The 131291-nt window shown below is 48.5% G+C and overlaps 9 protein-coding genes across 26 annotated transcripts; 2 read left to right on the top strand and 7 right to left on the bottom strand.

The window, feature by feature from the left end:
- Nucleotides 1-5197: 5197 nt before the first annotated feature.
- Iglon5 (IgLON family member 5) lies at nucleotides 5198-20454 on the top strand. The gene is made up of 8 exons (XM_052179040.1): nucleotides 5198-5276; nucleotides 14452-14530; nucleotides 15727-15959; nucleotides 16713-16832; nucleotides 17961-18095; nucleotides 18264-18384; nucleotides 18862-19016; nucleotides 20363-20454. The coding sequence occupies exons 1-8, from the start codon at nucleotides 5198-5200 to the stop codon at nucleotides 20452-20454; spliced, it is 1014 nt and encodes a 337-aa protein (XP_052035000.1).
- Nucleotides 20455-22504: 2050 nt separating this feature from the next.
- Nucleotides 22505-31789, bottom strand: Vsig10l (V-set and immunoglobulin domain containing 10 like). Its single transcript, XM_052194564.1, has 10 exons — nucleotides 31750-31789; nucleotides 30834-31664; nucleotides 29986-30279; nucleotides 29579-29863; nucleotides 28473-28727; nucleotides 27309-27587; nucleotides 26787-27083; nucleotides 26267-26380; nucleotides 25916-26070; nucleotides 22505-24259 (listed from the first exon to the last, which is right to left on the bottom strand). The coding sequence occupies exons 1-10, from the start codon at nucleotides 31787-31789 to the stop codon at nucleotides 24188-24190; spliced, it is 2622 nt and encodes an 873-aa protein (XP_052050524.1). The 3' UTR covers nucleotides 22505-24187.
- A 5650-nt stretch (nucleotides 31790-37439) lies between these two features.
- Nucleotides 37440-51611, bottom strand: Etfb (electron transfer flavoprotein subunit beta). Its single transcript, XM_052164647.1, has 6 exons — nucleotides 51495-51611; nucleotides 43177-43335; nucleotides 42751-42909; nucleotides 41308-41370; nucleotides 38547-38705; nucleotides 37440-37651 (listed from the first exon to the last, which is right to left on the bottom strand). Exons 1-6 carry the CDS (start codon nucleotides 51549-51551, stop codon nucleotides 37481-37483), a joined length of 768 nt encoding a protein of 255 aa, XP_052020607.1. The 5' UTR covers nucleotides 51552-51611; the 3' UTR covers nucleotides 37440-37480.
- Nucleotides 51612-52418: 807 nt separating this feature from the next.
- On the bottom strand, nucleotides 52419-54073 carry Cldnd2 (claudin domain containing 2). Its single transcript, XM_052179053.1, has 4 exons — nucleotides 53798-54073; nucleotides 53345-53485; nucleotides 52740-52859; nucleotides 52419-52494 (listed from the first exon to the last, which is right to left on the bottom strand). The coding sequence occupies exons 1-4, from the start codon at nucleotides 53964-53966 to the stop codon at nucleotides 52421-52423; spliced, it is 504 nt and encodes a 167-aa protein (XP_052035013.1). The 5' UTR covers nucleotides 53967-54073; the 3' UTR covers nucleotides 52419-52420.
- A 4147-nt stretch (nucleotides 54074-58220) lies between these two features.
- Nucleotides 58221-59361, bottom strand: Nkg7 (natural killer cell granule protein 7). Its single transcript, XM_052164648.1, has 4 exons — nucleotides 58996-59361; nucleotides 58772-58918; nucleotides 58544-58678; nucleotides 58221-58430 (listed from the first exon to the last, which is right to left on the bottom strand). The coding sequence occupies exons 1-4, from the start codon at nucleotides 59150-59152 to the stop codon at nucleotides 58372-58374; spliced, it is 498 nt and encodes a 165-aa protein (XP_052020608.1). The 5' UTR covers nucleotides 59153-59361; the 3' UTR covers nucleotides 58221-58371.
- Nucleotides 59362-60431: 1070 nt separating this feature from the next.
- Nucleotides 60432-65957, bottom strand: Lim2 (lens intrinsic membrane protein 2). The gene is made up of 4 exons (XM_052179068.1): nucleotides 65783-65957; nucleotides 62816-62965; nucleotides 60963-61097; nucleotides 60432-60756 (listed from the first exon to the last, which is right to left on the bottom strand). The coding sequence occupies exons 1-4, from the start codon at nucleotides 65955-65957 to the stop codon at nucleotides 60695-60697; spliced, it is 522 nt and encodes a 173-aa protein (XP_052035028.1). The 3' UTR covers nucleotides 60432-60694.
- A 1785-nt stretch (nucleotides 65958-67742) lies between these two features.
- Nucleotides 67743-68707, bottom strand: C1H19orf84 (chromosome 1 C19orf84 homolog). Its single transcript, XM_052179083.1, has 2 exons — nucleotides 68673-68707; nucleotides 67743-68247 (listed from the first exon to the last, which is right to left on the bottom strand). Exons 1-2 carry the CDS (start codon nucleotides 68705-68707, stop codon nucleotides 67743-67745), a joined length of 540 nt encoding a protein of 179 aa, XP_052035043.1.
- Nucleotides 68708-78940: 10233 nt separating this feature from the next.
- Siglec10 (sialic acid binding Ig like lectin 10) lies at nucleotides 78941-88750 on the bottom strand. Its single transcript, XM_052164649.1, is given in 13 exon segments — nucleotides 78941-79473; nucleotides 83601-83712; nucleotides 83828-83915; nucleotides 84193-84477; nucleotides 84551-84808; nucleotides 84907-84954; nucleotides 85157-85420; nucleotides 86073-86120; nucleotides 86933-87211; nucleotides 87345-87438; nucleotides 87440-87726; nucleotides 88401-88495; nucleotides 88635-88750. Coding segments are annotated over 13 exon segments (2178 nt in total). The 5' UTR covers nucleotides 88691-88750; the 3' UTR covers nucleotides 78941-79209.
- A 6372-nt stretch (nucleotides 88751-95122) lies between these two features.
- LOC127670320 (uncharacterized) lies at nucleotides 95123-120304 on the top strand. Of its 18 annotated transcripts, XR_007974536.1 has the most exons (9): nucleotides 95130-95350; nucleotides 102029-102189; nucleotides 105710-105803; nucleotides 107010-107203; nucleotides 115477-115542; nucleotides 115817-116050; nucleotides 116638-116758; nucleotides 117169-118125; nucleotides 119288-120304. XR_007974536.1 is itself a non-coding variant. In XM_052164652.1 (8 exons), exons 3-8 carry the CDS (start codon nucleotides 105744-105746, stop codon nucleotides 119366-119368), a joined length of 756 nt encoding a protein of 251 aa, XP_052020612.1. In that variant the 5' UTR covers nucleotides 95128-95350; nucleotides 102029-104787; nucleotides 105710-105743; the 3' UTR covers nucleotides 119369-120304. The 18 variants fall into 18 exon arrangements, 2 of the variants coding, with proteins under 2 accessions (XP_052020612.1, XP_052020611.1); XR_007974562.1 differs by having other exon boundaries at nucleotides 95123-95350; nucleotides 102029-104787; nucleotides 114137-115542; nucleotides 115817-115846; nucleotides 116638-118125; XM_052164652.1 differs by lacking the exon at nucleotides 117169-118125 and having other exon boundaries at nucleotides 95128-95350; nucleotides 102029-104787.
- The last annotated feature ends 10987 nt before the right edge of the window (nucleotides 120305-131291 follow it).

Genomic DNA, 131291 nt, shown 5'->3' on the forward strand with positions numbered 1-131291 from the left:
TAGAGACCACCAGGGGTGTCCAGATGGCTGGCTTCTCCTGGGGACTCTCTCCTTTACCTGGAGATGTCGGTCTCCTTTCTGTGTCCTCACAGGGCACCTCTGGGTGCGTTTGTGTCATCTCAACCCCGCCCCCTTACATCTGATCTCTTTGTTTTCTGTAGCTCCAGGTTAGGGATGCAGGGCCTTGCTCATTCTGATAGTGGAAGTCCTCAAGAGCTCTACTGCCCCCCGACCCCCGACCCCCGACCCCCGACCCTATCACTGGGAATTCCTAGCAAAAGTCTCTTTGACTGAACACCCCCTAGGTCCCAACCCCTCACTGGGGGATTATAAAAGAGCACTCTTCCACATTTCTGTTTTCTCAACCCTCCTTTCTTTCTTTTTGAGACAGGGTCTCACTAAGTCAGCCAAGGTCACCTTGAGCTTTTGAGATCCTCCTGCTTCAGCCTCCGAGTAGGTAAGAAGATAGTTGTTCCTTCCCATTTCTTTTTCCTTTTTTCTTGTTTTCTTTTTTCCTTTTTTTCTCTTCTTTTTTCTTTTTCTTTTTTTTTTGTTTTTTTTTGTTTGTTTGTTTGTTTGTTTTGTTTTGTTTTTTTGTTTTTCGGTTTTTCGAGACAGGGTTTCTCTGTATTGCCCTGGCTGTCCTGGAACTCACTCTGTAGACCAGGCTGGCCTCGAACTCAGAAATCCGCCTGCTTCTGACTCCCAAGTGCTGGGATTAAAGGCATGCGCCACCACTGCCTGGCAGTTCCTTCCCATTTCAACCCCAATTTCTTGTCATAGTCCATATTGGAATCTAATCCGCCCACATGAACTCACTCGGTTACCTCAGTCAAGTCTTGTCTCCAAATGTAAGTGTATTGTAAGGTGGTAATGCTTGGATTTCAGCAGAGAAATTAGGATGAAGGAGCTCGGGGTGTGACTCCATTGGTAGAGTGCTTGCCTCGCACACGGAACCCTGGCTGGTCTTATCTCTGGCATCCCACAAATGGGATGTGGCTCGCACCACCTTCATTCTAGCACTGAGGAGACAGAGGCAGAAGGATCAGTACTTCAAGCTATATAGTACGTTGGAGGTTAGCTTGGGCTACACGAGATCCTGCAATCAATCGATCAATCATCAATCGATCAATCAATCAATATCAATAACAAAAAGTAAAGACATTTTTATGAGCAACACCTTTTACCTATGATGGAGGGTTATAGAAGCCAGCCCAGCCCCTGGAGTGGGATACTCAGCAGGAACGGGACTTTCCAACCCCAAAGGAAAGGCAGCCTCTGTTCCTTCTACAGCCCAGGGCCTCGGAGAAAGAAGAGTCCACCAGGGCCTCAGAGAAAGAAAGAAGTGTCCACACGGGAACTGAAGCTAGATCGCCGTGCACGGCAGACTCCTCTAGCCTGACAGACCTGCAGAGGCGCAAGACACCATCTCCACCTCAGACTCCAGAGACAAGACCTACAGCCCAGCTCTCCTTGTGGCTGGGCAAACCCACCACTCTCCAGGCCTCCCCTTTGTCCCCCCTCTTCCTCCTCTTCCTCTCCCTGTCCTTTCCATGCCCCCTCTTCTCTCACCTTCTCCTCCTTTTCCTTCCCTCCTCTTCTCTTCCTCTTCCCTTCCTCCTCTCTTCTCCTTCCCTTTTTCCCTCTTTCTTTTCCTCTTCTCTTCCCACATTCATCTCCCACTCCTACTTTTTTCTCTCCATCTTCTTCTTCCTCTTCCTCCCAATCCCTGTCTTCCTCCCATTCCTCTTCCCCTTCCCCTCTTTCTTTCTTTCTCTTCCTCCCCTCCTCCTTCTCTTGTCCTGACTTCCATGTAGTCTCTTCCAGGGTGGTGGCCTGGTCCTTGCCTGTGGCTCAAGGGCAGGCATCAGGGGAAGCAGGGCCTTGACTTCACCCAAAAGTCATGCGGAAAAGAGTTGACCAGAAGTTCAAGGATGGGAACTGGGGGGTTCGGGGCACTCTGGAGAGAGCAGTTGTGCGACAGGCAGAGACAATAAGAATGAATCAACCAACTATCTTCTCTGTATGTGATGAGTCTTTCTAAAAAAGACAAGAGTCTTGAATACAACAGCACATTGCTGGCCACAGGTGTTCTGCTGTGACCCGGCTCTCTTCACTTTACTCTTTGTATCTATCTCGTGCTCTTGACCCACACATTTCCATCCCACCCCACCCCCTCACAATCACGCTTTGTTCTGTCTCCAACACTCCACATTACTTTGGTTGCTTTGTCGGTTCCATGCTTTTGGGGTGTATATGAGCCTCTTTTCGGCCGCCCCTCCTCTCTCTGAGTCAGAGTTTCACACACCCTAGGCCGTCCTCCAACTTGATCTGTATCCAAGGATGACCTTGAATTCTTGATTGTCCTGCTTTCAGCTGCCTTGGGCAGGGGTTGCAAGCAAGCGTCACTGTGCCTGGTTTATGTGCTGCTGGGATGGATGCTGGGCTTCATGTGTGACAAGCCACATGCCTGGTCTTCTTTTGTCATTTCTCACTCTGCCCTCCCTTCCTTCTCCTTCTCATTTACCAAACATTTCCTCGTGTACCCAGGTGCTACTCTGCACTGAGTACTGTGGGAACACATGGTCAAGATGGACTGGTGACAACCCAGACCAAGATACAGATTTATTCAATAGGGGTAAATTGAGGCCAGTATCTCATAGAGGAAGATGCCCCTGTGCCCATCTAGGCTTGGTCACCTCAGGTCCTTCTGGACTGCCTTTTTCTTTTGGGAGATCAAAGAATGACTAAGCCCCCAAGGGAATGGTTCTAATGTAGTCAGCGGCAGGTGGTTGGCTCTGGAGAGGAGGTGACAGAATGTACAAGGAAGAGAGTCAGGCAGGCAGCTGTGTGACATCTCTCATTCCTACATATGGAGGGAACAACCGAGACTTCATTCAGAGACTATTCAATCCAGCAACCCTGGGGCCTTGGTCAGGTCAACATATCCACCTTACAGAGCAGGAAACTGAGGCACGCATGGTTATGAAGTCTCTAGGAAGAGGGGCAAGGAAAACACGCCCTGTTCCTCCTTGCAGAGGTCCTTCTGCTACCCACAGCAAAGCAGAACTATGACAAGACTCTAGGTCTGTTCGTGCAAGCAGTCAAGAAAGGGTGGTGTCTCACTCACTTTTCAATTGCTGTTACAAAACACCAGGGCTGAGGCAACTTACAGAGGGAAGAGTTTATTGGGGGTTTACAGTTCCAGGCTTAGAGTCCATGACCATCGTGGTGGGCAGCATGGCAGCAGGCAGGCCTGGCATTGGAGCAGTAGGGGCTCAGATCCCATTCACAAGCTCAGGGAGAAGACAGAGAACATTCCTGTGCTAAGTGGGAGGGTGGTGGGCTTCGGAACCTCAAACCCCACCTCCTCCAACATGGCCACACCTACTAATCCTTCCCAAATAGATCCCCAAACCAACTTGGGGCCAAACATTCGAGTATATGACAAATAGGAGCCCTTCTCATTCAAACACACAGAGGTGACTTCACAGAGTCAAGAGATAAAATCCAAACACTATGACAGGGTGAGCTTCCCTAAATCCAAAAATATGAAATCCAAAATGTATCAGAACCTGAAACGTTTTGAGAAAAGATCTGATGTAGTCCAGGTTAGCCTCAAGCTTGGTATGTGGTCAAGGATGACCTTGAACTCCAGGTCCCCTGGCTGCCACCTCGCCAGTGCTGGGATTGCAGGTGGGCAGCACCGCACTGAGATGAATAAAATGACATTAAAAATTAAATGCTTCAGAATTTAGAGTGATTTGAATTCCAGTTCTTCAGATTAGGATGGTCAACCGAAATTAAACCCTTGCCTCTTAAGTTGCTCATGCCAGAAATTTTGTCACAACAATGAGGAAAGTAATAAACATCAAACCTGCAATACTTCAAGGATCAGGAAATGATCCACTGTAGTGCCCAGTGGAGCAGACGGGATAGAACTGACCTGTGTATTAGGTACCTTCCAGTCCTGTGCCATTCTGTCACACACTAGAGATAGCTGCCCTTTGCTGATTTTCCACTTGCCTACATTAAGGATTCATTAAGGCTGGGGCTACAGGTCAACAGTAGACAGCCTTCCTAGAATGCCCAAGGGAAGAGCTAAGGGTGTGGCCTAGTGAGACTCCTGCCTAGAATCCCCACAGTGAGAGCCTTGGGTGTGACTCAGTGGTAGAACATCTGTCTATAATCCCCTCCAGTGAGGGAATGGGGGCATGCTCACTGGTAAAGCATTTGCCCAGAGTCCCCCATTGAATGGATGCGGTCTAAGGGATATATATATATATATATATATATATATATATATATATATATATAAATCTTGCCTGGCAAGCCCAAGGTCTTGGATTCAATTTAGGGATTCAGAGCTTTCTCCTACAACTTATGCCAACTGTCTTGAGCCCAAAGAGTGGGGAACCTCCCCACATCGCAAACATGAAAAGAGAACAACTATTTCCCCACTGTTTATCTTAGCTGACTTAGTTCTTACAAAAAAAAATAAGTAAATTATTACATTTATTTGTTTTGTATGGAAATCGGATTTCTGGGTCTGAGGGAAGAAGCTGAGGTTGGACCCTGTCTAAGGGAGGAGTCTGGGTCCTGGACTCCCAGCGTCTGACGGAGGAGGCTAGGGTCTGCGCATCTGGGTCTGAGGAAGAAGGCTGGGGCTCTTGCACCTGGTAAAGCATCCCTGGGCCTGAGGGAGGGAGATTGGGTCTAGACTCCTATGATTAAGGGAAGAGGCTCTGGGGTCTGTGCACCTTGGGTCTGAGGGAGGAGGGCTGGAGCCAGAGTCTGGAGGAAGGTTGGGCTCCTTCAGCGGGAGGCAGCTGGATGAAGTGCATCTCAGGCCGGGGTTCTGGAGACTGGGAGGACGCCGGTCGCCCAGGGGAGGGCAGAGGAGGGGCAGGGCCACAGTAACAAAGGCCTCTCCCTCCGACGAGCAACCCCCCCGGCCCCGCCTCCGCGGCCCCCCTCCTGCCCTGATTGGCCGTTCTCCCTGCCCGTCAGCGCCACCCCCCCCTCCCTGGGTCTGCAGCAGCTCCGGCCACCTCGTCGCGCCCCCCCAGCCCCCTCCCCCCGCCCCCGCCGCCCCCCGGGCCGGTGCAGCCGCAGGCGGGGTTCCCCTCCCCCTCCCCCTCTCCCCCAGGCTCGCGCGCCCCGACCGCCCCCTCCCCTCCCCCTCTGCGCCGCCGCGATGCCCCCCCCTGCGCCCGGGGCCCGGCTCCGGCTTCTCGCCGCCGCCGCCCTGGCCGGCCTGGCCGTCATCAGCCGAGGTACCGCAGCGCCGGGGGCGGGGGGCTCGGCGGGAACCCCAAGGTCCTGGGATGGGGTACAGGACCGGGGCGGGGGCAAACAGGGAGTTCTCCCCCATCCCCGGAGAGGGATGCGGAGGTCTGGAGCCTGAGACCTGGGCGGCAGTTCTTGGATGGGCAGGGGGTCCTTGGGTGCATGGATGCGCGCTGGGGTACCGAGATGCACGTCCTCATCTGGTCAGCTGCTCCATCTCTAGCAAGGGGGTCTCAGACACCTGCTGCCGGCCTGGGGCGGCAAGAATGTACCGCTCTAGGTCAGGGAGAGGCTCAGACGTTGGGGTGACAGTCCTCACCTGGGCAGGGTCTCCGAACCTAGTTGGGGTAGCTACCAGGCCTGGAATGATGCCCTGTGTTGTGGAGGGGTCTTGTCTTTGCGTCTTGGAGAGGGTTCCTTGCGCAGTCCTTGTCTAGGGACTGAGCTCTGCATCTTAAGGCGAAGGTAGAGGAGGGGATGTGTTCCCAGGGTTAGTAAGCAATGAGGAAAGATGGTCTACAGGCTGAAATCCCCAGACCCAGGAATACCAGGAAAGGGGTTGAAACTCCCTATCCGGGGGTTTTCCTCTCAACATTTGGGGTGTTTGCAGTTAACTGGGAGATGGGTCCTGGAAAGCCAGAAAGTTGAGGTGCTGGGCTAAGAATTCTGATCTAAAGTCTTTGATTGAATGAATATCTGGGTGGATGGGGGGGGGGGGCAGGTGTCGGGCTGGAAAAGGCAGGACAGGAAGAGTTAATGCAGGGTCACAAGGTTACTAGTCTCAGCCAGTTCAGTGGGCCTGGAGACCCTGTGTAACAGCAGGAGCGAGTCCTGCCCTGAGGATGTGTCTGGACTGTGCCTCCCCTGCAGGGCCTGTCAAGGAGATGGCACAGGAGGAAGAGGGATGGGGCAGAGGCTGAGCTGTGGAGCCCCAGGAAGCCAGGAAGCCAGGAAAGTGTTAATGTGGTGTTTCCACATCACTTCCTCCAGGCCTTATCCAATCAAGCATCACAGTATCAGGGTCACACTATGCCATCAGGGACAGTAGTCCCCAACATTGTGACCCCCAGCAGCCCCAAGGGAAGCAGCTATCGGGTCTTCCAATCAAGTCACCCACAGCCACACAAACATCACTGCTTCACAGCGAAGCTGCACCTGCAGACTAGAGAGTCACATCATGAGCCCTGTCCACACAGGACGCCCACGCGCGGCACAGATCCACTGGGGGAGGGCATGGATTCTGCCAGGAGTGGACTGAGGCGCAAAGCCCACCCCTTAGCACAGTACAAGGCTGAGCCCTGCCTGAATGGGTGACCACCGGCTGGGTACCTTTCTCTCCTGTTACTTTAGATGGCTTCTGGCTTTTTTATGGGGTCCTGTCTCCAGTCCCTGTTATTTGATGGTGGCATTCCTGATCTCCCTGGGCTGTGTTCGTATCCCTGCTGGTTTCAGCACAGTGGCACATCCGGCTCTCTAACTGAGCTCCATCGCCCCCATGTTTGAGCCCCTCCGCTTCCCTTACTCTCTCTCTTATACATTCAGCCCTCGTTCATCTTGGCGTCTGTTTCTTCCTCCCCCTCTTACTGGACGTTCTTAAACCCTGACTGCTACCCAGCTCTCTTCTTAGAGTACTGACTGTCCCATTTGCTAATTTGACTCTCAGAAATCATGGCTACATGCATGGCCCCGGGGATGAGGGGGACCTTTGGCAAAGCCACACGACCTTGATCAGGTCTCAGGGCTTGGGTACCCGGTCTGAAAACCGAGTGAGAGAAGGTGAGACCCAGTGGGGTGAACAAAGATTCGCCTGTTGGGTAGGTGCCCCATTTGTATCCCACTGTTACTTTGGAGGGGAAAGACGCCCCATTTTGTAAAGTTTGCATCCATGTTTTACCCATGTTCACGAGGAGCATGTATGAGCCAAATCCCTAACCACAGCTTGCTCACATATAGTCATGCGTTTTTCTAGTCGGTCTCACTATGTAGTCCAAGCTGGCCTGGCCTGGAAATTCAAAGTGATCTTTTTGTCTCTGCCTCCCAAATGCTGTGACTGCAGGCATGAGCCTGGGCCGTTGATGATATTATATACAGGCTAAGGTCTCAGTACGTAGCCATAGTTATAGACCATGCTGGCTTTAAACTTAAGGCAGTCCGCCTGCCTCTTCTTCCTAGATCCTGGGACTATGGGAATGGGCTGCGTGGCCAGTTCTAACACACACCTGAGAGAAGCCAATGGTTCAGAAGCCAGGCAGCAGAGGAACACACCCCTTTAGCGTTCTCTTCCTTTCACAAAGTCATTCCACACAACTTTCAATGCGAAGCAAAGAAGGCCTGGTTGGTTCTCGTTAGCGTTTTTCATCCTGAAGTAGAAATCATGCCAGCCCATCTTTCTGTTGCTGGCTTACACTGAGCAAACCCTCCCTGGCCGTGCAACTATGAACCTACAATTAACCCCTCTGCTCCCCACCCTGCCTAAATCTTTTATGTCAACGCCATCCACACATTTACATATTCACCCACAAAATGAAACTCTGCTGGATGGAGATGGGGCTCAGTTGGTAGAATGCTTGCACACCTGTATTCCCTGCACTTGGGAGGCAGAGGCAGGAAGACCAGAGGTTCAAGGTCAGCCTCCACCACTAAGCCAACCTGGGCTATTTGAGACCTTGGCTCAAAACTAACTGCATCAAAAAAGAAATCAACAGAGTGAGTGAGTTGGTGGGGAGACGCCCCTTGCTCGTGGGGCAGCTGGAGGGGAGGAGGCAGTACATCACATCATCCCAGGACGAAGCCAGTGCCACTTCATTGTCTGTTCCCTGGACCAGGCTCTGACTCTTGATCCTCCCCACACCCCATTTTGCTTTTTAAAACTATTTTTGTATTGTATTTACTTGTTTGTGTGTTGGAGGTCAGAGGACAGCTTGTGGGAGTCAGTTCTTTTTCCACGATGGGAACTGAACTCAGGTCATCAGCCTTGGCAGTCCGAGCTGGTCGGGAATGCAGTGGGTAGTCAGATAGTTTTCCTCTTTTGCAGATAGCCTAGGCTGGCCTCATACTCGGAGCAGTTGTCATGCCTTAGTGTCCTCGGCACCAGGATTACAGTCACGTACCGTCACACCTGCCTCATTGGCTTAGCAAATGTTTCATATACTGTCGTTCTAAGCTCCTGAGAAATGTGATGTGTGGTGTGGGGGGGACAGGGAGCAGGCAGGAGCAGGCACTCTCTCACAGAACCTGTAGTGGAAAGAATCAGATGGTGAAAAAAAATCTAGCAAACAAGTGGATAGTTCATCTCAGAAAGTATCATATAATGGGAAGAGGATAGAAGTGCCCTGGTGAATGTGTCCTCCATTTTAGAGGGGGGCCATCTGGAAAGCCACCCCTAGGACAGTGAGAAGAGGGAGGCCTGAGGAAGAAGAGAAGCCAGGTCCCCCAGGAAACCTGAAGGAAAGCATGGCTTGAGGTTCGGGGCCCAGGCATCGCCTGGGTGGAGGCCCCGGGCTTCCGGGTTGAGCAGAGAGGTGGGCTCTTGGGTGTCAGTCATGGCAGAGATGTCTCCTTCTGCAGCCCTCCCCTGGGCAGCCTACGGAGCTCACAGAGTCTCCAGACCCCAGGTTCCTCACTAGCATTGACTTCAAGGACTCCAGGATCATTCTAGACCCCGTCCTCACCCAAGGATCCCAGCTTTGCCTGACGTCCATCCAGTTTCTCGAAGAGTCTCACCTCTAATTTCTAGACGCAGAGCTTTTCAGAAATATCTTCTTCCTTTGACTGTGGCCTCTGTTTATTGATTTATGCTGTTGGTCTAGACTGGAAATCTCACAAGAGCAGGGACTGACCTCACAGAATGCCTCCCGGCCCTTCAGCTTTCTTTCTCGTGCTTATTTGTTTGTTTATTTATTTATTTACTTATTTTTGAGACCTAGTTTCACTATATGGTTCAAACTGGGCTGGAACTCACTCTATAGCCCAGGCTAGCCTGGAATTCTGTAGTTAAGATGACCCCACATTTGCAGCAATCCTCCTACCTCACTTTCCAAGTGCTGGTATTACAGGTCTGAGCCACCAAGCCTGACATTCACAGTAGCTCTTTAACCTACCCTATATTCAGAGGAAGAGGGAGGCTAATCATCATTTTCATTTGTCAGTGGAAAAACTGACTCCCAGAGAGGTGGAGGGACTTTTATACCTCAGGGACACTAGTGACCCTTAATCCTGAGACTCCACCTTCTCTCCTAGGACAAGCAAGGGTAGGATTGCTAGAACACATATTGACAGGGTGTCTTGCAGGAGTGGTGGACTTCAGAATTATCAGCCAACTAGACAGTCCTTCCTCTGCCCCAGCCAAATGGCTGACACCAGGTCAGGGAAAGCAGTTTGCAATTCTTAAAAAAGAAAAAAAAATTGCTTTTAGGCATGCCCAGCTATTTGCCACGCCAGAAGCAGAGCTAAACATACCTTTTGCTTGTCTCATCTCAAGGCAGCACTCAGAAAAACTTGCATCGAATTCTTATTCTTCATCTTCTTCAGTCGGGCAAACTGAGGCTCAGTCCATGGGGATGTGTAGTCAAGGCGTGGCAGGGTGGACACTGAGCTTCCTAGTCCAGGCTCCTCTGAAATGTTACATGCCTTTAGAACCTTCTCCTTCCTTCCTCTCCACAGACCCCTCCCTGATCCAAGCAAGGCACAGTTCTGGGTCACATAGACAAAAATAAATAAATAAATAAATAAAAATCACAAAATCATGACAAAACCATGTGGGACTGAAGGGACAGCCCAGTGGGTTAGAGCATTTGCTGCTCTTGCAGAAGACCACCAACTCCACTTCTAGGAAATCTAACACCCTCTTCTGGTCTCTCTGGATGCTTCTGCATGCACATGGTGCACATAAATGCACACAGGCACACATATGTACACTTTAAAGTACAAATAATTGAATCTTTATTTCTTTAATTGCAACATCCAGAAACTCCAGGTCAGGTGAGGGAGGTGCTGTAGACATCTAAACTGGCCACCTGGAACAGGGCATGGAGGCTCTCCTTGAGCAGTCACAGGGCTCTTCCTAAGTGGGGTATTTATGTTGGGGTATTGAGAAATGAGAAGGAGTTCAAGAGTTGAAGAGTCACAGGTCTCTTCATATTTACTCAGACAAAAGTTATTTCCAAGACAACCCCAGTGGGAGCTGGGAGACACTAGGCACAAAGGTCTGAGTCACAGTGAGGCTCTGCCCCTAAACCATGTCTAAGCTGTAGGGGAGATGGGTGTCATGTGTGAATTTAGTTATGATGGAGAGTGCCCACGTTCTGTGGGAAGGAGGACCAGTCTTGGTGGAGTCTGGGAGTGTTCCTAGCAGGGTTTACACATTAGTACAGTAAACATCTTTCAACGCTTGCTGTGGGCCAGGCATTGCACTGGACCATGCTGCAGCCCTAGAGGAAGTCCTAGATCTGGCAACAGTTGGGAAACTCAGGCAATAGCAGGAGGATTTATGTTCAGTGAACTCTAAAGATTGTCTTTGGAGCCAGGCATGGCAGCCCATGCCTTTAGTCCCAGCACTGGGGAGGCAGGGGCAGGTGGATCTCTAAAAGTTTGAGGCTATCTTGGTCTACATGAGTTCCAGGACAGCTAGGACTATGTAGAGAACCCTTGTTCCAAAACAAAACAAACAAAAAACTGTTTTTGTGTGAGTGAATTGCTACTTGCCTTGATCTCCACACTCTGAATAAAGCCCAGAGCAGGACTAGGACTCCCTCAAGGTTGTCCAGCACCAGATCCCAGAGTCTGGGGTTTTGTTGTTGTTTCTGTTTTTGTTTGTTTTTTATTTTTGTTGTTGTTTTGTTTGGATTTGCTTTTGTCTTGATGCATATATGAAGATCTGAGGTATCTGTATTCATAGACGAGGAGCTAAAGTCCCATTGAGAGACAGGCTCATTTATCCCATGTCTCCTAGAACTGTCCACAAGACCACTTTGATTCAAGGTTGTGTGACCTGAGCATGGAGGTCGGAGTTCACCTGAGTCACTGGAGAAGAAGGGATTTGAGGGGTCAGTGGACTGAGGGGCAGAGAGAGGCCTATCGGGGCTACAAGACAGGGCACTGGAGGCAGGAGGGTATCACTGAGATATTGAGACTTTACAGTTGGTCCCAGGGGCCATTGGGGGCTTCAGAAGTGGCTGTGGCAATGCTGGGAAGATTCCTATGGCAAGGGTGCCTCATGCTGGTCCCTCTGTCTGGGGGACCACGGCTGAGGTCCCCCACTCCTTATCCCAGGGCTCTCGTTCCCACACTCACCCTGCTTGCGTGGGACTGGAGATGCCAGCTCCAGGGTCGGCACCTTGGACAGCTCACTGGTCCCCATCTGTCTTCTCTTCAGAGCACTGGGGACTTCCAGCAATATCTGTGGGTGTCCTGCCTTGTCACGACTGTGGGGTCGGGGAGCTAAGTACCATACAGGACCCAGGGATCTCCAGCCCTCAGTGGTTGAGGGCCTTGTCTACGAAACCAAAAGATCTTGGCATGCTGTGGGGTGTGTCTGTTGGCCAGCCTAGGAAGAAATCTTGGTATCACACAGGCGGCTGTGTCCCTGAACTAAATCTCACATTCCCTCACTTCCTTTAGTATGTATGCATATTTTGGTCTGTGGCTTTCAGACTTGTTCTCTCTCTCTCTCTCTCTCTCTCTCTCTCTCTCTCTCTCTCTCTCTCTCTTTCTCTCTCTCTCTCTCTCACACACACACACACACACATGCATGTGTTCATGCTCAGCCAAGTACAACCTGATCAGAGGTGACCTCGCGATTTACTTACCAGATTCTTAGACAGGGCAGCCCCTGCATGTTGGAGGGGATGTGACAATGAGGTTGTCTGTCCCCTTGGACAGATGGTGCAGTGGGACCCAGAGCCTTCCAGACTGGGTAAAGTGAGTGTCTGTATGTGCCTGCAAATCTGGGTGAGTGGACTTCACAGCTGTGTGTGGAGAGCAAATCTGTGGTCAGTGGAACCACGAAGGGAGACTGGGGTGACTGCACCAATGCTGTTTGGTCTTTGGTGTCTGCTTGTGGCTGAGTGTGACTGTCTGTTCCCGAGTGACAACTGACCTTCTGCTGAGCGTGTGTCAGGGCTGGGAGGCTGTCTGACGTGGGCTGTAGCCACGGGCATGACTTTAGCCTTGTCTTTGTGCTCTTTCTGGGCCCTGGTGGGGTGGGTATGTGTGTACACATCCCATTGTTACCTGTGTGTGTGTGACACAGTCAGGACTTCTCACAGGGCAGCAATGGCTATGGCCTGAATGACCCCATCCCTAGCCAGTCTGCTACATTTGTTCTGTCCTAGCTCCATCCTGAGGGGCTGTTGATTGAGAGGCCCCCGGGGAGTCGTTGGGACACCACGGGCAATTAATTCATTAGATTAATTAGCTCCTTTTCCCAGGCTGGGGGCAGGGCAGCCCATTCAGGGCCCTCCCGCTCCAATCATCCAAGGTCATCCAGCCAGACCTCGTCTCAGCGCAGTCTCCTCCGCCTCCACTTCCCCAGCCCCCACTCCCTGGCTCTGGTCCAACCTGCTGGCCCCGATCCACAGAGACTTGAGTGGTGGTGGTGTGACTGGGCCTTGCTAGTATACACCATGCCAAGTGGGCATGGGCATGTACTGTGAGCAGTGACATGCCATGTCTGTGTGTGTGTGTGTGTGTGTGTGTGTGTGTGTAAAAGTTGGTGTTCAACTACACGGGGTGCATAAAGGTATGCATATAAGCCCCAAGCCCATCTGTGGATAGTGCGCATGCGCTCTCTCTCTCTCTCTTTCTCTCTCTCTCTCTCTCTCTCTCTGTGTGTGTGTCTGCACATGTATTTCTGAGTTAATGTGTGTTTATGTGTATTTGTGTGCATGCATGTATACCTGCTTATGTGTATATGTGTATATTTGTTGCACCACATGCTTATCAGTCTCTGTGTGAATGTGTACATGTGTGCCTCTGTGTGTGCATGTGGGTATGCATGTGAGTCCTAAACATTTATACGTATATGCATGGTACTAGTGTCTGTCTGCATCCATATGTGTTGTATCTATACATTGTGTGGCTTTTCCTGAGGAGACTTGAATAAACGTGTATCCAAGGGGCTGGTGAAATGGCTAACAATGAAGGCAGCTGCTGCAGAGGATTTGAGTTCAGTGCCCAGCACCCACATCAGACAGCTTACAATTGCCTTGTAACTCCGGTTGCGCGCGTGCGCGCGCACACACACAGACACAGACACACACACACACACACACCACCACCACCACCACCACCACCAACAACAACAACAACAAACAAAAGGAAATGTCTACCCACTCAGACAAGGCACAAACAACACATCAGAGAAATGATTCTGAAATGCAAGTCTAACTTGGTGGACCAATGAGTTCAAATGGTGTTACTCACAAGAGGGTGGGCGTTGGTGACTCACAGCAGCATGGGAGAGAATGACTCACAGCAACGTGGCCAACATGCAGGCGGCAGCACTACCAAAGAGTCACCCCATACTTCCTAGGGAAGTTAACGAGGCTCTTCCCGAGGGGGCGTCTATGTACTGCCACTGCATGAACTGGCATGACCCGTTCTTGTGCTGCCTCCAATGAGAGGGAGCACCATTTCCACAAGGGAATATTAGTCCAATCCTGCAAACACCTCATGTGGTGCTTCGATATCAAGACGGCCATCATGTCATGCCCAGGGGGCAGTGCTCCATCTTATGTAACTCGGAGTCGGCGCACACTAAATGTGTCTCTGAACAGTTGGCTTTGCACGCGTGTATGGTCTTCCTACTCACGTAGCTGTGTGCTTAGATGTGGATGCATGCCTGTGTCTGGGTGCAGCGGTATCTCTGTGGATGCGTCTATGTGGAGGGGCTGTGATTGGGTGTCACCTCTGTAAGTGCGTTGTTCCACAAGAGTTCCACTCTGTCTATGGAGCAGGGCAGACCAGAGGAAGGGACATTTCATACAGGACTTGTCTGAGTATGTCTGATGTGTGTGGATTTCTGAAAACAGTAAATTCTTGTGGCAGTGGAGGCAGATGCCCGTGTCACCAGGGCCATGCGTATGTGTGCAACTGTCCACGAATTAGAGCTACAGCTGGCCCTGCCCCAGTTGCCAAGGCTGAGCAATCTGCTCTCTTCTGCAGGATTGCTGTCCCAGAGCCTGGAGTTCAGCTCACCTGCAGACAACTATACCGTGTGCGAAGGTGACAACGCCACCCTCAGGTACATTCCAGTTCAGGGGCTCAGGCAGCGTGGGGCTTCACAAGGACACTCCCCTTCCCCCAACATGCTCTGCGAAAGCCCTGGTGACACCGGTGACACCGTGTGCATCCGGAGCCAGCTGTGAGGGGTGTAGACACTAAGCCGAGCTTACCCATAGACCTTACCACTCTTGTAAGTCAAGAGATGGCACCCATTAGGATTCAAAGTCCTGTAGACCACAGGGCAGGGTGAGGGCTGTCAGTCTCTGGGGCCCTGGGTCCTCAACTAGAATATCTCCCCCAGCAGGGTCATTGTCCCTTATTCTCATATTTCTCTCTCTCCTCCTCCTCCTCCTCCTCCTCCTCCTCCTCCTCCTCTGCCTCCTCTTCCTCCTCCTTTCTGGATCTTTGTCTCTCACTCTGTATATGTGCCTATATTTTTCAAATTATGTCAATATCTCTTCTCATCCCTTCTTCCCTCTCTCCATCTCTCTCTCTCCCTCTGTGTGTGTGTATGTCTGTATCTCTCTCCATATCTCTCTCTCCATCTCTCTCTCTCTCTGTGTGTGTCTGTCTCTCTCTCCATCTCTCTCTCTCTGTCTCTCTCTCCATCTCTCTCTCTCTGTGTCTGTCTGTCTCTCTCTCCATCTCTCTCCATCTCTCTCTCTCTATGTGTGTCTGTCTGTCTCTCTCTCCATCTCTCTCTGTGTGTCTGTCTCTCTCTCCATCTCTCTCTGTCTCTCTCTCCATCTCTCTCTCTCCATCTGTGTGTGTGTGTGTGTCTGTCTCTCTCTCCATCTCTCTCTGTCTCTCTCTCCATCTCTCTCTCTCCATCTCTCTCTGTGTGTGTGTCTGTCTGTCTCTCCATCTCTGTGTGTGTGTGTGTCTGTCTGTCTCTCTCTCATCTCTCTCTCTAGACCTATCTCTCTAGATCTCTGCTCCCTTTCTGATTTTCTCTCTCTTTGTCCACTCATCTCTGTTCTTCTCTCTGCCCAGCTCTTCTTCCACTTCTGAGTGAGTCTCCCCACCCACCCCATCCCTTCCTCTCTCCCTCCCTCTCTCTCTAACACACAGCAGCCCCTCAGAAATCTAGCTTCCAGGCGTCTTCCCTCCTATTCAGTGGGCACGGCAAGCCCAGCCTCCCGGGGTTCTGCGGGTGTACTGGAGGTGGGTGGGGTGACCCCTACCCTCTCTCCTCATCCTCCTTTTCTTCCCCAGCTGCTTCATTGATGAGCATGTGACCCGGGTAGCCTGGCTGAACCGTTCCAACATCCTGTACGCGGGCAATGACCGTTGGACCAGTGACCCCCGGGTGCGGCTGCTCATCAACACCCCCGAGGAATTCTCCATCCTCATCACCCAGGTGGGGCTCGGTGATGAGGGCCTCTACACCTGCTCCTTCCAGACCCGTCACCAGCCCTACACCACTCAGGTCTACCTCATCGTCCATGGTGAGCCTTGTGTGACAATGAGGGCAAGTGGGGAGGGGACAGGAAGACGGGCCTGCAGGCTAGGAGGCATCCATGAGCAGCCTGCACTGTGTGCACTGCTGGTCACTGTGCTGGGGTACAGGTGGGGGGAGCACGAGCCATCTCACCCTTGTGGAATTCAGCTGAGCATGAAGGGGAGCTGACCACAGTGGTTCTCCATCGAGGCAGTGGAAGAGGTGCCCATCCCACAGCTCTGTCAATTTGCTGAGCTGTGTGAATGAAACCACCCATGGGTGGGGACTCTTCTAGGCACTGAGCACACACACCACCTCGGCTATCTCTTCCTCTTTGCACTCATTTCCCAAGGAGAGTCTGGGGGGGGGGGGAGCAGCCCTAGATATGAGGAAGGAGGGTTGCGATGTACACTCTGGGTGTGAAGGAGGAGGGCTAAAGTCTAACTCCTGCATCTGATGAGATAGGATTGTGGTCTGGACTCCCAGGACTGAGGACATAGGATTTGCATCTGGAGTCCTGGGTGTGGAGCCCAGGAGTCCTAAGTCTGAGGGTGGAGGGCTGGAGTGTGGAGTCTACACCCATGGGGTCTGAATGGGGCCGGAGTTTGCACCCCTGGGTCTAATGGAGGAGGGCTGGGGTCTGTAATGCTGGGTCTGAGGTGAGGAGAGACAGGCCCTGATCTTGGGTCTGAGCCCCGTGCAGCTTAGGTCTGGGTGGCTGGCAATGTACGCTCACCCCAACTCTCCCTTCTGTCTCCAGTCCCTGCCCGTATTGTGAACATCTCCTCCCCCGTGGCCGTGAATGAAGGGGGCAGTGTGAACCTCCTCTGCCTGGCTGTGGGAAGGCCGGAGCCCACGGTCACCTGGAGACAGCTCCGAGGTGAGGATCCTCCCCGTGATCTGGAGCCTTCGGGTCTCCCTTTCCCTAGTTGGAGGCCCAGATTCCCTCTTAGCCCTCTGGTGACTCCATTCCTCCCCACCTGACCCCCATTTCTTACCAAATTCCAATCCTCTCATCTGGTGGCCTCCCACCTGATGTGCTCCTGTGCTCCCCTGTGCTCCCCACCCCAGCTTCCCTCCACCTGACAATCTCCTGTCTCAAGCTGCAGATGAGGCTGCATCCAGTGTCCCCTCCCCCATCCTATCACCCTCATTCCCATCCTCACCTCCGCATGGATGTGGTGGCCTAGTGGTTTGAACCGTTCCCAGACGACAGCCCTGTGCAACTCCTGGAAATTGTCCAGAAATGCACAGTCTCGGGCCTCTGCCCTCGATCCAGAGGCAACCGGGGGCTCCCCTCTCTCTACCCACTGCTTAATGAGTTCTGAGATCCAGTTTCCCAAAAGGTACCACCAAGCTGCCTGGCACATATCAGATCAGGGCATCATCTCCATCCTGAGATACCCCAGTCTCCGGGTCTTCCTGCTTCTTTAGAGACCCATAATGACCATTGCTGGGTCCCATCCTTAGATGAGAGCGGGAAGCCTGGTCTAGCCTTGTGCCCCTTCAAACTCCCCTTTGATGTTTTCTGAACCCTAAATCCTACTTGCCATAAGTTCTAGACGGTCTTTTGTGACCTCAGGTCTGTTAAAAAGACCCCAGGTATCTGGATTACCATTCTTAATTATAAAGTCTGAATTCTCTGGACCCGGAAAGAACTCTGGACCCTCCCTGACTGGGTCTGTCTTTCCTGGATCCTTGAAAGCCAAAAGCCAAGATCCTGGCTTCACTCCCTACTCCTAAGTGGGTCACTGAGCATGACATGGGAGATTCCAGACGCCTAGGTCTCCTGCACCCCAAATCCTAGCCCCTTTCTACTGGGTTCTGAACTCCCCAACCCAACCCTTAGCCCCATCCTGCCCCCACAGGACCTTCCCGGCTCCTATTGACCCGGGCACTACAGGCCCTGCTGTGCCCGCCCCGCTGATGTGTGTCCGTGTTGTACCCGTGTTGTCCCGTGTTAAGTGTTTGTGTACGGCCCCGCTCCCCATCCCCACCTCCCCCACAGACGGCTTCACCTCAGAGGGTGAGATCCTGGAAATCTCAGACATCCAGCGGGGCCAGGCCGGGGAATATGAATGCGTTACTCACAACGGGGTGAACTCGGCACCCGACAGCCGCCGCGTGCTGGTCACAGTGAATTGTGAGCATCAAGGGGGCACAGGGGCGGGCCCTGGGTGCTTGGGGAGGAGTGGTCTGCAGCATGACGGTGGAAGCTAGGTGGGGACTCCGATCTGAGGTGGGAGGGTGCTAAAATGGGACTCCGAAGTCCCCAAGCAGAGAGAATGTGCCCTAGCCTGTTCCTTTTCAGATCCCCCGACCATCACGGATGTGACCAGTGCGCGCACCGCCCTGGGCCGGGCTGCCCTGCTGCGTTGTGAAGCTATGGCTGTGCCGCCAGCAGATTTCCAGTGGTACAAGGATGACAGGCTGTGAGGACTGCCCCGGGCAGGGCTGAGGGAAAAGGGAGGGGAGGGAGGTCCTAGGTCTCAGATCACAAAGCCAAGCAGGACAACCTAGCAGTGCAAAGATGGGGAGTCCTGGGTCCTGAGAGGCTAGGGTCTAATTTCTAGGTTACGGGGGATCTGTGGGCTCCTGGAAGACTATTTCGGGAACCGTTTTGATGAATGCTTGGATGGCACGCCCCCACCAAAGATCAATGCTAAGTGTCTCAAAGACAAATTTTAAGAGACTGTTGGGGCTGAGTTTAAGAGACACTGGGGATTAGGGACACACACTGGACATGTTCTTGAGTGACCCTGGTGCGTGGATACGGGATCCGTGGAGAATCCAGGGGGTCCTGGCGTACGCAGCAGAGCTCGAGGTCTCTTGAGGAAGAGAGCCTGAATGTATGTGGAGGAACTGGGCACTAGGAGGCCAAGACCAACGCTGATCCGGATTTCCTGCAGGCTAAGCAGCGGTTCTGCGGAGGGCCTCAAGGTGCAGACCGAGCGCACCCGCTCTATGCTTCTCTTCGCCAACGTGAGCGCCAGGCACTACGGCAACTACACCTGTCGTGCAGCCAACCGGCTCGGAGCGTCCAGCGCCTCCATGCGGCTCCTGCGTGCGTCTGCGCCGGGCGGCGGGGTGGGGCAAGGCTGAGGGGGCGGAGCATGGGTGGGGACAGCCCTTGACCAGAATTTAGGAAACTGCAACCGTGCCACAGAGTAAAGAAACCGAGTCCCAGGTAGTAGGGTGATAGCCTGGTATGCACAAAGTTTTAGATACGACCCCCAGTCACTATTTAAAGCCAGAATGGTGGTGCACATTTGTAATCTCAGCACCCAGAAGGAGAAGGCAGGAAGTTACATAGTGAGTTCAAGGTCTGGGGGCTCCCATGGCCTAGTAGAAAACAATAAGCAGGTGGGCTGATAGACAATGTCAACGAAACAGGTATGCGTGGAAAATTATAGACAGAATTGGGAATGATAAGTTTGAGACAGGATCATCAGAGAAAGTGGGGAGCCTGAGTAAGTCAGCAGAAGAGGGAACAGGGGCGCAAAGACACAGGAAGGAGGACAGTCTGATAGGAGGGCGGCCTTCGGCTGCCGTTAGAGACCCAGCTCAGAGCCTCCCAGCCGCGGTCAGAGGCTCTGCCCTTGCTGTACTGGGGGTCAAGGCCACCGGACGCTGTTAAACGGTGAGGGACATGTGGCTGACAAGCATTTTTACTGCTGTTTGAGGGACAGCCGAGCACAGAGTGGTGAGGAGGCTGCTTCAGGGATCCCGGTCAGCATCCCAAGCTGTTTGGGGCTTTTCTTGGCTGGGTACAGAAGGTGTGACCAAAGAGAGAGGCTGGGTCAAACGTGACTCTGAGCCAGGGACTTGTACTGTAGGGTATCATCGCAAATACTCAGGAGGCTAAAGAGGGTTAACAGTTCAAGTCCAGCCTAACCAACTTAGTGAGACCCTTTTGTGAAATAGAAAGCAAAGAGAGGCCTGGGGTGTAGCTTAGTACTTGCCTAGAATCCCCCAGTGAGGGCCTGGGGAGTCAGAGGTAGAACATTTTCCTAGTGTGTGCAGATCGATACATTCCCTCCCTGGCAAAGCAAACAAAGTGATATCAAAACAAAATAAAAAACAAACAAACAAAAAAACCCCGCACAGTCAAGCAAACATAGCAGTCCTGAAGTTTCTGGTGTGCCGAGAAGGTGACTGCTAGAAAATCAGACAGGATTTTTAACAGGGAAAAGGGAATCCCAAGGCTCCAGACCGACCAACAGAAAGGAAATGGGGACCATCTAGGAGATAAGGAGACCGAGGCACACAAGGGCAGCTCAGGGAACCCAAGCCCCGGGGAGTTCTGATCACAGAGACTCTCAAAGGCTGAAGGGAGAGGAGGCCCCTAGGAGAGAGACCTTCAGGGTCTCTCCATCCCAGCATCCCCTGTGACCACTTTTCTTTCCCCAGGCCCAGGATCCCTGGAGAACTCAGCTCCGAGGCCCCCCGGGCCGCTGACCCTCCTCTCTGCCCTGAGCTGGCTGTGGTGGTGGAGAATGTAGATGGCGTCCAGTACCGCGCACCTCCCCCTGCAGGGGGCCTCAGGCCAGGGGCAAGAGAAAGGGGTGAGCACGCGCCATGGGTCTCCAGGGGAACAGAAGAGCTCTCAGCCACAGAGGAAGAAAGAAGAGGAGGAGGAGGAGGAGGAGAAGGTCTTTTAGAGAACCCATCACTGTGAGGGATAACGCAAAATTATGCATCTTTCTACAGCCATTCTCGCCACCCGTTCACGTTTCCAGTTGTGACCCACCCCCAGCCACCCCACACCCCTCTCTAAGCTCAGGCTGTCAACTGGCTCGTGTGTGTGTGTGTGTGTGTGTGTGTGTGTGTGTGTGTGTGTGTGAAGGTGTGCTGGGGGAGGGAACCAGGAGGCCCCCTCTCTGGCACTGACTCCCCCATGGCCCCTGCCCATTCCTGCTGCCTCTCTTCCTTTGGCTGGAGGTAGGTTTGGGGGCGGGGCTTCATGGTGGACGCTTTGACAAGAAGATTGCCAGCGGTCCACCTTCCCGTATATGCATGCACGCCTGCCCCGCTCCTCCCGACTGAAGGGGCAGGTAGGGTGGGTGTCAGGTGTCACTCGGCCTTTGTGACTAGGCGGGGTTCTCTACATCTCCACGAAGGCTGTTCCTCCCTGCTCCATCCCCAGTTGCCTGCAGCCAGAGGCTCCATCACTGGCTCAGGGGCCTGAAACCTCCCCTCCCTGCTCCTCCCCTCCCCCTTCCTGGCCCTCCCCCTCCCCCTCCCCTGAACTTTCTGGCCCTCTTCCCGGGCCAATCGGTGCTTCCATTCAATTGATAGGCTAGTGGCACTTGTCACCTGTCTGTCTCAGTGCTTTGCCCCACCCATACCCCCCAGACTCTCCTTGACCACAGTGGCACCCTCCAGCTGCCCTTGGGCCCCAGCAGCTGGCCCATAGTGTGGTCTCCCTGGCAACCTGCTCCTTGGCCTCTCAACCCATAATACCTCCAAAGGCTGCTGTGACCACACACACACACACGCACACACACACACGCACACGCACACACACATACAGCATGCATACACGCACGCTCATGCACACTCACACACACACCTGCACACATGCACGCACACATGCACACCAGCGACTGACCAGCAATAGCTCCTGGCTTCACCTGCCCCAGAGTCTGTGACTAGCAGCAGTTCCCCCAGAGCGGGCCACTGTCTCCATCCACACGGGAAGCTGACAGGTTCTGTGAATGGGAACACCTCAGCTTGATACACATCAGGCCTCACAGAGTTGGGAGAGAGGAGACACACAGACATCCTGAGGCCAGGCAGAGGCACCATGCCACCAGCCCTAAATTCAGTAACCACATACCCAAAACCACACCACTCAGAGCCTGGTAAAGACGAGGGCAGAGAGGGGCAGGGAGGCAAGGGGCAGTGACTGTACCTCAGACGGGGGCGTGGGCCCCATCCCACATTGTCTTCCATTCCCAGGGTCCGGGATGGGGTGGGGAGGGGGAGGGCTACCAGGGGAGGTGGGAGGGGGGGCCCTGGGAGCCGTGTGTTCCGATTCATGGGGAGTGTTGAGACCACCACACCAATAAACGCCTTTTTCCAAAGTCCCCGCCTGTGGAAGTCAATGTCATTGAGGATTTGGGCAAGTGGACGGCAAAGGAGGTGTGGTCATTTGACAGACAAGCCCCGGCGCCTTTCCTATCTCTGCCCATTTGGGAAGTGAACTCCGATTGGCTGGTCAAGGGATACAGGGTAGCTCTATCTGTTCTGTGCAGTGGGGAGGGCTAAGAGGGTAGCAGTGACAAAGAGGCCAGCCCATGATTGAGAGATGACAGCAAAATGCAGAAAAGGCAAGGGACAGGGCTAGAGAATCAACCTAGAATGATCTTTAGAGCAGCTGGATCAAAATCTACCTGAAGCCCTCTCTCCTACACACAAGCAATAAAACCTGTGTTTATATAAGCTAACTTGTGTCAGGCTTTCTCTGTTGACAGTGATAAAAACAAGAAAGACACAAAATCTTGATTTTTCTCCACTTTTGTATATATACTACTAGGGATTGAGCCCAGTATTAGTCCTCACGAGGGGATTCTAGACAGAGGCTCTACCACTGAGCCACGGCCCCAGCCCCTCACTGAGGGATTCTAGGCAGGGGCTCTAACACTGAGCCATGCCCCCAGCCCCTCACTGGGGGATTCTAGGCAGGGGCTCTACCACTGAGCCACACCCTCAGCCTCTCACTGGGGGATTCTAGGCAGGGGCTCTAACACTGAGCCGGGCCCCCAGCCCTCACTGGGGGATTCTAGGCAGGGGCTCTACCACTGAGCCGCGCCCCCAGCCCTCCCTCTACTATGAAAACATATCCTTAATGTTCTGAGTCAGGTCTCCCTGTGATCTCCCTACCTCAACCTCCCGAGTGCTTGAATTACCTGTACTATGATTCCTGATGTCTGTTGCTTGCAGCCATGAGAATCCTCGCTGTTGTGACTCTAAAGTTCCCATGAGAACTCTTGTTGAAAAGGGAAGATATATCTTGCCAAGGATAGAAGCGACCCCAGTTGCCCGTCACAGGCACTAGCACATTTCATCAGTCCACGAGTATTTATTGAGTGCCTGCCTGCTGCACTCCAGGCTCTGTTTCTTCTGGGATGTGTGTGGTGTGTGCCTCACTGAGTTCCCAGTTCAGAGAGGGAAAGTTGTCAATCTCAGTCGTTACACACTCACAGGATGAGAAGGAAGCTGGGGACTGGGGAAGGGGGGAAGTCCTGATGTGGTAACGGTTACTTCAAGCCTTGATAAATCAAGGACGTGGGAAAGAGAAGTGTCCAGGCAGAGAAAACTCTAGGGACAAAGAGCTGGAGGGTGTGTGTGTGTGTGTGTGTGTGTGTGTGTGTGTGTGTGTGTGTGTGTGTGTGTGGTTGGCAGAAGGCTTGTGGAAGAGAAGTCACAGGGGTTGACAGGCCAAACCACAGGGCTCAAAGGTTAAAATACACAGACTGAAGGATGTCTAAACACTATGGAGAGCCCACAGAAAAAATTATAGGGGATACCAAGTGCATGGGAGTCATGGCTGCCGTCTCAGATCCCAGGAAGCTGAGGCAGGAGACAGGGAAGTGTGAGGCCAGCAAGGTCTGTGCTCTGGGATCCTCCCCACAAACAAACAAAAACAGGAGGAAAGAAAGAAACAGAAAGTGGTGGGCAAGGTGGCTCTTGCCTGAATTCCAGCACTTGGGAGACTGGGTCAGGAGAGACACTAGTTCAGGCCCAGTCTGGGCTATCTAGAGAGTCTGAAGTCAGCCTGGGCTAGGTGAGATTCCGAGTCAAACAAAACAAAATGAAAGATAATCAGGAGATGGGGGAGGGAGTGGGCTATGGGATACGGATGTGTCGGATGATGGATGAGAGTCTCTGGAGGCTGAAGGGATGTGGTCTGGGGGCAGGAGAATGTAGCAGACCCTTGCAGACACCGTGGCCAGGCTCCCTTGCAGCCCGGAGTTAAACTGCAGGCTCTGCATGAGGCTTCTGAGTTTGTGACAACCACAGTCACCTGTCTACAGGTGGCTCTCCTAGTCCCAGAATCACAGTGGTGTCCTTAGATGCAAAAAGGACACTTTGTGTCTTCTGAGACAAGAGGGAGACAGGCAGTCACACTCTTAGGGTCCAGTCCTCAGGCAGAGAAAGCCTCATACTGCTGGGCCAAAGCAGGACACTGTACCCCACAACACTTCATGGAGAGTGGACCACTGGCTTTTGTCACACCTGGGTGGCTGCCCGAACGGTCCATTGGCCGCCTCCTGGAGAGACAGCTGGCCCGGGGCTAATGACCTGGAAAAGAGGCAAGGTAGGAGGTGACTTCAGGGAGTAACCTGGGTACAAAAGACATACCCACTTAACCCTCCAGCTACAGCCTGAGCCTTTTGGAAACTAGCTGAGGGACTAGAGAGATGGCTTAGTGGTTAAGAGCATGTACTGCTCTTACTGAGGACCTGGGTTCAATTCCCAGTATCTACATCTTAGCTCACAAGGCTCTGTAATTCCAGTTTGGGGATCTGATGCTCTCTTCTGGCCTACATGCTTGCAGAACACAGTCATAAATGCAGGCCAAACACTTTGACATGTAAAAGAATGAGTTCCTCTTCTTCCTCCTCCTCTTCCTTCCTTCCTTTCTCTCTCTCTCTCTCTCTCTCTCTCTCTCTCTCTCTCTCTCTCTCTCCCTCCCTCCCTCCCTCCCTCCCTCCTTCTCTCTCTTTATTTATTGTTATAGCTGAGTATACTGTAGCTGTCTTCAGACACACCAGAAGAGGGTATCAGATCCCATTACGGATGGTTGTGAGCCACCATGTGGTTGCTGGGATTTGATCTCAGGACCTCTAAGCCATCTCACCAGCCCCCTTTCTCTCTTTATTGTTTTTTGTTTTGCTTTTTCTGAGAGAGTCCTGTTAAAACACCCAGGGTGACCTTGAATTTGCAGTAATCCTCCTGCATTAGCCTCCCAAGTGCTGTGAGTACAGGTGTGGACTCTCTGTGTATGAAGGAAAAACTGTTCAGTCAGCCCTGGGAGCTAAGGCTTCAAACAGCTCAACTTTTATGGGAAACAAAGAAACTCCATCCATCTCAGAGTTTAAAAATGGAAGTCTCAACTAATTTTTATAGGAAACAGAAGTCACATCTCACTATCCTTGGGAAGATAAATTGGAATGTATTATTCTTTTAATGTACATAAGAGCTAGGCAAGAAGTCCAATTACTGGAATTCAAGACAAAACAAAACATGAGGGGCTAGGGCAGCTGCTCTGTTGTGGAGCATTTGTCTAGACTACACAGGTCCCAGGTCCCATCCTCAGATGCACATGAGCCAAATGCAGGGCCAACCGAACATAAGAGGTAGGTGATCCCTGGTCATATAGGCTATGATACATAGTAAAGCCCTGTTGCCAAACAAACAATGTATAAGTAAAGTAACTTTTATTGCCCGGTCGTGTGCTGGCTAGTTTTATGCCAACTTGACACAGGCTAGAGTGAGTCATCTGAGAGATGGAAACCTCAACTGAGAAAATCTTTTCGCAAATTGGGCTTCAGGCATGCCTGTAGAGCAGTTTAATTAGTACTCGATATGAGAGGGCCCAGTCCGCTGTGGGCGGAACTACCTCTAGGCTGGTGGTCCTGGGTTCTATAAGAAAGCAGGCTGAGCAAGCGGGTAAGCAGCACCCTCCATGGCTTCAGCTCCTGCCCCGTTTGAGTGCCTGTCCTGACTTCCTTGATGAAGCATTGTGATATGAAAGTGTAAGCCAAACAAAACCCTTTCCTCTCTCCAAGTTGCTTTGGCTATGGTGTTTCATCACAGCAACAGTAACCCTAATTAGGATACTTTGTAAGTCGTGAAGAAAAACTAGGAGAAAGGCATTAGAAAACTTTAGAATACTCCTGTCTCCCAAGAAGCTACTTGTCCCTCACAGTGGGAGGCAGCCACACCCACACTCACTTGTTGGGCCTTGGCTGGGTGAGGGTTCTGCATCTGGGTTTTGATGGGAAGAGGCCGTGGGGTTTTCACTGGGGTCAAACTCTGTATCTTTTTTGCTGGTGGGGTGAGCACAGGAGCCAAGGTCAGGGAGTGCTGCTTTTTCACAGAAGTCCTTCCTATAAGAGAAGGACAGGAAACACATGATTGCTCCAACATGCCGCTCTGGTCAGTAGGAGAAGCTGGTCTCAGAGGGTGATGGGCAGGTGGGACTGTTACTTAATGCACTGGTGACATGGCTGGGCCATGGCTCAGCTTTTGCCCAGGGAAGCTCCCTGTTGGCTCCGGTCGCCCCTCCCCAGGTCCCTCCCTCACCTGGGAAACGCCTCAGGCAGCAGATACACAGGATGAGAAGGCCAGCCAGCAGTGCCAAGCCCAACAGGGAGCCAATGACGATGCCAGCGATGGCCCCCGGACTCAGGGCAGCGCCTGGAAGACACACACCAAAGGGAGACAGGGAACAGGACCCGGGGATGCTCTGACATTTGTCTAAGCCCTCAACTCATCCTTCCTGAGGAGACTCTTTAAGACTGAGGTCAGTCCTTGGAACTCTCATGGCAAAAGAGAACTAGCTCCCTCGAGTTTTCCTCTGAACCCCATATCAGGCATTACGACACGTGCACTCCACAAGTAAATAAACTAATAATCAAATAAATAAAATTTGAAAAGAGGAATGAGAGAATAGGTACTTGTTGTTTCAAGACAATCAGGTACTGGGACGCTGTCACAAGGAGCCCCCACAAGACTAACAGAAGAAAGGGGTCTGATGCTGAGACTAAAGGAGAGTAGCTGGTCAGACGAGAAACACAGGACACGGTACCACAGCTCAACTTACCTGCCTGGTAGACTCGGCTTTGGGATGGGGTCCCCGGGAGAGACCCCAAGATGGGCAAGATGCGAAAGGCCCAGGTCCCAGGGTTCCGAGCAGGGAGCGGCACTATGGCTGACCGTTCCTGAGGGCCCAGCACGAGCAGGGAGACCCAGTCTCTACTCATGGTGACTCTGTCCAGGTCAGAGCTCTCCGTCCATGCCTGGACGTGAAAGCCAGTGAGGAGGGCGCCTCGCTCCACATCCCAGGTAAGCACGGCAGCTTCCCGGGCTCTCTGCAGCCTCCAGGAGGAAATGGAGGGCCCTGGGAAGGAAAGACGGCAGATGCTGAGGATCTAAGGGGAGACAGGGAGGAGGGCCAGTCTGACGGAGAACGGTTGTGATGTGGACCCCTGCATCTGGGAAGGGATGCTTGGATACCTGGTCTGAGGGAAGGGGCTGGGTCTGAACCCCTGGACCTGATCACCTGGGTCTGAGGGAAGAGGGCTGGTTTCTGAACATCCGTGTTCTTGGTTTGGCTGGAGCTTACCTGTAAGGGTGATCTGGTTGCCTCCAGCACCCAGTGCGCTGCTGCATAGCACAGAATAATTCCCCAGGTCCCAGTCCAGGCTGAAGTTGCTGATGCGGAGCTTCCGGCCATCCTGGCTAAGCCGTAGCCGGCCCCCACCACCCGGAGCCAGGGGCCGTCCTTGTCGGGCCCAGGATGCTCTTGAGGGTGGGGGACAGCCAGTGACCTCCAGTGCCACCACCACATCCCCTGGCTGTGCCTCCTCGACTATCGGCTGGAGCAGCACCTCCTGGGGGGCTTCTGTTGGTGAAAGAAGTCCAGTTAGGAGAGACAAGACCGTATCGGGTGTGACTAGCCAAGTCCTGAGTCCCTTGTGAAGGCAACGGGTGGCAAATGCTCCCTCCTCTGTGAACAGATGAGGATCTGTCTATTCATTCATTTATTCATTCATTTTCTTGACAGTTTTTTTTTTTTAAAAAAACATATTTATTTATTGTGCATGCATCTGCCACTGAAAATACGCAGAGATCAGAGGACTTGGGAGTTGGTTGCTGGGAGTTGCTGGGAGTTACTGGGAGTTGGTTCTAGCCTTTCAGTGCCATGGTTCTGGGGATCAAACCTAGGCCATCAGGCTAGGTGGCAAGTGTTTTTCCGCTCTGAGCATCATGCTCACCCCATTCATTCATTCTCCGACTTCCTCAGTACACAGTTTTGGAACACGTTATAGGGCTCTAGGCTGGGAAACTCATCATCATTAGCTCTCTCTCTCTCTCTCTCTCTCTCTCTCTCTCTCTCTCTTCTCCCTCTGCCCCCCCCCCCTCAATGGAAGATGATAGTCCTCTTTCTGAGACCAGGGGTTTGGAATCAAATACCCCGTTCCTGCTGGCTCCCCACCCAGGAGCGGAGGACAAAACCTTGTTTCTGCTCTAGGTTCTAAGACATTGAAGTCTGAGGTTTCCGGAGGTAGGCTCAGCAGATAAAGGCAATTGCCACCAAGCCTGACGACCCGAGTTCAATCCCCGAGACTTACATGATGGAAGGAGAGAACCAACGCCCAAAGAACGTTAAGTTTGGCTTTCCCAAAATGAGTAAAGTTCTATCTGGCTTTTTCCTTAAACCGCAAAGGACCAAAGAAAAACTCACCCACTTCCCTTACAGATAGTCAGGAGGCACAGCCCCTCTCACCCGGGATGATGGTGCAGGTCCGCGTGGCCACCAGGTGGCGGGCCAGGCAAGTGACGGCGACGCCGCTGAGCTCCGGGCGGGCGGGGACAGTCACCAGGAGCGCAGATGGCATCGGTCCCGCACGGACGCCTTCGGGGAGACCCTGGAACTGCAGGGAGGCGGCAGGGACCCCGCCAGGCCAGGAGCAGCGAAAGCGGAGGCTGCGGTCCACAGGGCCTCCTTCCACTGAGCATTGTGGGGCTCCGGGGGGCAGATCTGCCACAAACGAAAGGCCGTTCACCCCTGCCTTTCCATCTTCCCCTCTCCCGCCTCTACGCGGGATGCTCCACTCTTCCTCCAGGTTTCGCTCCGCCTCTTTTCCCAGATTGCTCCACCCTCCCGCGTGGACTGGCCTCTTTGTGACTCCCTTTCTTCCACTCTCACAGATCCTACTTACCAGCCTAGGAGGCTGACTAGTCCTCTCTCTTTCAAAACTCGCTCTGCCATTTAACTCTGCTGCTCACTGGATTGAGAATCCTTTCCCAGGACCGCCCACCCTCGCCTCCTGCTGGTTCTTCCCCATCTTCTTGACCCCTTCATCCCTTCAACCGGTAATCTGCAAACCCATCTGCTCCGCCCTATGCACAGGACTTTACTTGCCAGGCCAATTAGCACTTGGGGAGTGTTCTACCCTCAGATATCCCTCCTCCTACAGTACACGCCCACCTAAATTGTCCTCCCTCCTCCAGGCTAGACCCGCCCCTTGACCCGCCCTCTAATTACGGCTCTGCTCCGCCCTGATGATGTCCCACCTCACCTATGAAGTCCCTGTACCTTCCTCGCTAGTTTCTCTCTTTCCCTGGTGGCCTGGCTTACTTGAGGTTTTCTCAGAAACTGCTTGCTAGCTCCTCCCTTTCCTGGCAGCCACGTCCATCAGCAGCTATTTCCCTAATCTTCTTGGCTAGCTCGGTTTCTTCTCCAGCAGCCACGTCCACCGGTAGCTGGCACAACTCCTCTTATTGGCTCCTCCCCTGAAGGGCACGCCCCCTTGCTGTCACCTCCCTTTGCGGACACCCAGGGCTCCACGTGCTTCCCCTCTTCCTGCTGGACCTCCCTCCAGCTCTTACCCGCCACAGTGAGGTTGAGTACTGAACGCCGGCGGCGGCCAGTGCGGGGGTTCGCGGCGATGCAGGCGTAAGCGCCGGCGTGGCCTGGCCCCACAGCGGGCAGCAGGAGGCGAGGCCCCGCAGGCACTGCGGCCTCCGTGGGGTCCGCCAGACTCCACGCGATGTCCGAAGGCGGCCGGGAGGGGGCCGAGCAATGCAAGGTCACATTGCTGCCCGCCGTGACGTAGAGCGCAGGACTGGCGTCGCGGTCCGAGGAGACCCTGATGACAGGAGCGTCCGGGCCGTCTTGGGTGGGGGTTGGGGGATAAAACAACAAGGTGGTTGGTTGGACTGTAAAGGACTCATAGACATTGGGCCCACTTCTCGGGGACTCAGACTCGAATCCTCGGGGACATTCCCCTACTCACAGAAAACACTGACGTCAGCTGCAGCTTCGGTGTGGCCAAAGGGGCTTCGGACGTGGCAAGTGTACCGGGCGTGGTCGCTGCGTACTGGACGTGAGATGAGCAGCTGGTCCCGTTCTGCGCGGATGCGAGGTAGCTCTGCGCCCTCAAGGTTTGGGGTCTCCAGGGCATGCCCGTCTCTACTCCAGCTCAGCTCCCCGCTACCTGGGTTCCACCCCACGCAGCTTAGCCGCAGCTCCGCAGCCCCTTCTTCTGTCTCTGGCGTCCTCGGCTGTACTGACAACTGGGGTAAGGGCTCTGGAGATCCAGAACAGTCTTTGATGAGTTGGAGAGCCCATACACCAGAACACCCTCCCTGGGCCACAAGTCTCTGCCTCCTCAGTCCTTCCTCACTCCTCTCACTGCACCCAGAATCTGAGCTCTCGGTCCTTCTCCCTCCTCCCTTGGACCCAGAGATGCAGACCTCAGCCTTCAGCCCTCAAACTTAGGTGTCTAACCCCAATCTTGTTCCATCAGTCCCAGGACTCCACACTCCAGCCCTCTTCCCTCAAACCCAGGGGTTCAGATTTCAATCCTCCTCCTTCAGACCTAGGAGTCCAAACACTGGTCTTAATTCCCTCAGTCCCAGAGATTCAGACCCCAGTCCTTCTCCCTTACACCTGAGAGCAGTCCAGGCCTCTCCCAGGCCTAAGAGTCCAGCCTTACACCTCCTCTTTCAGACAAAGTGAGGAGGTCTGGTCCCTGTCTTTCCTCTAGGCAGGAAGCATATTCACACAGCACAGACTTGCCCAGAGGTCTGCGAGGAGAGCAGGCCCTCGCAGCTTGCACTCCGGACCTCAGAGCCCACTTACCATACACACCCACCACGAACTCGCGAATCTGCTGGGAGACCCCTCCCCTGATGACCTCAACTGTGTACACCCCTGCATCATCCAGCCGGGCAGAGGTGAGTTCCAGACCCCCTCGAATCTGGTCGAATCTCAGGCGGGCTTGATGCATGGGATCCAGGCTGATTAGTGGAGCCTGGGACCCCAGACTCCCAGCTGCCAATACCTTGGAACCCCGGCGCCAGACCACCAAAGGAGCAGGGGGACTGGAGCTGGGGACTGGAGTCAAGGGGAGCCTGATGGTGGCTCCCACTAGCACAGCCAGGGGTCCCCCAACTTGCTGAGGGAAGCTCGCAGCCTGGTGAATCTCCGAAGAAATTTTGGATCCAGGGTTCTGGACAGAAAGTTCAAGATTATGATGCTCCAGGGATAGTCTTGAACCTGAGGCCTTGGTAGCTACTTCGGTGTCTGGAGCTTGAACTGGTATCTGTGAAGCTGGAGTCTTGACAGAGAAGGAAAGCTCAGAGTCTTTGGCAGGATCTTGAGAATCTAAACCACCAAGAGACACTCTGGAAGGAGGGATTTTAGAGGAGGTGACATCAGGGCTGAGATACTGTCCTCCTGCAGAGACATTGGTCCTGAATGATCCAGGCACATGGCTTGAATTCAGCTCCTGAGGAAACCGGTTGGAATCAGGGATTCCAGCAGAGGCTTCTGGGCCTGGAGGCTGGGGGTGCTGGCTGGAGGAGGCGTTTGAAACAAAGCCCTGAGAGGAGCCCACTGAGTGTGAGGAGGAGGCAGGGGGTCGCTGAGATCCAGAAGCTGGCTGGAGGGCAGGGATCCCAGCTCTGAAGGCTGCAGAGGAGAGGAGGGAGGGGAGAATATTGAAAGAGTCTGCCAGGAAGTGGGTTCTGGGGAGCAGAGAGGCGCAGGAACTTACCCAGGAGTAAGAAGGGCAGCAGAGCCCGTGACAGGCCCATGGTGATGGTCACACTCCAGAGAGGACACTACACAGAGATCTACAGCTTGCATCGTCCCAGGTCTGACAAGTCCAGCAGGAATGGTTGCTTAGTTTCCTGGGTGGAGAAAGGAGACAAACCTGTGGGAGGTGCCAGGGTCCCCTGGCATGATATGGAGGCTGAGTGGCCCGCTCCACCCTTCTTGTCTTCATCAGAGGCTGTATTGGAGAGGCCCAGGCTGAACCTCCACTCCTCACCCCCAGGGGAAGGTGGACTCCCAACCGGAACCAAGCAGCGAGCCTTGGGGACTGTGCAGGAAGACTTCCTTCAGGCGCGTCTGTGAAATCAGAGCCCCTCCTGTGTACTCCCTACCTGGCTCAGTGTCTCTCTTCCCAGCCTTCTGGTATCCTCTCTGTAGCCTCTTATCCGACCCTGCCCTCTTCTCCAGATCCTTCTGTGACTCCTTATGGTCCTCAGAAGCAAGTCCCCAGTTGCTGTCTCTAGAAGCCATCTTCCCTGATACCTAGAACTCAGTTTCCATTGTCCAATGCCTGCTAAATTCAGCATCTCCCTCTGACCCATACTTTCCGGATCACCTATGCAAAGGCTGGGGAGGCTTCCCACTGTCTTCCCCCCTAGTACATCTATCAATCTCTGAATACTACCTAGATCTCTCTCCCCATTTTCTCCTCTTGGTACCCACTGCTCAGACCGTATCCTTTTCATCTGTCCCCTCCCCCACCCCCCACTTTCTGCAACCTCCTACTCTGCTTAAGCCCTGTCTCTGGCCAGCTGGCCCTTCCCTCCATGTCCCAGCTCTGCCTGGGTTCACAGCATCCTCTGCAGATATCCTTACCGGCCTCACCCACTTCTCTGCACCATGCCTTACCCTCCTGAACATGGCGCTCTTCTGATGCCAACTCGCCTCCCCAGCCTTTGCCAGCATGATTCTTTCCTTTACCTGGAATGCATTTTCCCTCTCCAATCTGGCCACCTCACAACTGGTCCTTCAGGTCTCACCTCATTAACAGCCATAATGATGACAACTTCAATTCGCCCAGGAACTATGCTAAATTCTACCAGCACACTAGTATCAGGCTGATTTCTTTTTCTAAGTGTCCTCTGAGTGGAATGTTTGGTCCTCACTTCACAGACCAAGGGGTGAGGATGCAGAAAAGCTGAATTTCCCGTGAGAGGTTGCAGAGCTAGCAGGAGGGGCTGGGCTTAGGTCACGGCTGGTCAGACTGCTTCAGTCCTTCAGGAAGTCTTCTTGTCACCCCCTTGCTGGGCTTTAGGCTTCTGCTCAGCTCCGAACCTCTGGGGCCTGAGTGCTGGTGGGCAGCATGGTCAGAATGCACTGAGAATGCTCCATATCTTATCATGTATATCGCTCAGAAGTGCTATGTCAGGAAACCTTTTGAGAAAATAATGTCTTGCTGGGCACAGTGACACACACCTTTGATCCCAGCACTTGGGAGGCAGAGGCAGGAGGACCTCTGAATTCAAGGCTATCCTAGTCTACATAGGGAGTTCCGGGACAATTAGGACAGTAGGGAGACTCTAAGAAAATACAAATAAATTAACAATAATATTATTCTAATTTATTCTTTGAGAATTTAACGTATTTTGATATCCTTCCTTGTCCCTTAAGATCTTCTAGATACTTCACAACTTCTCTACTCACTTGTCTTCATGTTCTTTCTCTCTCATAAAATAAAATAAAGTAAAATAAAATCAAGCACAGAGTCAATTTTTTATTGTTTGACTACACTTGGCCATGGGGCATGCCCTGGGGTGTGTGGTTGAAGTTCCCAGTGTTGCTCCATTGAAGAAAACTGATTTTCCCTCTTGGAGTAGTTATCAGGTTCAAATAGCTTCTTGACTAGGTATGGGACTTTGTGTCCATTTCCTATTGTCCCTGCTGGGCTTTCGTCTGGCTTGAGCTAGGACAGCTCTGTGCCTACGGATCACAGCCTCTTGTGAGTTCTTATGCGCATCAGTCCTGTTGCGTCTGGAAAATGCTGTTTCCTTGCAGGCATCCGCCACTCTGGTCCTCACAATCTTTGCATCCCTTCTTCTGAATAGATCACTGGGCTTTAAGGGGAGGGGTGTGTTATACATATCCCATTTGAATAAGTGGATACTGAAAACACACTTACACAGTGGAAGACAATTCAGCTGCTTGGAAAAACGAAGTCATGAAATTTGAAGGTAAAGGAATGGAGCTAGGAACAGTCATCCTGAGTGAGGTAACCCAGAAAGACAACCATCGCTCGCTTCCTGTCATAAGTGGATGCTAACTTTTAAGCTTTAGCTGTGTGCTTTCCACTTGACCTTTAAAACCCCCTGGGGAGCCGGTCTGGCAGCTGCCACTCCATCCAGCACTCGAGAGGCTGAAACAAGAGGACAGCCTGTTCAAAGTTCAAAGTTCAAAGCCTGCCTATTCTATAGTGAGTTCGAAGCCAGGATAGGCAATTTACACTCAGAGAGAGGGCTGGGTATGGCTTGGTCATACAGTGCTGGCCTAGCATGCTTGAAGGGCTGTGGGCGTGGCCCAGTGGCAGAGCTCATACCTAGAATCCCACAGTGAGGGGCTGGAGTGTGGCTCAGAAGTAGAACCCCTGCCTAGAATCCCCCAATGAACTGGGGGTGTGGCTCAGTGGTAGAGCCACTGCCTAGACTCTCCCATGGCTATTCCTAGCAAGTATAGGTCTCTGAGTTCAAGCCCCAGAACTAAACCTAAACAGAGAAGCCAATGGAACCAGCCTGATAACACACACCAGAAGTCCCAACACTTAGGAGGCCAAAGACAAGCCTGGGCTACGCAGCAAGCTTCAAGTCAGCCTGGGACAATACCAAAGCACTATCTCAGCCATAACAGTAATCTAAATAAAAATAAAGGATATAAGAGAAAGAGAAAAGAGAAAGCAGGGTCTCTATTCTACCCTTGGATTAAGTAAGTTCTGTGATAGTCATACATGGAACACTTAAAGGACGTGCCCAGTCCACCTTCTGTTCTCAGACTTGACGCAGTGCACTTATTATATGGAAAAACAATCCTTGAAACACAGCTGCTGTTTCTGTGCAGCTCCAGGAGTCCCTTGGGGAGGAATCATGGCCCTTGGCCTTCCAACTCCTAGCTTGGGTCCAGAGCCCCAGACTGCCAAAGGTTCTGCTGAATGCCTGTAACCTCAGCATTAACTAAGGTAAAAGGCTCTTGAGTCTGAAGCTAGCCTGGCTTATATAGGAAGACCCTGACTCCACAAAGGGGGTTGTCTGGGAATGGAGAGATGCCTCAGAGGTTAAGAGCACTTGCTGCTTTTTCAGAAGACCAGAGTTCAATTCCTAGCATCTACGTGATGGCTAATAAATATTTGTAACTTCAGTTGCAGGCGATTCAATGTTCTCTTCATGCTTGTATGTAGCACACACACACACACACACACACACACACACACACACACACACACACACCATATTCAGGTCCAACATACATATAAAGTTAAAGAATAAATAAGAAAAATTGAGACGGGATCTGTCTATGGCCCTGGCTGTACTAGAACTCACTCTGTAGACCAGGCTGGCCTCAGAATCAGAGCTCTGCCCGACTCTGTCTCCCCAGTGCTGGGATTAAAGCAGTGCACCATCACTATATCCACTAATAAATCTGTTTTTAAATGGAGTATTTGGCATAGATTAGTGTTGCTCTCAACTGGCCAGAGAAGCCGTTCTTCCATGAGTAGCAGTTAAAGCAAAGACTCATAATTGGCCAACATGCTTTGATTAAGTGACTTTTGAGTGCTCAGCCCTAAATGGGACATCGGTACCATTCCCCTCCCCCCTGAACATCACAAAACAAGAGGCAGAAAGAATGTCACAGCTGGAGAAGGAAGGACGTGCTGTGAAATGCTGTCTTCTGGACATGACAAGGTGATTGCACTCCAGAGCTCAATGGCTATGGTTATCTACACAGCAGCTAGCCAACAAAAATCAGTCCACATCACAGCAGGTAGGACTTGTGAGGATTAGTGGGTTACAATAATAATTTAAAAAATAATTAGAGGATATGAAGATAGGATGGGGTCATAATGGAGGGGTCAGGGTCTCTCTATGTCGTTCTGGCTGTTCTGAAACTTGATATGTAGACCAGGCTGGTATTGAACTCACAGAGATCTGCCTGCCTCTGCCTCTGGCTCCGAGGGCTGGGATAATGCCTGCACCATCATGCCTAAAAACTTCAAAAATCAGTCAACCAAACAATCAACCAATCAACCAACCAACCAACCAACCAACCAACCAACCAACCAACCAACCAATCAACCAACCAACCAACCAACCAACCAGAGCTACTCCAGAGTTGGAGAGAAGGCTCAGGCTGAGTGGTTACTTCGTGCTCTTGCTGGGGATGCTCTTCCCAGCACCTGTGGCTCACAAGCATTTAACTCTAGCTCCGGTGGATGCTTTGCCTCTGGTTTCTAGAGACACCTGTAGTCATGTGCACACAGTCTCCTACTACATCTACACATAGCTATCTTCTTAGAAAGAAAGAAAGAAAGAAAGAAAGAAAGAAAGAAAGAAAGAAAGAAAGAAAGAAAGAAAGAAAGAAAGAAAGAAAGAAAGAAAGAAAAAGAAAGAACACTTAGAGGAGGGCTCAGGCAGCTTGGCGGCTTCCACAAACAGAAGATGGCTGCGGCACAGGTCCACATTACAGATTTACGAGCAAACTAAGCCCAATGCTGTTTTAAGCCATGAAACATCGGGTGACTAGTCATGCCACAAAAGGCAACCTGCATTTGTAACTGTTGTCACTCTAATCCCACCTGATGAGCTGGAACTCTGACTCCAAGAACGTCTGCCTTAGAGTCAGAAACCAGCCAGAGGTGGGATTTGAACTCTAGGACTAGAGACATAGAACCCATTGCCTTAACTATGACCCTATGCTGTCCCCAGGTGCTCTGGTCAGCCAGGGCAGCTGGATAAGGGTGACTATGAGGCTCTAGTCTGTATACCTGACTGTAGGGTCCTGGACTGGTCATCTCATCAGAGAACGTTTTTTGTAAGCTTTTGTTTTTGCACTATGAGACCCACTTTGGCCTCAAATTCATGTCACTCCTGCTATCTCGGCTTCCCAAGCGTTAGGATTTTGGTCAAAAGCCATGATGGTTGACTCAGTTTGATTCTTCTCTTGCTGGGGTGGAATACAGGGTCTCGTCCGTGCTAGGCAAGTGCTTGGTCACTGAACGACATCCCCGGCCCATGAGTTTTTAATGTCTTGCTGGTCTACTCATCCCTGAGCAGACAAAAGTATCTAGCCTTACCCTTTTTTAGGTGCCGAGTCTCAGTAGGGATCAGCTTGGCAGGAGACATAGCAAACCCTCCGCAGCTCTGAGTCCTCCTCTCCCTGATATTCCTCCAGCACTCATCCGACTCCATCTTCCTGGGAGGGTTCTCCCAAAGGTCCGTGTGCCTCTCCACCCAGCCCTCCTTAATCTGTGCTGCAGTTGTTTCTACCAGCATCCATTCCTTTACTGTGAAGTCAGTGGCTAGGATGTGAGTCAAAGGCTTCCCAGCCTCACCCTACACAGGCCCTGTCACATGGGGGATTTAGATAGACATTTGACGAGTGAATCAAACAAGGACATCCATAGAATGAGGAAACAGAGGCAGTGGCTTGGAAAGGCACAGTTTTATTGCAGAGTATCAGGGAGGGTCTCAGATCCGCCCCACCTCCTTCAGCTTGGCCACCAGGTCTTCTGTGGTCTCTACCTTGACTCCTGCTAAGCGCTGAGGGGGCTCCTCCACGCTGATCACAGAGACCTTGGAGGTCAGGTCCACACCCAGGTCTCCAGCCTTGATCACTTCAATCTTCTTCTTCTTGGCTTTCTATACACAGAAATCAGTGACTCTAGGGGCTGCGAAGCCCTTGCCTGACCTGACCTCCTCCTGATGAGTGGTGCATGTTTAAAGCCATAGCTGTTGCCAGAATCCCTCAGGACCTCTCTGCTGGCCAGGAATGTGATTTCTCATAGCCAAACCTGATGCAGTCTATCCCTTGAGGCTAGGATGCCCCAGGAGGCTCTACTACAGCAGGCCTCCCTCAGTGATCCCCCCTAAGCTGCTCACAGAGCCCACGGTAAACAGATGTCCCCTTGGGATGCGGTGACTCCATAGGCTGCAGCTGAGCTGAGCTACTGAAGCCTCCACATTGGCTGACTTGACCCACTGAATCGTCCCACTGGCCAAGCTGATCTACTGAATCTTCCCCATTGGCTGGCTTGACCCACTGAACCCTCCTACTAGCCAACTTTCCATATTGGCCAAGGTGACCCAATAAACACATCGTCTTGGTCAAGCTGACGGAAAGAACTCATCCTGCTTGAGGTGAGAATTTGGGATCAACTTCCTGTTGACCAAGAGATCTGAGCTCCCTCCAAGATGGCCTAAATAATGACTTCCATGAACAAAAATGATCACGAGCTAAGACTAGATGAAGTCTTGCTATTTGCCCAGAATTATCCAGTGAACTCCCACTGGCTAAGAAAACAGGGAGAAACGCTTCTGCTGTCTGAGAGACTCCCCCAGGTGTGACCCTGATGGGCCCTCCTCTTCCTACACTAGCCACTGGTAGAGGTGAGCCTGGAAACCGCTAGGGAAGATGGCTAGGTGACCCTCTCCCTTTGACCTATGTCCTGTACCCTTGTCTTGTGTCATCCAGTCACTGGGGAGGCACCAAGTCCTCCCCACAGCAGGTCCCAGCGGCTCGCCACCAGCCACTCACCATGATGTTGGGCAGTGTGGCATAGCGAGGCTCGTTGAGCCTTAGGTCAGCAGTCACCACAGCGGGCAGCTTCAGGCGAAGGGTCTCCAGACCCCCGTCAATTTCCCGTTCCACTTTTACCTTGTCCCCCTCCAGTGTCACCTGAGAGGCGAATGTGCCCTGGAGGGGACAGCATCAGAGGAGAGTGAGTTCCAACAGGACTGAGCCGGCCCTGGGCTCCGCTGCTGAGCATATGTGCGGAGAAGGGGACTGAGGAGACTAGAGCGAGGGACCAGAGTCCTGTGATAGTGAAATCAGGGGCGACCACAGCACTGCAAACTCTGGAGGAGGAGGAGGAGCTCATTTCCCCTTCATTCAAATGTCGCACGGGACTAGAGAGGTGGCTCGGAGGGTAACGGATGCACTTGGCTGCTCCTGCAGCGGTCCTGCGTTTGGTTCCCAGCATCCGTGTGAGGTGACTCTCAAGTGCCCCGTGCTCCAGCTCCAGGGATCTGATTCCATTTCTGGCCCCTACAGAGGCCAGTACCCTTCCCACACCCACCCTCCCCATATACATAAATCTAAGAGCTAGAGAAATGGCTCAGGGAAATGGCACTTTCTACCTTCCAGAGGACCTGAGTTCAGTTTTCAGCAGCCACATAATGGCGCACACCCTTCTGTAAGTCAGCTCTAGGGGATCTGATGCCACTTTCTGGCTTCCAAGGTCACCCCCACACATGCACATAAACACACGCATACGTGTAAATTAAAAAAAAAACTTTAGCTAAGAGATAGTGGGAGAAAGGCTAGAACACACTAGACATGTCACTTCCCCGAGTCTGCTTTGTGTTTTACTGTTTCAGCCTGTGGTCACCTTTGCTACTTTAACACTAGCTACATTTATCATTTTACTTGCATGGTGTGTGTGTGTGTGTGTCTGTGTGTGTGTGTTTACATGTGAATACAGTGCGCACAGTGGCACAGAACAGGGTATTGGACCCCTTGGCACTGGAGTCCCAGGTAGTGAGCTGCCGATATGGATACTGGGAACCATGTTCCGGCCTCCCTAACTGGCAAGCCATCTTTCCAGCCTTCAATGTCAGTTAAAGAACCCTGAACCAAGTTTTCAGTTCCATTGTAGAGTCGTGAACTTGAAGACCGGCGATGCGGTTCAGTTTGTACAGCGCTTGCCTGGTATGCGCAAAGCTTTGGGCTCCATCCCCGGCACCACATAAACCAGGCCTAGGGAGCATGCCTGTCACCCAGCATGCAAGGGGTAGAGGGGGGAGGAGGAGGGGTTGACAGTCATCTCAGGGAGCGAGCTCAGGTGGCCGGCCTTGGTAGCAAGTGCCTTTACCTGCTGAGCCATCCCACCACATTCTAATTAGTTTAAATTTAAACATCTCAGGTGCATTATCATGACTCCAGTGATGGTTTCATGGGTTGTACTGGCTGGTTCTGTGTGTCAACTTGACACAGGCTGGAGTTAACACAGAGAAAGGAGCTTCAGTTGGGGAAGTACCTCTATGAGATCCAACTGTAGGGCATTTTCTCAATTAATGATCAAGTGGGGAGGGCCCCTTGTGGGTGGTGCCATCTCTGGGATGGTATTCTTGAGTTCTATAAGAGAGCAGGCTGAGCAAGCCAGGGGAAGCAAGCCAGTAAGGAACATCCTTCTATGGCCTCTGCATCAGCTCCTGCTTCCTGACCTGCTTGAGTTCCAGTCCTGACTTCCTTTGGTGATGAACAGCAATGTGGAAGTGTAAGCTCAATAAACCCTTTCCTCCCAAACTTGCTTCTTGGTCATGATGTTGTACAGGAATAGAAACCCTGACTAAGACATGGGTCAACCCTGTGTCACAATGTGTCAGGCTGTGAGCTTTGTGTGTCTGTGTACATGTGTGAGCACATACAATGTGTCAGGCTGTGAGCCTTGTGTGTCTGTGTACATGTGTGAGCACATACAATGTGTCAGGCTGTAAGCCTTGTGTGTCTGTGTACATGTGTGAGCACATACAATGTGTCAGGCTGTGAGCCTTGTGTGTCTGTGTACATGTGTGAGCACAATGTGTCAGGCTGTGAGCTTTGTGTGTCTGTGTACATGTGTGAGCACATACAATGTGTCAGGCTGTGAGCCTTGTGTGTCTGTGTACATGTGTGAACACATACAATGTGTCAGGCTGTGAGCTTTGTGTGTCTGTGTACATGTGTGAGCACATACAGGTGCGCATGGAATCTGTTGGACAACAGCTGCTGTTTTCCTCATTCGTGCTCTATCTTATTTTTAAATTGTATGCTTGTTTATTTATTTAGTGTGTGTGTGTGTGTGTATGTGTGTGTGTGTGTGTGTGTGTGTGTACAACTTGGGGAACCCCCACCATGTGGGTCCAGGGCTCAAACTCAGATCATCAGGTTTGGTGGCAAGCCCCTTTACCCACTGAGCCAGCTTGCCAGCCTTCCACTTTACGTTTTGAGACAAGGTCTCTCATTGCAAATCAGACACTTGAAGTGTGCATAGCTTCCTGTAGGTTCCTAATTTCTCAGTAAGGCTGTTACAAAAACCTTGATAGTCTAGTAACTGGCAAACGTTTAAGTCTCTTCAGAACAACGTTTCATCCAGTATGGGCAAGACAGGTCCCTTTGAGCAGAGACCTGAAACACAGCCTTGAGGAAGCCAGCGTGGGGAAAGAGCACCCCCAGAAGTGAAGAGAACAGGTGCAAAGGCCCCAGGGAGGAGCTGAGCTTGGAGGACGAGGGCAGGTGCTCCTTACCCCAGCCTCACCTGCGGCCAGTCCAGAAGTCCAGCTGTCATCTGACCTGTCTGGTTGCAGTCATCGTCGATAGCCTAGCAGGGAGAGAGAGAGAGGACTCTGTGATGGGGCTGAGCTTGCGCGAGCTCATTTAGACTTCTTATCAAAGACGGTTCTCAGCAGGCGAGGCAGGAAATACTTGAGGCTTTCCAAGCTGTCCAGGCAGGTCCATGGCACTCAAGCTACAGGTAATATGTAAATGCACGTGTATGGCTGCACCAATAAAACTTCACTGGCAAAGCAGATGCTGCCTGGAGCTATAGATTGCTGATTCCGGGTCTAGAATGATTTGCTCCCTGGGACCAAGACAATAAGCAGTCACGTGTGCAGGACTGTGGAGCAGCCTGGCATCCCTGTTGACCTCTGTATAGTCATTCATTCACCTAACTTCCATGGTGGCCAGGACGCGTGCCAGCCTCAGCAGAAACCTAGAGGAACAAGGGCAAAGCCAGAACGAGCATTCTATCCACTCCCCCTCCTCACTCCACTGTCTGGTTCCGGGATGGGCTCAGGACTCAAGCTGGAAACACGAGGAGGAGGCCCTGGCATCCCTGGAGCTGCTGAATGCCAGGCTGCCGACATCTGGTACCAGGGATACCTGGACCCCAACCCGACCCGGACCTGTTTTAGTTGGTTTGTTCTTGGGATCAGCACTTGGCCTCAGTTTAGAGAATTCTCCTGTGACTCTCTGGCTACTGGTAATGTGTCCCATTAACTGATCTTACAGTGCTGGCAGGATTCCCATGACCACACCCTCTCGCAGGGCAGGCCTGGTTTCCTGGGGCCCCTCCCCCATTCCTAAGACCCCAGCCATCTCATTAGCCTCCTGTGCCCGGCCTCCACGGCCTCCACGTCCCAGTGATCTCCTGCTTTCTTAGCACTCTTCCTCTTTCTCCTTTCTGGCTGTGACTCTTCCCACACCCCCTTCTTCTGCCATCGTCCTGTGATACCACAAAGCTTATCTTCGTGAGAAGGCAGCTCCCACAGGAAGGTGAGTGTCCCTGGGTCTCCAATGGGGACAGGTGAGCCAACCGGCAGCAAGACAGCCTCAGTGAGCCCCAAAGCGGCCCAGTCATCAACTTGGCCCACCTTCTCCAAACTCCAATCCTGGCCCCTCTCCTGCTCACAGACCTGCCATGGCTCCCTACCGCCCTACAACAAACACTCTCACTCAACAACCTCTCCCTGATGTCTCTGCCCTTCAGACACACAGGCACGTTCTTTGGTTGTCCCCAGTCTGACCCCCCCCCCCCACACACACACACACAGTTACCAAGCCAGACTCGGTAAGGTCAGTGGAGACGGCAGGGTCCTGTGCTACTTGACCTGGGTTGTGTAAACTGCTGGGCCTGAGCCTGTTGCAGTGTGGTCTCACACCCACCCTAAGCAGGTAACAGAAGGCCTGGCACACCAACCTGCTTGCCCAGGAACAAAAGGTTCACTTTCTCCTTTTCAGCCAGCTTGGCCAGGACCCGGGCCACCTGCAGGGGGCCTAAGCTTTCTGCCTCTGCCCCTGGCACCTCCACGTGGATGCCTCTGTCAGCGCCCATGGCCAGAGCAGTTCGGATGGTCTCCTGCAGAGGGCAGAGCAGTTAACTAGACATTATGCTAGTGACGCAGGCCCAGGCCCCAGTCCTCCTCCCTCAGACCCGGGATACAGGCTGCAGCCTTCCTCTCACAAACTGAGGAGGAAGGTTCAGGCTCAGCCTCCTCCCTCAGACTGAGGGATGTTCAAACTCCTCCCTCAGACTTAAGGGTCCAGACAGCCTCCTCCCACAGACTCATGTGTCCACACAGCCTTTTCCCTCAGACTCTTCACTCCACTGAGGGTCCCTAAGCACCTGGCACTGCGAGGGACCACAGCTGACAGCGATGACCTCCTTCACTAGCTTCTTCTCCTTTAGCCGCACAGCCTCTTCCACTGCAATCTCACAGAAGGGGTTCATGGAGTGTTTCACACCATCCGTGACCACTCCAGTCTTGTCAGGCTTTACCCGAATCTGTGTGGTAGACAGGGAACGCAGAGGATCAGAGAGGGCGTTAAGGCCATGGCCTTAGTACTGACCCTTGCACAGCTTGGTCAGCAGGGATCCGCAGAGGGCCAAGACCTTCTTGAATAGGGTCATGGGTTCTAGAACTCACACGGGATGCCAGACCACCCTCTCATTTCTCATTCAGATTTTACTAAGCAGCAGGGACATTTGACATAGTTGTCTGGACGCTGTGTCTACTCTTGGCGTGTGTGTGTGTGTGTGTGTGTGTGTGTGTGTGTATGGGAGAAAGTTGTTATGCTTCAGTCACAGTGACGAATACCTACCAGGACACCTCCGAGTGCATTAGAAGCGTCCGGCAGCCAAGTGTGGTCGCACACTCCAGCACCCACCACTAGAGTGGCTGAGGCAGGAAGTTCAGCAGCTTGATGGCTGGCCACGTAGTGAGATCAGCTCAAAACAAACAGTCATGCCTAGTTTCCTGGGCCTGAACTCCGGATGGGGGCAGAGTGCTCCCTCTGGAGGCCCAGGGGAGAACTGGTGGGTTACATTTGTGTGTTCTGTAGACTTGCTGCTCTTCCAGAGGACTGGAGTTCCACAATTGCCTGGACCCCCGACTCCAGGGGATCTGACGCCCTCTTCTGGTCTCCACATGTACTGTCCGCATATGGACACAGACACATGTCATTAAAAATACATTAAATATTACAGCTGTGTGCTTGCGTGTGCCTTCACGTGCCACGGTATGCCATGGAGACTGGCGGGCAACTCCACTTCCTTCACCCCTAACGCTAGGATTTCAGGTGTGTCATTAGTTGCACCTTGCTCCCAATGCTCTGAAGAAGTACACGGAGATGATACTGTCACCCCCCCCACACACACACACATGGATGAAGGGGCGCCATGTATGTCCCCTGCTCTGAGTACTGTACTTATCGTCGTGAGTTATTCTAGCCTCAGAGACCAGCTCTCAGCATCTCCCATGCCACAGGAGGAAGCAGGCCTCGAGCTGCACTGCCTGGCTGAAGGTGGTATCGTCCGGGAGCCCCTGAGGCACCTTCCTGATGATTTCTAGGAGTTTCTGGAGCTCTGAGGAAAGGTCACAGGGGCCTGAGAAAGCTGTTAGGGAAGAGTTCAATGGGATGGCGGCCTGTAGGCTAAGATCTGAACAAGGACTGAGGCTGACCAGGGAGAGTGTGAGGAACGGTATTCCAGGGAGGTCTGTAGTGGGTGCGAAGACCATGAGGGAGAGAGGGGCTGGGAGGGAAGGCAGAGTCAGAGGAAGCCAGCGTGGACAGGGCAGAGCAGGGTGGCTTCACGGCAGAGGCCAGCAGTACTGAACTATGGCGACAGGCGCCAATGGCCTTCCAAAGGCATGAGAGCCAGGGAGGGGCTCTACCTCTGAGCCAGGGCTCCCAGCTTCTCATTGGGGATTCTAGCAGAAGCTTTGCTCTGAGGCATAGCCCAGCTCCTCACCTGTGGAGTTTAGGCAGACATTCTACCAGTTAGCTACCCTGCAGTACCTCTTTTTACTCTGTGACAGGAACTTATAAATTTGCCCCTACTGGCCTTGAACTTGCTGTGGCCCGGGCTAGCCTTCGAGTTATGATTGTCATGAGGCTATGGTTTTGAACTATTCTGCATATCACTAGCTGTTCAGCAGACACTTGTGAACAAGCTAGTGAGAACTGCCTTACAAGGGCACAAGTAAGGCCCCAGGGCACCTGCCCACGCCCTTAGACCCGGCAGCACGTGGAAAATAAAAACAAAAAAAAATTGCCTTAAAAAATAAAATACTGCCTTGAAAAAACAAAAACAAAATCTCAAAATAAAATAAAATAAAATAAAATAAAATAAAATAAAATAAAATTCAAGAAGAGGTACTTGGTAGAGCACCTTCCTGGCACACATGAAGCTCTGGGTTCTACTCCCAGCATCAGGTAAATCAAGCATGGTGATATGGGCCTGTAATCCCAGAAGTTAAAGGTCATCCTAGGCTACATAATAAATCTTAGTCCGACTTGGGCTATCAAACCCTACTTACTGTAAGGCAAACAGAAAAGCCTTATATGAATTTCCTCTTTAACCCAGGGAGGAAAGTCCCTCTGCAGAAAGTCCTGTGCTGGTGGGTGGTGGGAGACCCTGGGCTGACCTTGACTGTGTCTTCTACCCTAGGGAAAGCGGCCAAAGGACCTGCTAACTCGCCTGCTCAGTGAGACCAATGTTTCCGGCTGCTTCGGGGATTACATCAGAAAGCAGTGGTTGGCACATCTGCAGTGGTGTTTGTGTGTGTGTGTGTATGTGTGTGTGTGTCAGAACTGACGTTTCAGTCCAGCACACCAGCAAGCACCCCACCACTGAGTGGCATCCCCAGCCGTCTCTTGCTTCCATTTCAGATACGGGGCAGAGCTCCATTCCGCATCGTAAGCGTTGTCCATGCAGGGAGCTCTGCCCCAAGGTCTAATTCACATTAACAGGCCTGGAGTCTTGTGGGCTGTCCGGTAAGCCAGGGAAACCTGGTCACTGCTAATGCCACGCTGGGGCAACTGAGAGGCCAAGTGCCACCATCACCCAGGGAGGTAGGACAGAGGGAGGGGGTCTAACGTAAGACTGTCTTGGAAGCAGGAGGCTCTGTGGAGTTAGCGAGTCTATGGCCTCTACTTCCAGGAGGGGGTTTTGGTTTTTGAAGAAAACTCCTGAAAATAAGCTGTGTCTGAAGATTTTGACTAAAATAGCAGAACTGTAAAGAGACTGCAATGTTTTAGGGCCAGAGACTAATTACCTTATCTTGGGCTAGTTCTAGTCTAGTCTTGATGCTCCTTTGTGTCTGAACTAACATCTGCAACTAACAGATAAAAGCATTTAGAATCTATTAACTTAGCAGACCGTTAACCTCCATTAATCCGAAGGCTAAGAATGCCTCCACGTAGCATCCTGGGCCCCAAGAAAGGCTTCGTTCATCTCCATGCACCTGCCTCTCCGGTGTAGCCAGAGTAAACTATCTCTTACTCCCACTAAGAGAAGCAACCCACGCCTGTTGGTTCACTGAAGTACATCACCAGCAATGCGCTCCCGTTTCATTTAGTTCAGTATGGCGTTGGATTCACTATAGCTCAGGATGGGCTTGAACTTTTAGTGTTCATGAGGAGGCTTCCTGGGTAGATGGGATTACGGTGAGAGGGGGTTTCTATTAGTAGAGTGTATGGGTGCACACCTATAATCCCAGTATTTGGAAGTCAGAGGCAGGAGAATTAGTTCAAGGCCAGTTTAGGACATCTAAAACTCTGTCTCCAACAAAACAAAACAAAACAAAACAAAACATAAAGGAAACAGGCCCAGTGGATAAAGGTGCCCGTTGCCGAGCCTGATACCCGCCAGGATCTACATGGTAAAAGAAGGACTGATTCCTTCATGTTGTCCTCTGACCATGGCCTGTGGGTACACACCTGTATGCTTGCTTATGCATGTACACACACACACACACACACACACACACACACACACACACGTCTTTTTAAGAGAGGGCTTTTAAGTGCAGTTTCCTGGACCCTTGACACAGTGCACAGACACCCGTTTGGGTCTGTGCCATACTCTGAACAGAGCTTGAGGGGAAAGGGCACCTGTAGGGCACAGAACAAGCAGGGCAGCAAGGCCTGATGGGAGATCACACACTGGCAGCACCGCTGACAGCCTGGCTACCGTGGGTCAGAGCACCGAGCAAATACAGAAGGTCTTCTGGGGCAACCTAGGGTCTGAGGCTGGGGGGTGAAAGCGAGGGTAATGAAGGAAAGGTGTGGGAGCCAGTGTTTCCTTAAGCACTAAAGGGGTGCGGCGGCGGCCACTCCACAGGTGGACGCATGCTTTCTGGGCCTCAGATTGTCCTCCAGCCTTTCCTGGTTAACTCAGAGGGCCAAGCCTCGTGGAAAATGTGCTCCTGGCCAGAAACAAGCACCTCCCTGAGTTGCCAAATACCTATTGATACTTTCTCTCTCCCAGTCTGCGCAAGCCCCGGTTATATTCTGAGGAAGTTGCTAAAGAGACTTCCATCCCTCACCACCCAAATCGTTAAGGGCACTCACTGCAGCCCAGGCACGGCTCCAAGGATTCAGTTGGCCTAACTCCAACTGTGGTGGCCCTTGCCAGTAGCCTATGCTGACGAGGCAGAGGTAGAAGGATGAGGAGTTCCAAATCACTCTGGGTTAGACTTTTGAGACTCTGAGATGGTTCAGCAGATAAGGGTGTTTGCTGCCAAGCCAGATAACCTGAATTTTTATCTCTGAGACCCACACAGCGGAGGAAGAGAGCCCACTCACTCCCTTGAGTTGGCGTCTGGTCTCCACAGTAGTGCTGTGGCATGCGCATGACCAATCTCAAATAAATAAATAAATAAACAAATAAATAAAAATTTAGGGGGCTGGAGAGATGGCTCAGTGGTTAAGAGCACTGACTCCTCTTCCAGAGGTCCTGAGTTCAAATCCCAGCAACCACACAGTGGCTCACAACCATCCATAATGAGATCTGACACTCTCTTCTGGAGTGTCTGAAGACAGCTACAGTGTACTTATAATAATAAATAAATCTTTAAAAATTTTTATTAACCCTCATAAAGTAGCTACTACCATAAGCACTACTGTCAAGAGGGAGAGAATGAGGCTGCACTTGCAACGAACCAGGGTTCAGTCCCCAGCATTCCCATTGTGGCTCACAACCATCTGTAACTTCGGTTCCAGGAGATCCGACGCCCCCCTCTGGCCTCCTAGAGCAGTGCACACAAATCCTGCACATAACATGTTTACAGGCAAACGTTCATACAAATAAAACAAAAATAATCTTAAGGGCCATTCTGTCAGTGGGATGAACCATTCTGATGGTGTCCCTGCAGCCTGAGACTGTCTCCCCCCAGAAGATCTCAACTTCCAGAAGGGCAATTTTAGAAGTGATACTGGTCACATGGTCGGAGAGTGGGGGCGGGAGGGGAGGGCCTCTGAGCACCGTGATTTCCAGCAAAGGATCACGGAAGGCCTCAGAAAAGGTGATCTGAGAACAAACACCACGAGGGACTGGGTGATACCAGGACCACTGAGGTGAGCGAGAACCGGCTCAGTCTGTGAGGAGCTGCCAGTCTGGAAATCGAGGTGCAGGTAGCACACTGGGGGAAACAAGAAGATCACCATATACTATGGAAAGGGCTTACAGGACAGGATGGGGGGAGGCCCTCAGAGAGAGGAGATTCATTCAGTGTTGGTGTAGTCAATGGGTCACAATCATCAAGACGGGAAAAAGATGCTGGAGAGTATAGCACAAAGGACATCAAAGCAAAGGAATCAGCGGGCACTGAGTACAGGCTGGAGACTAGGAAGCGGAAATGAAGGTCCCAGGAGGGACGGAGATGGCTGCCATGAATAACCAATGGTTCCCCAAAGCCGGCCTGGGGAGGTGGGACTTTGTATGGGGGGGAGGAGCCAAGGCAAGGTGCCCTGGGTGTAGGAAGTCCCCAAGGCTGGATGAGAGAGTGCTGGACGGGAGAGCCCAAGGTCTCAGGGGGAGGCTGGAGCTAGGTCAGAGGTGAGACAGGGGTTAATGGGATAGGGCCTGGGGTCGGAAAGGAAACAGTGCTGTATAAGGTTTGGGGCTGAGAACTGACAGACCAGGGGTTCTGACATTGGGTGTTAGGAGAAAAGATGGTACCTAAGTCTAGTCCAAGTAACCAGGAGATCAAAAGATGGTATCAAGAGTCAGGCTAGCGAGGTCTGACTGACTCACCGCCTTTCTTCAACAGGGTATCATCAGACACTGGATGTGAAGTAGGAAGCCCTGCACGGTGTGGGAGGGAAGTGTCATGACCCCAAGGAACTTAGGGGGCACCACGCTGCGTTCACCTGTAAGCTCTCAGTTCATACTGGAACACAGCCTAGATGACCACAGGCCAGGCTTTGCCCCAGGAGGTGCTGGGAGCTGATTCAAGGCGGTGAGGGTGTTGGGTGTGGTGCTGCAGGCCCAGCATCAAAGCCGGTCGAGAGGTTGAGGATAGAGAATCTGAGGCCAACCTGGGCACTTCAGCACCTCAGAATAAGACGTAAAGACCAAGGGGTGATAGCACACACTTGTAATCCCATCCCTCAGGATGTGGAGGCAGGAGGATCAGGAGTTCAAGGCCATCCTCGACCTCATAGTGAGTTCCAGGCCACCCTGGACTAAGTAAGAGTGTCTCTAGGGCCTGGGGAGATAGCTCAGTAGTTAAGAACACTTGGTGATCTTTTAGAGGACCCAGATTCAGTACCCAACATACCGATCAGGCAGCTCACGATCACCTATGACTGTGACTTTGGGGCTCTGATGCTCCAATCCAACTTTCAGGGCCACCTATACTTCTATGCACGTATCCACACACATAGGCCTAATTAGAGGATGAAATTGGGGACTGGGGAGATGGCTCGGTGGGTAAGAGCACTACCAGAGGAGCTGTGCTATGGACATGGTAGCTCACAACTGTCTGTAAACTCCAGCTCCAGGGTATTCGACCTTCATACATGCATGTATGCAAGCAAGCAAAACACCAATGCACATAAAATAAAAATAAATAATAAGTCACTTGAGAAATTTAAATTAAATTAAAATACCTTGTCTATAACAACAACAACAATAATAAATAATTTTAAAAATAAAATGGAAAAAGACTGGAACTATAACTCAGTGTACTCACCTGGCCTAGTATTTGGAAGGTCATGGGTTTAATTTCCACCAACACACACACACACACACAAATAAATAAACAAATAAATAAATGGTGGTTGAGTTTCCCAGGAACCCACAGGTATCTCAATAAGCCTGGAAGCAGCATCTCTGTCACAGGCTGTTCGAAGCAACCTCAAGCCAACCTGTTTTCTCTCTAGCAAACAGACAGAAAGCCAGACTTGCCCAGACTCCTGACTCTTGCTGCTTACCCAGCTGGAGGGCCGGGGGCAGGCATCTGGCAAATAACAGGGCCTCCACGGGCCTGGGTTTCCTCATCCACCCCGTTCAATTATGAGTATAGAAGACATACAAAAGATCGATCTCTGTAGAGGAACTGTGTCTGCTGGTGCTTTGTACCCACTTCCATGTCTGCTGTCTGGGCCATGGACTTTAAGTCTGAGTCTGTCTCCTGTATTCTGCCTGTCTCATTCCTCAATCAGGGTGCGTGGATGGTGGTATTAAAATAAATGTTATAGCCGCTGGGCAGCAGTGGTGGCGCATGCCTTTAATCCCAGCACTTTGGGAGGCAGAGGTGGGCGGATTTCTGAGTTGGAGGCCAGCCTGGTCTACAGAGTGAGTTCCAGGACAGCCAGGGCTACACAGAGAAACCCTGTCTCGAAAAACCAAAAATAAATAAATACATAAATACATTAATAAATAAATAAAATGTTATAGCCAGTTTTTACCTATCTCAGAGGTCTCTTGGGTGCATCCTCTCTATGCTAGGAAATTTGAAGGACACAGAGGGGGACGACGGAGACAGATAAACATGAATTGCCACCATCTTTTTCAGTTTAGGTTAGGACACGCATTGAGAACTGGCTTGGGAACACAGTCTGATTCAATGTTGGCTGTAGCAGCTTCTCTCTGAGGAGTCAAACCACTCATGGACCAGGAAATGCCGGGCACTTGCCATCTTGGTCAAGCTGGCTCCTTTGAACTTGCTTCTCCAGCAAACACAGGTCTCCTTCCCTTCCCCCCCCCCCCAAAAAAAAATGTCCTCAAGTATCCCATGGCGATTTGGGTGAGGCACTTTTGTGAAACCAGATGGCTCCCCATATGTAGGGCAGCCTGGAAGGTAATGAGTGAGGAAATCGCAGGCCCCACATAGAAGTCTCTATTCTGCTTCTCTCTTGCTAAGTGACATCTTTGTGCCTCCGTTTCTCCACGTGTTAAATAGAGACTATGACTCCTCCAGCCCACAGTTATCAAGGGACTGAGAGAGATGGAAAGAGGGTCGTGACCTCAGAGGGATCTGATTGTCAAAAACTCACAGCCCTTGATTTTTGCTCCAAGTATGACTGACGTCAGGTCAAAGGGCAATAGAAATTGACTTTTGAAAGGCTCTCTTATGTGGGGTACGCTCCTGATCTTGGAAGTGCATAGCTGCGGTTTCAGGGTGCTGGGACCTAGTGGGGGTGGGGAAAAGTCACCTTCACAGCGAAGTCGATGACCCTCTTGACAGCCACGAGCGCGCGCAGCTCCGCCATCTTCCCGCAGCAGGCACTGGCCAGGTCGGGTTGCGCCTAATCCAGACATCCGCACACTCCGCCCCATATCTGTCTCTGCGCCTGCGCTTCTCAACACCGACCAATCAACAGCCGCACAACTCAGAGAAAGCCAATGGGAAGCGGAATTCAGGGAGAGAGGTGGGATCCAGGGCGGGCGGCTGGGTGGAGGGGGCGTTCCACAGAAGTAGGGGAAAGGGCATTCCTAGGAATGAAGTTTGCCGAGGGCTTGTTTATCCTAATTCTTTGCCCGCAACTCCTGCTGTCCCCAGATCTGCAGCTCACATCTCGGTCCCTCCTTCCCCAGCGCTCCAAGTCCCCATGTCCGTGTTCCCACGCGCACCCTGTGCCTTTTTCCCACGCCCCCAAGACCTCCTTCACTTGATTGCCTCCGCATTCTTTCTGCAGATTGCCTCCTTATCCTTGAGTCCACACTCCCCTCTGATTTATTTTCCTGTGTCCGCTCGTCCCCACCTCCTCCCCTGCGACTACGTACTTTACGACTCTCCCGAGTCCCATAATCTCTCCCCGTGTCCGCGTTCTCTACGAATTCCCTAAGTGCGTTCGTCCCCGCCCCTTCCTCTGCGCCTACGTCCCCTAGGACTGCCCGGTGTCCGCTTGTCTCTGCACCTGCTTCCGCGTCTCCTGCAAATCCCCGGGGCACACACCTCGTTCCAGAGTTCAGGTCTCCGCGCCTACCCTCCCACATTCCTTCTGACCTCCTGAACTCTCTACAAGCCACTTTATCCGTGTCCCTGTCGTCTCCAAGCTTCTTTCTCTACGTTCCGCAGAAAAGCACGCAGGGCCGACGCTAAAAGCCATTCCTTTATTCTGCCCCAGGCAGGCCGCATTCACAGGCACACGGGGAACCCGCTGATGGCTTCGGTGCTCTGCATGATCATGTCGGCAAGCAGAAAGCAGAAGCCTGGCAGGAAGGGAATGCAGAGCCGGGACAGGAAGGTGGGCCAAGGGCGGGATGACCTGGCCTGCCTGGGAACTAGGGATGGGGGCTCCGAGGGCGTCTCCACCGGGCGTGCGTGTGTGTGCGCGGGCGGGGAGGTCCCTGGAAGTCATTGTGGACTTTACTGGGAGAATAGGTGACTGGGAAGTTTCTTGGGAGGGGAGTCCTCTAGAGGGTAGTCTCCGCCCTCTTCCCCTCGTGCTGGTTACCCGCAATAAACGAGAAGGGTAAAGCCAGCCATCCGGAAAAGTAGGACCAAGAAAAGAAGACTTCTGGCTTCCAGGCATTCTTTGATGTGTACACGATCAAGGCAATCAGCATCAGCAACCCTGGGCCACGCCCACCCGTCAGGTGAGCGTGACCAGGGAGGGGCTGCCCCCAAACCTCAGAACTGCCCAAGGTCTCTGACTTATCAGACCACGCCCAGCTTCCCTTTGGCTCCACCTTTGTGGGCTTCTCGCCCCTCCTTTTTTTTTTCGTTTTTTTTTTTTTATTAAAAATAGATTCTTCCCTTATACAATCTATCCCGACCACAGTTTCCTCTCCCTCAACTTCTCCCAGCTTCCCTCATCTCCCCCCTCCCCAAGACCCACTCCTCTTCCTCTTCAGACAAGAGCAGGTCTCCAAGAGAGGACAGTGAAACGGTACAAAACAAGATACAATGAGACAAGGCAAAAAAACCCACTGAGGGTGGGCAAGAGAGCCCAGTAGGAGGAAGAGAGCAGGAGAGTCAGAAACATTTCCACTCCCTTGGTTAGGAATCTGTCAGACACCGCCCCCCCCCCCCCATACACGGGCGTGACTGCCTTCTCACCGCTAAGAAAAAGTAAGACAATGGTGTGCTGGCTACGTAGTGACTCGGCCTCTTGACACTGGATCCTTATCCCCATCCCCAAAGCTACAATACTGAAGGCGGCTGCCAACACCATGCACGCTGCGGTCACTGCCAAGGTGTCTGGAGAGACAGGGTAGCATCAGCTAGACACCTTGCTGCCATGGAAGAGCATTCCTGGGCTCTCCTGGCCACCCTCACCCCACCCCACACACACCATGAGCGTCTAGAGCTCATCTGTCTCCAGTTTGGAAGCGGGTATATGATGAGGTAGGGAGAGGACAGCAAGGCAGGGGTGGGGAGAAAGGGCCTTGAGGGTAGAAGACAGCCGGATCTGAGCCTGGGGGTGGGAGAGGGAAGGGCCATCTGGAGCTGGGGGTAGGGGTGGGCTCTGGAGCGCAGGCGGTCTGGTATGGAGGTAGGTGAAGGTCTCACTCTGGCAGGGGATGTTGGAGCAGTTGCCATGGATACACTCCTGCCAGAGGCCGCTGTGCCCCCCTTGTTGTCGGATCCAGTAGTTGGTGCTAGTGGAGAGTACTGTGAGGACGCTGCTCGAGAGGTTTAGCAAATTGCCTCCAGTCTGAAGGCTCTTCTTCACCCCCATGCCAAGGAGGCAGCTGCCAAGGGCGTCACGTCACGGGGAGGGCTGGCTCACACCTCTCATTGGGAGGAAGCTCTTCCCAGTCAGAAGGCCTCCCTCCCCAAATCACCCCTGCCTGGCAACCTTAAGATCCCCACCACCAGCCACTTGCCTGGGATCCCAGCCTCAAGGAGGCTGAGGCAAGAGGCCAAAAAGCCCAAGGCCAGGCCTGGGCCATATAATGAATGAGTTCTGGGTCAGGCAGACTACAGTGTGAGATGCTATCTCAGTTACAGCAAACAAACCAAAACAATACAAAATAAAACAAGAGCTAGGAATGTAGCTTAGTAGAGTGATTGCCCAGCATGCACAAGGCCCTGGGCACGTTCCCTAGTATAGCAGAGAGCAGTCATGGTGGGGGCATACCTGTCATCCTGGCACTTGGCTAGGGGCAGAAGGATTAGAAGTTCAAGGTCATTTTTCACTTACATAGTGAATTCAAATGCAGTCTGGACTATGTGAGACTCTCTCAAACAAAACAAAACAAAACAAAATGTCCCAGTATCCCCTCACCCCATGCTACTGGCCTCTTCCTCAACTGCCTTGCCTAAGAACTCATGACCCCCTCTGAGAGATTCAGTTCTCCGAGTGTCCCCACCCCCACCCCACCTCAGGCCTAGCAGCTCAGCGATTAACTTCCAGGCATCTCCTTCCTCAGTGAGGAAGGGGACCCGTTGGCTCCTCCCCAACCTCACCCCTACACCATACACACCCCAGAAAATGACTTACAGCCTGGTCCCCTGGGACAGAGAGCCCTCAGGGTGGGGGAAGGGAGGATGATTCTCTGTGAGGCAGCAGAGATTCCAGAACCTTCTCTCCTAGCAGCCTTTTAAAGGGATACCTCCCCCAGAAGCATGTCCGCTTCTGCTCTGTCCTCTGTTCTCGAGTTTGTTTCTGAGACCAGGCCTGGAACTCAGTCTGTAGATCATTCTGTCCTCCATCTCACAAAGACCTGCCGGCCTCTGCCTTCCAAGCGCTGGGGTCAATGGCAGGTGTCACTACACCCATCAGGATTGTTGGTTTGACACAGGTTTATTTAACTCTGTAGCCCACAGTGCGTTCAAACCATCCAGCTGCCCAGGTCTGCCCTTGGACTTCCGACTCTTCTGCCTCTGTCTCCCTGGTCCTGGGATTATAGGCTCGCACCACCATTCCTAACTGTTGCTGTGTACTGCTCTGTTTGGCTTTCAGTCAGAGTCTTACTGTGTAGCCCTCAGCTGGCCTAGAACTCACCATGTAGGCCAGGCCAACCTCAGGCGATCCTCCAGCCTCAGGCTCTCGAGTGCGGGGAGTTCACCGCCAAGTCCAGCTTCTCTTTTAAAATTTTTATTTAAAACTTTTTATTTTTAAAGTAAGTTGAATTTTATCTTTAGAATTTATTTTTATTATTTTTAATCACTTGTAGTGTGTGTGTGGTGTGTGTGGTGTGTGAGTGTGTGTGCTGTGGTATGTGTGGTATGGTGTGTGTGTGTGTGTGTGTGGTGTGGTATATGTGTGTGTATGGTATGTGTGGTGTGGTATGTGTGGTATGGTGTGTGTGTGTGTGTGTGTGTGGTATGGTGTGTGTGTGTGGTATGGTATGTGTGTGTGGTGGGGTGGGGTGTGTAGGTGTGGGGGTGTGTGGGGGAGTGGTGTGTGTGTGTAGGTGGTATGGTGTGTGTGTGTGTGGTATGGTGTGTGTGGTATATGTGTGTATATGGTGTGTGTGGTATGGTATGTATGTGTGTGTAGTATGGTATGTGTGTGGTATGGTGTGGGGATGGGTGGTATGTGTGGTGTATGTGTGTGTGTGGTATGGTGTGTGTGTGAGGTGGGCGGGGGTGTGTGGGTGTGTGTGGGGTGTGTGTGTGGGGGGGGTGTGGTATATGTGTGTATATGGTGTGTGTGGTATGGTATGTATGTGTGTGTGTAGTAGGTATGTGTGTGGTATGGTGTGGGGATGGGTGGTATGTGTGGTGTATGTGTGTGTGTGTGGTATGGTGTGTGTGTGTGGTGGGCAGGGTGTGTGTGGGTGTGTGTGGGGGGGGGTGTGGGGTGTGTGTGTGTAAATGTGCGGAATGGAATCCAGAGGTATTGGATCCCTTGGAACTGACATTCCTTTGGCTTTGAGCCACCCTGTTGCAGGTGCTGGGAACTGAGCTCTTGACTTCTGAGCCTAGCTCAGAGACTCTCTTAACAGAACGACAGCTTGGAAAGCAAGCCAGGGAGGAGACTTGGTTGCTTCTGTCTTCAGTCCTACCATGGGAAAACGAAGCAGGATTGCCTTCAGTGTTGAGCCAGCTTGGTCTGCAGATGCTGCTTCAGGGCAGCTAAGGAGCAGGAGGAGGAGGGGAGCGTCAGAGCTGCGACTGCTGTGTGGCTAAGCTCTTCTGGAAGCCTCTCTTCCCTTAGCCATCATGGTGCTCCCTAAGCTCTCCCGTTCCCAGTCCTCTCTTAGCCATCATGGTGCTCCCTAAGCTCTCCCCGTTCCCAGTCCTCCCTTAGCCATCATGGTGCTCCCTAAGCTCTCCCGTTCCTAGTCCTCTCTTAGCCATCATGGTGCTCCCTAAGCTCTCCCGTTCCCAGTCCTCTTTCTGTGACTTTCTTCTCCCATGAAGGCGGGGCTCCGCCTCCTTCTCCACTCCCCTGGGAAATGCTCATCTCCTCTGGGTGCCAGCACCTGCTTCTCTCCAGGAGAGCCTTCCTCTCCTGAAGGACAGCGACTCTGCCATTTGAGAAATGGCTCCCCACCTGATCCCCAGTCGGAACCTCACCTGCTCCTGGCTCTCCTCCGTGCTCACTCAACCACATGGCCACCACGATCATGGGCTTCCATCAACCTTGGTACAGCTCTGACGGGAGTCTCAGGTGCTTCCCCTGCCTCCTTTGTGCCTCTGACCCCAAGCCCTGTCCCTTCCTAGCTGCTCTCCAGCCCTGCAATGCCACCTCCAGGTCACTGGAGGGCCTGTCCCACACTGGGGGCACTTCTCCCCGCTCACAGTTAGTGCCCGATTGGCCACCATCCTTAGGAGAAAGGATCCTACTTCTTACCTGCTTCTCTGCCATAAATTCCCACCACCCCACACTCCACACACAAATCACCCCCTTCCATACCCTTTCCATGTCTCTGTCTTTAAGCACCTCTGTCTGGATAGTATCATTCCTGTGCTATGTTTATAGCCCGACTACTTGAGGGGCTGGCATAGCAGGACTGCAGTGAATTCAAGGACTGCCTGGGCAGTTAGTGAGACCTTGCCTCAAAAAGTATAAGAGAGTTGAGGATGTAGTAGGTGGTCGAGGGCTTGCCTTATTTGGCAGGAGGCTCTGCATCCCATCCTCTATGCTTAACCAAAAATAACAGTTGCTAAGTGTCATATCTGGTCAAAATGACATGCCTGGGCTTAGTTTGTCTCCCACATCCTCAGGCTGTGGCTGTCATCTGCCTGTGGTGAAGGCTGGTGGTTAGAGCTGGTGGTGTGATGCATATCGACATCCCCAGAGTGGACCAGAGAGAGAGAGAGAGAGAGAGAGAGAGAGAGAGAGAGAGAGAAAGGGAGGGAGAAAGGGAGGGAGAGGAGGGGGAGGGGAGGGGAAGTGGGGGAGGGGGAAATGGAGAGGTGGGGGAGAGGGAGAGAGAGGAGAAGGAGAGGAGAGGGAGAGGGAGAGGAGAGGGAGAGAGGGAGGAGAGGGAGAGGGAGAGAGAGAGAGAAAGAAAGAGACAGAGACAGACAGGCAGACAGGGACAGAGACACAGACACAGAAGGAGAGACAGACATACAGAGGGAGATCTAGTAAAAGAGTGGTCATTTGGCGAAGAAAGGAGAAAGATAGAAATTGAAAGAAAGACACTAACGATGGGAGAGAGACACAGGGAGCTTATGTCTACACAGGGCAGAATATGCTATGGGCAGGCAGGTCTGTGTAGCTCTGACCCTCCCTAGGTTCCCTAGGCTGTCGCCCACCATGGCTCACGTGTGGTTGTCTTAGGTGCTGGGGATGCCACTTGGACCTCATTCAAGCTCAGCAAGTCTCTATAACGGAGCCATAAACCCCGGCCTCTTTTTTAGCTTTGCGCCTTGAGGGCAGGGTCTCACTGTCGCCTTAGAGCCTTGAACTCACCATGTTGCCCAGGCGCCCTTTGAAGTTGTGGTGCTCCTCGCTCCTCCAGTCGCCCGGGTAACTGGGATGAGAAAGAAGCCAGGCTGGCTTTGCGCCTGGGCTGACCCGATCTTGGAACAATTAGATCTCAGCACGTTTTTTTATTGAGTGTGCGAAATAACCAGTGAAGGCGGGGTGGGAGGGACAGAGACAGAATTCCGCCTTCCTTCTGTAGCTCCTGAGAGGACAAGGCTCCAAACATCCTGCTGACCCCGCTGTCCTTGGCTGCTGGTCACAAGGTTTCATACTCAGCCCGACGGGTTCTGCAGTGAGCACCCAGGCTCAGGCAGCCTGGCGTGGAGACAAAGCCGTGGGGAGCGGAGATGAAGTGCTTGCCTGCCCTGCACTGCCCTGCCCCAGCCCCCATCATGGCCCTTCCCCAGGGAGGTGGGCTGAGTTGTCACCTGCAGAGAGGAAGAGGATGAGGGAGACCCAGCCTAGGTAGAAGGACCAGGAGAAGAATGTCTGGACCTGGGGAGATGGGGTCTGGCTCCATCTCGTACTGGTATACACTGCCATGGCCACTAATATGGAGAGAGCTGGGGACAAGAACAAGAGACCACCGAGCTGGCTTGGCCACTGCAGGATTCACCAGCCCAGGTGTCCCAGCGCAGCCCAGATCCCACTCATACCTGCAGCAAAAGCCATGACAGTTGAGACCAGAGGGCCACGGCCGGGAGCAGACAGGGCTGGGATGCAAGACAGAATCAGGAAGCCCATGGACACCAGGGCCCACAGGACAGCCAGGATGCAGAAGCTCTGTGTCACGTGGATATAACCTAACGCAAGACAATGTTTCTGGGTGTCTGTTCTCCACTGGGCAGTCCCACCACCACAGAGCCCATTGCCCCTTTACCTGCTACTTGAACCCCTTGGCTTGTTGGCCAGAGGCCAGAGTGGGCAGAGAAGTTGGGGCCTGTGGCCGCTATCCAGTAGTCGGTGCTCAGAGCAACTAGAGAAGAAGTCAGGCCCAGAGAGGCAGCAAGAAGGGCCAGGGACCGGCAGGGCTCCATGGCCACAGCTCTGGGTTTCCACTTCTTACGGGACAAAAACACAGATGACCCAGACTGTTGGCTTTTAGAAAAAGGAAAAGGCCATGCACCTGGATTCCTCGTCTTCTGAACCAGAGAAGCAGCTAGCAAGCAGGGGCTTTGTCCAGGAGTCCTCTGGAGCCTCAGGCCTGGCTTCTGGTCAGATTCTTCTCACACCCTCCCTTCCTGAGTGGCTTCCCCTCTCCACTCTGATTGGCTCCTCTCCTCCTATGTGGTGGGGGAGGGCCCTGCTGAAGTCTTGACTTGCTGGCTGCTCTGGGGGTATCTACCCTGGTGGTCTAGGTAGTGGTTTAGACTGTTGTCACAGGTTCTGCACAGGTTCTACACAGTTAGAGACAACTGGTTTCCTGGAAGATCTAGGGTGGGGGTAGGACTTGGCGGACCCCAGAAGTAGGAGGTGGGCTGATCATACTAGGGTGTGAATTAACTGAAAGGGGAGATGTGGCTGAGGAAACAGTTGTGTCACACTTTCCTGTGGTTTTTACACTCCTAAACTCTAGCATTAGAGTTTCCAACAGTAAAGGGACAGTGGAGTCCAAGCACCAGTCCCATAGGAAGAAGGACTTGAGTAGGTGGGAACAGAGATTCCACATTCCTAGTCAAAGCTTCTGTCCAGGACAGACAAGATTCCAAAAAGCTTGAAGAGGAGAAGACCTCCCCACATCCTCATCTCACAGACACAGTGAGAAGTCACCACACTTGGGTTGGACCTTCCAGCATAGGCGTCTTAGCACCAAGATGAGGGTGTCTGGGGGAAGTGGAAGCCAAAGTGACACTTCTGGGTCCTCCGCCTCATGCCCTCCAGTAGTGGGCAACACCTCCTCTACAGGCAAGCACAAAATGTTCCCGCTGTCTCTTGGTGTGATGACATAGGTCTGACTCCCCAACACTCAAGAGGTCTGAGGCTGGAGGATCATGAGTTTAAGGCTAGCTTGGGCTACATGAGACCCTGTCCTTGCAAAAAAATAAAATAAAATAAAATAAAATAAAATAGAGGAATAGAGCTGTGTTGCTGTAGTGTAGGTCGGTGAGGAGCAGGCAAGCTTTGTTCATCCTATTGTCCCACACATCCATTTCTAGACATTAAACCATGGCTATCTCCTAGGTAAGGGCCCATTTGTCTTGTTCCCACCCCTGTATAACGGAGGAGTGAGACTAACTCACTGCCTCCCCCACAGCCCGCTTCTCTCCAAACCAGCCCTTTGACGATTCACACTTTGATAGTTTCACATCAGTTTTATTAGATCCCCAAATGTCTCTCTAAAGGAGTTTCCATTTCCTACCGCCCCTCAAGGCAGATGGGGGCTTACATCTTCTCAACTCCCTCCCACTTGACCCTGCTTTTCCTCCCCACACAGGACAGAGGGATCAGGGGCTCCCTATCTAGAATCCAGGACTGAGCCCCCTCATTCCCTCAGGAGCTCGGACTTCCGGCCTCCAGGTCCTCCCCTTCCTCTTCAGTGCCCTCATTGTAACTTCCAGCTGCAAGTTTCGCCCCAGGGCTCAGCGTGGGGTGGATAGGCGCCGGCACTCGTGCATCCGGAAGGCACACATGTAGAAAATTCCTGTGTGGACAGACGTCTCATTGATATCCCAAATCCTCTTGGCCTGCCTTTCCAGCCCAAAAGACTCCTTATTTCCCCCCTCCCTCAAGGTCACCAGACCCCTTAGAGTCTGCCTTCAGAGCTGTGTAGGATACCTTGTCAACTCACCCTCTGAGGTTGCCTGCCGTGCCCCAGGTTTCAACCTTTCCATCCCCCTGCCTCAGTACCTGCGAAGAAGGTCATGAGCAGAGCCACCCAGCCCAGGATGTAAGACCATGAGAAGCGCCAGTCTCCAAAGCGGCGGCCGAGGAAGCTGACGGTGACTCCGGTGTAAATGGCCAAAGCCAACAGGACAAAAAGGGCTGGAGAGAGAGAATGGAGGATGGAGTTGGGCAGGCAGGAGAATTGGAGATAAAGAGGGGAGGTGGATGGGGTGGGGACAGTCGTGAGAGTGAAGGTGATACGGGGTTCAGTGCGGATGGATCCGGGTGGGGACTAGGCTAGGAAGCACAATAAAGCTTTTGAGTTTATTTTCTCTGGATTCTGGTGGAGGGTGGGGGTGGCTACCTCCTTGCAGAGTGCTGAGTTGTAGTGCCTCTTAATTACCCTAAAGAGCTTCTTGGATCTCACTAGAGTTTGTATGAACCAACGGGTGGCTCAGGGTGCCCGGCAGAAACACCCACCAGGGGATGTTTGAATAAACACGCCGAGCTCAGAGTGTCTCTTTCATAGCCAGTGTGGTACAGAGCTCCTTCCTCAGCGCCGTGAGGGACATCATTCTCCACATCACAAAGAGAATGGACTAAATCTCTGAAACTGTAGACCAGCCCCAATGAAATGCTTTATTTCTTAAGAGTTGTTGTGGTCACGGTGTCTCTTCACAGCAATGACTAAGACAGGTTATTAAGATCTTGAGCCTGAGATCGCGGGGCTGCCTCTGGGACAGAAGAAGCTGGGAGTTAGACCCGATCCATGAGCAGTGAGTTCATTTGTGACGGTTATTCTTCTCCGTCAGCTCTACCAGATTTAGAATCACCTAAGAGAACCCCCTCTGTCTCTGTCTCTATCTCTGTCTCCATCTCTATCTCTGTCTCTGTGTGTTTCCAGAGAAGATTTATTTATTGTTTGATTTGTATATATGTGGTGTGTGTGTGTGTGTGTGTGTGTGTGTGTGTGTGGTGTGTGCCAGAGCACTTGTGAGGAGGCCACAAATCTGTAAGAGTTTGTTTTCTCTTTCCAGTCCTTGGGTTCTGGGGACATAAATTCAGTTTCACAGCCTTGACAAGCGCCTTTAGACACTGAACCATCTCACCAGCCTCTCAGGAGCATTTTAACGGGGTACAATATCCACCCTGAATGTGTGGACAACAGTATCTCATGGTCTGGGGTCATGTATAGAAAAAAAGAAGTGAGTTAAATACCAGCTTTCATCTCTCTGTTTCCTGACCGTGGATGCAATGTCACTGCCTGCCACTTGCTTCTGCCACCATGACTTCTTTGTCATGATGGTCTGTGCCCTCAAACTGTAAATCAAATATACCCCACCTTCCTTAAGTTGTTTCTTGTTAAACATCTGGTCACCGCAATGAGAAATGCCAGGGATGTATTTATCACCTGTGCAATGGGATTCTGGCAGGACTTACCGTACGTGTCTCTTCATTTGTTGGTCCTGAGCTGAATGTCTATGAAGAGACTGCCACTGTTAGTGTAGATCTTAAGTTCTGTGGGGTGTTAGATCGTATTAGAGCCCCTGCCTAGAATCCCCCAGTGAGGGGTAGGGGTGTTACTAGTCTTTCTAGTGTATGTAAATTCTTGAGATTTTATTCTCATCACCGGGATAAAAGAGAGAGAGGGAAGAAGGGAGGGAAAGGTGTGATTACCTTTAGTGAGACAGGAAAGAAGGGAGGGAAAGGTGTGATTACCTCTAGTGAAAAGGCAGGGTAAAAGCAAAGAAGAAAGGGAGGCCAGTGGAGCTGGGTCTGGGAGGAGAGAGGAAGTAGGTGGAGAGTGAGGAGAAGTGCTGGTGTGGGGTTGAGGAGCTGGGGAGCTTGGGTGGGGAATGAAGGGTGGGGTCACTCACTGGAGGCAAAAAACATGATGCCAGCGGAGAAGGGCCTGGAGAGGCGGGTGAAGGTGGACTGCTGCGCAAAGGCCAGAACACCCATGATGATGCCCGAGGTGGCACACAGGGCAGACAGGATCATGAACGCCCGGGTGGCATTCCAATATGCTGTGGGGACACAACACAGTCACTCCTGGGCTGCTGCCTGTGGGACCACCCTGCCTTGTTTTGGATTTAATTCACCTCTTCCTTCTTTCGTCCCGGCACACTCATCCTCATCCTCCAGAGCCCCGGCTCTTGAGACCTCTTCCGAGAAGCATCGCTCTGATTGTGACCACTGTCCCCACCCTCTGCTCTGGGTTCAATAAGCCTCATGAGATATTTCCCCACACCGTTGCTCTTGACTACGAGCTCTGCCTTAGAGATCCTTTCTATTCCACTCACTGTCCTTTCCCGTATCTGACAAGTGCTAACCTTTCATTTTAACTATATTTGTGTGTCTGAAAAGACCAGGGCAGAATACTCGGCTCTCTGTTACATCCCCAAGCCCCTGATGGCTGTCTGGCACATGGTAGGTGTTTTGTAACAATTTTGAGACTGGGTCTCTTGTAGCTCAGGTTGTCCTTGAACTAATGATGTAGTTACGATTGACCTTGAATTCCTTACTCCCCTGCCTCTACCTTCCAAGTGCTGGAATTACAGGCTTGAGATCCCACGCTTTCCCTGGTTTGTAACACAGGCTCTCACTGCACAACCCAGGTTTTCCTGAAGGTCTGGGTCCTCCAGCATCTCCTAAGTGCTAGAATTACAAGTGTGCACCATGTCTGCCTCCATCCAGTCCTTACATACAGCTGAACTGCCTGCTAGCATTCCTGGGAGATGGGGTTTGACCCATAGAGTGCTTGAGCTAGGTAGCACTTCATCAGTCTGTTAAGCCGATTGCTGTTGTTTTCGAGAATAAAACTCAATAATTATTAATAAATATATTGTAGAAAATCTTGTGGCATAACATTATATATTATGATATATTAGCTTATCATATGCTGTATTATATGATACATTAAGCAAAACATATTAGTTATTACTAATTTCCCATGCTATGGAGGATATATTATGCAGAATATAGCATATTATTCACTAATATCATATATTCATATCTAATATATACTATATTTCTCCATGTCGCCCCTCTTCCATCATGTGTGCCTATGCCTGTTTATGTGGGTGCATGCATGTATATGTATGTTGAGGCCCAAGGTCAATCTTGTTTCTCAGGAGTTCTCTGCCTTGTTCTTTGAACCACGGTTTCTCACTGGCCTGCAGTTCACCAGGTAGTCTAAGCTGACTGATCAGTGAACCCCAAGGATCTATTTTTCTCTCTGATGCTTCAGGGTTAGAAATTACGTACCTTTTATTTGTTTGTTTGCTTGCTTGCTTGCTTGCTTGCTTGCTTGCTTGCTTCAGTCTCCTGGTTCTGGTCAACTGGCTAGCCTGCCTGCCTGCCCTTCTGCCTGCCTGCCTTCTGCCTGCCTGCTGTCTACGTACATACCTCTGATGGTTTAAATGAGAACAGACCCCGCAGGCTCACATATTTGAATGCTTGTTCTCCAGTTGGCAGAACTGTTTGGGAAGGATTAGAGGTGTGGACTTCTTGGGAGGAGTTGTACCACTGGGGGAGGGCAAAAGTCCATGCCAGGCGCAGTGTCTCTCTCTGCCTCCTACTTGTGGATTATGATGTGATTGCTCAGCTACTGCTGCAGCGCCTCTCCTGCCTGCCTGCTGCCACGCTCGCCGTCATGACGGGCGTGGCCTCTAACACTCTGAAACTGTAAGCAAGCCTCATAAACTCTTTTTTTGGGGGAGGGGTGTTTTGTTTTTTTTTTCGAGACAGGGTTTCTCTGTATAGCTCTGACTGTCCTGGAACTCACTCTGTAGACCAGGCTGGCCTCGAACTCAGAAATCCACCTGTCTCTGCAGAGTTCCAGAAACTCTTTCTTCCAAAGTTGCTTTGGTCATATTTTGTCATAGCAATAGAAGAGTAAGATGCTTCTCAGAATCTATCCATCCATTCATCTTTTCATGCTATCCTATCTATCATCTAGCTTGTCCCACCCTTTCATCTACCATCTATCTGTCTATCTATCTATCTATCTATCTGTCTGTCTGTCTGTCTGTCTATCTATCTATCTATCTATCTATCATCTAGCCACCCATCATCCATCCATCTATTCTATCCATCATCTTTCTATATTATTTACACATCTATTCATCCTGCCCGTTATTTAGTCTATCTTTCTATCCATCAATCTTATCCATCATATTTCTATCCTATTTAATCATCCATCCACTCTATCAGGTATTTATCTATGTATCTATCTATCTATATATGTGTGTCTATGTATCTATCTAGTCACTCACCCATCTACCCATCATCTTTCTATCCTATCTATATTGGTCAATCAATCAATCAATCAATCAATAATTAACCAATCAGTCAACTCTATTCATCTATCCATGGACACATTTATCTGTACTTGCATAGTCTGGAACACAGTAGATAGGAAAGAGTCCTTCATCTGGCATGCAGCCCATTAACAGCCTCTGTGGTCCCTGTCCCTAACACTATTGCCTTGTAGTATTAATTTATTATTTAATTATTTGTATTTTGAAAAATGGGCTATGAAGCCTCAAACTCACAATTCTCGTGCCTCCACATCCAAAGTGCTAAGATGACAGGCATATGCTACCACACCCAGCCTCGCTGCTGCATCTGCCACCTCATTAACCCAACCACAAAACCTTATACCCTGTCCCTGAGGCTAGAAAACAATCCAGAGATTGAACCCTATTGAAATCCTAGGGCCAGGACCCGTGCCTCTCTGAGTTACCATGCTCTCCCTCAGAGTGCCGGGGTGATGGGGGGAGGCAGTGCTCTGGGGAAGGGCTAGACCTTAACACCAGTTAGACCCCAGCCTCAAGGCTCACCGATGCTTTCTGTTTGCAGGAAACACTTGTTACCCAGGCAGTAACGCCACAGGCCCTGGTGTGCGAAGGACCCCGACAGCCGGTACTGCATCCAGTGGTCAGTCGCTGTGGCTACCACCAACAGGATGGTCCCCACCCAGGCACAGAAGAGGCCGCCACCCATGAAGCTGTACATGGTGATCTGTGAAAAAGGGAGAGCTGAGGTTGTAAATGGTTATCCAGGACCTGACAAGAGGGTTGGGATCTGGACCCATGAGTGAAAGGAAGGTTGGGGAATAGACTTACGGGCCTAAAGGAAGAGAGTAGGGGTGGAGACTGGACTCTTGGGTCTGATGGAGGAGGGCATGTACCTGAATACCTGGGTCTGAAGGAGGAAAGCAAGTGCCTGGACCCCTGAATCTGAGGGAGGAAGGCAGGTGTCTGGACCCCTGGTCTGAGGGAGGAGGGCAGGTGCCTGGACCCCTGGTCTGAGGGAGGAGGGTAGGTGCCTGGACCCCTGGTCTGAAGGAGGAGGGCAGGCAGATGCCTGGATTCCTGGGTCTGAGGGAAGAGGGCTAGAAATCTGGATTCTTCATTCCTGACAGGAAGATGTCCATGAGCCTCTATTGGCTCTTGGAGAGGAAGGGTTGGAACTGGGATTCAAGTTCCCCAGGGAGAAGGGTCTGGGAGCCTAGACTTCTCGGGTGGGGGTCTGTAGGTCTCGTGCTGGTACCTACCTGAGTGGCAGAGTCTGTTCTGAGCCCTCCTTCTGCCACAGCCCCTCTGTGGATACTGAGCCGAGCCAGGTTGCTGGCATCTCTGTCTCGTGGTTCCCCCAAATCCCTTAAGCCTCCCCACACAATGGCTGCATGGCCCAGCAGCTTCCAGCAGGCAGAAACACAGTGGCAGCAGAGGCCCCAATGGAATCTGCTGAAGCAGGGGACACAGGGGCCCCATCGACCTCTGTCTGTGACCCTCCCCATCTCCCAGGCCTTATCCCCAGCCCCCACCCTGGGTATCCTGAACCTTGCAGAAAGCAAAGCCCACACAAAGAGGTAAGAGTAGACGCCCTTTTATTGTTCAACCCGGGTTCCCAGCCCGAGGGACAGGAAGCAGCAATGGTGGGGGTAGATACAGGTGTCTAGACATGTCGGGCCAAGGGGTTCTTTGTAGGGTAGAATCAAGGGCTTGTCAGAACTCTGGGCTGGGACGTAGCAGCTACGAGGGCTGAGCAGAGACTTGTTCTTAAGTGAAGGTGACTATGACAGTCGGGGATGCAAAATGAGGACCAGGAAGTGGGGAATGAGCCCAGGTTAGCAATCCACACCAGTCTTAGCACTCGACTGACTGCGAGGAGGACTGGTGTGACTGGTTTTAAAGGAAAACAAGCTGGGACTGACAGGAGGCTTTGTGGACCAGACCTTGAATCCCAGACACTTGGAAGCTGAGACAAGAGAATCACAAGTTCAAGGCCAGCTTGATTACTTGTTGAGACTCTTGATCAAGATAAAAATAAAGAGGACAGAAATTTACTTCAGAGTTTGATGGCACTCGGGAGGCTAGCAATGAAAAAAAAAACAGCAAGTAAACAAACTAGGGATGAGAGTGGGTTTGGACCAAAGGCCAAGAGGTGGGTGGGGAGGTTGGTGAAGATGGGCTGACCGTGGAATGGAGAGAGGAGGAGCTTTGGGGCGATGACTTGGTTGGAAGTGGGGTTAGAGCAGCCTTGAGAGCGGTGAGAATAAACTGGAACAGTTAAGTACCTGGGGTTGGGACGCCGTGAGTTTGGGCACTGGAGTTTTCTTATTTCTAGGGCTGGTTTGGGCTTGACCAGGTGATCTGCAGGAGGCCTTCAGAGGCTGTAGGGTGGGGACTGGGGAGACTGTAGGAACGGTATTTCTCAGGGTACTTCTGAAGTATTAACAACACTGGGCTCTGGGAACATCCCTGGGTGGCCAGGTCCTGGAAGCTCTTCAGGGTCCTAGTAGTCTGTCTCCCAGTCTTCAGACAGTCCTCCAGCTTCCTTCTGCCCATCCTGGGATGGTGGTGTCACTGGTGGGATACTGGGGCCAGCCCCAGGCCCCCCTGCCATGCTCCTCTCCAGCTCTTCAGCTCTTCCAGGGCCCCTTTGTGACCTGGCCCGGCCCCTGCCCCAGCCCCGGGAAGGCCTGCGTCGAACTTCCCAGCCCCCACGGGCCTGGCCTGATCTCCTGGGTGGCCTCCTGACCGAGTCCGGCCAGATGTGGCCTGGCTGGGCAGAGCAGGAGCAAGGGGGTAAGGACTGCTGGAGGTTGTAGGTCCCCAGCAGGGCACTGTGTAGGAGGTAGGACAGTGTGTCTAGGCGGATGGGGACAGTGACAGAGGCCAGTTGCTCGGGGAGCCCCAGGTGGGTTGGGTCTAGCGTGCTCAGGAGTGAGGCTGGCAGGGCTGTGGTGGCCGAAACAGGGCATGACTCTGTCCCAGCTGACGGCAAAGAAAGGTTGTCCCTGGGAAGATAGCAGGGTGGTCAGTACATCGCCCACTGCACAGTACCTTTGCACAGCCTCTGGGAGACACCCCTCCACCCACTGTCTTATTCCCTTCTCTGATTAATCCCAGGACCCAACACTTCCCAGTGTCTAAGGCGTAACTTAGTAATTGATTATTTTACTTATTTGAGACAAGGTCTCATGTAGCCAGGTTCTGTAACTGAGGATGACCTTGAACGTCTGTTCCTTCTACCCCCATATTTGGAAGTATCTTGCACAACAGTCAGCTACCAAAATCCTTGAGAAAATTCCTTGGTCATAACACCTGAATCTGTCTCTTTGTTTTTTAAACGATGCATTCAGTTCAAGACCCTGCTTGCTCTAATAGCCTCCGCCCCCTCTTAGCAAGGCTCTCTTTCCCGGAAGGTCTTTATCCCACTCACCCATGACTCAAAGCCCCATCTTTCAGCTCATCCATCTCCTCAATGGTGTCTGAAGTCTTTTCCAGATCTTTCCGGAACTTTAACAGGAAAGGGAGGGGGCAAAAGGAACAGGGCGGGGCCTGAAAGTAAAGAGGGCAGTTCTGGGGGCGTGGCTAACGGGATGCAAGGCTCTGCCTTTGGGCAGCCCAGAATATCTTCCCACCTAGATGGAAGACAGCGGCAACTCATTTAGATCCAGAGGACGCCAGGATTCTGCAGCTCTCCAACCCCACCTCTTGTCTCTTGGACCTATGGTTCTAGACCAAGGACTTCCCTCCTCAGACTCAGGCGTCCAGTCCCAGTCTTTTTCATTCAGACCCAGGAGTCCTTGCTCTAGCTGTCCTCCTTCAGATCTTCATCTTCCTCGCTTAGATCCAGGGATTCAGACCCAGCCTCCTCTCTCAGACCCAGGCATGTAGATCCCAGCCTCCTCCCACAGACCCAGGGATCTATGCGTAGGCGCTTGCCTCTGTATTTCTCTTGTTGTTCGCAGGGCGTTCTTAAGAATTGCTGTGACTTTTAGACTGGAGAACCTAGGTCATGGTAAACCTAGGCATCCTGGTAAACTTAGGCATTCTATCACATGTGACCTCTAACTTCCTTTTGTGACCTTAAATTTGCCCAGTCTCTTTGCTTCAGTTTCCCCGTTTTAGAAACGGGGCCAATGCCATTGGTTCTGGTGAGACTCGTCATGGTACGTAAGCACTGTCCTTGCTGCTATTGTGGGTCCGGGGTCATTCAGGGTCTGACCGTTAATAAATTTTAAACAAAGAAGAGGCTTTTATTCAGCGACTGGTGCTAGGTTTACATCCAGGACCCCTGAATTCGCAAATACAGCCCAGACACATCAGTCAGGGGATTGTAAAGTCAAGAAACATAAAGTTATATTCCGCTTACCTATACAAAGAAAGTTATCCGGAGCAAAACAAGCGTCTGTTTACAGAAGCAAAAGCAGCAGTTAACCTTATGACCTATTATCTTGCATAAGCATCAGTTTTGTTAAAAATTGTACAAGACCAGGCAATTATGAGAACAACCTTTAACAGCCCTTAACACTGTAGGTCTAATTTCCCTTTAGAGCTCTCTGCAAAGCAAATGCATAATAATTTTCAAACTTTTAAACGTAAAGTAAGCCATCAACTTAACATTAGCCAGCATAATGTCATTAGAGATTTATTCTTATTTTCAATTATGTGTATGCCCGTGTGCGTGTATGCACGTGTAAGTACGGTAACTGCAGAGGCCTGAAGAGGGGGTAGGATTTCCTGATGCTGCAGTTGCAAGGAAACTCAGGTCCTCTGTAAGAGCAGCAAGCGTCCTTAACCATTAAGTCCCTTAGCTGCAGACCCTGCCATCTCCTCACTGCCACTGCACCTTTGCCCTTCTCACTGTTTACTTAAGGGATATTTATTGAAAGTTGGCCATGATGCTACTACCACCATGGTAGCCAGATCAAGAGTTCAAGGTCATCCTCAGCTACATAGGGAATTCCAGGGCTATGATGTTTCAAAAACAAAACACAACTCAAACAACCAGAGTATCTGACGATATTAGGTCAGGCAATGAGGGTACTGAAATAGTTGCTTAGAGAAGGGTGTGTAAGCCAGACACGGTGGCACACGCTGCCTGTAATCCCAGCACTTGGGAGGCAGAGGCAGGTGGATTTCTGAGTTCAAGGCCAGCCTGGTCTACAGAGTGAGTTCCAGGACAGCCAGGGCTACACAGAGAAACCCTGTCCTGAAAAACCAAGAGAGAGAGAGAGAGAGAGAGAGAGAGAGAGAGAGAGAGAGAGAGAGAGAAGGGTATGTAGGAAGGTTCTAGAAGAGCTGAAGGTTGACTGGTCTAGTGGACAAAACAGAGTAGGTCTCTGGTCACAGCAAGCATAGGAATGAGGAGAGAAAAGCTGGGATTTTTCTTTTATTCAATTAAATTAATTAATTAATTAAGCTTATTTTGGAGGGGGCAAAGGTTCGTGTAGCTAAGGCTGGTCCCATAGTCACTATGTAGCTGAAGATGAATTTTGGGTCTTCCTGCTTCTACCTCCTCCCAAGTGTTAGAATTACAGATGTGTGCTACTTATATTTTATGTAGTGTAGGGGATTGAACACAGGATGTCGCGCATACCAGGGAAGCTGGCTACCTACTAGCTATATACATGCCCAGTCTAAGATTTTGAACCTTTGAGTCTTTATGTGTGTGTGTGTATATATATATGTGTGTGTGTGTGTGTGTGTGTGTGTGTGTGTGTGTGTATGTGTATGTGTATATGTATATGTATATGTATATGTATATATATATATATATATATATATATATATATATATATATATGATGCTGGAAACAAAATTAAGACTTCTTTTTTTTTTATTACAAGTATGGTATTTTACATGAACCACATGCATGCAGTGCCTGGGAAAGCCAGAGGATGGCACCAGATCCCCTGGAACTCACGGTACAGATGATTGTGAGCTGCCATGTGGGTACTAGGACTGGAACCCTGGTCCTCTGCAGGAACAGTGAGTTCTCTTAATCACTGAGACATTCCTCTAGTTCTCAGTCTCAGCAAGTGCTCATCCTGTGTTCTTCAATTCTTCCACTACCTACCCCCCATCCTGTTGCTTCCTTTCCCCCATGTCTCTCTCCTTTCCTCTCTCCTCCCTCCCCCACCTCCTGAATCCCATGTAGCTCAAGCTGTCCTCACATTTGTTATGTAGCTGATGATGACCTTGAACTCCTGATTCTTCTGTCCCTTGCCTTTCCAGCACTGCTATTGCAGTAAATACTCCCGTCCTCCCTCTCCTTCCCTCCTTCCCTTCCCTCTCTTCTTTCTTTCTTTCTTTCTTTCTTTCTTTCTTTCTTTCTTTCTTTCTTTCTTTCTCTTTCTTCCTTCCTTCCTTCCTTCCTTCCTTCCTTTCTTCCTTCCTTCCTCCTTCTTTCCTTCCTTCCTCCTTCCTTCTCTCCTTCCTTCCTTCCTTCCTTCCTTCCTTCTTTCTTTCTTTCTTTCTTTCTTTCTTTCTTTCTTTCTTTCTTTCTTTCTTTCTTTCTTTCTTTCTTTCTTTCTTCACTAGTGGGATGGAATATAGGCCTCTGGCATGCCCAGCAAGCCCTCTACCACTGACCTGTATCCCTCAGCCCAATTTCACTGTAAGAGAAGGGCTTGGACTGTAGGCATGTAGCCATAATCCTAGCACTGGGGAAACAGGCAGACACAAGAGGGTTGGGATGTCCCTAGGCAAGTTCCTGGGCCACCCCGGCAGACCCTGTCTTGATAACAAACAGTTTGAGTGATTTCAAGCTCACAGGTAACATCATTTGACTTATGCCTGTGGAGACTGGGTTTTGATGTGCAGTGAACCTGGAAGCTGAAGGCCAAGTTGAGAAGTGTTTGGGAAGCAGGCCACCCCATTGGACTGCTGGAGTGGGTAACCCCCAAACAAAGATGACACAATGCTTTTGTTATTTGTTCGTCTTCTCAGTGTTAGGGGTTGAGTGCGGGACCTGGACATGGTGGACAGTCACTGTCCCACTGAGCAAAGCTCTAGCTCCTCTTCTGTCCCCCGACCTGCTGCTACTTACCTACTGTATGACCTTGAGCAGCTGCATAGGCTGTGTGTGTGTGTGTGTGTGTGTGTGTGTGTGTGTGTTACCCTCCAGGTTCAGCTCCACTTGGACCAAGGGAAACTCCATCTTGGCTTCCCATGTACCTGGCCCTTTAAAGGCAGCTTCCTTCCCTTGGTTCTGACTCTGGCCCTGGATGGGTGGAGGCCATACCTCCTTGTACCCAGGAAGTGAGCCTTACCCAGTTCTTAATCTGTGCAAGCAAGTAAGCCTGGGTCAGTAAGCCAGTGATTCAGCTCTGGGGTTTGCTGCAAACTCCGGTGACATTTTGTGCTGTCCCTGAAAGAAGAAGCAATGCAATTGGTCGGAGGGCCTAGACAGTTCATCTAGAAGTCATTGAGAGGGTCCCAGGAGACTAGAAATCAGTAGAGAAGTGGGCCCTGGGGACTGGCTACTGTGGGTGTGGCCTCCAGCCTGCTTGCTGAAGTGAAGACTCTCTTCTCTCTAGGCAGAGCTGTGTGACCCCTGAGCCAAATTAGTTCTCCTCCCGCTTTTATCTTCTTACTTTATTACAAAGCAGTAGTGCAGAGGGCTCAGCATGCTGCCCGGTGCTTGTCTGGACATGGGTGTCTGTGTCTGTGTCTTTGGTTTTTTTGGTGTTTCTTTTTTATTTGTTTGTTTTCGAGACAGGGTTTCTCTGTGTAGCCCTGGCTGTCCTGGAACTCACTCTGTAGACCAGGTTGGCCTCAAACTCAGAAATCCGCCTGCCTCTGCCTCTCAAGTGCTGGGATTAAAGGCGTGTGCCACCACTGCCCTGCGGGTGTCTGTATCTTAATCTCTTCCCATGCATGTGTGTACACTTATGCGTGGAAGTGAAAGGATAGCTTTGGGTATCACTCCCCAGGCACTTCTTTTGAGACAGATTTTTCACTAGTCAAGTAGGTAGAGTGCCATCAATCCTTAGGAATCCACCTGCCGCAGTCTCCCCAGCACTGGGATTACAAGGAAATAGCACCGTGCCTGGCTTTTAAACTCTCCTAAAAATGTATGTATGTATGTATGTATGTATGTATGTATGTATGTATGTATGTGTGTATGTATGTATGTGTGTATGTATGTAGGTGTATATGTGTGTATGTGTGTATGTGTGTATGTATGTATGTGTATATGTATGTGTGTATGTATGTGTGTATGTGTATATGTATGTGTGTATGTATGTGTGTATGTGTGTATGTATGTATATGTATGTATGTGTATGTATATGTGTATGTATCTATGTGTGTATGTATGTATATGTGTGTATATATATGTATGTATGTGTGTATGTATGTTTGTGTATGTATGTATGTGTGTATGTATGTATATTTGTGTATATGTATGTATATGTGTGTATGTGTATATGTATGTGTATGTATGTATGTGTGTGTGTATGTATGTGTGTATATGTGTATATGTATGTATGTATGTATGTGTGTATGTATGTGGGCATGCACATAACCACATGCATTTGTAATGGAGAGTGAACATCAGAGGCCAGCTCGTGGTAATTGGTTCCCTCCTTCCAGCATGTGGGCTCTGCGGATGCATCAGCAGGCTTGTCAGGATGTGCTCTACCTACTAATCATCCTGAAGGTCATTTGTTTATTTATCCTTTAATCTGGGTTCCGAAGATCAAACTCAGGATACCAACAGAGCTGTCTCCCCAGTCTGTTATCTGTGTTTTAAAGCATACTCACACACACACACACACACACACACACACACACACACACACACGGGGAGCGGTGAGGCACACACAGCTTGGACAACAGTGTCAGATCAGCATTAGCCAGTATGGTGGAGGAAGCAGTCAGCACTCCGATATTCAGGATGGAAAATGTTCAGGAGCTCTTGATAAAGGGAGTCAAAGTTGCCACTAACATTTTGTGACAGGGCATCTGGGGGACATGGGGGATGGTAAACTAGGTGAACAGTGCAGGAGAAAGTATCCTCCGGGAGGTTTGGTTGCCAAGAGCCTTGCTGACTGCTGAGGCACGGCTGCATATGCTGTGCTGCCCTCTAGAGGCGGAGGCCACTGCTGCAGGTGTGGGAGCTTCCACTGGGGCCCAAGGCCTTCTGTTTCTCTTCTTTGTCTTCAGAATGGGATGGGCATGAGGCCAAGGTCACCTCCTCCTGCTTCAGAAGCTGTTTTCACTTCCAAAAGAGAGTGTCAGCAAGGTACCAGTGTAAACCTGTGTTAGGTGGGTAGGGAGGTTATAGGGTTTTACTGAATTTGAAGTCAAGATTTAAGACTAGGCTAAGGTGTATTTACTCATTCATTCATTTTGTAGATTGAAAAGTTTTATTTATTTATTTCTTGTTTTGAGACATGGTCTCACTATGATAACCCTAATAGGCTCTCTCTCTCTCTCTCTCTCTCTCTCTCTCTCTCTTTGTGTGTGTGTGTGTGTGTACCCCAAATGCTTAGATTAACAGCGTATGCCACTACTTATTGTGCGATATTTAAGAGAGTCTCATATAGCTCATGTTGGCCTCAAACTTGTTGTGTAGCAAAGGATGATTTTAAACTCCTGATCCTCCTTACCAGAGTGCACCATGATGGCCTCCTTGAGTGACACTGGTGATTAGACCCAGGGTTCTACACATGCTAGGGAAGCACTCCCCTAACTAAGTCATGGTCCCCACATACATGGACAAGCTGTCATACAGTGGTGGAACTGGATACATTGTGGAGTTCTAGTCTTTTGTTACTGTTGTTGCTTTGAGGCAGGGTTCCTAGAATTCACTGTGTGGACCAGGTTGGTCTCAAACTCACAAAAAACCACCTGCCTCTGCTTCCCAAGTGCTGCACTGAAGATGTGCACCAGCGTATCTAGGAAGAGGACCGTGTTATCTTATCAAGAGACTAAAGAATCCACAACTCTCTCAGAGAAGCCCACACCCACGTTCTCCGGGATTTTATCTGTCTGCGTCTCTTAATTCTAGTGATAAAGCCTACACTGCAATGTCCCTATTGAGGGCCCGGTGAGATGGATCAGTGGTCAAGAGCACTGGCTGCTCCTCCAAAATACCTGGGTTCAGCTATTACCCACATGGCAGCTCACAACCACCTGACACTCCAGTTTGTGGGATCTGATGCTCTCTTCTGACTACCCCAGGCACCAGACAAGCACACAGCAAACTGACAGAGGTGTAGGCAAAACACTCATATCCGTAAAATAAGTGAATAAATTTTTATTTATAGCCCTCCCCCAAGACAGGAAAACTGAAAAAAAAATGATCTGTAGCCAACCATGTCCTCCTGCTTTTGCTCCAAGGAAAGCCCATGCCTGGATACTCACCATACAGAGGGCCAAAGCTTCAGCCAGCACAGGCTATAGCTGTGGCCGTTTAGGCCAAGAATCCGTTGTCCCATTAGTAATCATTGTAGTCCCGCGACTTTGCAGAACTAGGCTAAGAAGTGGGGATGCTCCTTTTAGGGTCAGGTGTCATGGTGAATCAGTATTGGACGGGGAAGAGAAACCGGAATTTGAGTTGTGCTTAAACTTTTGATTTAGGACTGGCCGTCAGAACTGATTGACTGGGTTTGGGATGTGGCTCAGCCAGTAAAATGCTGGTTTAATATGACAAAGCCCCAGGTTCGATCTCCAGCACTTCATAAACCAGGTGTGGTGGCACATGCCTGTGAGCCACCATTTGGGAGACAGAAACAGAGGACCAGAGGTTCTAGGATAGTGTTTGGTTTTAGGCCCTAGGACAAAGGACTGAGGTACTTGTCTTATAAGCCAAAGCAGTCCTGGCCTCCAGGTTTTCCCAGCATCCTTCAGTCCCTATCTGGCATACCCTACCCTCAACCACAAACTTTCCAGCCCAGGGGCTGAGCTGCCCTTCCGCCCCCACCACCCACAGAGGTTCTTCCCTATATAATCCAGATATTTTGATCTCCTCACTTTCCTCTCTTCTTCTTCTCTTTCTCTCTTTCCTCCTTCTTGCTCCCCTCCCCGGGGTGACTTCCCTGGCCTCCGTCCTTGGGGCCAGTGAACTCGCCTGAGAGCAGCTTCCCAATAAACCTGCATCTAATCTAATCTAATCTAATCTAATCTAATCTAATCTAATCTAATCTAATCTAATCATCTTCCTTGAATGGGCTCATTTCATTGGCAGAGAAATAATTTATCAGATATCTTTTGCTGCATATGTAGCTTGAGTTTCCGCCCCCCCATACACACACACACAAACACACATACTGCACACACCCCAAAAGGCCAGCCAGGCCTGGTGGCACACTCTATTATAAATTCCAGCATTGAGTAAACAGAGTAAGGAAGATGTCTAGGAGTTCAAGGCCACCTTGGTCTACCTAGTAGGTTGCAAACCCGTGAGGGCTACACAGAGAGGAAGGCTCTGCCTAAAAAAGCAAACAAAAAGAAACTCAAAATAAACAAATCTCCGGTGAGTAAAAGATTTCATAAAGGGTGATTAAAAACAGCATTTTTTAAAAAAATTATATTTTGTGTCTGAAGGTCGGAGGACAACTTGGGGGAATCAGCTCTGTCCTTGCACCAGGTGGGCCCTGAGGATTAAACTCAGGTCTCTGCGCCTGCTGGGAAGAACCCTAACCTGCTAAGCCAGCATGTGGGCCCAGGAAAGAGTTTTAACAGAACGCGCCAGAATCAGCCATTAGCAAATTAAAGCTTTCTCGTGCGCGCTTCATGTCTGGAAGGTCTTGGTCCCTGATAGGCTGGTTGAAGAGGGATCATCGTGGCCATCCCTCTAGTTCAAGCCCAGTCTCCTGACTCCCAGCCTGGTGTTCTTCTCCACCCCCACCCATTAACACAGCACTGCTGATCCCAGAGAGTTCTGGGTAATAACATCTCTCCCTCAAGTCCCAAGCTGTATTGCAGAAGTCGTGGCCTTAACACACGTATTTTGAAACAATTGACCTCTGCCCAAGTCTGTTGCTTTATAACACAGACATATAAACTCCAAGGCCAAAGAGAAATCCAAGGGTAGCTTTAGAGTTGAAGCAAGCTATTATAGGGTCTCGCATCCTTATGTTCCTGGTGGACACCCACCCTGCTTTCTGTGGAGGGCCTTCCAGTGTCCACCCTACAACTTGTCATGCTCACCCACTCTAGGGTCTTCTAGGGTTTATCTGAGTCTCTCCCAACTCCATTTTGTGTGTGTGTGTGTGTGTGTGTGTGTATGAGAGGTTATGTCAGGAATAATCTCCAACACTCTTCTAATGTTCTCATGAATAATTGACCTTATTCAATGAGTCAGAGTGTGGTGGTTTGAATGAAAATGGTCCCTATAGGCCCAAGTATGTGTTTGAATACTTGGTCCCGAGTTGGTGGAACTATTTGGGAAGAATTAAGCAATGCGGTCTTGTTGCAGAAGGTGCTGTTGGAGGAGGTGTGTCACTGGTGGCAGGCTTGAAGTCTCAAAAGTCCACACCACTCTGACATAGCTCTCTGCTTCATGTTTCATGGCAATAGAAAAATAACTAAGACATAGGGTCTCTCAATCAAAGCCAGTGCTCACTGAATGTGGGCTTGGAGGAAGTATATCTCTGAGTGTGGGTTTGAGGTTTCAAAAGCCCACACCATTCCCAGTTATCTCTCTCTGCCTTCTGCTTGTAGATCAGGATATAGCTCTCAATTACTTTTTTTTAAAAGTAGTCTGCATGCATGCCTGCCTACCATTATCCCTGATATTATGATCATGGACTCTCAACTCTCTGGAACTATGAGCCTCCAGATTAAATGATTTCAGTTGTCTTGGTCATAGCATTTTGTTACAGCAATAGAAAACTGAGAATGCTTGCTAGAGTTAGGTCAACTTAACGCATAAACTAGAGTTATCTCAATGGACAGAACCTTAATTGGGAAAATGCCCCAGCTATATAATATGCTTTTAATTAGTTATTGATGGGAGAGGGTTAGCCCTGGGCAGGTGATCCTGGGTTCTATAAGAAACAAGGCTGGGCACATCATGGGAAGCAAGTCAGTAAGTGGCACCCTTCCATGGCCACTGCATCAGCTCCCTGCCTCCAGGTTCCTGTGCTGTTTGAGTTTCTGTCTTGATTTCCTTTGATGATGAACGGAGATATGGAAGTGTAAGACAAATAAACCCTTTCCTCTACAACTTAATTTTTTTTGGTCCTGGTGTTTCCTTGCAGAAATAGGAGCCCCAAGACATCAAGATAAGAAGAAAGAGGCACTAAATAGATCAGTGTACTTTTTGCTTCGATATTTAAGATGGCCGACTTATCGCTTCTTCAAGATTGGGTGGGCTTTTTCTCACTGAAAACAACTGTTGAGTGGGACTTTGAAATCTTCCATAGGCTTTGATGAAGGCCGTGTGCCTCCACCACAATATGACAGATGGCATCTTGGTAGGAGTGCATGAGACATGGGAGGATCAAGAGAGCTTGGCTACAAAACTTGTAACCTCCTCGCTTGAGAACTGGTCCACTCTGTAAAACCGGCATTGACCCCTTCCAAGGGTTGTGCAATGCCCCAAGTCCTAACACCTTCTACCATGTCCCACCTCTGAAAGAGCACACATCACCTCTCCCCCTGCCACCAAGAGGGCTACACTTCCAGTACATAAGCCTTTGAGAGACACACTTAGAGCAGACCCAAACAGGAGCTGTCATCTTTAAAAAATTGTTTTGTTCATCTGTTTATTAACTTACATGAGTGTGCATGCATGGGCGTGAGCCACGCCGCACACGTGGGGAGTCAAAGGACAGTTGGCGGGAGGTCCTTTCCACCATGCGGATCCTGGGGATCCATCTAAGAGCTCATCGAGCTTGGAGGCAAGCACAAGAACGCCCCCACCCCCAGATTACTCTTAAGGGGAGAACCTGCTTTCTTTCTGAGGCCCTCTTTACCCCTCTACCATTTAGGCCTCAGTGCTCAAGCCCAGGACATCCTCAGTGAACTCTGACTTCTGCGTAGTCAGAATAGGTGTCTTGGGGATTCTGGGTCTCCCGCGCTCTGAGGCGGGAGAAGTTGAGAGCAGCATAATGGAGTTCTTCCGGGTTATTTTCAGAGACTGGCGTCTGAGAGGATGATTTGGGGTCGGGGAAACCAGTGGATGTAAAATGTGGGTCCTTCTGCTTCTTTGGTTTAGGGGAGTGAGCGTCCAGGGGTGAGCTCCCAGAAGGGGTGTCCGGTTTGGCTTTCCAATTCTGAGCCTGAGGGGATAGCAAACACGCTTCGTTATTCACTCAGCAAGCAGATGTGCACCGAGCGTGTGCCCGTCACTGGCTTGGGAACTGAGGCTCTAGCTTTAGATCCCAAGGAACAAATGACACACAAACAAAAATGTCATGAAGGCAAGTGATGAAAACAAAGGCTGTGAAGAAAACAAAGCAGGAGTCAGGGCTAGAGAGATGGCTCAGCAATTCAGAGTGTTTGCTGCACGTCCAGAGGACCCACACTCACAGCAGCCTTTTGCTGCACGTCCAGAGGACCCACACTCACAGCAGCCTCTCCCAGCAGATCCTAACCCCTAACTTCAGGGAATCTGAGCCCTCTTGTGGCCGCTACGAGAACTGCACCCACATTGGGCATAAACACATACATGTGCACTCACATGTACACATAATTAAGTGTAAAAGTAAGGCACAGAGCTGAGTGTGGCGCACACCTTTAATGCCAACACTCAGGAGACAGGGCCAGGTATGTCTCTATAAGTTTGAGGCCAGCCTGTTTTCCCAGGCTAGCCAGAACTACATAGTTGAGACCTTTATCTCAACAAAACTTAAACAAAATAAAGAGTCACAGCTATAGATTAAATAGTCTCACCACAAAGAAATACTTAATTCTGAGCTAGAGAGCATATGCTAATTGTCTCAGTTTGACCAGTGTGCTGTGTGAGTGGAGTGGCACCCTGTACCCATCAATAGGCACAATTGCTATATATAAATGCTAACGTGCACGATAAATGAACAGGTCAGCCTGGGCACTTATGATGGGGCGATTATAAAACAAAGAGCATTAAGTGGAGCCAGGAGCCATGCGGTTTCAGAGGAAAACTCTCCCAAGGAAGGAAGCAACTAATTTAACTATTCTGAAAGAGTCTAGAGTTGTGTGCTTAAGAAAGATCCCCCAGCTGCTCAGAGAAGGGGAAGGGGCATGGGGGAAGGAGGATTGTGGGAGAGGGTGACCAGGAGGGGGATGTAGAGTGAACAAGTAAAATGAATGAATGAATGAATGAATGAATGAATGAACAGGATAGGGCCCAGAAGAATGGCTTGGTCAGTAAAGGTGCTTGTAGTACAAGCTTGAAGATTTGAGTTCCATCCTTGGCATCGAAAATTGAAAGAGATCTGACTCCTGGAAAGTTGTCCTTAGACCTCTGAATGTTCACTTGGCATGCACAACTCCCAATAATACTAGCGATAAATTATACTAAATAAAGATTAAAATTTGAAATTAAAAGCACAGGGTGCTCTAGGTGACTACACAGTTTGTCTTGCAAAACAAGTGAAAGTATCTATTAAGAAGTCCCCAAAAGCCCGGCGGTGGTGGCGAATGCCTTTAATCCAAGCACTTGGGAGGCAGAGGCAGGCGGATTTCTGAGTTCGAGGTCAGCCTGGTCTACAGAGTGAGTTCCAGACAGCCAGGGCCACACAGAGAAACCCTGTCTCGAAAAAAAAAAAAAAAGTCCCCAAAATGGTGTTGGAAATCCAAAGAAGTGATCACGGGGACAGGTGGGGGTGGGTGTTTTGGGGGAAGGTTAATAGGGAATTGAGGTGTTTTAATCTATGATTTTCTTCAACTTTATGTTTTAGAATGATCAAAGTGTTACAAAAATGTCCAAAGTAGGGCCAAGGGTGAGCTCAGGGCAGAGTGTTTGCCAAAGCCTGAGATCCCATGCCCAGCACCAGATAAATCAAGTATGGTGGCACTCGCTTCTTATGTCAGCACTTAGAGGGGTAGAAACGGAAGCATCAGAAGTTCAAGGCTACCCTTGGCTATACAGGAAAATCCTTAGCTATGAAGGGAATTTGAAGCCCAGCCTGGGCTACATGAAAGCCTCTCTGGAAAATAAAATATCACAGAAGTAGTGCTGCGTTCTGTACTCTGCGCAAGATCCCTGTGACCCTACTCCAGTTTTCCACTGTTCACACCCTAATTTTGATACAGTAGTCACACGATGCTGCTATCTGAACAATGTACATTGTTACCGGCCTTCTAGGGGAGACTCCTATTTAACTCACCTTCAGAGTGCTCCTATTTTTATAGACCAGTCTGAGCATGCCCAAAGGCACTTCTGTCGTGTTTTCTTCTTGACCCATGACCTTACACTGAGCAGGGGCATGCTCCTTAGTGAGACATGCTGGGCAGTGTGTGTCTTAGCCGGGCATGCTCAGGGCCATGCTCCTGAGCTGGGCATGTGAAGGAAACTGGGTGACCTCTAGGTTGCCCCCTATGCGGATAAGTATAGGCCCAGTTTGGGGCCCTCTGTTGCTGTTCTCATTGACTAGGACAGTTAAACACAAGTGGACTACAGTCAAGATTCAGGGACCTGGGTCATCGTGGACCTGAGTCTCACTTATCATTACCCTTTCCCTAAAGCAGTTACGCACCTGTCATCTGTCTCGTGTAGTCCAGGTTGGCCTTGGATTTATGCACAGTCACAGACAACTTTATACTTTGGATCCTCCTGCCTCCACTTCCCAAGTGCTTGCCGTGCGCCACTATGACCGCTTTCAACCTGGGCTTGGGAATCTGTGCATGCCAGAAAAGAACTCTACCGACTGAGCTACATCTCCATCCTTGTCTCTGTAATTTTGTGACTTTGTCAGTGAGATATAAATGGAATCATGAAGTAGGGAATATTCAGACCCTTTCCATCTGCATCTCCCTAAGACTCAAGTAAATCGTCCTACGCATCAAGACTTTAACTGGCTGAGCAGCACTGCAGAGGAAAGGTGTGCTTGTGTGGTTTCTGCAGGATTTTACATGCAGAGAAATGGAGAGGAAAAGACAAGAGCCGAATCAGAGGACGTAATGAAGAAAGCAGCAGCGGTGTCCAGCTGAGATGAAACGTGACCTGCAGAGTTGAGGGAAGACTGGGGTGAGGCAGTTTGGATCAGGTGATGGATCAGTTGTGGGGAACAGGGCGGAAAGACTACGCTGAGGCTTTAGCTTGCTTGGGGAAGGCTGTTACTATCTGCTGAGGGGGAGGGGATGAAGGGAGGGAGGGAGAGAGGGAGAGGGATGGATGGGGAACACGAAGGCCCAGGCTGGTCAGATGTTTTTGCACAGCCTCAGGTAAGAAATGTCCACTGATGTCTGAGAGTACATGCTCCCTGGAGGGTTGGATAAGGGTCTGGAGTGCAGGGAAGAAGCTGGGAGACACAGATGTTTGTGTGAGTCATCACCAGATAGATGTGATCTCATGGTTGTACCTAGTGTTTATTAAGCTCTCAATTAGGGCCACAGACTCCTCTGAATACTTAACAGATGCAATATATAAAAATATACAATGTATTATTTTGTTTTACTTATATGATTATTAAATAATATTACATAATATTATATAATAAAATGATATATGCTATATTATATTAATATATAGAATCCCAGGAGGCAGGCACCACTATTAGCCCACTATTGAAGTTGAGGCACAAAGGAGTTCAGTGACTGCTCAAAAGCATGTGATAATGAACAAAAAGGGGAGGAGCAGCGCATATGAACCCAGCCAGCGGACTCTGAGCCCTCTATTTAATCAGTAGGATGTACCATTTCACAAGGGCATTAATAATTATTCTTTAGGGCTGAGGAGGTAGTTCAGAGGTACAGCACTTGTCTAGCTAGCATCCACCAAAGAAGGGCTGGGGGCGTGGCTCAGTGGTAGAGCCCCTGCCTAGAATCCCCCAGGGAGGGGCTGGGGGCGTGGCTCAGTGGTAGAGCCCCTGCCTAGAATCCCCTAGTGAGGGGCTGGGGGCGTGGCTCAGTGGTAGAGCCCCTGCCTAGAATCCCCTAGTGAGGGGATGCATGTACCAGGTATGGACATGGCTCCAGGTTCTGTCCTCAGCATAGCAACTACAGATCAAGTCGTTACACATAGGTAGTCATGCCCTTGGTGGTGGCAATAATAGAAGCAATGTAATCTGAGCCCTGGAGAGAGTTCCTCAGACTTGAAAACAGAAGAAGACGTGAAGACTTAGAAGGAGCCAGGGTTTGGATTTAACCTTGGATGCTTTTTTCACCTTCGCATCTCTAAAGCGTGGGCGTCAGGAGGGCTAGGGAAGGGATATGCGCAGAATTAGCAGGGAATGTTAGTTTGAAAGTACAACTGGCAACTCACCAGGGATCTGGTCTTGGGGACCACATTGATGTAATCCAGGATTGTGCTGCCCCGTGAGAGCTTGGGCCTTGAGGTTTCCTCCTGGGTTCCTTTCTTCTGTAGGGTCTTCATGCTGAGGGAATAATCTCCACCTTCTGTTCCATCTGCCCTCTCCGAGGAGGTCCATATCCCAGCTCTCTCCCAGGACGCCCATATCCCAGCCCCCTTATTAGTTTCCTCCAGCTCACATGATCACGATGAGGCAGAAGGCAAGAAGAGCTGTAACACCAAAACCCAAAACTGCTCCCTTGGAGAATGCTGTGGAACTGTCTTTATCTGAAAAACAGTGAGCATTCCCCATGTGTGCAGGGTCTTACACACAACACTGAGCATTCCGGACTCCATTTTCTACTGCACACTGTGCCTAAGTTTCTTCCTATTTCCGTCTAGAAAACATGACTGCGTCCTGGGCCGGGAATCTTGCCTTCCCTTCTGCTCCCCTGCACACACACCTAGGCCATGGCCCTTACCTTCCCATGCTTCAGCCACAGAGCCCTACTGCCTACCCTACTGAGCCCCCCCACAGAGACTCTTAGTCCCAAACGGTCCTCACTAGGTAGCAGCAGGACAGAGGTGGTCTGGGCCCCGTGGGTGTTCTGGGCTTCGCAGCTGAGCCAGAGGTTGGGCCCCAGCTCCTGAAGGAGGCTCAGGGAGCTGTAGACCCAGGGTCCTGTGGAGCTGGACAGGACCGTGAAGGAGGCATTGCTGCTGTTCCCCTCCAGCAGCCCCTCCCCCAGCCGCCAGCGCAGGGACGGGGCAGGCCAGGCTCTGGAGGAACAGTTGCAGTGCAGACCCTTGGCATCCCAGGAGCAGGAAGGTGTGGACATCTGGGGTGGGTCTGTGGAGAAGGAGGAGGACGGTCAGCAGCTGGGTCCTCATCACAGATCCCCGGTGTCCTTTTCCCCACTCACAGTGCACAGAGAGGCTCAGAGAGATGTGCTGGGCGCCCAGTGGGTTCTGTGCAGCACAGGTGAATTCTCCTTCATGTTCTCTCTGGACCAGAGGCAGCTCCAGCACCCCGGGCGCTGAAGTCTGGGTTGGAATCGGGGTCTGTGTCACCCAAGCCCAGCTCACACTGGCTGGGGGATTGCTATCGGTGACACAGACTAGACACAGGCTTTGGCCTTCCAGGACTGGGAGGGAGGTGCCATTGCTGAAGACCTCCAACACTGGGAAGGACAGAGGGCAGAGTCACCAGGCAGGAGTCCACAGGGATGCCTCCCATCCCCCACCCAGATGCCCACCTTCCTCTGCCCATCCTTTCTACCTGTCCTGTTTGCTTGGGAAACAGTCACTCTCAGGTCCTGTGGGGGATCTGCAATGAAGACAGGGAACTGGTTCCACACAGGCCAGGGCCTTCTTCCTGGGCAGAGCATCCCCCCCCCCCCAGAGATGGGAGCTGTGGGTGAGGGGGTGCATCACTCACTGGGTCCCCAACACAAGCTGCAACAGTGTTCTAACGGTTGTAGCCTGATTCTCCTCACTTCCCCTTCTCGTCTTTGGTAGATCGTACTCACACAGCACAGAGAGGTCCAGGGTATGTTGCTGGGAACCCAGCCTGTTCTCTGCCTGGCAGGTGTAGTGCCCAGAGTCCCCAGATTTCACCCAGGGCAGCTCCAGTGACAGGGTTCTAGACCCCAGAGGGCTGGACCAAGAGAGGACTCGGTCCTCTAGGACCCAGCTCAGTGTGGCAGGGGGCTGGCTGTCAGCAGTACAGAGGAGACGAAGAGACTGGCCTTGCTCAGCTTCCAGATGTGAAGGATTCACAGGCAATTCTGGGACTAAAGAGACACACACAGAGAAGAGAGGATGAGATAGACAGTGGTAGAGAGATAGAGAAGGGTGAAGATAGAAATAGACAAAAAGAGAGGCAGAATACAGAAACAGAGGAAGGGTGGACATAGAGACAGAGAGTGATGGTGACAGACAGACACAAAGAGACAGTCAGACAGACAGACACACACACACATGAGAGAGACAGACAGACAGAGACATAAAGATAGATAAAGGGGGCAGAGAGACAGACATAAGACACACACACATACACACACACACGAGAGAGAGAGAGAGAGAGAGAGAGAGAGAGAGAGAGAGAGAGACAGACAGACAGACAGACAGAGACAGACATAAAGATAAAGGGGGCAGAGAGACAGACATAAGACAGACACATACACACACACACACACACACGAGAGAGAGAGAGAGAGAGAGAGAGAGAGAAACAGACAGACAGACAGACAGACAGACAGAGACAGACATAAAGATAGATAAAGAGGGGCAGAGAGACAGACATAGGAAAGGGAGAGGGAATAAGATGGAGGGTAGGAGGAGGCAGTAGAAAGAGTTCAGACCTGTCCCCTCCCCCCTCCACAGACTTTTCATTTCTCAAAGAGGACTGGACCAGCCCCACACAACCCCAGTAGACCAGCGTACCTGATACATTGTCACGGAAAATGCTGATAGCAAGAGGTCTGGGGGCATCTGGGAGAAGATTGTGAGCCAACTTCAGAGGGGAATGCTTTGTTCCTCATGAGAAGTCCCTCAGGGAAAGAAAAGCACCACCATCCCAGAGAAGGCACATGACCAACCAGAAATGAAGCAACCATTGCCTCACAGGGTACAGGCACACCCAGGATGGTGCACCCTCCTCCACTTCATTTTGAGTGTATGTGGTGAACATGCTATATGTGTATGGATGCACATGTGTGCACATAAGTGTGTGTGGGAGCCAGGTATTGACGTAGGGTACCGTCCACATTGTTTATGGAGACAAGGTCTTTCACTGAACTCAGAGCTTGCCAGTTGGGTAGCCAGTCGAGCTAGCTAACTTGCCTCAGGGATCACTTGTCTCTGTCTCCCAAAGCCATGAGGTTACCAGTGGGGCTACCATGCCTGACAGGCTTTTATGTGTGCTCTGAGGGTTCAAAATCCATTCCCCACACTTGTAGGTCAAACTCTCTATCAGTTGAGTCATCCATCCCCAGCAACCCTTTGTCTCCTTTTATACAAAATCTCTTGGATTCCAACACGTGTATATGCTACGTAGCCAAGGATAACCTGGAGCTCCTGATCGTCTTGCCTCCCCTCCCCAGTGCTGGAACATAGATGTGCAGCCACCACCTCTCATATATGTGGTGCTGGGAATGGAAGTCTTTGGCATGCTGGGTAAGAACCCTACCAACTGGTAATATTCCCAGCACCCCTCCATGAACTCTCCTGAGCATGGAGTTGGGGGATTCTCTACCTCCCACCACCAGGACGCTACACAGCCCAAAGCACCATATCACACTCACAGGCTACTCTTAGTTGCACAGTCCTTTGCGTGGTCTTTCTAGAGAAGTCCAGCTGACACGTGAGCTCAGTATCATGGTGTTGAAGCCCTGGGGTAATGCTCAGCACTGAGTAGTTGGAGGTGTGTGGTCTGGTTTCTTGGAAAGATACAGCATCCCCCCTCCAGGAGAAAGAAGGAGCTGGGCATTCATGGGAGGTCCAGGAAAACAAACAGGCAATGGTCACTGGCTGCCCTGGCTCCAGGATCTCAGGAATGAAGATATCTGGCTTCTGCGTCAGAGCTAAGAGAAAGGATGCCAATTCTGTGACTGCATCTGCCCCTCCCAGAAGTAGCCTTCTTTGCATCACAATTATCTGCCACTGCCCCTGCCCCAGTGAGAGACAAGGGTTCCCTGCTGTGTCCACAACTCTTACCTTCCACTTGCAGCATGAACCCCTCCTTGAAAGTGTATTTCTCACTTCCTCTCTCAATCCGGAAGAAATACTTTGTTGAGTCTCCCCACTGAACATACATCTCTGATTAGCAAGGAGCAGTTCTTTTGGGGGATATCCCCCAAGAGCTGGAATCGCCCTTTGGCTCCCCAATCTAACGCTTTAACTTTGTTATTTGTGGCCACTGGAAAACTAAGTGATGCTTTTCTGATGTCTTTGAACCAGTAGCCATAAGCTGGGATACGGTCATTCCATCTTTGCTCAGGGGAGGAGAAGGAGCAGGGCACAAAGACACACAGACCCTCCTGTGCCTTCACAATTGTCTGCACCTGTAGGAAGTACATCTCCATCCAACCTTGAGACCCTGTAGGAGACAGAGGCATAACCTGTAGCCCCAGCCCCAGCCCCAGCCCCAGATCCAGATCCAGACCCAGACCCAGACCCAGACCCAGACCCAGCCTCAGACCCAGACCCAGACCCAATCCCAGACCCAGACCCAATCCCAGAGCCAGACCCAGATCCAGACCCAGACCCAATCCCAGACCCAGACCCAGATCCAGACCCAGACCCAATCCCAGACCCAGACTCAGACCCAGACCCAGGCCCAATCCCAGACCCAGACCCAGACCCAGACCCAGACCCAGACCCAGACCCAGACCCAGGCCCAGGCCCAGGCCCAGGCCCAGGCCCAGGCCCAGACCCAGACCCAGACCCAGACCCAGACCCAGACCCAGACCCAGCCTCAGACCCAGACCCAGCCTCAGACCCAGACCCAGACCCAGACCCAGACCCAGACCCAGCCTCAGACCCAGACCCAGACCCAGACCCAATCCCAGACCCAGACTCAGACCCAGACCCAGGCCCAATCCCAAACCCAGACCCAGACTCAGACCCAGACCCAGACTCAGACCCCCAGACCCAGATTCCAGCCTCAGACCCAGACCCAGACCCAGACCCAGACTCAGACCCAGACCCAGACCCAGGCCCAGACCCAGACCCAGACCCAATTTGGGTCACTGTGGCCTTGGGCCCACTCACCATCCAACAGCAAGGACAGCAGAAACAGCAGCAGTGACATTGTGGCCTTTGGAGGATCTTGGACTTGCACAAGTTGGCCTCCTTCCCCAGCTGGTCTGTGTTTAATTGGGGTGAGAGAGAAGGGGAAACGTAGGCGGAAGCTGAGCCCCGGGTAGGGTACTGGTGCAAGACGAGCTCCTGATGGTAAGTTCCCAGCCCACTGCATCTTTCCACTCCCTCCTTCCCCACAGCCACCTGCCTACTCCATGTTTTGTGGAGCATTTGGCTCTCGGACATTCGGAACGGATCATTCTCAGTCATCTCCAGTGGCTGGGAGGGAGGGGTCAGAGCTATGTCTGGCCTGGGGACCTGGCTGTGGGTGAATATAGGTTGGGGATTTTCTTTAGGTGCTAGGTCAGTAAGAAAGCAGAAGTAAAAGTTTTTGGTTGGTGCCTCTTGAAGCAAGTCCTGGTGGGTGCAGGAGAGCGAGACCTCCTGGCTAAACTGATGTTCAAATTTAAAAACAAATGGATAATCATTATATTTCTTGTTATGAAAATGTCTGGAATACCTTATGAGTCCTACTTACACTTAGAAGAAGAGGAGGAGAAAGAAGAAGAAAAGGAGGAGAAAAAGAAGAAAAAATTTGGTTTGTATGATGTTCAAATGTAACTGGATATTTCTCATGGTTTTTTTTTTGTTGTTGTTGTTGTTGTTGTTGTTCTTTGTTTCAGGCTAAATCAGATAAATACAGACTGGTCTTAGTTCTACCCCTTCATCCTCCCTTGTGAGCGACTGACACTTTGAAGTCTAAAAGTACCTACAGGCTTCAATACAGTTCAACACAGTTCCCCACTTTTCCTTCCTCTTCAGTCAGAGAACTGAATTTCCCACTTGTAATTTATGCATTAGGTTTTCCATATCTGGGGAATCAAGCAACGTAAAGGGTGCAGTGTGTGTGTGTGTGTGTGTGTGTGTGTGTGTGTGTGTGTGTGTGTAATAAACTTGAAGTGTTTCCCACAGGTTCCTGTGTTTGAAGCTTAACTCGTTGTGGTGCTTCTTTGCAAGTTCATAGAACCTTTAGTTTGGGAGCAAAAGTTAAGAGAGGTGGGTTACTGTGTGTGTGTGTGTGTGTGTGTGTGTGTGTGTGTGTGGTAAGACCTCTGAGGGCTAACATCCTGCCCTGACTCCTTCCCACCCTTTGCATTATGGCCGGCTGTCTCATGCTCTCAACACAGAAAGGAGCCAGTTAGTCCCCATACCATGCTTTTCTTACCACAGTGGACCTGTACTCTCTGACCTGTGAGTCAAAATGCTTCCCTCCTTCAGTGTCCACTGTTAGAGATTTTCTCACAACAAGGAGAAGAGAAACTAGCATTTTCTCCAAGATGCCCTCTTACCTGGTCATTCCTTTCCGTTTACTTTTCGTGAGTGTGTGTGTGTGTGTGTGTGTGTGCGCGCGCGCGCGCGCGCGCACTGCCTTTGTAAGCCAGGTGTGTTGGATCCTCTGGAGCTGGAGTTACAGGCAGTTTCGAGGCACCTGACATGGGTTCTTGGAACCGAATTCTGGTTCTCTCGGAGAACACTATGAGCTTTTAACCATGGAGCCATCTCTCTAGCCTCCCTTACCTGGTCATTCCCAAAATGACTCTGAGTTACGTCATGGCTTGTCTTCATTATCAGCCTCTGTGTGTCCATGGACCAGGCACCATGTTTCATAATCTGGGGATGCAAGGGTAAGCAGTCATGGCAGGAACTTACGGGAGGAGTGGCTGTTTATCCTGGGTAGAAGGAAGTCAACAGATGTCATGGAGGACGTGACCAATAGATGTCCCTGCCTGCATCCCTGTAAAAAACACTGTTTTAAGTATTAGAAGAATAATTTTGATTATTTGAAAAAAATCATATATTTATACAATGTATACTGATCATATCTATCCACCACTACTTACCTCCAAATACCCCCTAGTGTTCCCTATCCTCCTCCCACATTACACAGCAGATAAAATCCTCCACCTCTTAGGGGAGCTCATTAGAGTATAGGATGTTGTAAGGAGAGATGAAACATTCCATTCTGTAAAGAAGCATGTTCAGGAAATAAACTACTCAGAGGCTTCAGGAAGTCTCTGAAACTGAGTAGATTCATCAGATCTCTTCTTCTTCAAGCATACATAAGCAGTAAGGACTTATGGGAGATGGTTGCAGATAAAATGGGCAGCCTAGAAGAGGTTCAGGTCAGCTGAGCCACCCAGAAGAAGCAGAGGCCAGGGGAACTGCTTGGAAGAGACACTTTCCAACCTGTTGAGCTGCTTGTGAGTTGTGAAGTTCACTCTAGGTTTCACTTTGGTGAGTTGTCACCCATGCTTGGGTGGGCTTTGGTGATGGAGCTGTCTTTAAGTCATTTTTTTTCCTCCTGGGTATCTAGATTCTCTCACTGGTTCCCTATAAGGGGTAAGAATGTGTGTGTGTGTGTGTGTATCATGTCATATGAATAGTATTATGCTACATTTCTCAACTTCATGTCCTTATTTTTAAAAACAGACATTGGGTGCAGTTAGTGCTGCCCATGTGTGCATGTGGCCATTTCCTGGAACAGAGACAACTTACTGGGTGGTTTTTGCATTTCCAAAGGTTGGTGACTCTCTCTTTGAAGCCATCAGCTGTCAAGAGCAGATGCTCCTGGTCTACTAGGGATAGAGCCCTGGGACCTCCCCGGCCCTTGCTGGCTTGATCTTTGCACCGTGCTTCACTCTCATGTCTGCTAGATTCGCCTGCACAAAGTGGGGTAGGAAAGCACAGCGGCCTCTGGGTTTTTCCTCCAGAGATATAACCAATTATGGACTAACAGCATAAATAATGTGTCTATCCTGAGCATGTAGATTTTATCCTGAACTCCTCAAATACTAAAGCATGCATAGAGCTACACTGTGTCAGGGATTATATATAATTCAGAAATGACTTAAAGTACATGAGAGGATATACAGGGACCTGTTGCCAACACTAAATCTATTTTCTACTATTTGTTTGCTATTATCATCCATCCATCCATCCATCCACCTATCTATCTATCTATCTATCCACCTATCTGTCTGTCTGTCTGTCTGTCTGTCTGTCTATCCACCTGTCTATTTGTCTGTCTGTCTGTCTGTCTGTCTGTCTGGTGTTGCTATGTATGTAGCCTTCGCCAGCTGGGAACTTACTATTTAGCTCAGGTTGGTCTTGAATTCAGGATTCTTCTGCCTCAGGCCCCAGAGTTCTGGGATGCTAGGCGGGCACACCCCCATCTGCAGTGTCATTGTTGGCTTCAGTTGCTACTTGACAGTCCTGGGAAAATCTGGGTAATTCTCTCCATCGGATTGACCTGTGGGCATGTCTGTGAAGCATTTTCTTAAGTGCTGATCAATGTAGGAGGGCCCAGGCCACGGTGGGCAGTACTGTTTCTGAGTCGGTGGTTCTGGGCTATATCGGAAAGCAAGCTGAGCAAGCCAGAGGGAGGAAGCCAGGCAGTAGCATTCCTATGTAGTCTCAGTATCAGTTCCCTCCTTGGCTTCCCTAAGTGATGGACTGTGACGTGAAGTGCAAGCCAAACAAACCCTTTCCTCCCCAAGTTGTTCTGGTCAGTGTTTTATCACAGCAACATATAGAAACTAGGATATATATTATTATCCATTTTTATTCATTAAACTTATTCTTTGACAATTTCACAGATGTGCATGATAAATGTGATGACTCTCTCCTCTATCCGAGGTATATCCATTCCCTCCCTGCCAACCTCCCTCCTACCCAAAGCTCCCTTTTCATACATTCATGTCTTTTTGTGTTGTTTTGTGACCCAATGACTTTAACCAGGGCCATCCGTGTGAGCATGAGTTTGAAACGTCCATTGGAGTCTGATGGCTTACCAGTAAATACACAACTGAAGGCAATGACTCCCTCCTTCCCAGAATCTGTCGGTAGCTTGTCCACGTGGTAGCAGTCAAAGAATGACATGTGGCGAGCACTGCCTTGGGACACCGCGAACGAGGTTATAAGAGAAATGGCTGCCATCCTGCATGGCCTTTGGGGGACAGCCAGGACATGGTTCTGTCCCCTGGGACAGGGCCAACAGGCCTGGGTGTCCACAAGTGTTGATGGCTGCTGTGGGTGTGAGGGTTGTTTGTATTGTGTTGCCCTGAGGAATGTCCTCCGTATTAAAATTAATGGCTCCAAGATAATTAGAGGCAGCACGAGTCTGGGAGGTGGTAGTGCGTCTTAGCAAAATGTGTGTGTGTGTGTGTGTGTGTGTGAGAGAGAGAGAGAGAGAGAGAGAGAGAGAGAGAGCTATCTAGAGATCTCCAGAGAAAGCAGACCAGAGCGAAAGAAAGCAGAACAGAGAGAAAGCAAGCTGGAAAGCTGTCTCCAGCAGAGCACAGGCTGCCAGCTTGGACCCATAATTTGACTTCAAGTCGTTTGTTTCACCACGCCCAGACCCTTCTTCCTCAGAACCCCTTTCTAAGCCAAGGCTGGTCCTTGGCAAATGGCAGAGGTCCTCTTACCTTAGTGATTTTGTTCCCTAGATTGTTCTTGAACATGATTTTGTGCCTCCTGGGGCAAACATTTACATTCAGTTTATAAGACATGTTTGTTCTCGTTGGATGTCAGAACACAGCTATAGAACCCAATGTGGTCAATGTACCCTGAACCCAGATATGACCTTGTAGGGATCAGAGTAGCAGAATAAACTCCATTTTGTTTTTAAGACTCCATTTTAAGTTAACTTGCCCTTAGCGAGGCATGGCCCCCACCCTTGAGGTCTGCCTTCTGGCAGTTGCAAAATAGACACAGCAGCTGCAGCTGGCTGATAACAACAGAGTGGACTAAGAAAACATAAGTCGTTCCCAGGTCAAGATGCTCAGTTTTGATGTATGCACTCTCCTCATGGTTTACCCAGGTGCAGTAATCCAATTATTTAAAGGTCAACATTCCTTTACCCTCTGTGTAATGCCAAGTGTTGGAAATCCTCCGCTTGCAGTGTTTTCCTTTATAAACCCCCTTTCCCTAGACCTCGGGCTGCTCTCCTGTCCTGCTACACCAGGGAAGGTTTATGGCCGAGGCTGGAGCTTGAATAAACACTCTCCTGGGCTTGCATTGGAGTCGTGGTTCCTGGTGGTCTCTTTGGTGTGTTCATGATCTGAGCAAACAGACTTCTGACTTTGTGTGTGTGTGTGTGTGTGTGTGTCTGTGTTTGTGTGCTTTCTCAAATATAATCTATAGTGCATGCCAGGCAGTTGTGTTTAAATTGGTTTGTGCTGAGAAAGATCCGGGAGAGGGCTACTTTGTAAGCATTTCTCATCTGCTTACTGACATTTACCCGTTTCTCTTTATTCACCCTTCCTTGGACTGTTACTTTCTTTGTTATACTGGTGTTTAAAAGTAAACTGAAATTTTGTTTTTAAACTGTAGTTTTCCAGTTCTTTCAGGTCCTTAGAAACCAGATGTCACAGACACAGTGGCAAACACTTCACCAGGGAGCCTCTCTCCTCCCACTCATGGCTGTTAAGTCAGCCCAGTGCAAGTAGCCTCAGCTGCTGGGAGTCCCTGGGTGTCATGACTGAGTCATACTCAGGAGACAGCATTTTGCAGTTCTTCTCTCTACTGTTTGGGATCTCATTTTTTCCCCTATCATATTCCTTCAGGGTAGTGAGAATTCTGGAGTTTTGGGTTCTTTGAAAATCACAGAAATATTATGGGAATGTATTTTTGTTTTAATCCCAGGTGTGGGGATGTGGGACTGTTTCAGATTTTCCACCAAAGGTGACTGATTTGCCTCATGCTCTAGCAGGGGCATGATTTTTCCAGCTGCAGATAGTTTCTGTAATTGTGTGATGTTTGGAATGCTGGGGACTTTTTAGAGGGTATATAAATGCTAGGGTTCGAGAGGTAGTGTGGGTTGTTGGCTGGTTGTTGGTATTGTTGGTATTTGTTGGCTATTGTTGGTATTTGTTGGTTTGTGGTTTGTTAAGTAGTCATGCACAAATTAAAAACAGCAAGAAGAAATTAGATATCCTGATGGTGAGGATCAAACTTGTTCCAAGGAGCTTGATTCCCCTAATCATCTAGAAGTAGTCTAACAATAACGACACCCCCTTTCTGATCCCTGACTTTATTCAGGGATCTCTTTCCTTTACCCTCTATCCTGTTCTGTCTTATCTAGTGTTAGGGGTTGAATAGGGTAGAAGAAAGATGAACCGACAAAGTAGCCAAAGACAGCTATGCTTGAGCCTTAGAGGGGGTGGTATAAATGCTTCGTTTAGATCTAAGACTTAAATTCACGATGTATCTGAGACTGATCGCAAACTTCTGCCTCCTGCTTCTACCTCTGAAGTTCTGAAATGACAGGGAGACAATTTATGAGTAAGTGTGGATTGAACTCAGGGTTTTGTGCCATCTAGGCAAGAACTACCAACTGAGCTACACATCACAGACTTAAACCACTACCCACTCTATATGAGACTTGAACATTCCTATGTGGTCCTGGGACCACCATCCCATGAATACAGACAGATGACGAACTATAATCCATGTGGCTGGAGCCACAAGCATTTACTTCCTCACAGTCATTGGAGTTGAACATCTGAGATTTAAGGAGGTTGGTGGCAAGAGTTGGTTTCTTCTGGAGGTGCCCTTTCTTGACATATAAGTAGCAGTCTTCTCCTTGTGTTGTCACATGGTATGGTGGTTTGAATATGCTTGGCCCAGGAAGTGGTACTATTAGGAGGTGTGGCCTTGTTGGAGTGCATGTGGTCTTGTTGGAAGAAGTATCACTGTTGGAGTAGGCTCTGAGAGAGCTTCCACGTTGCTATCTGAGGATGCCAATCTTCTCCTAGCAGCCTTCAGATGAAGATGTAGAACTCTCAGCTCCACCTTCACCATGCCTGCCTGGATGCTGCCATGTTCCCACCTTGATGATGATGGACTGAACCTCTGAACGTGTAAGCCAGCCCCAATTAAATGTTGTCCTTATAAGAGCTGCCTTGATCAGGTGTGTGTTCATATCAGTAAAACCCTAACTAAGACATGGTTTTCCCTATGTGTGCATGTGTGTTTGTGTGATGTACTCTCTTGTAAGGACACTAGTCATGTTGGAGTAGGGATATTAAGGGTGTGAATGTGAAATGTTCCTCACAGGCTCATGTTTTGAATGATTGACTGTCTCTGTGCTCCCACCCTCAGCTGGCCCTTCTCCCTGTATAATCTGCTGGCTGGAGATGAGATGTAAGTCCGATCTCTAGGATATCGGATTGGCTGCTTTTATGTGTCAACTTGATATAAGCTAGAGTCATCAGAGAGGAAGGAGCCCCAGTTGAGAAAATGCCTCCATAAGATCTGCCTGTAAGGTATTTTCTCAATTAGTGATCAATGGGGGAGGGCCCACTCTGGAGACATAGCCCTGGGCACTGGTAGAAATGGCTGATTACCGAGCACAGCCACTTCCTGCTGTTGGCCCATTTTCTGGCTCTGATTAACTGCAAGTTTTCTCAAAGCATCCTTAGCCCCCACAGTGCCCACCTCCTCGCCTCCCCTTTTCTTTTCAGTTATTGGCAATAAGAGGGGTTGCTTCCAACCCAGCTCCTAGACCTTTGAACAGCAAGATCACATTGATCTTCTCAGTTAAACCTCAGTGTTATTCTCACCACAGTCTTCTGGATCTGTCAGCATCTGAGGCTGACTCTCAGTCCCCAGCTTGACACCTCATCATCATCTGTGACCACAGGACACATCTCTGGACTCTTCTGAGAGGTGGCTCTGTTCAGTAGCTTCTTCTCACAGTGTTATTGCTTCTTATATCTCGTGCCTCCGACTCTGAATGATGGAGAGTTTAGTGTATTTTCTATGGGCTTTCATTTTATTTGTGGTTTCAACCACATTAAACCTTGATGTGGAGAGTCCCCAGACTCCATTCCATTTGGACCCTTCCCCTAATTCCAGGCTCTGATATCTACTGTCCATCTCTACCTTATATATCAGAGGCTCCTCATCCTTGTAGGAATCAGGGTGATGGTGCTTCTCATGGTTTTCTCCATCTACAGGGCCGGCTGTGTTAGTCATTGACAGCCCGATTCTTTAAATTACTCATGGTGACCACAGAATTGTAATGTGTGAACTCTATGGCCGTCCATGACATCTCAAAATGCCCATGAGTCATCTGACAGCTATGACACATAAGAGATGGAGACCGCAAGCTGTTTTGGTAAATGACACAAACCTATTGAGTCTTCCTTCAGGTATATGTAGAAGCACTCTCATCCAGATCCATCATTGGATCTGGGCTGTGTCAACACCTTTATCATACAGTTTTATTCTGTTCTTAAAGACAGAATCTTCTCATGTAGCCCAGGCTGGCCTCACCCTCCAGGTATTGGCACTACAAGCTATATTCAAAATATCACAGACATTATTTGTGACATACCGCAGAGAAGGAATTGAGGAATTGATAGGAGATGGGAGGCACAGGGGCTGGATCCTGATTGGGTGGGGAACACAAGTACCATTATAGAGATAAAGATACATCAGAAAAGCATGTTCAGGCATATGCTGACTGGGCCTGTGATATTCTGATCTGGGATCTTGACTGGGGAGGTGCTGCTCCTCTAGGGAAGAGAGTTCTATAAACAATGATGAAGGACTTAGCTGCATGTGCATCTTTCCCACTCATACCCCAATCTAACATCCAACCCAACCACATCCTTTAGGGAGCTCTGACACAGTGAATCTCTGTCCTTTTACCATACAATCCCAGGTTCATTTACCAGGTGAATAAACAGCCTTGCTCTTCAGAGTGGCTGATGGAACCTGCCAAGTCTGCTCATCCTCCCCCACTCATTCTTTCCCATGAACTCCACAGTCAGGGCTCCTGTCTATGTTGCTGCTTCACAGACATAGTCAGCACATGCCTGAACATGCTTTTCTTGATGTATCTTTATCTGTATAATGGTACCGATGATGAACAGACCTGACATTTGCCTCATGTAACCTTACATGTCCCAGCAAGCCCATCCTTCCTAGAAAGTGATTTCAATTCTCTGCTCTCTACCCCCATGGCAAAGGTCTAATAATTGTCAGGCCTTTCTTTGCCTAAAGGCTTCACATATATTATGCAGCGAGGAGGAAGCAACAAGTTCACATCTGTGCATCCTTAATGGGATGAGACCATGTGCTCCCCCAACCCCTGATAAGGAAGTGTACAAAGGGCTGATGGGAGTCTAGGATTCCTGGGGCACTTACCTGGAAAAGTGACCTAAGTGCAGGGCGCATGTGGCTCATGCCCACTGCAGTCCTGGCTGCTCTCTTTCTGTGTACCTTCACTCTGGTGGGAGACAAAAGACTCAGCCTGGTTTCCTCAAACTGGAGGTCACAGTCATGATCTTAGAATGTATGAAGATGACAGGTCTAAAGGGCACTTGTCCAGGGTTCCTCATGACATGATTGTGACAAGGACTACTCTTACTTCCTAGACATCTAGATAGGAAACAGATCGGTGCTTGCTGGTGGCTGCCACCTAGGTTCTCCACACCCCACAGCCTGTGCTCCGGCCACAGTTCCTCATGGTCCTCTAAGGGCCCTTCATCTTCACCTCTCCATTCACCTGTCCCTCACTGAAGCTGGGGCTCACACGAAGACCATGAGGCAGACACTAACGGTGAGCAGGACTGAGACACAATGCCCCTGGTGGCTCCCAGAAACACTCTTAAAGTTGCTCTTGTTCCTAGGTTCTCTGCTGAAGGAGAAGACTTGAGTGAGCTCTGAGCCCTCTGAGCCCTTCCACAGTCCTCACCTCTGGAATGGGGTTCAGATACGAAGTCTCTTTCCAACATAGGATCCCAGCTTTTTCTAGAATCTCAGATAAAGCACACAACCCAACTGAGCCCTCTTGTCCAGGCCATAATCCTGTCCACTAAACTCCATCTTTCCTAGAACCCATATTCCTCTTCACTCAGAATCTCGCACCAAAACACACAGACAAATAATAATGAGGGAAGTTCTCTCCTAGAGCACTGGGCAGATGCTGAGTGCTGGTGATGTACTGCTGGAATCTGAAAGTCTCCACGAGGGTTAATGTTTCATTCTTTATGTTCTTGTTGTAAGACTTCCTTCTGACGTTTCCCTCTTGTAAGCAAGCAAAGATGTTGGGATGTGGGGCAATCTGACTTCCTAATTAGAAGCTGTTGGACCGTCCCTTGCTCTTCTGGCTTATTTGAGCAAAAGGACTGTCAGTTAAGCAGCCAGCTAGCTAGTCTACGTTTATGCAAGCACCAGACAACTGAGCACTTCCCAGGCTCACACATGGTTGTTTTGGTTCCTGGGGGGGGGGTGTTGGGGGTCTTCCCTGACTTCCTTCAGAGTGGGCTGGGAAACATAAGTGTCACTATATTAGGTTCAATGAAAAGCTTCTCTTGAATTTTCTTTCTGATCTTCTTTCTGTAACATAAGCTGAGCTGGCACCAAGAATAAAGAAGCAGAAGAAAGCAGCGTAAGCACATAGGCAGCAGAAAGTGGAAGAACTATTGCCAGTCAGCATACAATGTGGAAGCGACAAGACAGTCAACCTTCTGAGAGCTGGACACTTTCAGAGTCTCCAAAGCAGGAAGAAGAGGTCATCAGAGGGTGAGAGAGCAAGAGAGGGTAGAGACCTGAAAAGAAAGTTAAGAATTTGTGAGGAGTCAGAAGTAAATACAACCTAAGACCCCAGAAGGTCTCCAGAGAGCGTTCAAGGCAGACAAATCCCAACATCCTAAGCCTAGAAAGAATAGTGACTCTTATAGGGCCAATGGTTTTGGCACTGGTAACTTGCAGGAGAACAGTAACACTAGGGTTTCCACCTGCCTCTGCTCCACCTGTCCACACTCACTGCTGCCAAACACCCAGGGAACAGGCATCAGGAAATGATGAAGACCACTACAAGCTTATTGATCAACTACAGTTTCTATCTCAGCAGAGCAATAAGATAACCCCAACTATGTGGGTAACAGCAGGACCAGAATCCTGCTCTCCAAAGCATTCAGCTATAGACAGACTCTCCCTTTTCTTCTTCCCAAAGATGCTGAGTCCTTTTCCTGGTCTCTTTTACCCATCCCTCAGGATCAGTATGGACATTTGTGCCTACAGAAGAGGCTAGATGAGAGTGGTTAGGAGGATGGTTGGTGGAGCTTTGAATCAGACCCAGGGAGCCCTTAGGGTACTGTGTGGCAGTGCCTCCTGGGATCCTACTACCCAGAATCAGCTACCTATCTCAGCATCTCTTGTCTGTGCTGCTGAGGGAAACTCCCTCCTCTGATAGGCTCTCTGTCCAGTGGAGACCACATGCCATTAACAGTGTCAATAGAGCAGGGTAGAGAGTGCTGATGGTTGTGCAGAGGTCAGGGTTAAGAGCATGAGGATTGGCAGCAAATGAAAACAACAGTAACAATAATGATGATAAGAAAGCATCCCCAAGAGACTTTTAGAGTTGAGTTAACTTTCTGTTTGACTCCACGGTAAGGAAGCCCATCACACACATATCAAACCCAAGGTCATATGAAACCAATAGAGGATCCTGATGAGACCTGTGGTCTCTGGATGAGAGTGACGTGTCTATGATGTTCATCCTTTGTGACAATGGGACATCTTATGGTAACATAGGAGATATGTAGGAAATCCTGGTATTCGCCACTCAATTCTACGGTAGCACTTTAGCCAATCTGAAAACTAAAAATCATTTTTAAAAATCCTCCAGGAGGTTCACTGAGTGGAGGTAAAATATCTGCAGAGGGGACAGGGAAGAAGTTGCTGGTTTTTCATGAGTATCCCTGCAAGTACCAGAGAGACCCCAGAGGAGGAGACTTGATGGGTGACTCAGACTGAACCTAACACGTTGAGTCTGAGGAAAGCTGGTCCAGCTGAGTCCCCAGGGGGCCCCATCTTGGGAAGCATGGATTAAGAGTTCTCCATAGCATGTGCATAAAGAGTGGGACTCTCTCCTCACTTGGGATAAGCACGAGGTAAGGCGGACATCTCTGATACCATCCCAGAAATCAGCCTAGAAGGATGCGGTTTGGGCCTCCTGTGTCTCTAGTTCAGTAGGTCTTCAGGAGTCACCCTCACTAGTTGTCCAGCTCCACCTTCCTGTCTCTATACCCACATGTACTTAGGTCACCCTGCAGGTGAGGTGAGTGCCATGGTCCTGGAGCTGGGGTGTGAGTGTTAGCAATGAGGGGGTGATGATGGTCCAGAGAAGTGCGGGCTGGGGACATCCAGGAGAAGATAGGGATGTCCCCCTCTCCTTAGCGCAGGGCACAGAGCAGACTTCTAGGACAGCTCTGAGTTTCCAGTCTCCTGGCCACAGCAAGAGCAGGAAGCAAATGCAGTTGTGTTGAGAAGGATTCCTGAGCTTCTGTTAGTGAGTGGAGATGGGAGGTCAGGTGCAAGAGAAAGTGTTGCAGAAGCCGCCAAAGTCAGAAAGAAGCCAGAAACTTCAGTTCACAGAAGAGCAACCACAGAGGACTGGAGCTCAGCGTGGAACAGATGAAAACTCTGAGGCCAAGGTCCTTAAAAGATGTTAGAGAGCCACCTAAGAGAGAGAGAGAGAGAGAGAGAGAGAGAGAGAGAGAGAGAGAGAGAGAGAGACAGAGAGAGAGAGAGAGAGAGAGAGAGAGAGAGAGAGAAGTGGAGGGAGCGAGGGGAACCCTATCACTGAGCTGGTTCAGACAGGGGGCATATCAGGTCCTCCTACTCAGAGTCACCATTTTTCATTTCTTGCAGTGTTGTGGATCCAACCCTGGGCCTTTCATAAACACCTTGTCAATGGACTCATCGTGGGCCCTTGGTGATTGTCATACTTAGCATCCTTAGATCAGGCTGGCCTTGAACTAGCTTTCCCTCTCTATTGCTGGGATTGCAGCACCTGTAGTCCCATTGTTTCCTTTTGTTCTTAAACTGTTCTTTGGCTTATATGTATAGAATGCATCTTATATGTCTCACTCCCACCCTCTCATCTCCCTCTCACCCATGCTGTCCCTCTCCCTTTCCTCACATCAATGTCTCATTGGTTTGTTTTGTGACCCATGTCTTTTAACCAGGACTGTCTATATGTCTACAGCTTTGGAGCTATCCATTGGGGACTGGTGGGCTCATCCTTGGGTACTAAATTGAAGACACATGTCTTCCCTCAGAATCCATCAGAGAAAAGAGTTCTACAATTGCCTGGTACCCCATGACTAACAAGTAGTTGAGGAGGAAAGAGTTTATTACATCATATAACTTTCAGGTCATACTCTGTCACTGAGGGAAATCAAGACAAAAACTCAAGATTGGAAACAGGAGCTGGGAACTAAAACAGAGGCCATGGAAAAATGCTGCTTCCTGGCTTATCTTCTCTTCCTTGGTCAGGTCAGAACATCTGTTTAGAGATGATACCTCCCACTGTGGACTGGGCCCTCTCCCATCTGTCAGCAATCAAGAAAACATCCCTTAGTCTAGTCCACTGGAGGAAATTTCTCAGTTGACGTTCCTTTTCTCAGGTGACTCTAGTTTATGTCAAGCTGACAAAAAACTAACCAACACAGAGAGGTATAGGTCCCCATAAGTTACTTCCCTGTCTGTGATTGACTGTGGACAGGTCCCCTCTCATACAGGCAACCACAGCTGTGTGAGATCTTATTTGCGATGACTACGAAATGTTCTGAAGACAGCATTTCCCTGCTGACACTCAACTTCTGAGGGGCTTTCTGTGCTCTAGCCAGGGGCCTCATGCCTGACTTCACAGTGGCCCAACCCACTCAGCACTCAACAGGTGGTGAGTACCGAAGGATGCAGGGTGCTCTAGAGTTGTGGTGAGTGTCTTGACAGAAGGACGGTTCTTGGGTAACTGAAGCCTACATTGATTCGTTCATCCATTAATCAAACATACACTGATCTCTGAACACTGATGAGGTGCACACTCAGGTCTCCCGTCGATGGATCATGCAAGTTATCTTAAGACGCTGGTGTGCACAGTCATAGAATTGCTGGGATGATACGCTCCATGTCTGTTGGGGTTTCTACCATCAAGCTCTCTGCAGCAGCTGTGCCCTATCACATTCTCAGCAGCGATACCCTGTAGTTTCAGTTCCTCTGCCCCCTTCAGAGCTTGGCACTTCCTACTTTTAGCAATTATGCTTTAAATGATCATAAAGTGAAGTCTCTTTTCGGTTTTCAGTTCTTATTGGCATGTTGTCATGTGTGACTGATTTGATTTGATCTCAATTGGCCCTCGATTGACCTCTCTTCTTTTTCTCCCCTCAACATCTCTAGTGGTCTCTCTTCCACTTTCATAGCGTTGTGCTTTTTCTACATTATGCATGAAACAGACAACGTTTTTCAAGACTTGCAGTTCCCAGTCTGGCTTATTTCACCTAACAGAATGATGTCCCCTCCCCTCCAAAAATACACCATGCTTTTGTTGTTTGCATTACAATGAAAACTATATTTTTTTATTATGGCTTAACTCTTAATTTTCAAAAAGTTTTATCTGCCTGTGTGTGTATGCACACATTCCATGAAACATGTTGAAGTCAGAGGCCAACCTAAGGGACTTGGTTTTCTCCTTCCACCATAACTTTGAGGAATTAAGCCTAAGCTCATGTCTTTAAATTTGAATGGGAAGGGCTTTTACTCCACGAGCCATCTCACCAACTACTTTTTGTTTGTTTGTTTGTTTGCTTGCTTGTTTGTTTTTGGACAAGGTTTCACATACCCCAGGTTGGCCTTGAACTCTCTCTATAGCCAAGGCTGATTCCAAACTCTTAATTTGTCTGTCTTCACTTACCAAGTGCTAAGATTACAAGTGTGTGCCACCACATAGGTTATATGTGATTCTGGAGATAGAGTTCAGGGTTCTGTGCATGCTAGGCCAGCACTCTGGCAACTGGACCACGTTCCCAGCCTCCATTTTATAGTTCTGACTTGATATATGTTAAATCTATTTACTTACCTGCGTTGTGCTTCTGTGTGTGTGAGTGTGTGTGTGTGTGAGTGTGTGTGTGTGTGTGTTTCAGCAAGTAGACACACAGTCCCCAAAGCATCTTGTATCCTTCAGGACTCATCTGCTGAGTCTAGAGGAAGTTTTAGTTCTGTGAGGTTATGTGAGATGAGGGAGGCATCTTCAATAAATGTTGCTGATCTAACAATGTCTGCATATAGAAGAATGAAAATAGATCTGTATTTATTATCCTGCACAAATCATAAGTCCAAGTAGATCAGAGGCATCAGCATAAAACCAGACACACAGAACCCGATAGAAGAGGAAGTGAAGTAACAGCTTCGAGGACATTGGTGAGGAGTCAGGTTCCTAAACAGAACACCAATGGCACAGGCACTAAGATCAAGAGTTAATAAATGGGACCTCATAAAACCAAAATGCTTCAATAAAGCAAAGGATGCCGTCAATAGAATAAAATGGCAGCCTACAGAATGGGAAATGATTTTTACCAACCTGAACTCAACATAGAGGGCTAATATCCAGCATACTTAAAGAAGTCAAGAAACTAGACGTCAGCCGGGCGGTGGTGGCACACGCCTTTAATCCCAGCACTTGGGAGGCAGAAGCAGGTGGATTTCTGAGTTCAAGGCCAGCCTGGTCTACACAGTGAGTTCCAGGACAGCCAGGGCTACACAGAGAAACCTTGTCTCAGAAAAAAAAATAAATTAGACATCAGCAAAGCAAATAATCCACTTTTTAAATGGGATATAGATCTAAACAGAGAATTATCTGTATGTGTTACAACTATGAGGGAAAAGGCTTCTCCACTAGAAATGTTATAGCTCTGCTCTGGGGTAGGGGAAGGTTTCCCCCACTACAAATGTTAGAGCTCTGAAGGGAAAGATATCCTGGCAGTTGGGAGCCAGGGAATACTGCAAAGTCACACCTCACAGCAAACCCCACACAGGAGATTTTTTGGAAAAGAAAAACCTAGGAGGGTAGTTGCTTCTTCTTCAGCAACAGAGAACTGAACAGAAGACAGGGCTCATAGGGCATTTCCTGTGGGGCAGAGCTTTCCAGGTTGGAGATTTTCACGGTGAGAATTAATGGAATTTTAAGTCCAGAGTTTGGAGTGAGTTTAGGGATGGGTGGGATTTCAAATCTTGAGTTTGGGGTTTTTATTCTGCAGGGAGAGGACTGGGTCCAGATCTTAGGGGAGAGTATTCTATGAGTGGAAGCTGGTGGTTGGAGGTCCTCAAAGAAGAGGCCTGGATGAGGAACTTACATTCTCAAGTGAAATTTTAAATGGCTGAGAAACATATAAAGAAATGTTCAACATCTTTATCCATCAAAGAAATGCAAATCAAAACTACTTTGAGATCCTTATACCTGTCATAATGGCTAAGTGACAGCTCATCTTGGAAGTAGATCAAGGTAACTCTTTTGCTGATGGGAGTGCAAACTTTTACAGCCACTATGGAAATCAATATGATGATTTTTCAGAAAATTAGGAATTGATCTACTTCAGGACCCAGCTATACCACTCTTGGGCATATTCTCAAAAGACACTCCATCCTATCACAAAGACACTTGGTCAATTATGTTCATAGGAGCTTTATTCATAATAGCTAGAATATAGAAACAAGCTAGATATTCCTCAACAGAAGAATGAATAAAGAAAATGAGGTAAAATTTATTCGGTGGAGTATTACTCAGCAATCAAAAAAAAATGACATCATGAAACTTGCAGGCAAATGGATAGAACTGAAAAAATCATTCTGAGCAAGGAAACCCGGACCAAAAAAGACAAACATGATTTGTACTCACTTGCAAGTGGATATTAGCTGTTAAGTAAATGATAATCAGGCTACACGCCACAGACCCAAGCAAGGAGGGATCTAGTGGGGGAACTCGGATCTCCCTGGAAAAGGGAAATAGAATAGATTATGTGGATGAACTGAGGACAGGCGGGGTTGGGAACGGGAGGAATAAGGTTGGGGAGGGAGGGGCAGAGGGAGAGAGTACTGGAAGAGACAAGTGGAATTGGGGGGCCATTTGAGGGACAATGTGGAAACTTAGTTCAGAGGAGACTTCTTGAATCTGAGGGCAACCCTAGTGAGGACCCTAGGAAAGAGCCTGAACTGGCCATCTTCCTTAACCAGGCAAACCATCTGTGGTGGTTGAATAGGTATGGCCTCCATAGACTGGTGTGTTTAAATGCTTGGCCATAGGGAGTTGCACTATTAGGAGGTGTGGCCTTGTTGAAGAAAGTGTGTCACTGTGGAGGGCAGCATTAATGTCTCCTATACTCAGACTATATCCAGTGAGTGATCCAGTTTCCCGTTGCTGCCTGCAGATCAATATGTAGAACCCTCAGATACTTCAGCACCATGCCTGCATGGCCTGCCATGCTTCTCACTATGATGACAATGGACAAAATCTCTGAAACTGTAAGTCAGCCCCAATTAAATGTTTTCTTTTATAAGAGTTGCCATGGTCATGGTATCTCAACACAGCGATGAAACCCTGAGACAGCCCAGTGGTGGCGCTGGCACACCAACCCAGCCACAAAACCTTTAACTTATAATATGTCTTGCTTGTGAGATGTGCTGGGACAATGGAGGCTCATACCTTGCAGGAGTGGCCAACCAATGATAGGTCTAACTGAAGGTCCACAGGTAATTTTGAGCTAGATGGCCCTCTCCACAGACACACCTACCTATTCCAGGGTCTTGGAGCCAAGGTCTGAATGTCAGAATTGAGGAGGGGTTGGGCCTGGGAGGCAGAGAGACGAGGGCAGCTGACATCCAAGTGAAAGATGGCGGATGTCTTATGCCTATAGGCCGAGGGCACAATAACAAGTCAGATCGCTGGCATAGCCAGGCTCCAGGGCTTGTGGGATGTTAATGAAGGGGTTATAGGTGAGAGATGGTGAGAAGAAGAGGGGCACAAAGGATTAGATGGTGTTAAAGGTACAGCTTTGGGAGAAGTCCATGCTTTGATCCAGTTCCTCCCATGAACCCTGATGATCTAAACCACAACTACTCCCAGCACAGGATCTGTCCTATGCTGTCCCAGGGCTGCCCTATGGTACCCATGACTTTTAGCTGTGGCTGCTGCTAGGTCAGAATCTTTCCTGCCACTGAGAGAGAAATGTAATGCTCAAAGTAGTTTCATCTTACATGCCCTTTCTCTGTGCAAAATAAATAAGAACTGCTCTTGGCTCTCTTTGAGCGTCTCTGCTGTCCAGAAACCAACTGTAATTCCACAGAATCAATTGATTCCAAAGAATCAACCACAAGTTTTATTCTCTACTGGTTCTATATGGGTTGTGGGTGGCCGATAGAGGATCATGCTCTGTACTGGGCTCTGCATGGGACCAGTAATTAGAGACAGACAAATACTGTGGAATCAGAAGGGAAAGAAGACTGAACAGGGCAGAAGGATGCACAGACTCCCAGGCACTGTCACTGACTTCTGCAATGCCAGCTTGTATATTGGATATGTAACCACAGACCTAGTAGGGAGAGGAAGTTGTGCTTAGATGCCTGCTCTCACACCCAGAGCAGGGTGTAGCTGGGGCAGTAGCACCCCAGTGGGAGCCTAGGCTCCTGTGGGTGAGGAAAGGGTGGATAAAAATAGGCAAATCTCTGCAGGAATTGGGAAAGCTGAAGAGAATCAATGGATATCGTTCACAAAAGAGGAACCTGGGTCTACAGGTGGCCTGTGTCTTCCTGTCTGCAAGGAGCAGATGGAAAACCAGTATTCAAACATTAAAGAGGCTGGAGAGGCCCAAGCACAGAGGAGCAAAGGAGGCCAAAGGGCATGCTCTCTTTTCCCCAAGCATAAGGTGAGTGGACGTTCTTCCCATCCTAGAAAGATTTTATTTAAAGTGGGCTGTGGTCTCTCACACAGCCTCACAGAATTAAAGCTTCCTCTAGACTCAGCAGATGGTGAGTCCTGCAGCTTACAAGATGCTTTGGGGACTGTGTGTGTGCGTCTATCTCCTTGCTGAAACACACTTGTTTGTTCCACAAATGCATAGTGAGCTCTGTGCATTGGGGAATGGACACAAAAGAGGGCTTCTGTTTTCTGGTCTCTCTCCTGAGATGTCTCTGTGCAGATTTGTGACTTCATCCAACACACACATAGCTCCAACTTCAGACCATCCATCATTGGTGAGTTAACCACTTGCCATGGTGGCATACTAGGTATATCTCTGTAAAGCTTGGGCTTAGAATTCTAAGCCCCCTCACATCTAGTGCACTGTTTCCTTAAAGTGCCTCCAGAGTAAAACCACACATTGCCCTTCTTGTGACACAAAAGATTAACAGTGCACAGGAAAGGGTCAGCCTTCAAGGCCACCCTTGGGTGTGGTGCAGTCATATCTGTGTCCTTATGATAAAGATTAGTGCTTCCTTCCATGTTCTAAATCTACATCTCATCAAAACAGGTTCTAGTGAAATACAGATCATTAGAGGATACTTTGAAAACATATTGCAAATGTGTGGAAAATCAGATGAGATTTTATATATATATATATGTATATATACGTGTGTGTGTATATATATGTATATATATATATGTGAGTATATATATGTGTGTGTGTGTGTGTGTGTGTTTTACCTAACTAGAAGTTAGAAGATAAAAATGATTTAAAAGACTTGTAATAACCAATGAGAGTGAGGCAGTAATTCAGCCTCCTTATAGGGTCTGCAGAGATGACTCAGAGATGATTGCAAGCACCAGATGCTCTTGCAGAGGATCCAAAGTTGGTTCCCAGCTCCATGTGGCAGCTCACAGTCATTAGTAACTATAATTCCACGGCCTTCAACTCCTTTTCTTTTTGTTGTTGTTGGCATCAGAAAGACTTGTGCTGCACATATATACATACTGGCACTTACACATACACATAAAGTAAAAATAGACACAATTTTTAAAATTGTCCATAAAAATGCCCAGGATAAGATGGAGTCACTTCTGAATTATATCAAACATTATCAAAACCCAATACAAACCCTTCTCAAAATGTTTCACAAAATAGAAGAGAAAGGAATGCTACTGAATTTGCCCTATGAAGCCAGTATTAACTTGATACCAAAACCAAGATAAAAACACAACCATAGGCAATATTATTCTGAACAGAACAAAAGCTACAGACCATTTTTCCTGCACAAATGTAAAAATTCTCAACAAGTGTGTCTGGTTTTACATGGAGGTCCTTGATCCACTTGGAGTTGAGCATAGTACAAGGAGACAAGGATGGATCAATTCGCATTCTTCTGCATGCTGACCTCCAGTTGAACCAGCACCATCTGTTGAAAAGGCTATCTTTTTTCCACTGGATGTTTTCAGCTCCTTTGTCGAAGATCAAGTGACCATAGGTGTGTGGATTCATTTCTGGATCTTCAATTCTATTCCATTGGTCCACTTGTCTGTCACTATGCCAATACCATGCAGTTTTTAACACTATTGCTCTGTAGTATTGCTTGAAGTCAGGGATACTGATTCCCCCAGAATTTCTTTTGTTGTTGAAAATAGTTTTAGCTATCCTGGGTTTTTTGTTATTCCAGATGAATTTGAGAATTACTTTTTCTAACTCTGTGAAGAACTGAGTTGGGATTTTGATGGGGATTGCGTTGAATCTGTAGATCACTTTTAGCAAGATGGCCATTTTAACTATATTAATCCTGCCAATCCACGAGCATGGCAGATTTTTCCATTTTCTGAGGTCTTCTTCGATTTCCTTCTTCAGAGACCTGAAGTTCTTGTCATATAGATCTTTCACTTGTTTGGTTAGAGTCACACCAAGATACTTTATATTGTTTGTGGCTATTGTGAAGGGTGTCATTTCCCTAATTTCTTTCTCAGCCTGCTTATCCTTTGAGTATAGGAAGGCAACTGATTTGCTTGAGTTGATTTTATAACCAGCCACTTTGCTGAAGTTGTTTATCAGCTGTAGGAGTTCTCTGGTGGAGGTTTTCGGGGTCACTTAAGTAGACTATCATGTCATCTGCAAATAGTGATAATTTGACTTCTTCCTTTCCAATTTGTATCCCCTTGACCTCCTCATGTTGTCTAATTGCTCTAGGTAGAACTTCAAGTACTATATTGAAAAGATATGAAGAGAGAGGACAGCCTTGTCTAGTCCCTGATTTTAGTGAGATTGCTTCAAGTTTCTCTCTGTATAGTTTGATGTTGGCTACCGGTTTGCTGTATATTGCTTTAACGATGTTTAGGTATGGGCCTTGAATTCCTGTTCTTTCCAAGACTTTTAGCATGAAAGGATGCTGAATTTTGTCAAATGTTTTTTCTGCATCTAATGAGATGATCATATGGTTTTTTTCTTTGAGTTTGTTTATATAGTGTATAGCATTGATGGATTTCCTTATATTGAACCATCCCTGCATCCCTGGGATGAAGCCTACTTGATCATGGTGGATGATCGTTTTGATGTGTTCTTGGATTCGGTTGGCAAGAATTTTATTAAGTATTTTTGCATCAATATTCATAAGAGAAATTGACCTGAAGTTCTCTTTCTTTGTTGGACCTTTGTGTGGTTTGGGTATCAGCGTAGTATGGAGAGGGTCCTGATCCTGGAAAGGATTGACCTAGCATTGGAGGGGAATATAAGGACGGAGAAAAAGGAGGGAGGTGATTGGAGAATGGATGGAGAGAAGAAGGTTTATGGGACATATGGGGAGGGGGGATCCCGGAAAGGGGAAATCATTTGGAATGTAAACAAAGAATATAGAAAATATAAATATTAAAAAAAAGAAAAGAAAAAATTCTCAACAAGATGATTGCAAATCTAATTCACAAACACATTAAGAAGATCATATACCATGATCTACTGGGTATCATCTGAGAATGCAACATTGGCTCATCACACACAGTCAATAAACATAATTCACCAAATAAACGCAACAGAAGAAATCACAAGATCATCTCCATAAATGTAGAAAAGACATTTGATAAAATTCACCATGATTTCCTAATAAAAATCTTGGAGATGTTAGGAATAAACAGATCATATTTCCCTGTCAAAATGAAGACCAGCTCTATTGAATTTGTAGATAACATTATGCCAAATGGGGAAAGAGAAAACATTTTCCCTTAAACCTGGAATGAGCACCATCTTTATTCTTGAGCTTAACTAAAGAAATAAAAAAAAAAGAGAGAGAGAGGCCACGGTGATACATTATTATGAAAATATCTCTGCATTTTCACAGACTGAAACCATTGCTGAACCTCAGAGCCAGAGTTAATTACACACATTTAGGTCACTCAATACTGCTGTCCCACTGTTTATTCAGCCTGCTTCTTTAGCCTGTCTTTAGAATAATGAGCAATCAATCTTACATGCTTAGGCATTCCCAAGAAATCAGCTTTTACAACCTAAGCTAATGCATAGCTGTAGTCATAGAATATGTACTCTTCCATGCCCCTGACTTACAAGTAATGCACACATGGGTATGCAGCATGTTATGGTAGTGAATGCTGAAAACAGCAGATACACTGAACATAGCAAGATATTCACCATAAATGATAGAAGTGACATTGATGAATGTTGATAAATTTGTTTGCAGTAGTGTTTGGTATCTCTGTCAGTTATAGTCAGTTGGAGCCAGTAAAGTTTCATCCCTTGTAAAACCCCATGTCTTAGTTAGGGTTTATATTGCTGTAAAGAGATACCATGATCAAGGCAACTCTTAGAAAACATTTAATTGGGGCTACAGGTTATGAGGTTCAATTCATTATAATCCTGGTGGGATCCATAGCAGCGTTCAGGCAAGCATGGCTCTGGAGATGCTGAGAGTTCTATATCTTATTCTGACAGCAAACAGTAGAAGACCAGCTTCCAGGCAGCTAGTATGAGGGTCTTAAAGCCCAGCCCCATAGTGACACACTTCCTCCAACACAGCCACATCTCCTAAAAGTGTCACTCTCTGGGCCAAGCGTATTCAAACCACCACATCCTGTTAATGAGTTCTGTGAAATATCTTTCATTTCTTCTCTGTGTGATGTTTTCTGTGCTTTCAAAATATACAGAGCAGAGGTCTTTGTTAGGGACACATACAAAAGACAGGATTCAGGCAGGCACAGATTCAGACTCATACATACAACAGACTAATTACAGGTAGTGACAGCAGAAGACACAGGAGACAGAAGGAAAGTTTATAATCTGGGTTTGCTCTTGGTAAAACCATTCCAATAAGAAAAACGTTGATTTCATTCCTTAATAAGACACTGAAACATTTTGGATACCCTGAGGTTATTATCAATGCGTCCATTAGATGTACAAGATCTAAAAGAGATTTAAAACAGGAAAGGAAAAAGTCAAATTATTCTTATGAATGTTGGAGTTCAGGAGTCATCCCACAAACCACACAAACACCGATCTCAGTCATACAGGGATGTTTTATTGAACACAAACCCTAAGAGTGGTTGATCAGGGCTACGGCTCAGAATTTGGCCCTGAACATTCCTCTTTTATAAAGGAAAAGCCACAATGAGCTCATGTGCAGGTGCAGGAAGTACTCATGATGGTTGGCTATGATCCAAGCTAGTTTGGCTAGCTAGACAGAACAGTTCTAACTCACCTTAATTCTGATTGGTCCTAAGTGGAGCCTATAGTTGTCGAATTTCTTAGATTAACAAACCTCAGAACATACACAACATAACAGGATATGTGGTCAGAATGAACCTACTCTGAGACAAGCTATTTTTCTGTGTCAATGCGTGGCAGGCATATTATAGCAGTAGGGAATAGCTGGCAGGCATGGAAAAATTATAGCTATGCTGGGGGTGAGGATCAGGCCTCAAAAGTGTATATATGACATGATTCTACAAAATCTAGACTTATGAACATTTTCAGTTAATTTGCAGGATCTGAAGTCAACATACAAGAGTCAGTATCTTCCATGAATATCGATAAATAACTTTTATATGAAACAATTTAGAAAAAATTTCATTGACAATACTCCACCCCACATAAAGTATCTATAAATAAATCTAAACAAGGAAGTGGGAAACCTACGCAATGAAAACCCCTTAGTCAGGTACTCTGTCACAATAAAAAAAAGTAACTAAGATAGCTAAGATTTGGGAAGCAAATGTAAAGTCACCAAAGGACCCCGTGGGGCAAATGCATTATCCTAGAGGGGAAGCCACTGTGGTGTTTAACTGAGAATGGTCTCCATAGTTCATGTGTTTGAATGCTTGGCCTCCAATTCGTGAAAATGTTTGGGGAGGACTAGTCGGTGTGGCCTTCCTGGAAAGGGCGTGTCTCTGGGTGCGGCCTTCCTGGAAAGGGCGTGTCTGTCTCTGGGAGCGGGCTTTGATGTTCAAATGCCCATGCCACTCCTAGTTAGCTTTCTCTCTGTCTTGTGGTTCTGTCTCAATCTGTGAGCTCTGAGCTACTGCTAGCACCACGCCCACCTGACTGCCGCCATGCTCCTCCCCATAATGCCCGTGGTCTCTAACCCTTTGAACTGTAAGCCCCATATTAACTCTTTTTTCTATAAGTTGCCTTAGTCATGAGGTCTTATCACAGTAATGAAAAAAAATTAAATAAGTCACAAATCCATGTTTCTAACTGCATATTCAGAATGCAAGGGAGTGAAGCCAGTCTCGACGACAGTCAACAGAAGGTGTTTACGCACAACAGAGTTTTTTTCAGCAATAAGGAAAGCTAAAATTATGAAAATTCAGGAGAATGGATGGATTTGGAAGGTATTGTAATAAATGAGATGATCCAAACTTAGAAAGACAAAATTCACAGGTTCTCTCTCGTGTTCAGACTCTCACTTTCAATGTCCGTGTGAGAGTAGGTACAGATCAGGAGTCTAGAGGGGAGAACGTGAAGACCTGAGGAGACGGTGAGCAAAAGGACGCGTGCGCCATGAGCCTGGAAGGAGCAGACCAGGGAGGGCACGTGGAGGCGGAAGGGGAGGACACGGGCAGGGAGTAGAAAACCAACAAAAACATTTATTTGAGAAATATTATAATAAAATTTAATACTTTTGTGCGGATAAAAAAAATTAATAAGTAGGTAGGAGCCACCGAGATGACTCAGCAGGTGATCTTGCTTCCTGGAGACCTGCATCCGATCCCTGGGACCTACAGGATGGAAGGAGAAAACCATCTTCTGCAATGAGTGCCTTGGCATGAATGTGTGATCACACACACACACACACACACGCGCGCGCGCGCGGATATAAAGAAATTAAAATTAAATAAATGAAAAAATTAAACTGCTGCATTTCCAGTTTGATATGCCTTTGAGGACATTGCATTTTCATGAGCTGAGTACAGTTTAAAAATTTGTGTTTTCCACATCATTATAACATGTTATTACCATGGTTTTAAAATGAATGTTTATTATTGTCCTCCCCTCCTTCCCTCCTTCCCCTTATCTCTTCCATTGTCTGTCTGTCTGTCTGTCTGTCTCATCTCTTTCTCCCTTTCTTTGCAGCAGTCTTTATTCAGTTGCACAAAACCTGTGGTCATTAGGATGGAATGCACGCTGAGCTCTGCTTATTCTCCTGTAGGTGGCAGTATAATATTCTATCTCTTAAAAGGTTCTGAATTAACCTGTCTGTCAGGAGAGCAACTTAGCTTTTATTTTGTTTAAGGCTTATACAGTATAATCCTCCCCATATTTCATTAAAGATGTTTATTAATGTGTTGGTTGCTCATATTGATGAAGTTCTGAACGATGTTTCTTTTTGATTCCTTTCTGTTTTTTAGGGACTTGATTTTGTTTTTGTTTTTAAGACAGAGTTTCACTATGTAAGTTTGGCTGACCTAGAAATCACTATGTAGACTACATTAGCCTGGAACTTGCAGATATCCACCTGCCTCTGCCTCTTGACTGCTGGAATTAAAGGTGTGCACCATCACACACAATTCAAAAATAATGTGTATGGTTGATTTGCCTATTATGTTATTTGTGGTAAAACAGAAACATTGTATCTCTTCATCCATGGTTTAGGGTATACCTTTGAGAGATGACAACTGTTGGGGTTCAGGAAACTCCTCACAAACCACATGAACACCATCGATCTCAGTCTGACAGGGATGGTTTATTGAACATAGGCCCCAGGACTGGTCGACCAGTCCAGATTCAGGAACTGAACCAGGACCTTGAGTTAAGATTCCACAGGGTTTTAAGCTCAGAGTCCACAAACATCTATGACAAGTTATTTCACCAATCAGGATTTAGACACAGAGGATTTCCTTATGAATATGTCTTTGTTGTACACTTATCCTGCTCCCGTTGGTTGGGGTATTCAACTGTGGTAGTGTGGTAGGAGACTTGTCTTGTATAGTATTTATGTCCTAACTTGTCTATCAGGATGGGACTTGTCTAACATTCATGTACTAACTTGTCTATCAGGATGTCAGTTATTCACATACACGTCTCTTTCTGCTGAGTAGGACGTCAGTTCCCAGGAAGGTCTTGGGAACTTAAACTTTACTCGACCATTACTCAAAATTGAAGTCTTATCCCAAATAGTTTACTACTTTGGTGCAGGTGTCTCTCTAATACAGGGTCCATCCCAGGGACAGCTTTTCTTATACATAGGTTCAGGAAGTGCTGTTGGATGGTTGGTTTGGATCCAAGCTTCTTGTGGGTAACTATACAAAACAGTTCTCCTGATTTCTATCATGATTGGTTTCTAAGGGCACAGAACACCACAGAGTATGTAATCAGTAATAGTATTAGAAAGTTTCCTAGTAACAGCAGAAACATATGAGAAAGTTTTGTTTTATTTTGTTTTGTTTTGTTTTGATTGTTTTTATAATGGCAGGCTATCCAGGTAACAGTTATCTAGGCCTTAGCATTTTACCTAGGCCTTAACATTCCATTTAGGCCTTAATATTTTACCTAGGTCCTAACAATAACTTTTTAATAAACTCATAGTTGTCACTCTAACTAAAAAAAAAAAAAATCAAATGAGCTTTCTTAATATCATCACATCCCACATAAAACTTCCTACCAGCAGTTTGAGCTTTCCAACTCATAGCATGACAACCACACCTGAGTCTATTTCCTTGTCCCTAATTTGACTCTACCAACTGTGGTTTGTACACATTTTTACCATGTTCCCTTTATAGGCATAACTGGGCCTGTGTCTTTGCTGCTTTGCAAACGTCTGAGTTTCTGGAACAGGAGAAGCTTAGGTGAGGGTGTTCACTGCTGTCGTAGCCTGAAGGACTTGCTGGACATCGTGTTATTTGTCCTTTGTTATAATACCAGAGAGATTCTGCCTTGGATCATCTTTGGGGGGGAGTGACTGAACATGCAAAGGATAACAATATTTTTAATATTTTTAAATTAAACTTTATTCCCAAAATGCAATGTGAAATGAGTATTATGTTTAAATGCCTAATGCTACATCACTGTGGAAACATTACGGAAAGCATTTATATCCGTGCTGACTTTCCCATCTCTCAGGGACAAGCAATCAACTGAGCTGTTTCAGAGGTTGGTGCCACTTGAGGATGAGACTGTGAACTTCAACCAGGAGGAGTGGCCATGCTGGACCCTGTTCAGAGAACTCTATACCAGTGGGCGAGCCCAGCTCACCTGGGGATCTGAGACCAGCTTCACTGAAGATTTCTTTCCTTCTCTTTACAAAATATGGCACAGCAATCAGAAATGTGTCACTCCCTGCTTTGGCTTGTCCTGGTAGTTGATTCCTTTGGGGCACCTCTAAGTATTTTGTGTCCGGTTGGAAATGTTGATTTAAGAAAAACAAATAAGCCCATAGGAATTTCATTTGATTACCACTAAAACCCAAGTATCTCCAGACAGATCAAGAATCCTTTCCACTCACAGGATATTTCTTTCTAAGCTCCGAGGTCATCTGTAGGAGGAAGAAAGCTGATGAGGTGTGGGTGGGGTAGATTAAAACCCCAAGTTATAGGTCAGCGACTATTACCCACTCAGAGATGGATTTCGTTTGAGGGCCACTATCTGTTATTTCACGTATCCAGTCCCCAGCTGGTGAACATGTAGACGACCTCCCTGCCTTTAGGATTTCTATTGCTGTGATAAAACAATATGCCCAAAAGCAACTTGGGGAAGAAAGGGCTTCCTTTCATCTTACAGTTTATAGTCCACCATCCAGGGAAGTAAGCACACCATCCAGGGAAGTAAGCACGGGACCTCAAGGCAGGAACCTGGAGCAAGAACTGATGTCAAATCCTTGGAGAGGGGCTGCCTAGTGACTTGCTCTCCATGGTTTGCTCAGCTTTCTTTCTTATACAACCCAGGACCACCAGCTGCTCGGGAGCACCGCCCACAGTGGGCTGGACCCCTTTCACCACCACTCATCAGTCAAGAAAATGCTCTACGGACTTGCCTGCAGGCCAATCTTATGGAGGCATTTTCTCAGTGAGTTTCCCTCGTTTTAGATGACCTTAACCTGTGCCAAGTTGTTATTAAAAACTAATCAGCATTCCCCTCTCCCAATTTTTACAAGCAATGGATACAGGGTATTTGTTATAAGTGTGGAATATGGACAGGGTAAGACCACTTCTCTGGGTAGTGACCTAACCTGGCCATGACTTAGGGATGTATTCAGCCTCATAGTCCTTCTGATGACCTTTGCTAGTGTACACTCAAATATGCAAATGAACAAATATTTATATTCACACATAATAATGCTTGTCATTTGATATGCTAGACTGATCCCTCATTCTGAATTTAGTCTAAAGGTTGAAAAGAGAGAATATTTCATCATTTCTCTTGCTGACCCAGTTCTCCGGTACATACTGACTTTTTATTTCATTTTATGATCCCAGTTTCTGTTCTCCCATCTTCCCAAGCAGCTAAACAAAGAACCAGATGAACTTGAGGCACAGTCACCCATGACACTGAGAGAAGAGTCACCAAGACAAAACTCACAGGACTGAGTTTTCCCAACAGACCGTCCCTTTCTGATAATTCCTAGAAGAGAAGCACATAAAACACCAAGCCAGATGTGCCACAACTAGAAGGAAAAGGCAAAAGAGGATCCAGTACAGATGGGCCAGTGAGACAGCTAAGAGGGTGCGGGTGCTAACTGCCAAGCCTCGGGCCTGTGTTTGATCTCAGGAACACACGTGGTGCAAAGAGAACTGACCTCCACACATAGCTGTGGCGTTTACACACCCATCTACAGACTGCACTCCATCCCCACATACAAATCAATAAACAAATTAAATGTAAAAAAGCGTTTGTTTAATGCTCTAGGACAGTAAAGGAAACCAATGAATTCAGAGAAAAGCAGATGGAAAAGCAGACGGTGCTTTGATCAGCTGCTTGGGAAGAGGGAGATCAGAAACTGGGATCATAAAATCTGATAGATTCCTCAGATTCTCCTGTTTTCCTGGGCACTTGTTCCTTGGTTCTTGGCCTTAATGTATTACTTTTGAGTCTGTAGACCCCTTTCCTTTTTTGTTATAACCCATGTTGTTGTTATATTTCTTTTATTGTCAATATATTCTGATACAAAGTTAAAGTTACACTGTTCACACACATTTAGTAGTACTTAGTTACAACCACTCATTCCCAATATAACCATATACCTGAGTGGTTTGTGCTGCTTACAATATAACTGCCAATGATAGAGATTAGAGAGTAACTGCTTTTGAAATTCAGCACAGTGGACCCACATAATATTTGTGGTGGCCTCTGGAATTCATTTTCATGGCTCAATTTGAATCGGAAGTCAACAGAAGCCAACAGAAGCAGAAGCCAACACAATTGTGGGATGACTGGTGAGTATTAGTAACTGTCTTTATAGCACATTGGATGCCTTGGTGTCCGCACAAATGGGCTGTATTGGAGAGTCTGGGATGTTTTCAGCATAGTTCTCATTATTTACATTGGTCTTCTGAAGAAGTACCATAAATATATAGACTTGTCCCCTCCCCATGACCCACGTGAAGCGAAAAGTTAAAAAGAAGTAGTCCAGATGCACGCCTGGGCATGCACCGTGAAGCCTCAGGGTACTGAGCAAGCTCCACCACGTGTGGACAATTGCTATTTCAGAAAATGGGGCAGAAAGGTGATAGACTGCGTGTCTACTTTGTAGAAAGCCCTAAGTTCAACCATCAGTACCACAAAAATTTAAAGTAACAAAAAAAACTACTCTGGTTTTAAAATTGGCTAAACATTTGAGCCTGCAGTTTGACACCTCTGGCGAGTCCTGTACTCCAATCCCATCCTTCAAGGCTCAGCTCTACACAAACATTGCTCTGAAATCCTTGTCTCCTGGTTTATTACCTATCCTGTGATGCCTCTTTAGATTACCTACATAAGTTTAGATAACTACCTTTCCCCAGTTGTTTCTTCCTCACAAATGACCAAAGTGATCTGGACCCCTGACTAAAGCTTTCTATGTTTCCACAACCACTCACCACCCTAAGATGAAGTGCTTGTAAGAATTGAGTGAATCTCTATGTCCAGGCCATAGGAAATTGCCTGGCATATGTTGACTGCTGGATAGAAGAGTGTTTGGCATATCACAGGGCTGTAGTTGCACATGCTCAGGGGTGACACCACCATCATGGTCATATTGCCTAACTAAGAGATTTACCTTTATTTGATACCTCTTTCACGATGTACATTTAACTTATTTCTTTATCTTTTCCCAGAAGAGTAATCAGAACTTGATATTCCATAATAGGGAGTTTCTGATACAGTTTCGTTTCTAACTGATATGGCAAGTGAAGTCACAGAGATGGTTCATGGTCTTCCATTTTAGAACTGTGGCCGGATGCTGACACATCAGCAAAGCAAGATCCCACTCTTGGGTGTTTTTATTGATAAGAATGCTCTGAGAACAGACTGGATTGGAGGGTTAAGAGCCCGGGATGGGGGGAAGCCTGGGATGGGGGGGGGGGACATTCTTTTCATACTTCCACTTCATTTCTACAGAAAAGTAAGTTCCCAAATTCTCGGATGCAAGAAGTTGAAAGCCTATCCTACAAACAGGTGATGAAAATCCAAACCATGTAAGAAAATAACTTCATGATTTTGTTGTATCTGCTCTGCTCTCCTCTCTCAACTCTTCTGATGTCAACTGTGAGCTTCTGCCAAGAAAAGAAAAATCATGCAAAAAGTACCCAGTGCAGAAAAACTCCCAGCCATGAGCAGCTATTTATGCAGCATGAATGCACCAAGTGTAGGAGTGTCCTCATCACAAATCTGCTCTCCATAAACATCAGGTAATTTGCACTATGGGCAGATGTTTTGTCTGCGACAAACATGGGGGTTCTTCATTTAGAATTGGGAGTTGACATCCCATCAGTGGACTCCCGTCATCAAGACTTACGAGTGCTATGACTGTGGAAAATTATCCAGTCATACATTCTGAACTGAAAATACACCACCAAATTCAAAGGGAAGAAAGAAAGTGTTTGAAATGCCCTGATTGTGGAAAATCCTTCAGTCACACATTTCACTGGAAGGCACACCATCAAATTAGCACAGAGGAGAAATCATGTGCCAGGAGCCATTCTCACATAGATCTCAAAACCCCCTCCTCTCAGCCATTTCTAGCCTGCTTTCTCTAGTCTGCTTTTAGAAGGAAACAGCTTAAAGATTAGCCAAGTAAGCTAGATGGTCAGTACATGCAGAGCTCACCCGAGTGGGCTCAAACAAATGAAGCTCACCTGTGGTTAGGTTACTATAGCAACTCCTTTCCACTTCACCTCCTCATGATCAATTTATTGTGCCAAGCTCCTACAGTAATCGCCAACTCTTCCCTGAGATTCTAAAAGACAATTCTGAGAAACTGTTCCTGAGAAATGATGCTAGCCCCCTGAGATTGTTCCCTGAATACAATGACTTTCCCCCTTCACCCCTCCCTACACCTTGCTTGCTTCCCTTTAAATTGCCTTGTGTAAAAAAATAAAATTTGATAGCTTGATCAGAATACTGTCTTGCTGTCTGTCTCTCGCCTTCTCCTAGGTGGTCCAGGGACCCTGTTGACTGTCCTGCAGGTTGGGACAATCATGTTTGTGTTTCAGATGTGGAAAAGCCTTTAGTCAGAAGATAACACACAGCACACACTAGGAAATTCATTCTGAGTTCTGTAATTATTCTTCTGACATTGTTGTTGGGATCCAACATGAATAAAAGAAAGCCCAACTTAGTGTGACTGTTCATGTGGTAAGAAAATAAAACCAAAACTGCCAATTGTCCTTTAACTAGAAAGCATATTACTTAACATTTCATTAAAATTCACCTTAACCAAGTCAAGGCATTCTATTTATTATTATTCTGTGAGCAGTTTATAAAACATGTCCATTTAATGGCTGGAGAGATGGCCCATAGGTTAAGGGTACTTGATGCTCTTAAAGAGGACCTCTGTTCAGTTCTCAGCAGTCACATGGTACCTTACAATCACTTGTAACTCTAGTTCCAGGAGATCTGACACCCTCTGTACACTCATGGAACACCTACATATATGCAGGTAAGACACTCATACACAGAAAATAAAAATAAATAAAATATATTTAAAAGGAAGTCTTTTAACTATCCTCTATAGAGCCCCAACCCCTCATTTTCTGTCATGGTCTGTCTGTAGAAAGACTACTCACACAAACTCTAAAATTGTAATGAGCTAGCCGGGCAGTGGTGGCACACACACACATGCCTGTAATCCCAGCACTTAGGAGGCATAGGCAGGCAGATTTCTGAGTTCAAGGCTAGCCTGATCTACAGAGTGAGTTCCAGGACAGCCAGGGATACACAGAGAAACCCTGTCTCAAAAAAAAAAAAAAAAAAAAAAAAGGCAAAGCAAAAACAGTATTAAAATTGCAATGAGCTTAGATTTATTCTTTAAAGTGAGGCAGGCACCTTTTTTCCTTCTTCCTGATGTTTCCAGCGTAGAGTATTTAAGAAACAAAGAAATGGGGGAAACAAAGAAATGGGAGAAACTTGGGGATTTCTCAAAACTTCCTTTACAAACATGATAGAAAGGGACGTGGAGTATACTGAATCATTTACAAATAGTCCATCAATCAAACAAGGGCACTTGAGCTGTGTGTTACAGCAATGACTGGAGAAATTCTGTCATTTTGCTCAAGTAGAGGACGTTTTAGTTCACTTTGTGGGTTCATTTATACTTAGAATGAACACTTGGGGGATGATAGATGGATTGACAGGCAAAATGCTTGTATAAGCATGAAGACCCGAGTTCCTCCTGCAGAATCCACATGAAGGCAAGTGCAGTATCTATAATCCTCGAACTCTCACAGTGAGAGAGGAGACCACAACAGAAGGATCTCTGGGAGTTTTCAGGCCAATCGGCCTAGCATACACAACCTCAAATAAGAAGAGATCCTGTCGCAAACAAGCTGGAAGGGGACAAGGGACACTCAAAGCTGTCCTCTGACCTTCACACACAAGCCACGACAACTGTGCATCTGCATATACATGAGCATGAACACACATGCAAATGTGTTAAAAATACTTTTAAAGTGTTTCTGTCAAAAGTCAGCAAGGGGTAGACAGCTTCAGATACTTAATATGAATTGCAATGAAATCAATGGACTGCTAGGTGAGTGCAGGACTTAAGGAAGCTTGGAAGGTCATCTATGTGCAGATTGAATCGACCTCTGGAATAGAACACAGGGGGCTGCATGGTGATGTGGACTGTGAAGTGGTGCTAGGAAAGGTCAGGATGTGGCTATTGTGTGCGGGGAGCAGTGGCTAAAGGATTCACGTAGTTAAGGGTGAGATTGTAAGATGATTTGAATGACCTTATTTGGTATCTAGCAGGGAAGGAGTGGATCAGTGAGGGTAAGTAGAAAGGACCCCCCATGCACAACCTTTTGTAGTGCTCTGGAAAGAGCACAAGGTCCTGTGGGTGCTAGGTAAAAGACACAATTTGCTGAGCCATTCCTCTTGCCCCTCAGTATTGGATTCTAAGAGAGTTCTTGACCACTGAGCTATATGATCAGGGCTTATTTTTCTGAAGTAGTTTCTATTATTGATCCTACACTACCCTCAAACTTAAAATCTTCCTTCTCCTCCGAGATGCCTGGCTCTTGTCATATAGTCCATGCTCGCTTAGACCATGCTTGCCTCCACATCCCAAGTTACAAGAATATAGATGCACGTCACCATGTCTAGCCTGGACAGAAATTTGTTATTGGACCTTAGATCACATTCTACTGTGGTCAGTAGAGCTTACAGCTCAGAGGAGTGAGAGGCTGTGGTGCAGGCTGACCACACTTGGGAAATATTCTGTAGCTTCTTAGAATAATAGCCAAAGAGGACCTTATATTTGAATATAAGATTGGAGGAAGGAAGGAGAAAGCCTATTTCACACGGTCCTGTGAGGGCTGGATCTGAAGTTAGGTGTGTTGGTAACTTATATCTAGATGCAGCATGGGGTTGTTCTAGCTTCCTTTCTGCTGTTGTGATAAGCTATCCTGTCCAAAAGCAACTTAGGAGAAAAGATTTTCTGACTTACATTTGTAGGTTATATATAGTCTGTCATTGAGTCAGGGCAGGAACTCAAGCAGAAACTTGGAAGCATGTCTGTTTGCTATTTCCTGTGCCATCGCCTTCAACTAAGAAACCCACACGTAGCCAAATACCACAGTAGAGAAAAATGCTGCTTGATGTATATCTAATTGCTCAAATGATTGCTTATACAGTTCAGGACCACCTGCCTAAGGAATGATATCAACCAACTCTAAGTACAATGATAGTGAAAGATAGGGCTTTTTTAGAAGGGAGATGATTAGAGTGTGAACACCATTTATTAGACAAATAGGACCAGGGCTCTTATAAATAAACACAACAAATTTCAGCCTTTACTTCTTATACATGAGGATAAAAAAATCAAGGAACTAGATCTACCATATTTAGCCCTTGAGGTGATTTTTTAAATGAGAATTGTCCCATAGGGTCGTATATTTGAATACTTGGTCCCCAGTTGTTGGAAATGTTTGGGAAGGGTTAGAAGGCATGACCTTGTTGAAAGTGTGTCAGTGGATAAGATGAGAGCTCTCCACACTGATCTTATACGATCCCTGCCTGTTCCATGCTCCTTGCCGTAACTGTCAAGGACTCTATTGTCCTCTGGAAACATAAACCCCAAACTGAGTGCTTTATTTTTTTTGATAAGATGCCTTCACCATAGTGTTTTATTACAGCAATAGAAAAGTAACAAAGATAACCCACCTATGTCAACTAACAGGACAATTTCCCAGAGAAATGCCAACAGGGAATTTTGATCTAGGGAATTCCTCTATTAATTCTAGTTTGTGTCAAGTTGTAAAGATAACTAGTAAAGGGATGTTGTCCCTACCTAGAGATAGAGACTGAATGTCTATATCCATCCAAAATTCATAATTTGAAACTCTAGTACAATGAATGAGAAGGGAGATGATTAGAGTGTAAACACCATTTATTAGACAAATAGGACCAGGGCTCTTATAAACACAAAAAATTTCAACCTTTACTTCTCATATATGAGGATAAAAAAAATCAAAGAACTAGATCTACCATATTTAGATGTCCCATCTCTAGAACCCCTAGAAGTCCACATGTGTTGCTTTAAAACTGTCCATCTTATGATATTTTACCATGGGAGCTTACATAAATCAAGACATCTGGGAACTGGGTACTATGACAACACAGAAAATCATCATCCATGGATAGGAAAGTTGAAGGAGAACCAGACTTCAGTACCAAGGAGGATACCAGATGAAGTTGTGTCCAGGTTATAGAACCTGTGCATCATTCAAAAAGACAAATCTAGGAGAATGTGGCAACTGAGAACTTACAAAGATTGAGGTCGAAACAGGAAACCTCAGTAGAGTTCAGCACCTGGCTTGAGTTCAAGTCATGTCAAAGATTTACTGAGTGCCTCGATGTAGACATGGATTGGACCACTGCTAGGTCAGGCATTCATACACTACCCACTGACAGGAACACATTCTGACAAATACATCATAATCAGCCTATTTTCTACCATAGAGAAGCCCTCAGGACCTCATCTTTTTCTAGTCATTATCACCTCCACAGCGGTATCGAGAATCCAGCTCTAGACTTCCGACATGGAAGCAGGTAGGCTGACTGCAGATCTTCACCTCTCCTTTTGCTCCTCTAGATAAATCCCTCAGGTTAATCCCAAGCTCCATAGCAGACCAACTACTACCATCTTCCTTTCATTTCTGACCCAATACCCCAATAGATCATGAAGATCTACTCCTCCAACTTTACTTTGGCCAACTCTTCCCATTATCCCAGCCTCCAACACCAGTAGGCATTCCCTAGAATCACATGAGCTGAGCAGGCCAAAGAAACAGGCAAGCTCACTGAATACCTGCACCACTTCATCCCCTCCAAGCCAACCCCCTACACTCATCCCTAGCTGTGCAACAGGACACCCGCTGCAGCTTTCCATGTCCCTGTGCCCACATCCCCTATGGATTCCACAGACCTTCTCCTCCTAACCTCCACCCCCCACCACTTGTTGATTTATCCCAGGCTTCAACACCAGCAGGTATTCCATACTAACCTACAGGCCATTCCTGCCAGGGAAGTGAGTAGTCTTACTACAAATCTTCCCCTCTCTCCTTCTGTTCCTTTTGGTCCAATATCTGAATCTCATCCCTAGCTTTATAGCAAACCTTCTAAAGTGATCTATATCACTGTCTGGCCCCATCCTAGGCAACTAAATGCATATTCTAGTGGAACACTATGCTTTTCTCCCTCCTGTGAATCCTGTCAGACTAACCCAACCCCATTCCTAAATGTCACCTCTCAATACATGAACCCCCAGTGGCCACACCTATCAGGTTCACAGAAAATTTCTTACCAACCAACACACAGCCACCACATTGTCCTAAAATCTAGAGAGGCAACAGAAACCAAGGAACAAAAACCACCACCCCAAAAAAGAAAGTCCAGTTATCAGCAACTGGAACTATAACCATCTCAATCCCAGATGCCTAGATGCCATCATAAAAGCACAGCCAATAACAGATAAGACAGTAAGTCTCCACCAGAGCCCAGAACCCCTACCACAGCAGGGCCTAAATATTCCAACATAGCTGAAGCACAAGAAAAAGATCTCAAAACTGCCTTTATGACTATGATAGCAGTTCTTAAAAAGAACATGAATAAATTATTTAACAATATCCAGGGAAACACAACTAGTATCAAATAAAAGTGTTCAAGAGCTGAAAATGGAAATAGAGTCAATAAAGAAAAACAAAAAAGAAAGGAAAGAAGGAAGGAAGGAAGGAAGGAAGGAAGGAAGGAAGGAAGGAAGGAAGATAAAACCCCAAAAATGGAAGGAATTTTTCAAATGAAAAATGTAGGAAGGCAAGTTTCAGCAACAGAATATAAGAGGCAGAAGAGAGAATCTTGGACACCAAATGTATAGTAGAATATATGGATACATTGGTCAAAGAAAATGCTGACGCCAAAAACCTAACACAAAACCTCCAGAAAATCTGGGGGCACTATGAAACAATGAAACCTAAGAATAATAGAGATAGAGGAGCCGGGCAGTGGTGGCACACGCCTGTAATCCCAGCACTTTGGGAGCCAGAGGCAGGCGGATTTCTGAGTTCGAGGCCAGCCTGGTCTACAGAGTGAGTTCCAGGACAGCCAGAGCTATACAGAGAAACCCTGTCTTGAAAAAACCAAATCCAAAAAACAAAACAAACAAAAAAAACAACAACAAAAATAGAAATAGAGGAAGAAGAAGGAACCCAGCTTAAACGCCCAGAAAAATATTTTCAATAAAATAATATGAGAAAATTTTTCCTAACCTAAAGAAGAGGTGCCCATAAAGGTACAAGAAGCATACAGAACACCATATAGATTAGACTAGAGAAGAAAGTCCCCTCAACACACAATAATCAAACCACTACATGTACAGAAGAAAGAAAGAATATTAAAAAATGCAAGGGAAAATACCTTGCATTAAAATGGTTTAGTCATTTTAATATCTGATTAAATAGACTTCGAAATCAAAACTAATCAGAAAAGATTTAAAAAATCCAAAAGGGCATTGCAATTCTTAACATCTATGCCCCAAATATAAGGGCACTCAAGTTTGTAAAAGAAACTCTAATACAGATCAAGTCACATATTGACCCTGGCATACTGATAGTGGGAGACTTCAGTACCCCACTCTCACCAGTGGACAGGTCAGCCAGACAAACCCTAACAGAGAATGCTAGAACTAATAGTTGTTATAAACCAAATGAGTGTAACATATTTGCAGAATATTTTCCCATAGACAAAATAATATATCTTTTTCTCTGAACCTTGTGGAACTTTCTCCAAAACTGACCACGTAGTCGGACATAAAGTAAGTCTCACCAGATACAAGAACATTGATATAGTTCCCTGCATTGTATCAGACCACCATGGATTAAAAGCTGGATGTCAACAATAGCAGATACAATAGGACGCTTACAAAGGCATGGAAACTGAACCACTCTCCACTGAATGAAAAGTGAGACAAGAGTGAGATTGAGGAAGAAACTGAAGACTTCCTAGGATTGAATGAAAATGAATACAGCACATGTATTCATCTATGGGGCACAATGGGACACAATGAGAGCAGCGCTAAGAGGCAAGTTCACAGCTAAAAGGGCCTGCATCAAATAACAACAGGAGTGTTACCATCCTAGCAACTCAACAAAGCAATGTTCTAGAACAAAAACAAGAACTCTCACCCAAAAGGAGTACTTGTCAAGAAATAATCAAACTAAGGGATGAAATCAATAAAACAGAAACAGAGGGAACATGATCAAATTTGTTTTATGAAGCCACAGTTACATGTTACCCTGATACCAAACCGCATAAAAGCTCAACAAAGAGAATTACAGAGCAGTTTGCCTTTTGAACATAGAAGCAAAAATACTCAATATAATACTTGCAAACTGAATCCAAGAATGTATCAAAATGCATCATGATCAAGTCAGCTCCATTCATTCATGAGATGCATGGATGGTTCAACATATGAAAATCTGTCAGTGTAATCCACCATACAAACACACTGAAAGAAAACAAAGCCCATGTGATCATCTCATCAGATGTTCAAAAGGCCTTTGACAAAATCCTGCACCCTTTCCTGCTAGAAATCCTGGAGAGACTGGGAATACAAGGAATATACCTAAACATGATAAGGTAGTTTACAACAAGCCCATAGCCAGCATCAGCTTAAATGAAAAGAAATTTATAGTGAGACTTTCTCAGACATGCCAGTGATATAAACAATGACAAAAAGGCTTATTAATATTCCAAAGCCTTAGCTAGGCAGTCTCCTGACTACTCTATCCTGACTAATCCTGGCTTATGTCCCTCCACCTGGCCAGGTCTACCTCCCTGGTCCATTCACCCACCTCAGAGTCCACTGACAAATTCTTCTTGTCCTAATCTACCTCTCAATTCTTCTCCCAGAGTCCTTATCTCTGGCTGGAAGTTTCACCTTTCACTTCCTGCCCAGCTATTAGCCGTGAGATCTTTATTAATGCCAACCAGATACAATTCTAGATTGCCTTAGGCAAGTGAGGAAGGAATTACCTACTTTGTAATACTACAAAGTATTACCTCTCTGCTCCAGTACAGAATTAACAATTGAATATACAAGGACAAATCTTCGCACAGTGTACCCCAACAGAAACTGAAATTAATTCCACCAAAATCAGGAGCAAGGTTGTCTACTTTCTCCATTTGAAGATGATATGATAGAATGTATAAGTGACCCTGTATATTCCATGGAAGAACTCCTACAGCTAATAAAGCCTTCTAGAAAAGAGGCTGGATACAAAATTAACTCACAAAAGCCAGCAGTTTTCCTATATACAAATGACAAACGGACTGAAAAAGAAATCACAGAAAAACACCTTTCTCAATAGTTTCAAGTTATATAAAACTATCTTGGAGTAAGTCTAACCAAGTAAATAAAAGACTTTTATGGGCTGGATAGATGACTCAGTGGTTAAGAGCACTGATTGCTCTCCCAGAGGTCCTGAGTTCAATTCCCAGAAACGTGGTGGCTCACAACCATCTGTAATGGGATCCAATGTTCTCTTCTGGTGTGTCTGAAGACAGCAATAGTGTACTTACATATAATAAATAAATAAATATTACAAAAATACTTTTATGATAGAAATTCAAGTCTTTGAAAAAAGGAATTGAAGGTATCAGAAAATGCAAAAATCATCTAAGCATTACAGCTCTGAAACTACATGTTCAGTGAATCCCAAACAGAACAGGTGACGTCATCATCAAAAATATAACAGTTCTAAAAGAATATATTCAATAGGGCAATCATTCAAGGCTAGTGGCATATTCCCAAGAACAGGTTAATAAATCTTTATGGAACAGTATAGGGGAATACCAGAACAGGGAAGTGGGAAGGGGTATATGGAGGAACATGGGGAGGGAGGAGGGCTTATGGGACTTGTGGGGAGTGGGGACCCAGAAAAGGGGGAAATCATTTGAAATGTAAAAAAAAATATATCAATAAAGAAAAAATAAAAAAAAAATCTTTATGGTCAGTACTCTCAACCACTGAGCTAACTTTCCAGCCCCTATGATTGCTTAACATCTAATGCCTGGTTTTTTTATAAATATTCAAAGCATAAATTTAAACCATTTTAATTCTTTCTAATTAAGGTTTTCTTTACCATATACCAAAACCCACCTCTAATGACACACGTGCAGCCATATGAGATTTTATTGTTGGGAAAGTTTTTATCTATCATAATAATTTTGTAAATCATTTGAAAAGTAAAGCATTGGTTTCCCTGGAGATAAGGTCATCTTAGTGACCCGTCTCAAGGGTCCATTATTCTTGTTTAAGATCGTGGTCTAGGCTACCAGGAACCTGTAGGTAAGAAAAGGAATGAAAGAGAACAAAAAAGAAAAATTGCCATGAGAACTGTGGCTCAATATGTTTTCTCTGGCCGAGAGTTCCACAACCAGTTCCAGGAGACCTTCTTCTTTTAAGTCTAATGCCTCAGTCTGTGGAACTTGTCACACAGATTCTACTGGGGTCAGTGTGGCAAATCTCACTTCTAGGCTATCACTCACCAGAGGTAGGAGAATAGAAAAGTTAGTAAGAAACAGGGGATCTGTTTAGAAATAGTTCTTTTGAGTTACTTCAGTCTTTGTTGTCAGCAGTCCAGTTTACTATCAAAACACCAAACAGGAATCAGCAGTGGTAAGACACCAAACAGGAATCAGTAGTGGTAGTCCAGTCCATTTAGCAAACACCAAATATGAATCAGTAGCAGGGGGTCGATCCAAAAGAAACCATGAAGATCCACCAGTTGGCACAAGTCTGCAGAAACAGCAAGAAGCAGCAAGAAGCAGGCAGCATTCAATCAGAAGTTGGTAATTTTTCTCTCTAGGAAGCCATGAGAAGCAATGATCAGCAAAGAAAGCAAGGCAAACCAATGCAAGACATTGTCAGTGAAGACCAGCATCAGCAAAGCCCAAAGACAACCACCAAAGAATTGCAAGGTGAATCAATGCAAGGTCATTGTTTGTCCATTGTCTGTTGGGTTATACTTATACTTTTTCCAAACATCATGTATCTTCTCAAGTGTCCATTCCAGCAAAACATCACATGCCCTTTCACCAGGCAACTTCCAGAAAAAACACTTGTGTTTGTGCTCAGCAGAACATCTTTTCATCTGTCTGCTTCAACAAACCATCCTCTCATAGGCTAGCTTTCAGAAAAACATCATATGACACGGCTGAGTCTCCAGTAAAACCAGAAATTTCCACTTCAGTTGGACACATCCTATCTCTGAATCTTTCTCTGATTCATCACTTTGTCTGACCTTCAATTAGATATATTTGTTTTGGATTAAAATGACATACTAAATACATGTCTGTATTCCAGCCAGAGGGATTAAAGATGTGTCATTCCAGCCAGATCAAACAGAAAGCCTCTGGATGTGATCTCTTGTCAGAGTAGCCATGTTGCTGGATTAAAATTCCTCTACAGTATATGTCCACTTATATGTGGATATTAGGCATTAAGTAAATGATAACCAACCTATATCCCATAGACCCAGAGAATTAAGATATAGAGCAAGGGATTAAGGGTGGGACACGTGGATGTCCCCAGGAGAGGGAAGTAGAATAGATTTTATGGTTTGAGAAGCGGCAGATGAGGAAGTGGGAGGAACTGGGGAGAGAGCTGTGGTTGAGGGAAGGAATGTGGGGAGAGACAGCTAGAATTGAGGGACATTTTAGAGAGTGGTAAATCTGGTGCAATGGAAATTTCTTAAAATATAGGAAGACAATCCTTATGAAGTCTCCAAATAATGGAGGAGACAGAGTCCCAACTCGACATCTCTCATCACTAAAGAAAGCTTCCAAAACCAGGACTGGTCTACAACCAATTGAGCTGTTGGTCAAAGGGTTGTTGAAATCCCCAAACAACCCAGGTTCTTGACAAGACAATAGGTTGCTCTCTGAAAACTGAGCAAGACCCCATTGCTGAAGACAACACCTATACAACTCATTGAACCTGGAGAGAGCAAGCTGATTCTTGTATAGAACTTTTACCCATACATTCTACTAACTTTGGTAGAGGAAGGTACTCTGTACACTACCAAAAAAGGAAAGTATATAGCAGCAGCTACAAACCCTTTGCCCTACATTCCTACATTCCTGTCTGCAAAATATGCTAAGGCAATAGTGACACAAGTTTGAGGGGGTGACCAATCAAATGTGAACTGACTTAAGGCACACCCCACAAGATGAAACCTATACTTGATACTGCTTTGATGATCAAGAACCAGAGAATAGATAACCTAGAGACCTAGGCTAAAACCAAATACTACTGGTCTTTTAAAATAGTTGTGGTAAGTGACTCCTAATGATATTCTGTTATACTCATAGTCTAGTGCCTTATTCAGCCTTCATCTGGGAACAT

This window comes from Apodemus sylvaticus, chromosome 1 (genome assembly GCF_947179515.1).
Source record: "Apodemus sylvaticus chromosome 1, mApoSyl1.1, whole genome shotgun sequence".
NCBI lineage: Eukaryota > Metazoa > Chordata > Mammalia > Rodentia > Muridae > Apodemus > Apodemus sylvaticus.

Coding starts and splice junctions, on each gene's coding strand:
- Iglon5 (XM_052179040.1), top strand. CDS start 5,198: ATGCCCCCCCCTGCGCCCGGGGCCCGGCTCCGGCTTCTCGCCGCCGCC. Junction 16,833..17,960: donor CACCTGGAGACAGCTCCGAG/GTGAGGATCCTC, acceptor CCTCCCCCACAG/ACGGCTTCACCTCAGAGGGT. Junction 19,017..20,362: donor CGCCTCCATGCGGCTCCTGC/GTGCGTCTGCGC, acceptor TTCTTTCCCCAG/GCCCAGGATCCCTGGAGAAC.
- Vsig10l (XM_052194564.1), bottom strand. CDS start 31,789: ATGGGCCTGTCACGGGCTCTGCTGCCCTTCTTACTCCTGG. Junction 30,280..30,833: donor GTTCGTGGTGGGTGTGTATG/GTAAGTGGGCTC, acceptor CTGGATCTCCAG/AGCCCTTACCCCAGTTGTCA. Junction 26,071..26,266: donor CTGCCTGAGGCGTTTCCCAG/GTGAGGGAGGGA, acceptor CTTCTCTTATAG/GAAGGACTTCTGTGAAAAAG.
- Etfb (XM_052164647.1), bottom strand. CDS start 51,551: ATGGCGGAGCTGCGCGCGCTCGTGGCTGTCAAGAGGGTCATCGACTTC. Junction 43,336..51,494: donor TCATCGACTTCGCTGTGAAG/GTGACTTTTCCC, acceptor TCTACCACACAG/ATTCGGGTAAAGCCTGACAA. Junction 38,706..41,307: donor GACTTCTGGACTGGCCGCAG/GTGAGGCTGGGG, acceptor TGTCCCCTCCAG/GGCACATTCGCCTCTCAGGT.
- Cldnd2 (XM_052179053.1), bottom strand. CDS start 53,966: ATGGGGGTGAAGAAGAGCCTTCAGACTGGAGGCAATTTGCTAAACCTC. Junction 52,860..53,344: donor TGTCTTACTTTTTCTTAGCG/GTGAGAAGGCAG, acceptor GGCGTGGCCCAG/GGTTGCTGATGCTGATTGCC. Junction 52,495..52,739: donor ACCCTTCTCGTTTATTGCGG/GTAACCAGCACG, acceptor CCTTCCTGCCAG/GCTTCTGCTTTCTGCTTGCC.
- Nkg7 (XM_052164648.1), bottom strand. CDS start 59,152: ATGGAGCCCTGCCGGTCCCTGGCCCTTCTTGCTGCCTCTCTGGGCCTG. Junction 58,919..58,995: donor CCAAGGGGTTCAAGTAGCAG/GTAAAGGGGCAA, acceptor GTCTTGCGTTAG/GTTATATCCACGTGACACAG. Junction 58,431..58,543: donor CATCCTCTTCCTCTCTGCAG/GTGACAACTCAG, acceptor TCTCCACGCCAG/GCTGCCTGAGCCTGGGTGCT.
- Lim2 (XM_052179068.1), bottom strand. CDS start 65,957: ATGTACAGCTTCATGGGTGGCGGCCTCTTCTGTGCCTGGGTGGGGACC. Junction 61,098..62,815: donor CATCATGTTTTTTGCCTCCA/GTGAGTGACCCC, acceptor CTCTCTCTCCAG/CCCTTTTTGTCCTGTTGGCT. Junction 60,757..60,962: donor GCTCATGACCTTCTTCGCAG/GTACTGAGGCAG, acceptor CTGTCCACACAG/GAATTTTCTACATGTGTGCC.
- C1H19orf84 (XM_052179083.1), bottom strand. CDS start 68,707: ATGGATGAGCTGAAAGATGGGGCTTTGAGTCATGG. Junction 68,248..68,672: donor GATGGGGCTTTGAGTCATGG/GTGAGTGGGATA, acceptor CTATCTTCCCAG/GGACAACCTTTCTTTGCCGT.
- LOC127670320 (XM_052164651.1), top strand. CDS start 105,744: ATGCCTGCATGGCCTGCCATGCTTCTCACTATGATGACAATGGACAAA. Junction 115,543..115,816: donor CTGGAACAGGAGAAGCTTAG/GTGAGGGTGTTC, acceptor CCCATCTCTCAG/GGACAAGCAATCAACTGAGC. Junction 116,759..117,168: donor CTTATGGAGGCATTTTCTCA/GTGAGTTTCCCT, acceptor TTATGATCCCAG/TTTCTGTTCTCCCATCTTCC.